The sequence below is a fragment of the Pithys albifrons genome, chromosome 2, assembly GCF_047495875.1.
Source record: "Pithys albifrons albifrons isolate INPA30051 chromosome 2, PitAlb_v1, whole genome shotgun sequence".
Classification (NCBI taxonomy): Eukaryota; Metazoa; Chordata; class Aves; order Passeriformes; family Thamnophilidae; genus Pithys; species Pithys albifrons.
Genome location: NC_092459.1, coordinates 21,938,051 through 22,075,528, shown reverse-complemented (window position 1 = coordinate 22,075,528; position 137,478 = coordinate 21,938,051). Strand labels below are relative to the sequence as shown.

Genomic DNA, 137,478 nt, shown 5'->3' with positions numbered 1-137,478 from the left:
GAATAGAGAGCAGCCAAAATAATTCCAAGATGATGAGTGCCTGGACCAAAGCTTGACATGTCCGAGAGGGACTCTCTGCCTCAGCTATCCTGTCTATAAAGTGGGAATAATACCTCTCTCCAGAATAGGAGCATTTTTGCAATTACCTTACAGCTCCCCTTGCCCTGAAGTGACTGTTTTGGAGCCTTCTCCAACTTTAGTGTTTAATCAGGACATTACAACAATCCCAGATAGGCTGGTGATGGACTTGTAGCTGTCTGCTTCTCACTTGCAGGCTCTTAAGGCAAGAATCATAGACCAGGAAAATGGGTTTTACACTTCTTGTGAAGGGCTCAGAGGTTTCATGCTATGCAGGTCTCCTCTGGGAGGGTGCTCTGAATGCCTGAGGTAGCTGCTGTTTCCTCTTCTTCAAGTGCCAATTCAACCTTGAAAATTGAGTGTGTTCCTAAGCAAGGCTCAGTAAAGTGCAGTTCTTTGGAGATAAACCAAATCTACAGGAAGTACCTGGAAGACATAAGCCACATCACCAACTTGACCTTCCCTGCTGTGTCAGTGGAGCCTGAGCTGCTGCGCTCCAAACCTCACCTTCAAGGTCAGTGGCAAAACGTGATGGCTTTGTCATTGTTATGCAGCATGTGGACCCTGACTGTCTAAAACTGGCAGGAGATGTGTTCCTGGGAACAGCATCAGTAGTGTTCACACCTGCATGGAGAAGATTGTGGCTCCTGGCCACTCTTCTACACTATCAGCAGCAACTGAAAAGTGTCTGAGATGGGTCTGTAGGGGTTAGATCAGAAAGCATCTTGCCATAACTGATGGACCAGGGCAGGAGCCTTGGGTCTGCCCACCAGGCTGAGCTTCCAGTGCATTTCCCTGACCTGGTACAGGTAACAGCCTTTGAATTGCTTCAATTCCCTCATCACCTGCACTTTTCCTTACAGATACAGCTGTGATTAGTGCATGGAATTATAAGAGTCCTCAGAAAGAATTTCCTGTGTTGTAAAGGCAGGATTGATGAAAAAAGACTTAACTGCTGCCAGCAGGATGGAGAGGTTTCATGTAAAGTTGGCTGAGGAGAATGAGACAGTTCAGTACCTATTTGCAGAGGGAATGACCAAGCTGCAAACTGTCAAGAGCTGACCAAATCCCTCCCTGTATTCAGGCCCTACAGTCTGAGTGATGGAGAAGCGTTAAGCTTTTGTTAAGCTGTGAATGGGATAGTAAGCTCAAAAGCCCATAAGATAGCTTTTCTTAGGGTGGTCCTAGTATGGAGATCCCAAGTGCTGTGGCACAGATGTGCAAACCACCCCTGCGGCTGGGGGTACTCAGGCAGTGGGATTCCTGAGCTGGCAGCAGGAAGAAAAACAGAGGAAACTCTGGAAATCATGTAAGGCAGATACTAAGTAAGCGTCGCAGCTTCTGATAGTACAAAACTGGAGCAAAGAAAGCCCCAAACATAGTGGGGAGCAGATCTGGGGGTTTCTTCTGCCTTTGGTAATTGGTAGCTGTCTTGTGTTGATAAAATGTGTGCCTCTTGTATGAGACTGGAATGTATATTGTTGAAAGGTATGCATTATTCAAAAAAGAGATGTAAAAGTAATGTGGATGCTGAAGAAATGTAAAGTTAGAGGCCAAATTACTTTGTCTCTGGGTTCTGCTGGGAATCCCCTGGAGGCAGTGCAGGAGATGATAGAGATCTCCTGTTAGAGAAATGTGGCTCAGAGTTGCATTAGTACAGAAGATTAACTTACGTTGTCACTGTCATCTCTTGCCAAGAATTACTGAACCAACCAAGGTGATTAGTTGCTGTAACCATCAGGATGTTTCAAAAACTGGCTTATAAAGCAAACCTGAATTCAATTTTCAACTTTTAATCCATTTAATTTAAATAGATGGATATAAAAAAGCCAGGTCCATATGTTTCTCAGTTCAGTAGAGCACACTTGGATGAGCAAGGGAAACTGGGTTCCCATGACATAACATGATAATAGTAGAGGTATTAGATTTTAGGTCAAAGGTGCTAAAATCACCTTAAATGAAAATTTGGAGTGAGAGCAACAAAGGTCTGGTTAAAAAAAAAAGTGTGTTTTATTTAAATCACTCAAAAACTGGGATGTGGAGAAGGAGGAGAGTTACACATTTTATGTTTCAAGGATATGTAATACAGATAGTACATTCTTCTAATGGAAAGTGGTAGCTGGTAGACTTGGTACTCTGATTTCAGTATGATGAAAGGTTTCAGAATAAATGAGAAGAATAGTTGAGTACAAGGAAGTAAAAGGAAAATGGGAGAAAATGTAACACAGCTTTTCTGGAAGTAATCACACCTGACTTATACATATTGATTTTTAATAAAAAGTACAACGTAGATAAAGGAAATATATCTTTCATCCATCTGGAATAGGCAGTATTTTTAATCTTAAGAATTATTAGCTAAAGTAGATGGTGTGGTGACCAGCAACGGGATCCATGGACAAGCAACATCAGACTGATGAGCGTTTGGTTTGTTTCAATGCTTGCAGCCTGAATTGAGCTGAAAAATATTTTAGGACAGAACCTGGTACAAAAAGCAGGACTATGCAGCAACATTTGGAGATGACAACATTGGGAAGCACTGTCAGTACCAAGGCAGCAACAACCAGATGACCTTGATGGCTGCAGTAAGAGATGGGATTATTGTAAATCCCCCTTAGGCATGAGTAACAGAATTTCAGCTGTTTCTGTGGGAGTTTTAGTTGAACATGACTGAAGAGGAGAGAAGAAAAGATATTTTGAGAACCATCTGTTCAACAACTTACAGCTGCTACTAGGGAAAAAAAAAGGGAGGGAAAGCCTTATTTGTTAATCTGTCCATTTTCAGTAGAAGAAGGAATGTGCTAGAGTGGGAGGATGAGGGTGAGGCTCTGGTGGGACTTCCTTTTGATGACTACACTGCTCTCAAGAAAACTGATTCTAAAAGAGTGTACTGTACAGAAGAGTTACAGGGGCGGTGGAGAAATGGAGGAGTCCTGCAAAAGAGATATTTAGCAAGAGCAGGGTTGAGAAGGAATGTAGTTGCACCCAACACAGACAACACAATGGGAGACAGCATGAAGGAAAATGAACTATTTTATGTGTGTGACACAAAACAAATGGGTGTAAGCTACCCAAGCGTCAACCTAGGCTACAAAGAGGGATAGGGCCTTTGTTAGTGTAGCACTTTTCCCATGTCTAGTGTGAAGGCCTGGGGGATTGCTTGAAGACAGGGCACTATCCCTATCCCCTTCTAAAGCTTGTAGAACCACAGGTTGGGACTCCCTGGTGTCCTCCTCTGCATTCTGCCAAAAAGCAGCTGTTGGTGCCTTCATGAAAGTATATTTAAGAAAGGGCAAAATGCTGCTCAGCAGAGTGAGGACAAAAGTGTGAGAAACAGACCTGCAGACACTAAGGTGGGAGAGGGAGGATGGGGAGGAGGTGAGCCAGGGGCCAGAGAAAATTGCCCTTCAGCCCATGGAGGAGACCACATCAAAGCAGATATCCACACTGCAGCCCATGGATGACTGCATGGTGGAGCAAGTGGATGTGTTCCGAAGAAACTGTGGCTTACGGAGAGTCCATGCTGGAGCATGTTTATCCCAAGGGACTTCAGCCCATGGGAAAGGCCCACACTGGAGCAAGAGTAGGAAGGCACAGAGAAGAACTGCTATGGGCTGATCATAGCCACCCTCACACCACTTGGGGCAGGGAGGAAGTAGGAGAGTCAGGAATGAAGCCGTGAAACAGCCTTGGAAGAAGGGCGTAAGGAGAAGGTGTTTGGAGGTTTGTCTCATTATTCAATTCTATTTAACTGGGAATAAATTATTTTTCCCAAAACCTGTTTTGGCCATGATGATTATTGCTGAGTGACCTTCCTGTCTTTATCTCAAACCTCAAGCTTTTTATCGTATTTCCTCTCTCAAGCCTGTTGAGAAGGGAGAGAGAGCAGCTGGGTGGCTGTCTGGCAGGTGGCCAAGGTCACCCCATGCCACCTGGACACTTCGTCTTCTTACAAATCCAACAGTTCGGGCACAGGGCAGCTTCCATGATTGTAAGGAAGGTCTACCAATGGCTGTGAGATACCACGGCACCAGAAAGCCTGAAGGCCGTCATGATACAGCTGGAATTCATGTAGTCTGGGAAAATATGCTCCCTGGAGTGAAGCAATTGCTTTTTAAAAATAATTTACCTTCTTTTTTCCAAGTCTAATACATTTTAAAGCAACGCCTTTTCCAGGAATCTGGCCCACAATTCTTGGAAAGTTTTTCAAGGCAGTGGAGGAACCTCCTGCTTGCTGAAGGAAGGTACAGCAATGGCACACTGTGTGAAGGAAGCCCGTGTTCAGCAGAAAGGTCCTGAATTTCCTCATGAGAGGAATTGCCTCACACACTTCAGAGGCAGCTGGAGCCCCAGCTTTTCAAACAGAGATGGTCCAGCCATGTGACAGCAGGAAATGGAAAGTGGTACTGTTGGCATTTCATTTGGAAACCGGTGAAGCTTCAAGGGAACTGAATCTGTTGACATAAAAATGAGTTATCTACATATGAGTTATATACATATGAGTTATCTACACCTGTGCATTTGCTCCTCTGAGCTGGTGTAATGGGGAATGCACAACCCCTGTGACACAATTACACTTTTACTGCCTTAGACTTGTCTAAGTGGATAGTCACAGAGTTTCCACTGGATTAGCCAGCACCGGACGTAATGCTACGTGGTGATAAATTACCTGGTAAAAGTATTTAAAGGGAAACCAAGTGAAATTTCTTCCACACATACTGAAGCAAGATAGCATGGTATTCATGTAATTCATTGGACATACAATATCTCCATCCTATTTAGCAAGCAGGAGACATGTCTTCATCAATTGTTCTGTCTGCCACGGGAAGCCAAATATTCACTAAATGCTATGAATTCAATTTTACCAGCTGTTGTAGGAAATCAGAATCTCAGCTCACCTAGCAGAAATAAGAGCTTTTTGAAAATAAAATTAAAAAGAAAAAAAGAAATCTGTAGCCTATGCATTTAATTGCCTTGCTTCCTTTAAAATCAATGGCCTCTCAGTGCTTTAGGGCCTTTCTAGGTCTAAGTGCTAACACCTTTCTGTGTCTTTAGAAAGGATTGCCTCTCTGAAAGATCTTCTGTTAATTTATCAATATGCTTTGCTTCTCACAGCACTTGGTGTTGGGAGTGCGAGAGCGGCCCTTGGTGTGCTGAGCTAGCAGGGACTTGAGATATCTTCGATGCAAATACACTTTTGCTCAGTGGAATAGTGATGAGTTTGCTGAAAAGACCAGGAAATACCTCCCATGCATACAGATGGCATAACTATTATCAGCTAACTGTTGGTCAGTGTGCCATTTTACTTTATGAAGCAGAAGTAAAAAAGTCCCCAAACCAACAGAACAAATACCTTCCCCTCAAGCCTCCCACAGTCAAAATCCATCCTTCCCACCCTTCCAGAATAATACTAAAGCAAAACAAATCAAACAAAAACCCCAAACACAACTATGTTCAGTTTCGACTTTTGGCCTCAAAATTGGAGAGAGCAGCTCTAAGAAACATCTGCAGAGGTAATTTACCTCTTATGCAGATGATTTTAGGGAGGTTTAAGAATGGTGTTAAGTAAGCACTTGGTTTTTAAACCAAGTCCTCCAATAGTCAGGTCTGGTTAAAACCAGAACTGATGTCCCTTTCCGGCTGAGAGGGAGAAGCAGAGGAGGTGGCTGTGGGTCCCGGTAGGTGCGGTGAGCACCAAGGACCAGAGCCGGGAGGGAGTCAAACCCGAGGGGATGCGCTGTGAGCCAATGCCCTCTCCTGGTGGCACCTGTGAGGTGACAGCTGGGGACAGTCTGCTGCTGCCTGCACCCTGGAACCGGAAGGATTTCATAAAAACTAGAGCCGACACCAGTGACAAATATGCCAGCATTTAGTACAAGCAAGGATGGTGGATCAAACTTTATATCGTGATACAGATTTCACAACCAGAGACTTTTTTTTGCAATTGCACTATACTATGTTCTTCAAAGACCATGTTTAGCCTCTTAAAAGAGGAGGACTGGGCAGAAAGATTAAGTGTTAGGTAAACTCCTAACAGTGTCAGAACTCCTGATTTGTATTGGAAACATCTGCACAGTAGTTTCTAGCAGTAGCAAAGCTGATCAGGGTATAATTGATTTTGAATAGCAGATACAAGAATAAACCATTATGCTCTCTTTTGTTTCACTCCTGCAAAGACTTTGTAATCAAGAGCATTTCCTAGTGTGGAAACAGGAGTCATAAAGGAGGAGGAGATTAATAGCTTTTATGATGCACCTGACCTTGATTGCACAAATAACCTTGGGAATGTTGGCTTTCGGCAAAAAGCAAGAGCTGGTTTTTTTAGAGGATCAGAATGCAGATCTGTGTATCCTGATACCCAGGACTGCTTCAGAGCATTTTATAAGTAGAGGTGAACTTATGTTTTTAAGGAGGGAAGAAAAAAAGTAACAACTCCAACTCAGCCAAAATCTCAAATCAAATGCATTTTTTATGTTAAATCTTAGCCTGTAATGGTTATTAACATAATACATGGCCAGCTGTCCAGCACATACAAATGGCTGGTAATTATTTAATAGCATTCGGTATTTATTGTGCTTTATACTACATAAATTTAGGTAAGCAAACCCCAAAATGTCTGGCCTTGGAAGAGGACCATGAGGGCTGGTGCTAGGACAACATCCCCTCTGTATTACAGAAGAAAGCATCCTCCGTGCTCCGACACCTCAGAATAACAGGAGGCTAGTTTAGAAAAAAAGAGGAAACACAGTTCACAGGAAAACATTCACAGTAAGCAGAGCACACACAACCTGCCTGAAGAAAAAGCTAATGAGAAGACAGACTCTAGCAGGCAAGAAATGTGTTCTCATGGCAGTTTGAGAAGAGGGACACGAAGAGAAACTGGAGAATATGAACTGAATTGCTCTAATTTTCAGCAAGGCGGATGAGATTCTGCACAGAAAAGAACACACCACCAAGTAAGAATTCTGATTGGCTGCAGTTACTGTCTGTCTCAGCAGTAGCTGTTTGATGAGCACCTGAAACCATTCCTGCTCTCTGCAGAGCAGCTGCACCTCAGGCTTAATGCAGGGGTAGGTTTTCTTCAAGCAGCCCTAAGAGACTTTACTCCATTCTTCCTCTGGCCTTACATCAGATGGCCACATCCACCATCTAGGCATGGGTTTGCTTCATAGAGTGTTGGTCTGGGTCAAATGATTACCAGTTCCACTGACAATCATGCTGCATCTCTTCCTCTTGTCTGTACAGAGACCTGGTGCTGGACTTCCACCACACACACTGATGTTGCTGTTTTCTAGGAGCGCCTTCTGGACTAGGTTACCTGGTAATATTTTGTTTGGTGAAAGCAATTCTGCATTTTATAACCCTTGTCTCCAGTCTTGATGGCTCTTGTTGAGCAGAATCGTTTAAATATCTATAGAGGGAGTAATAGGTTGTCATGAGAGAAGCATGAATAGCATCCCAATACTGATGCTGAAACAAGTGCCACAAATCTTCGTGGCCATGTTACCTCTGGATGCCTTTCAGGTGGTGCAGTTTGGCTAGCTGTAGGTTGTCTGGGAACACCTCTCTCCTGGCAGCTGGCTCTGTCCTAGGCAATGGGAGCTCAGCACAAGCTGAAACTAGTCCTGGGGGGAAATTGAAATACAATGGAACGTGGGGACAATGGAAGAAGAAAGAAAAAGGTTGCTGGTCTTCCTCTTCAACTCAGTGCTACTGATCTTCCTGGGCCCATCCTCAGCACTGTGCTCTGCTGAATCGCCCCACAGGGAAGTGAAGATGGCCAGTATGTGGCAGTGAATTTTCATTCTCTCTCTCCTTGGTGATGCTCCTGCATTAATATACTGTCCCTTCAGATGCACTCATTGCAGTGGTCTGACAAGGTCCCTGGGAATCCTCCCCCAGGGAATACGATATCCATTGCCTGAACACCAGGTGTCACTGAGGCTTTAAGACAACATTTTCTTGCTCTTTATGTTAGCTGATATTTTTCAGGTTTTTTATTGAAAGTATGGGTGTTTTTTTCCCTATGGAAAAAAGTACATCTCCATTTCTGTCAAAGTGATCTATAGAGAAACAAAGCACAAAAATATTCTTCTACAAGCAGTACGAATACATAAATTGAAAGAAAACACACACTCATAAGTTTCCAGAAGTCTGCTTGATATTTGTCATACTAGATCAGCTGCCTGTAAAAGCAAGCCTTGTCCTGTCAGCTGCTAAAAGATCAAATCATTTCAGTGAATCAACTTTTTCTCAAAATAATGATCAGAAACATATTTATGATGGGACTGGAAGTGCATTTTGGTTGCAGAACTGTAATAACTTTGCTGACTGTTGAGATGCAGGTTCCTCTCAAGGGAAAGGTTATACGTTAATCATTCATGGTATAATGTGAAGAAACCAGGTCATAAGGAGACTGAACACATTCTAAAAATAACGTAATCTGGTGGGGAAATGAAGATATCTGCAAGATGCGAAATTAGAGGACATTCTGGCTTGACTCTTTTGTCCTTTGAAACTGAAGATCGCAGGTCTAATCCTACCTGGGTCTTTAGAAGCATGAGAATGGAATATGTAAGGGTAGCATCCCATGTTTAACTTTTAATTGAGAGAGGCTGTATACCCAGGCCACTAATGTTCAGTGAGGGTGACCATTTTTCCTGACCCACTGGGCTTTTAGGCAATATTAGATATTTGGAAGCAGCTTGTTTTGTACTTAAGATGTTTGAAATCTCAATTGTCCTCACTTTTTGAGGATGTCTGTTGGCAAAAAGCCTATGTTTCTGGGTTCTCTGTCTACCAGAGACCCTTGAGATTCAGGCAGATGTAAAGTGAGGGACAACTCACTGCTCTCTTCAGCTGCATGAGAGTGATAAGGAGGAATTTTTTTGGAGAGGCACAGCAGATCAAGAGGTACAATGAAAGAACAAATGCATAAGTTGCAGCAAGGGAAATTGAGATTAAATATAAGGAAAAAAGTCCTTCACAATAAAAGAAGTCAAAGGTCTGGCACAGGCTTTCCAGAGAGGCTGTAGGATCTCCATCCTTGGGGGTATCCACCTGATGGGACCCTGGGCATCCTGCTGTAACTTTGAAGTTAGTCTTGCTGTGAGGTAAGTGATCTCCACAGGGGCACTTTATCCCAAACTATTCTGTGATTGTGGCAGTGCAGAGAGGCAGAAGAGACAGACATCTGAGATCTAGTTTATGGGTGGGAGCAACTGCAATAGCTTCGCTACTCCAAAAAAAGTGGAATGCAGTACCCTGGACTCAGCCCAAGCCAAGCGTGCCCCAGTGGGAGTTGCTGCAGTGGAAGGCCAGTGACAGCTTTATAGCATATGAACTTTGCATAGATGAACTCTGAGAGGAACTGAGACATAACCTGGTTTGTAACAAGCACTGCTGAACTACCCCATTAGTAACCACGTGGTGCCTATCTGTTCCTACTTCCTGCAAGGATTCAGTCTAATAGAGAACTGAGCTTTAAAGAAAGACAAGTTATAAAGATGAAATAGAAAACAAAGCTGGAAGATAAACGTCTTGCAAACTTGGGGATAAGGGAATAAAATGTTGGTAAGTGTTTGCAGGTAATGGTTTTGGAATTTTTTTCTCCAAGGGAACAGCCAGCTATCTCCAGTTGAGGGAAATAAAGGCATTTATCTAAGATATGTTTGTCTTCTTCCACCATGCTCTGTTGGATCACAAATGGGAGAAGCTGCCACTCTTTGTGACAGAATCCTGGCTGATGGAACCTACAATTCTTTCTGTTACTGATTACATGGTGTGCTAAACCATGCCTATCAACTGCTCTTAAACTGGCACGCCTTTCAGTCCTGACTGTCAACCCTTGCTGTCTCCAAGCTTCAAGTGGTGTGGAAGACAGCTTTGTTCCTGTCCCGGGACACTTTGTCCTCCTGCTCTGTCACAGCCCGAGGGAACATTGCTGACTCTTTCCTGTAATTGCCTACAAGTGGCAAAGTCAAAGACTCCCAAGATCAGGGAGCCCGAATCATGTTTGGTGGGGTTTTGTTCTCATTCTGTCCATAGGTTGTAAAATACACAGATCTCTATCAGTTCAATGCTGTCATGAAAGTAAAAGCACGTGAAAGAAGACAAAGAAAAGAAGATGCCCGGGGCAGAGGGCAGGTTGGGTGCGGTGCACCCCATGAGTGCAGGGACCGAAGTGACTCACGGATACAGCAACGCGGAGTCAGGGGGAGCCTTTCCAACATTTCCAGCTAGCGAGATCATTTATTGTAGTGAAATGATTCAGTGACCTTAAGAAGCAGCCAGAGGCTTTCTCTGGAGACTGCTGGAGAGCCAAAGTAACCTAATAGATGGGAAACTGCACTGAATACATTTTTTCTTGGTCTGGTTAATGATCTCAGCACACACAGCCAATTTCAGCTCTGAAAATAGCTGGCAAGTTGTTCTTGAGATTTTCCAATCACTTTAGGGCTGGTACTCAATTACCACTGAAGAGTATAAAGCATATTTTAGCTGTGTAGTGTTTACTTTCCAATGTAATTTTTGAGACCTTTGTTAACATAGGTGTCCATTTCTTATTTATTAAGGTCACTACAGAGCACTTTCCTCTAAAATAATGAAAATAAAAATCCACCCTAAGGCAAATCTGGAAAAACACTGTGTATTTGGGCACAAACTGCACAAAGCTTGGAGCAGAAAGCAGCAATACAGACAAGCAGTGAGTTTAGGTGACTTTCAAATTTTTTTACTCCCAACATTACAATTCTGGAGCATCTTTTAAATTTCAAGCATCTATGCTAAATACAAAGGAACAGCACATGAAACAGGGGCTAGTTACATCCAGAACGAGCAGACAGTGTCTGTCCATAAAAAAATTTGAGCACCTTATACACACCCCTTTCAAACTTGTGCTTAGGGAGTTGCTTCCAGTTCCCACTCAATTCAAATGGGAATTTGCCCTTTGGGCAGCTTAGATGACATGGTGATTCCTGAAGTTATGCTGGAGCACCTCCAGCACGGTAGGGCCCTCCATGCCATCTCTGTGGAATTGGTGATTTCTCAAGATCCTGAAGGTCAGCCCAAGTCTTCTGCTGTCTGTAGACTACAGCAAAGCTCTAGTTTTGTACTAACAAGTGGCCAATATCAAGAAAGAAAGGAAAGCAGGAAAACTGACACCAGCAGCTGACTGCCTCACAGCATTTTAACCAGAGGTACTTACTGGGCCTGTTTAGCCAAGGAAGGGCTTGAAGACGGTTGGAAGCAGTTTTACCTAGTGAACAATCTCTGCAAGCTGTCAAAGACAGTGGTGGAAAATGGACCAGAGCAATATGTAAGGGCATGTTGTGCATCTTGCACCTGCACAAAGTCCTTTCCCATCTTGCCCTCTTGTTTTCTCTCTGTGTTGTGTAACGTGGTGGATATCGTATTAACAGTGGACATTTAACCCAAATCCAGAAATTTATTTGATTAATTTCCCTCAGAAGGTGTTTGTTCTGAATGAAATGACTGTGATTCAATTTTTTTTCTTCTGAAGAGTTTCCTGAATGGAAGTGAAAGAGGCAGCTTTCCCTGGGTATGTAACCACTTAAACTTTGCATTTCAAGTAGTTTCATGTTTCTGCATTTTTTCTTTTCCATTGTTATGTGACTAATAGATGTAGTCATCGCTGTAGTCATAGCTGAAAAGCCCCTTTGCACAAGTTCTTTATATATAAATAAGTGAGTTTCATGGCTTAAAAAAAAGAAGCCTTAGTGAGCTCAGCTATTGCTGACAGTGGCAGTTTCCATTTCTAGGATGGTCACTCACTAAAGACCTGATACCCAATCCCAATCCTCCCTTTCCACATGCACCTCAGAGAAGCTGCATGCCCAAATCTCAATGCCAGCAGCCAGTATGACCCTCTACTTGATGGTGCTTTTCTCTATTTTTCTGTACCAGAACTTCTTGGGATTAATTTCTGTGATTTGAGTGCCTTAGGGCTCAATGCATCATAGAAATCTTATGTGCCCCAAAGATGCACAGTAACAGCAAGATTACAAGACATCATCTTTATGTGCAAGGTAATTTATAAGAGCATGTCTTGCCTTTACCTATTAAAACTTGGATATTTCAAGTATTTTACATTTTACATCAGAAGGAAGGTCAGCAAAATGAAGTGGGTGAACAGCAGCTAAGAATGGAAATCATCATTTGCAAAGCTAGAGGACTAATCTGTAGTCAATCCATGTGGAAAGGAGAGAGGGTTCACCTGGTGAAGAGTGGGTAGTGGGAATTTGTTTCTGACCAGGGTGCCAGCAGCAAGCTTTTGAAGAAGGCATGAAAACTGCTGGCAGTTAGAACACTAGGACAGCACTATTTTAGAAGCACTCTTGAAGTTGTAATTCCTCATATGGAGCTTTCCAGATTAATTTGCTGCCTTTTTCAAGGTGAATTAGAGTCATGCATATTCTGTGGAAGAAACAGACAAGAACATCCTGACTTTCTTTGTCCTTCTCCCTTTGCAAGAACTTCTGCTTAGCAGCCTTGAAGGTAATTGAGAAGGGTGTAAAAAGCAATATTCACTTGTCTATCAATAACAGTAATAATGGCATTTTTTCCATAAAATTAGGTGATTCCTAAAGAAGCAATTAGCTAAAATCCAGCTAGAAGAAAGGTAATTCTGAAAACAGCAGTAAAATTATTTTGGTATCAGTGCTTTGGAGTGAGCTGTACAGCACCATGGGTCCATTGTTCCATATGGTTAAGACGTATAAATAACACCACATAATCAGTAAGAGTTCCTGCCATACCCAGGCTGTGGGTGTCCCCACAGGCTTCTGCCCAAACATACAAGTTCCCTGTCTGCTACCACCTCTCATTTGCTGTGTTCCTGCTCCTGTGGCCCCACAACAGGGAACTGGTGCCAAGGTCTGGGATTTCAGGACAGTTGATGACAACTTGCATTTGATCAATGCACACCATGCCGTACCTTCTTTCCTTGATCTCTGCTGTTCCTTGTCAATGCCAGTAGCTAGGTCCTTGGATCTGTGGGACCAGGAGCCTGCTGCACAGTGCTTTCCCTCGCTGCTGTCACAGATACAAGTCCAGAGGCTTTAGTTCAGTAACAGCCTGTGGAGAAAAGCTGCTGGGCTTCATCTTTGTGAAGGACAAATGAATAAGAAAAATGCAGAGAAAATGAAAGACAGGCTTGTCCAGCTGTGCTGATAGGAGTATGAGGTGTAAGGAAACCCAGTGGTACTTATCAAACTCCCACTGCAGTTTCTGCCACAGCATGACAATAGGCAATCACTGGAGTGTGTCATCAAATTACCCAAAAATTGCTGCATTGTGTTATTAGATATGCTGAAAACTGTACTATATCTAGTTTCAAACACAGAGTCCATCTTCTGCAAGGGCAGTGGTTTGTTTGGAGCAGACATGGAACAACCTGCAATACCATGCCACTCGTGTGGGTGGACTTTTATAGCAAGGCTGCTCTGACACTCATCAAACTCAGCAGAAAGACAGAAAGGAATTCTCCAATCATGATGCAGTGCCAGACAGAAAAACTACAGTCAGTAGAGCTAAGTAATCTTGGAACAGCCATCTGGTAATGCAACTGCACAGCTTCTAATACCTGACAAGCTACCTTGCTTTATAGAGATATATCCAGCTTTTGGTGAGTTTGGGGTTCAGGTTGCAGGAGTGCCTGACAGGTTAGTCAGTCATTCTACAAATATGACTCAAGCAAGGCAGAAGAGGGGAGATCAGCCTCAGAGTTAAAGAACAAAGCAGACATCCTGAGCTGCTAGTTTTGTTGCCTATTATTCTACATGTAAAAACAAATTGGAAAAGCTGTAGGTATTGTAGACACTGTACTGTGCACTCTTCAGTGGGGACATAGGTGAGTGTGAGAGGAGAAAGAAAGTGGGACGAGGGATGTGACATGTGGAACAATGCTGCTCTCATCACTTCTAGGAAATTCATCTGTTAGTATGTGAGTACCTCAGCTGCAGTACAGAATCTATTGGATTTTTAGAGAACAAGGTGTGGTCTTGCACCACTGGATTACGTGATTGAGTTACAGGTGTCCTAATATGAATCCAAGCCAATGAAACAAGGTCTGCCAAGTGGCTATCACAGACAGAACCAGGAGAAAATACAGGACAGTGCAAAGGCCTTTTGTAGAGAACAGAAAACATGGGAGTAAATTCTTTCCCATGGGGATATTTTGTGAGTCAGACACCAGCTCAGAAGACTGAGAAACTCAGTCAGGCCCCTTGCTCTTGGGGGAGATACGATGGCAAGGACAGGCAAAACTTATAAGAAAGTAGATTTTTTTTCAAGTCAGTCTTGAGAATGAGACAGCTTAGAAGTGCACTAATATGATCGATGTACATTGAACTAGAAAAGAGCATGTTGGTCATGATGTTGACAAAGAGAGGCAATAATTGTTGCCTGATCAGTACAATCAGAGACTGTTCATGTGGGTGGACATATCTGTCTGGATCCGGCTTGTTTGCAGTTCCCATAAGGCAGAAGAGCATCTGGCCTTCGCAAGTGTTTCTAAGTACCTACATAAATAGTTGCTGAGGGCTGCTATGAAGGCCAAGGAAAAAATGTTTGCATAGAGGATATTGGAGCAGCTTTTGTTGGGTTGCAGCAGAGGAGGCCAATGGCATGGAGGGAGCTGAGGAATTTCAAGGTGTGACAGAAACAATCTCAGGAAGCTACTCCAGACTGCCAAGCCTAGGCTTACACCTGGGATTCCTCTCTCCTAAAAACAGCACAGATAGCACTTGGAACCAAACAGATAGTCAAGTGTAATCTGGCATGCCTCAAAATGTAGAAGATCTGATCTTGTCTCACTGTTAAAATTTCCACCAATCCTTTGGATACTGAGTCCAGCCTAATGGGAAGAATAGCTCTGATTTTTCAGGAATAAGGCAAGCTATGCCATGTTCCAAAGAAGCGACCAGAACAAAACTCAGTTTCTCCCACATGATGAGAGTTGCTCAGGCTTGGGAAAAGTTCCTCTCATTCTTGAAAATGTAGCAGACAAAATTAGTTCAAGTTTTATAATTCTGACTGAACGCTTGAATCTATGAGATAATGTAGTCTATAGAAAGGGGAACACATATAGCATCTCCAAAGCAGCTGATTATAACATAAATGTGGCTGTTCTGAAGTTAGGGCATGATTAACTGAAAGGAATTTATTTTGGAATTCCCTTCAGCTGAGGATGGATTCAGTAGATATGATAGTCCATCTGATCATGAAGAAAAGCAGCACGTGCTGTCAGAGGTATCAGAAATGAGTCTGTTCCTACAACATAAAAATTAGAATGCACATTGCAACAACAGAGTGGGAACAAGGAAAACAATAATCATAGTGAGATACCAAAATCCTGTTCTGAAGCAGATGGACATGAAAGACAACTTATTTAGCAATTACACATTCTTTAAATCACAAAAGGAAAAATTACAGATCTGCAAGGAAGAGAAAAGCAAGTGTCAATCCAGGAGATGTGATTTTGCATGCATGTGATGTTCATGACAGGCAGAACTGCAAAATTAAGTATATTTGCACCAGATGCAAAAGCAAGATGAGAAGTGGGATGTCAGAGGGAGAGACAAAATGAGTGAATGCACTAGACTTTGAAAACTAGCAAAACAAGAAAGCGGAATGACCATAAACTAATTTTTTAATTATGTCATAATACTGTCACTAAGAGATTGTAATAGTTAAGCAATGAACCACAAAAAGCATTCCAACTAAAATATTAGATAATGCCTAAAGGCCAGTGATTTCAGCTAAAGTGTTTGAATTTATGATCTTAGTGAAAAAAGCAAACAAACAAAAACCCCCAAACCAACAAAAAACCAAAATGAAAACCAAAAAAACACCAATATATAAACCCCAATTTACGCAGTTTATACAGTCAGGAAGAGCACAGAATCACAGAACATTCTGAGTTGGAAGGATCCCAGAAGGATCATCAAGTCCAGCTCTTAAGTGAATAGCCCATATGGGGAACAAACCCACAACCTTGGTGTTGTCAGCATCATGCTTTAACCAACCGAGCTAAAACCAAAGTTTAATCCAGACCTAAGTATACAACAGCGTCACAGCATTAATGCTATTATACTACCATGGTGGGTTTGCATCTGTGGAATAGTTACCATGAATTTTACCCCAGGAGGTAAATACAATGTGTGGAACATCGCATGCTTTGCAAAGTGTCTTGAGATGTGAAGAGAAAAAAGATGAAAGAGATAAATAAAGTGAATTAAAAGCTAGACTTCATTGCCAAAGCATTACAGCTCATAACTGCCAAGAAATAAAGTAAATATGTATTTGCAAACACTCAAGCATCCCAAATAGATGATTAAAAGGATCTGAGCTCCCAAACCTTTCACTTGGAGCTATCTTCTTCACATGGAATAAAAAGATATATTTGTAGCAGTTGATGCAAAAACACTGCTGTGGCCAGAGAAAAAAAGAAGTTTCAAAGGATTTTTGATAGCGTTCTGTTCAATAGTAAGTCATTCAACTAACAGGTTCGCAGCTGAGAACACTGCTTGGGCGAAAATGCACAAGTGGAGGAATTACCAGTTTCCTCAAGAAGAGGGAGTGAGAGGCCTGGCAGAGATAGTTACTCTGTGATAGAAGTGGGTGCACATGAAGCTTATGTGGCAGAATCTCTGACAAATTTTGCCCATAAATGCATCTTTCTGATGTAAATACCCAGGGAAGGAAATAGAACATGCAAAATGAGACTATTGCAGCTGAATGGCTGTTCAATGGACACAGAGGAAAAACTGAGATGATTGCAGGACATTCAGTAAGAGCAGTTCAAGAAATTACCATCTCAACAGCAGGATTTGAAAACCCACTTATTAAGGTTCTACAGTGGTCCAAGTGTGCATCTCTGGTCTGTGCAACAGGGGCAGACAACACACAGCACCTCCCAAGTGCTCTGGCAGAGCCACCCTGAGTACCTGTACTGAGTAGCGACCTAACCATGAGAGTAAGGGTGATGCAAGCTACACATTTGCAGCCTGAGAAAAAAAAGAGTCCCAGACATTCATCAGTGTTTGAGCTCTGAGATGAATTCTGTGCTAATCTGTCTGGTTTATAATCTGTGGCATAGATGTGTCTGTTTTACATGATGTGACCACCAGAGAACCCTGAAGGATACGTCACTTGAGACAGCGTTCTAGGAAGATGGTGTCTGGAGAAGGTAGGAAACTACTTTTTAAAATAAAAGCATTTTTTAAACATTGTTCAATGAATGTGACTGAAGCAGCAAAGCTGGAAGAGCTACACTACCTACAACTGACTTCTTATCTAGAACAGTCCAGAATTCAGAAATATGGTAAGAAAAACATGTGATCATCAGCTGGTTCTGATCTCAAGGGCCAGTTTTGAGAAAAGAATTAAAAAGAAACAAAAGACAAACAAAACCAACCAAGGATTTAAGAGTTCTTCCATCTCCAAATGTGTCATCTTTCTTTCAAAGAGCCAGACCAGGGGGCAGAAGCTTTCACTTTTAGATACTGAATGGTGAAGACAGCATAAGCTTTTTCAAATGATGTCGAATATAGAGGTAGTCAACTTGAGGACATATCAGCACAATCTGGGAACAAAAGCTTGTCTCCAGAAAATGAACAGCATTCTCAGTGCATTTTTCCACATGCAGAAAATGTCTTCTCATTACAAATGAGGTGTCTATTTATAGTGAGTTTATGCTCCACATCTGGGAGGTAATCATATTGTTTCATCCTCCTGCCACAGCTGATCAAATAGCAAGGCTGAACTGGAAGATAAAACTGTTATTTTTAAGTTTGCAGAATGTTTTTTGAAAAAAAAAGTCTGGCCAGTTTGGCGAAATACTCCTCAAGGATTATCAGTAGCACTTTCATATAAGAGCTTTGTCATCCAAACATGTTTGTCCTTTGGTTCCTGTGGTGCAGCACCACGAAACTACAGTAATGAAAGTGCAACCAAAGAAGGAAGAGAAGCAAGCAAAGGCAAACACCTGCAGTGGAGGAGAGGTAGGAGAGCTCACATCAGCACGGAGAAACTTTCAGTGTCAGAGAAAATGATGCACTTGAAGGCAAGGCACAAAGGCAGCCACAGAAGATAATGTAATATAGGCTGATGGTGGGACAGATAACTCAGCCCATGTAAAGGTCCACTGACTGCACTTGAGTTGAGTTAGAGGTTGTCATTGCTGAAAGATGACACCAAAGAGCAAAAGGAAGACTGATGGGAGCACTGAAAAAAGCATATTCTTTGCAAAAAGTATATTCTTGGTTAAAAGATACAAGAAAAGAGCCAGACTGCTCTGTGAGAGGTGATATCCACATCTTCCTCGTGCCAGCCACATAGAGCTGGGCATCCAGACAGCAGTGGGCAACCCCTGCAGTGACAGCTGCTTTCCCCAGTGCTCCTTGGCAGGGATTGCACAGCCCTCTCCAGAACAGGAGCCTGAATGAAAGAAGATTTTTACAGCTCCAGGGCTTTTTCCAGTCCTTCATCTGCTCATAGATGGCTGCTGAAGAACTCCTGACATCTATCTGTCCTTATGGTCTGCTAGACTGCTCTTCCAAATAAGAGCTTGCAGACTATATTGCATTATTTTAAGCTGTAGGCTCATGCAAATTGGTAATACAAATCTTCTGAAACCTTACTAGAGGGGAGAAGAGGGGAAGGTGTTGTAGTTTGGAATTATTATGTAAATTCTCTCCCCTGCCACTAACTGCCCATGCCAGTAGTTAACAAAAAAAAAGTAGTTAACTGCTGATCACTTGGGTGGGGGCAGGTTTGTCTCTTTTGTTCTTGGGGACTACATGGGAGGTGGGGGGGAGTTGGGTGTGTGTGCGGGGTTGAGGAGAAGCCAGTTTGCTGCTGCTGCTGCCTGCCCCAGGACTGTTTCTGGCTGCTCGTGTTTCTGCTTCTTGGACAAGGAACACAGGGGGAAGAGACAGAGTTCATCTGAGAGCTCACCACTCCTCTGTCTCGCTGGAGAGGGACTGGAAACTCACTCCGCAGCCAGCCGGGCTGTGACATTGACACTGCCTAAGTGTAACTTTCCTCCCGTAGGAAAACCTGCTGGGTTTTGTTGTTGTTTTTTTTTTCTCTCTTGTGGTGTTGGGGAAGTGGTTTGCACTAGTCTGTTTACATATATATATGTATATATATATATATATATATATATATATATATATATATATATATATATAATAAGAACAGTTATCCTTCTTGTATTAAAATTCCTTTTCTTAAATTTGATAAAGAGTGGTGTGATTCCACCGCTTGTGGGTAAACATTTTGGTTTTTCCCCTCAAAGCAAGACAGAAGGGAAGGGAGAGGAGGAAAAAGGAGAGGAGGAAAAAGGAGGGGAGGAAAAAGGAGGGGAGGACAAAGGAGAGGGAAAAAAAGCAGGGGAAAAAAGCAGGAAAAAAGCAGCGGAAAAAAGCAGGAAAAAGGAAAAAAATATATTTCAGGCCTAGTAAGTTATAAAGCAACTACATTTAATTAATAATTAAAGATACACAACAATCACAAATTTGATATGCCACAGCATTCTGCAATTAGTGCTCAGAGTTTTTGCTACTATTTCTGCCTTTGCCTGCAAGTAACTAAACATGTATGATTCCCTAACTTCATTTTTTGTGTGTATTATTATAAAATTATCTGTGTCTTTCGTTAATCTTTAAGATAATATTTAATTGTTGTTTTATCTCTATCAATATAATATGAAGATGAAATGCTCCGTTTTCTCTAATGAAGAAAATTAAAAATCAATTTCCAAGCCATCTCATTCTGAACAATAATGTTAAAAGCACTGAGGCTATCATTGTGGATTGAATAACAAATCACTTCATGTTTTAGAGCACACAGTAGTCAAGGGTCATTTGTTCAGCAAATTGAACTAGTTTTCTAGTGCAGCTCACATTTTGTTTGTCCTGACTTTCCTATCTCTATCTCTGTTGTAGCACAATATGAAAACACATGAAGACCTGATGTGTCTTAAAGCTGTCTATATTCCTGAGTGGTTATGTTCCCTTCTCCTCTGGTGTAACACCTCCTTTGAACCTGTTAGTTGCCCTCCAAAAACAGCCTCAGTACAGATTCCTGAGCACACTCTTGCTGCCTGCCAGGCACCCCTCTGAGAGAGTCTTTTTCCATGCAGGATGTTTTGTTTCCTTCTCCCCCACTGCCACAGTCTGAGCCAAGACATGGGGCAGTGGAGCTCTGACTATGCTACCAGAGCACCATACAGCCAAATGTCTGCAAATATCCACAAACTATTCCTTTAGAGGCAATAATACAGCATGAGAAATTAAGATTACAGGTATTCTACAAATGAAGGCTAAATCACTTTCCAAAGATCATGCATATGCAGAGACAGAAATAACAAATAAATTATTCTTAATAAAGTCTATGAAATAGAATTGCATCAAGCAGATTTCACTTCTACCACTACTCAGCAGTCTTTAATAAAACCTTAAATGGCATAACTACAGTGACCTTCCTGAAAATATTGAAGCTTTACCAGTTTCCAAGAAGAGAAAACTGATTTGCCTTTTCTTCCTTTAGCAAAAAGAACAACATTTTTCATGCGTGTAATCCCTGAGGATCAAAAACAAAAACATCACTATATTATCAGCCCTATGTTAGCACAAATCAAAACCACAGCCCCTCTACTAGCCACTGTGAAGAAAATTAACTCTACCCCAGACAAAACCAGCACAATAGGTTATTAAGCTAGTCTGGCGCTGAAATTCAGAATAGGGTAGCCACATGCTTTATAAGATTTCAGGCAAAACCTGTAGGTTTGAACAAACATACCTTGGTGGTTTGGTTTTTTTTCAGTCTGCCATTGAGACAGGAAAATGCAGGTAGCCCAACCTCCTTTTCTACACTTCCCTCATGCAATTGGTAAACTCTCAGATACTAACGGTATTTTAAATGGTTGAGCACTACTTCACCTGAAGTGATGAAGCAGACCCTTCTTGTTGCTCACCTTTGTCACATGCAATGCACAAAGTATCTAATGGGTAAGCCGCGGCTCAAAGGCCTCTTAACAGCTGCTGAGCTGTTCAGTCAGTTTGGCTCTGGATATATTGAGCCAGAGTTGAATCAGATGGACAAAGAGGCTCTGAGCAGTTACATGACTATAAGCTTGGTATGACAGGAGATGGAGCAAAGCAGAACAGATGACACAGGCACGATTTGCTTGCCGCAACTGATGTCTCTGTAACATCACAGGCTATCTCTAAGCTATATTTTCCACTGCCTCGCTGGCTTGCAAAACTTTTAATGGAACAAGTTTTTCTGGCAGAAGAACACTGATTTTTATCTTTAATGAGCAGCCTCTCTATCATTTAGCTTCAGGAAACAGCTTCCTGGTTGTAAACTGCTTGAGAGTGCTGACAGCCAGGCAACTTCAAAAGCAGCCAGGAGAGACTTTCTCGCTAACTTTGGGAAGGAATTTAAAAATGCTGAAAGGTGCAGATGAAGCTGTTGTGGAGCAAGAGGACTCTGCTTCCCAACAGGGAGAAGTGACAAGTTGGGATATCAATGACATCAAACTTCCCCAGGTATGTGTCTTAGAACTTTATTTAGTTTTGACCAGTCAACTCTACCACTGATCTTAAATGCTCTCTCAGTCATCTATCCCTCATTGCCTTTATTCTCTTTTCACCTCCAGGTATGGGGCAGTATTTTCCTGAAAAGCTAGAAAATATTGACATTGTCACACATTTTTCCTTAAAAAAACTATTGTAAGAGCTGTTGATGCATAAAAAATAGCAATGCTGCAGATACATTACTTTTCTAGTCCACTGGTGGGTGGGGTGCAGGGAAAGCAGGGGGGAAAGTTGCCCTTCGCTTTAAGCTTTCAGTTAGAGGTATCTTGGGCTTGTTTTTGCTCTGGGTAGGACTTTATGAGAAAGAAATAGAGCACCCACAACTGCCTTGTGACTGTGGGTGCTCAGTCTCACTGTAGATTGGGCTCCAGGCAGATGGGCTGTCTTCCTGCGTGGAGCCAACAGTCTTCCATGAACACCTGGAAAAACCTTACTTCGTGTTTGCAGAGATTTGCTGAGAGGCAGAATAGTGATCTTCACCTGCCTCTGTCCTTTTCTAGTACTCTTATCTAAAAGTTTCAGCCATGCTCTCCAGTGAAAGCACACACACCCTGCACACCAGCATCAGGTCCCTGTTCCTCACCCCAGTAGGTTTCTTTCAGATTTCTCCTGCTGCCTCCTTTAGCATCCAGCTCTGCCATTCACCTCCCAACCCTGTCTTCTAACTGCATCCCAGCCTCTTCCATATTGTACCAGTGCTGTTTGCCCAAAGCCTCCATGTTTCAGGTTGTCTCCTTCCCTGTTCTTCTCCTCAAGATCACCTTCACCTGCTTTTCAATGTGGAGGCTTCCTTGACACCTTTCCCTACATTATCCAATGGCTACCAAGGGAGCATGGGAGTTAGTGGGAGTTGATTGATATTCTTACTGCGATCACGGATCTCAGTGGCTGGGATTAGGAATTTAGAGGAAATTCCTACTAAGTTTTTGTACCCATTACAAGATCTTTTCCCTCAAAACCCTTAGTAGGTATGTTAGGTCCTTTATAACTTACTACATTTTACCGTGTTGACTGTACCCATTGAGAGGATGTGTGTTTGTTCCTTTGGGGGTTTTTCCAGTTTTATTTTTTATTGTTCTTTATTGCATTGTCCTTGGGGCTTTCTTTTAGTTCATAGCAGTGAAAATAAAACCTGACCATGATGTTGGGTTTCTTTGTTTTGGACTTCAGAAAAATCCCTGTGCAAGTCTTTCATAGCACTTAGGCCAAAATGAAACAAAGTCCAGAAGTAAAGACTTACAAATATGGACATAGTCTCCATCTGGTTTTGCCCTTTTTCCAGCAAGTTGAGCCGAATCAAGCCACATAATTTAGTGTAACACTCCTTTGAATAGACTGAAAGGCATAGCAGGATCTCTGCCATGAAAACTAACAGAGCTTAGCCAGAGGGTGACTACTGCCTGCAAGGACAGTCTCTGCTCTTCTACATCAAGCACCTCACCTCACCTTCCACTCCTGAGGAGGTCCTGCCCTGAGCTGGACCTGTGGGTGAACGAGAACCACCTCCTGGCCAGGCCTTCTCAATGCTCTGGGGCTCATGGGGAGATGCAATGAACTGTTTTTTCTGCTTTCCCTCCACTGCTCCCTCTTGACAACCAGTGTCACATGCTGGGATACTGGAGTTACCCAGGCTGGGGGACACCCAGCAGAGCACCAAATCTGCATGGCTCTTGCACAAGTTCTTCTCTTCGCCAGCCTAAAACGTGGCTTGCTTTGGTCTTTCCACAGGATGTAAGACAGATAGATTGGTTTCAAGAATGGCCAGATTCCTACGTAAAACATATCTATAGCTCAGAGGATAAGAATGCTCAGAGGCACCACAGCAGCTGGGCAATGAGAAACACCAACAACCACAACTCTCGCATCTTAAAAAAATCCTGCCTCGGGGTGGTGGTTTGTGGCAATGACTGCTCGACTCTGGATGGAAGGAAGATCTACCTCAGACCAGCCATATGTGATAAAGCCAGGCAAAAACAACAGCGTGAGTATGAACACGGCTGTTCATTATATGGTGGTTCAAAAGTGAACTCCACATAAAAGAAATAAAAGTATTGGATACCTTTTGGATTATCCACCTTTCCTTCTGTCATTCCTTATATTCCAATGCAACTCCTGATTTTGAACAATGCATTTTACATTTCTTACTGTTGGGAAGTAGTTGGCTGCTTGCTTATTTTCTTCTTTTTTTCCTAATCCTTTTTTCATCTCTATTTCTGATGGTTAGGGATTCTTCTCAGGCCCATGAGAGAGGTTACTGAGAAACCTGTGCAGTGCAGACATCTTCCTGCTGTGCTGTTCTTGCCGACCTGAGTGTTGACTTCATTAATGCACTGGCCTGGGAGTAACTCAGGAGGCAAGTCTTGCAGGAAAGAAGTTGGTCATAAACCATGGTGACTGGAAAACAGGCCTCACAGTCACATCACTGGAGCAAGACAATACAAATAGAGAACAAGAGCTGCACGCACAGTCTTCAATGACACCATTCCAAACAATTGTGATTGCTCAGTAGAGCTAGCACATACTGATTTCTGAATCTAATGTACATTTTGACTAAAGAAAGGTATTATGCACTCACTGAGGCCAGAACAATGTCTTCCAGAAAAGTCAAGACAAGAACACATATGACATTCCAAACACTGACAAGAGAAAAACAACTAAAACTGACCATGATAATAAGTGATAAAATTGTAATAAAGCTGTAATAGAAATAATTGTTGACAGTTATATTAATAATGGACAGAAAAAAGACAATTATTAGTTTGTTTATATTGATTTTTGCTTGTGTTTGAAAGCTTTTTACAGTTTTTCTCAGTGTAATTTCTGAGCCCCAAACCAGAAGTGGCAATCCACTACCAATGAACCATTGTATCACATAGAATTCATCTGATCACTGCTGTATAGAAAATGTTTCCCACTATCTTTGCTCCAGGAAAATGCTGTCCAAACTGCAATGGACCACTGCGACTCCTTTCCTGCCGAGGCCATGGTGGTTACCCAGTTACCAACTTCTGGAGGCATGAAGGCCAATTCATATTTTTTCAGGTTGGTATAAAACTGCCTAACATTATGCAGGCTAATTTGAAGTACTGTTTTTGTAAGTTTTATTAAGCAAATTTTTTTGTTCCAACAAATAAGAGTCATTGAATATGACAAAGTCAAATGACTGTAAGAAAAAAGAATTCACAAAGTCCTAAGCAAGCTGATATAACTCTGAAGTTAGTCCTGCCTGAGCAGGAGGTTGAGCTAGACCTCCAGAGGTTCCTTCCAGCCTAAATTAGCCTATACTACTATGATTTTACAGCATAATGTAATTTTTATTTAGGCTCCTGGGAAAATATGTTTATTTTGAAGTGTTTTGCCTCAGGTACTCAAGAACCAAGAAGTCCTCAGAAAGCCAGAAATACCATGTTATCTCTTGTCCTTCTGCAAGGCATCATGCATAAGCATGAGGTTATCTTGCAGCAGAAAATGGCTGTACCCAAGGGATTGTCTTTGGAAATGCCATCTCTGCTTTATGTGTAACTTATATCTGGAAAACAGTGTGTGCATGTGTTTAAAGAATGGACACTATTTCTGGAAGATGTAGTCCTGGTTTAGACCCGTAACAACAGAACTGTCTCCTGCTTTCCAGTCTTTCACTTATGTACAGGCTAAATAAAATGAGTTCTCAGTGGAAGCTAATGGAAACTAATGACAAATGTGAGAAAAATGGAAATAACTGCAGGGACACTGTAGCTAAGCTGCAGAAGACCTTGTGGCTTCAACTGAGGCTCTAGTGTGCAGAGACTCTTCTGCACATAAATGTGATGCACTGGTTTTATGATTTCAGAGAACTTCTACCTCATCCCACTTTATGTGAGATATGTTTGTTACTTGTGCTCACATTAAATAAATCCTATTAAATACAAAGCATTAATTTAGGCCATTTGTGTGGGTTTGGCCTGTGCTACAAATTCTGCTCCGTTAAGATTAACAACAAGGTTGTTTCTGACTTTAACATACCATAATTACTTTCTAAAGTCCAAAGGAGCTCATGACCATCCACGTCCGGAAACAAAACTAGAAGCAGAAGCAAGAAGATCAATTCAAAAAGCACAGACAGCTTTTTCTACATCTTCTCTAAGATTAAAAACAATACCAGAGGTTGAGGTAACTCTTGTTATTGATTCATGAATTTTTGGGGTCAAAGCTCTGTGGTTCAAGGCACAGTGGAGGCTACCTGGGCTTTGGGTCTGGGTGAGGGCAGGCTTAACATCATCACATTCTGCCTCTCTATGATAAAGCCAAGAAGGACTAGGGCTGTCCTGAGCATCCTGGCCACCTCAACACTGTCATCCACTGCCACTACTTCCTCTCTGGAGCTAATTTTGGCCTGGTGGTAGCAGGAGATTACATCTATACTGGTAAACAAAGCGAGGCTGGAGGGCAGGCTCAGTCATGTCACCATCCACGTGGTCCCTGACATGGATTTGGTCAGTACTAACTTATGCTCACAGACAAAATGCCCTAGCACTGGTCAGAAGGACAGTGTGTGCCAGAGACCATTTCCTGGCAGAATTTTGGACAAGGTTGAATCAGGTTTGGGTCCCTTCACTGTACACAGCTGGCTTTGAACCTACCTGTGCCGCTACGTGCCATCGTGCTACAAGACACAGGCAATTAAGAATCTCAAGCTGATGCTGTCAAAAACAGCCCTTGGTGGACTGCAACACAGCCCTTGCATCATTTCTCTTCAGGTCCAGAGGTTGCTCAAGACCAGGAGTTAGTGTGGACACTGACAGGCCATATTTTTTGGTCCTTGTTACCAGTGTGAGTCCTCAGCCTCATTTCATTTAGCTGTGTGGAAATAGCTTTAGAGCATCAGCTCTTTCCTATTTTAAATGCAAGAGTTACCTTTAGAAAAATTTCCTACAAGTTCTTTGTTAGTGCTGCTCCATAAATAAAAGTAATTGCAAAGAAATCTGGGAATAAAGTAATTAGATATTTAGTCTAATTAGTATTGACATTGAAGGAGAATATTAGCAGGTTTTAATTGGTTGTAACTTCTAATATTGATTGCCCCACTCCATGAGAAAATTGTAACAAATAAACAATTGAGAACTGGAAAATACTTTTGGCAATAACTGAACTCAGGAGGAAGATGTGTGTGTGTGTGTACACATACACACAGACACAAACTGTTTACTGAGTCCACTGAGGACAACAAAGATGATTAGGGGACTGGAGCATCCCTCTAACAAGGATGCTTCAGCAGGGAGATTGGACTGGATGACCCACTGTGGTCCCTTCCAATATTATTCTCTTTGTGTTTCTGTGAAAAGGGATTTTAATATAGGATACAATATATGGCATTACCTGTAGGTTATGCCTATCATATACTGTGTATATCTTGACAAAACAAACTTACTATTAACAAGACAAATTCAGAAATCCTTACTTCTTCCCGCAGTCCCCCAGCCTTACTTTAGAAAACCCACTTGCTTCAGTATCAGGACTGCCTTGCTTTATTCTCAGACTTAATGTCCATCAGGGAGAGAGATGCTCTCCTGCAGGACAGCTGTCCCTGAGCAGGATTTGGCCACCTGCAGACCATTAGGGGCTGTGAGGACATCCTCAGATACAGGAGGCAATGCCCCACCCTTGGACAGACAGGAGGAGGTCATGTTTTCTCCATACTGACATGTGTCCCAAGGTCCTCCACTGACACGGAGAAGGTGCTGTGGAAAAGTGAAGGCACACTCCACCTCTGCTTATTCCCCTTGGGTTTTGCCAGGATTGAAATAGTCAGAGTTATATCATTTACCCTCAGGTGACTTTCCAGCTCATGCCACTCCAGCAGGTTTTCCTTGGGAATAACCCATCACACTTGCATTCTGCCAAAATCGGCTGTGATGCAACTAATTCTGGAATCCGATTTGACATGCAGAATCTGTGCCACTCAATCTGCAAAAATGTATTCTGAAAGGATTCAACTTTAATGTGTTCACAAGAGACCAAGGAAGGAGAACTTTGGAAAAAAGATGAGCCCAGAATAGAGTGAGAGATATATAGGATGTTCTTTCTATGTCATCAATGGATCTCTTGCTAAAGGTGAGCTGAGTCCTACACCAGACTGTTGGAATTTCTTCTCATGGTGAGCGGAGAACAGCTGAGAGAAGCTTTGCTACTCTGGCAGTCTGAAAAATCACTATAATTAAAAAAGTGAAAAGGCAGAATTATAAAGAACAGAGACCTGCAAGTACACATCAGAAATGATAGCACAGAATGAATATTCTGAAAGGAATTACAGTTTTCATAATTATAATCCAATAATTAGGGCAATTAAAGAAGTTGTGAAATATCCAGAACAAAAGGCACAGAAGAATAATTCTTGGGTGCTGATCCCTCCCTGAATAAAATTCCTGCTTTTGGAATAAAAAACCCTTAAAAATAGGAAAATTTTATTTAGAAATAGTCTTGAAAACTGAAGCTTATTATTGTAGTGAAAAGGCCACTTCAACACAATCAGATTAAAAAAATCATATACTTAGCTTTTCAAAACTCTATAGGAAAAAAGTAATTCCATGGTGTCAAACTCATCAGCATAATTTAATTCTTACATCCTTCCTCAGTACACACTGGCAGTGGATCCCAAAGGCTGTAAATGTGAGGTGTAAAAAATTCTTTCAGAGTAAAACAGGTTTTGGGCAAACCCTGGTGAAACAAATCCAGATCCATGAGCTGGGAGCCCTGTTTGGTTTGCCCCTAAATCCCACAGGCACTCCCCTACAGGGAGGCTCTGTTACACCCTCTGCTTTGTTACCTGTATTAATTGAGTGCATTTGGGAGAGACCAGACTGTACCTTGTTTTACTAACCCATTCTTTGCTTTCCCAAGTCTCTGACAGGGGCAGTGCCAATGCCAGAAGAGTTGCCTTTGCTTCTTTCCAAGCCGGATGATTACCTGCTACCTGCTCATTTCAGGGGACATTTAAGCAAAAGCTCCCAGGAGCTGACGCTGAGCAGCTCTGGGCAGCCACCATACCCCAGGGCGGCTGGGCAGGATGGAGGCTCCAGAGAGGAGCTGACCTGGAGCCACAGCTCATCCCTCAGGAGGATGCCCAGCACCGAGAGGCTCTGTGGTGTCCCTGCTGTGCCCTGCACAGCCCCGTCCTCCCAGCACTGCACCCACCTAAGCACTCAGCACGTCCTGCCCGTGACAAAGGGTATGCATGGTGCCTTCAGGCCTGACACTGGTCCTTTGGGAGATGGATCATGTGGGGAGAAATCCCTGCTGACCTACCGCAGCAGCTGCGTCTCTCTGCTGCCCTACCCCGTGGCCCAGGGTGGCCCCTGCCCCATGGCGAGGGGGGCAAAGCCCCACAGCCAGCTCTTGGAGCCTCCGAGGGGAAGTGAAGGAGGCAGGGCCAAGGGAAGTCCCCAGGTGGGTCCCCGCTACTGCAATGATGACATGTTTTCCGACCTGTACCCATTACGGTGACCGGGTGTCCATGTCCCCACTCACCCCTCCTCTGGTAGGGGGCCCAATTCTTCACCATGCAACATGGATGTGAAAGTGCTACCACACCAGTTCCTGCTTTAGCTTCCCTGGCAGGGTTCGGGAGCGGCTTTCATACCTGAAGGCTTCTTCTTGTTCCTTTTTTTAACTGTTGTATTTCCCCCCACCATTTCACTGATCTAATAAAAGTATCAGATCTTCTTACAGACTGCCCTGCTGCCATTCTGATTTGGTAGCATTTCAGCCCTCCTCGATGCATGGTTAGTTCAAGTCTGTGGGACTGTGGAAGGTACAAATGGATGATCTCAAGGACCACAGCTATCATGTATAGCCTTCTACACTCTTCCAGCTTCTTCACGCAGTGGAAGAAATCCCTCCACTGCACCAGCCTTGCACACATGTTGTGTAGAATCATCACAGAATGGTTTGGGTTGGAAGGGTCCTTCAAAAGTCATCCAATCCGTGCCCACTGCCATGAGCAGGGCCATCTTTTACTAGGCCAGGCTGCTCAAAGCCCCATCCAGCCTGGACTTGAACATTTCCAGGGATAGGGCACCCACAACTCGTCTGGGCAACCTCTTCCAGTGTCTCGCCACCCTCATAAAAAAATTCCTCCTCAAGTCCAATTTAAACCTACCCTCTTTCACTTTAAACTGATTGCTGCTTGTCCTATCAGTAAAGGTCTTGGTACAGAATCTTTCTAATAAACTCCCTTCACAGGCTGAAAGGCCCCAATGAGATCTCCCCCAAACCTGCTTTTCTCCAGGTTGAACAAGCCCAACTTTCTGAACCTGTCTTCATGAGAAGGGTGCTGCAGCCCTTTCGTTGATCAGCTCCATGGCCCTTCTTTGGACCCTCTCTTGCAGATCTTCATCTTTCCTGGCTACTCCAGAACGGGATGCAGAAATCCACATGGTATCCCATAAGACCAAAGTACATGTGAGAATCCCCCTCCTTGACCTGCTGACCACACTTCTTTTGATGCAGTCCAGGATGCAGTTGGCTTTCTGGTCTGTACACGCACAGACAGATCATGTCCAACACACCATCACCCCTAAGTCCTTCTCAGCAGGGTTGGACCCAGTTTCATATATGTATATGTTCAAGGTGCCTCACTGCTTTTTCCAGACACTCTTCATTCCTTTTATTGGAGACTGCAACAAATCCTTTAGCATCTATTCCATACATCACCCCCTTTTTTGACCACTACCATAAGCTGTACTTTAGCAGGAGCTATCAGTTCTCTACATTTCTTTAAAAAAGTAGGGTGCCAAATATGAATTTTCTTGCCCAAACTTAGTGGCCAGCTCAGAGATATTTGGCAAAGATTCCTTTACCTTTTCCCATAATTGACATGTGCATGACTCCTGCATAACTGGCCTCTGCTGCTCTCTGGACTGGATTCAGGGGCTACCTACCGCCTCTGCAGAGGGAGGCACTGAGCACATGCCTGCTGCCACCTCTGCAAGGAAGAGCTGAGGGATGTCATGTATGGAGCCACATCTCATGGCTGGTTCCTTTAACTACCGAAGGTAGAGAGCCTCAGCTCCAGGGGCTGACCAGTTGGCCATAACTATGCCCTACTCTGCCTGTAGAGCACGTCATGCCCCAGAGATCCAAGGCAAAATAAACCTTTCATTGGAATGAGTCTGGGAGGACAGTATTACCAAAAAAGTGGCAATAAAAACTTCACAGTACCTGTGTTCAGTCTTATCTTTTTTTTCCCCTTCTCATTTTTATCTTTTTAGATACTCTCTCTTTTTTTTCCTTTTCTTTTATTTCCTTTTTTTTCTTTTTTTTTAAGACTTTGTAATATGTTACTAGGTAAACCACTCTCCTGGTGAAGGGTGTAGTTCAGAGACACTTATGAGACAAGAACAAATTGTATTTATAGAGTGTTTCAAAACGTATATTGCAATTTGTGAAACAGGGGATGCAGAGCGTTTTGGCTTATGTGAGAAAAAATCTAAATGTAGATTACAAATTAGCATAGTGCTATTGTAGGTGAAGGTCAATACACCAAACTTTTATTTAGTCAGTGAGTTACTCCCACACTAGTTCCAGACTTTGTTTTATAATGATTCTTCAGATCAGTAACTAGGAGAAGGAAACTTTGATCAAGGTTTGTAACAAGCCCCACCTCTAAGACAGAAAAAGGAAAATCAAGAGGAGCCATAATAACTTGTGCTTCGGGAGGTAAACTGCAGGCTTAGGGACAGACAGGGCCCCTGGGGCTGTGTCCCATAGCTGAGATTCCTCTCCAGCTGACAAACCAGTCACACCAGTGAGGGATCACACAGGGCATGGACCCTGCCCACTGCCATCTGGCTCTCTCTCATCTTGCCTCTCCTCTGAATTCCTTGCCTCTCTGCTGCAATGCTGCCAGCACCACCTCTCTCAGCAACAATACCATACAGATGTGCAGCTGGGAGGCTCTTGGACACTGTTACCACACCAAAGCACCACTGGTTCCTTTTACAACCACCAACCACTTCCACCATTTTTAAAAACTTCCAGCATAAGGAATTTGATAACCAATCCCATAAGCTGTTCCATGGCTTCACTGTCCCAGTCCAAACTGTTGGCAGTTTCTTCATCATGTCTGATTTCTTTTCCTGCAGATCAAGCATTTTGTCAAGCCTTTGAAGAAGGGTAGCATCAAGTTACTAAGTTTCACAGGCTTCTAAAGGACTGTTAGTACCAAAGCTGCCCAAAATACAATTACAACCAACCTTTCTTTCTTCCTGAGAAGCAAGAAACTTTTTGTTGGTTTGCCTTTAAGTCTGAATCAAAAGGTTTCCAAAATGAAAGCTATTCCTGCAATCACAGCTCCAATTAGTAGATACCTGCTATGGAAGGGCTGTGCCTTCTTGCATCTTCCCTGCTTGTAACCCTTTGCAACCAGGACTGTCAGACAATTTAGGGAAACACTCAGTCCCTGTTCATGCAGCATTCATCATATCCAGCATGTTTTGGAAAGAAACACATTGCAGGCTCAAGGAGGACAGGTCATTAATTTTTCAAAAGGAAGAATCTAAGATTTTATGACTTTTCTAAGGTTAAACACAGAAAGGCTTTTCAGATTTATAAGCTGACTGGGTCATTTTGACCTTTTCATGTTCTTGTAGCAACTTCTGTGCTGGCAGCAACTCCCTCCACTTTAGGTACATTCAGCACAGTGGGTCAATATAGCACCAAATTCATATTGGCTTGAAATACAAAGATACCAATCTCAGCTCTGATCTTCACAACAATTACTTTTTGCAATGTATTTGGGACACATGAAAAGAAACATATATATGTCACTGCTGTAAGCCTTTTTAACCAGCTCGGGGCAGTGATAAGAATCATAAAATGCTTTGGATTGGAAGGGACCCAAAAGATCATCTAGTTCCAACCCCACTACCGTGGGCAGGGACACCTTCCACTAGATCAGGTTACTCAGAGCCCCATCCAGGCTGGTCTTGAACACCTCCAGGGTTGGGGAGTCCACAACCTCTTCGGGCAGTTTCACCACTCCTATAGTAAAGAATTTCTTCCTAATATCTAATCTAAACCTACCCTCCTTCAGCTTAAGGCCATTCCTCCTTGTCCTTTCCCTACATGCTCTCACGAAAAGTCCCTCTCCAATCTTCTTGTAGGTCCCCTTTAGATACTGGAAGGCACTCTAAGGTCATCTCATAGCCTCCTCTTCTCCAGGCTGAACATCCCGAATTCTCTCAGCCTGTCTTTGTAGGAAATGCTTGTGAACAACTTAGTGGCCTCCTCTGGACTCATTCCAACAGGTCCATGCCTTCATTGTGTTGGTGGGGCCCACACCTTGATGCAGGACTCCGGATGTAGTCTCACAAGAGCAGAGTAGAGAGGGAGAATCAGAGGTGAAAGAGCACTGGATGCATTATCCTCTATTTTAAGAAAATACACTGAACACTGAGGTTACTCAGGGGAGCTTCATGAAGAAACACCAACTGATCTATGAGGTTCCACCCACAGGTAACCCTGTAACCTTATTCTCTGCTGCAGAAAATTATTTTCTGCAAGGTACAGCTGCAGAAAAGCTTTAGAAAGGCAGCAGAGATGCAAGCAGGTCAGGATGTGGATGATTACACAGGCAAAGTGGTTTGTTCTGGCTTATTAGTGTTTCTGATAGGTGTAGGTACTGCCAAAGCTAACACAAATAACCATACACAGCACAGGTGATCTACACTACTTTACCAAGGTCTTAGCTCTGAAAGCATCAGCCTCAGTATTTAAGGCTAATTCTTTAGGAGTAATCTCTGTGCTTGCTCCAAAGCAAGTTTATTCCTATATAAGGGCTTCTCCAAGGCCATCAGAGAACTACAGCAATGTTCCTCAGAACCATTCATTAGCCACACTGTATCTTACAGAAACACAGCTTTTGTGTTTGGAGGTTTTTTTGACTCATGCAGCATTTAAAGGTGAAATCTAGATACATAATAGTAGGAACTATCTCAATAATGCAGCAGCAGCTGGACAACTCCCACTTTTTAATGTATTTATCCTGAGAATATAAATTTAAGAAAGAGAAATGTTTCTATATCACTTACACCAATGAGGAGGTGAGAAAGGCAGAACAGGGATTTGACCCACATCTTTCCAGTACTGGCAACATACCCTGTGTTTCTTCTGGCCTTCATCTCCTCAGGGTCACTGGCTTTGCATGTGAAAAGAATTGCAGGTCAGACTGAGCACAGCCAGATATTTTCCCCATCAATCCCTTGTACAAAGTTTTTGCCCTTTGGCTGACTGGCAAGGCTATGGACTATTTTTTTATGGGACTAAATACTTTCTCTGTAATTTTAAATGAAAAAAAGTGTTTCAAAATGCTGGTGGTAGAAAGAACTGCAGGTAAGGAAGATTTAGGGGATACATCCTGAGTCATTCCAGAGAGTTTTTCTTTCCTTGTGACCTTTGGGATGTTTAATAATCTATGAGTCTGGTACTCCTGGCACTTTTGCTCTGCTTCCCCTCAAAGTAGTAATTTGGGGCTTTTTAATAATTATGGCCAACAAGTTAGTGTTTTACTTCATTGCAGACAATATGTAGAAGTGCCCACCACAGTGGATTTCAACAGAGATATGGCTTGTCTGTGCCAGGAACAGGCTTTACATGTCTGGTGTAGGGACTCAGGGGAGGCAGAGGAGGACTGGAAGGTGGAGATTATTTAAGAAGAGAAAATTAAGGACGTCTGCTGGTGACAGAATAAAAATAGATGTAATCAGTAATCAAAGCAGAGCATGAATAGGATACTAAAATTGTGCACCTGAAGCAGCTTGGTCCTGACTTGTGTAATCTATGCAGACTGGCCCTGATTCAGTACATTGCATCTGAGCTGCTGCAGGCCCCAGGCACTGAAGTGTTTTTGTCTTTCATAAGGTAAACTTCACCAACATTGCTCACCTCCTGGAGCAAGGAGGACTCACCATCCATGCAGGAGAAACAGGTAAGGGAATACTTAACAAAGCCAACACACATAAGTCCATGGGCCCTGATGGGATGCACCCCTGAGCACTGAGGAAACTGGCAGGTGTTATTGTGAGGCCACTTTCAAAAACCCTTGAAAGGTCTGAAGAAAGCAATGTCACTTCTGTCTTCAAGGAGAAAAGGAAGGAAAATCTGAGTAACTATAGACTGATCAGCCCCACATCAAAATTTGTAAAGGTGAGAAAATCCTCCTGTAAACTTTTTGCAAATACACATCAAGTGATTAAGAGCAGTCAGTACAGATTTATGAAGGGGAAATTACGCTTAACTAACCTCAGAGCCTTCTACAATGAGATCAGTGTCTTGGTGGATGAGGGGGGAGCAGTGGATGTTTTTTATCTTGATTTTAGCCAGGCTTTCAGTAGAGTCTTCCAAAACATTCTCACAAACAAGCTGATGAAGTATGGGCTTGTCATGTGGACAGTGCGGTGGACTGAAACCTCAGCTATTCTGTGATTCTGGGAACACTGACGGTCAGCCATAGATCTTCTCATACCAGACAGTTGCGGTCTCCAGATGTTGCTGCTTGAATTAGTTGTGTATAGTGTGGCACATCTGGAAAGTCATCCAGAGGTCTGGCATATGAGGAACACAGCTGACAGCAGTATCAGCAATCTGAATGCCACGAGCATCCTTTGCTCTCCTTGTTGGATTATTTGATTTCTGTGAGTAACATGAGATGATCTCCTGTATGGCACAGACAGTCTCTTAGACGACAGAGCAAACCAGGAAGGTCTTTGGCCAGCTTTTCATTCTGAGCTCATTCCTTCTGTTTCGTTAGTAACCAAGGAAGCAGAATGGCCTTGGAAGGCATGTCTCAGAACAAGTGTTTTTCATTTCTCAGAATCAGTTGTGTCAAGATTCACACTTCACATCATTTGGGAATTGTATCATTAGTGACATGGTTTAAGTGCTCTCTTACCAAGAATTGCCCAATCTATCTGTTCTTCTGAAGATAGATAGTCATAAAATATACAAACCACAGCACATGAGCGTCCAAAGGCCCCCAAAAGCATGTCTGCTTGGCCTCCAACCTTGCCCCAGCAAACCTGGACTCTCAACAGAAACGTTCAGAGCAGGGCAGAGACTGAAATGATGGCTGCTGCTTTGGGGAACATAAACCCTCCAAGTGGCAGCGGTTTAATACACTTCTTTTCAGTGCATCATCCCTCATAAGGATGTTCCCACTTCCCATATTGGCTGCCTCGGATCCCATTTGGAAGTCAGGATTCTGTGATTCAGATACTTAAAACCCCTTTGAAGAACTGGCCTTTATGTTTATTCCCATTCAGTTGGTATTATTGTGGATGTCTTACCAGTGGAGAAACCTAAGGAGATAAACACCTGGCAGGCTAAATGTGATGTGTAAGAATTGCTCGGTCCATTTCCTCTATTTTTCCTGGAATGTTCCCAAATTTTAAATAAGCTGTACGGAAGAATAAATATACTTTGTTCATGGAGTACAAAGGAAAACTTCAAACTGTGGTATGCCACCTCGTGGCCGAACCGTGACAGTGCCACCGGCACCAGCAAACACAGGAGGAAGCTGCATCCCGAAGCTCTTATTTAGTACTAAGCTGCAACAACCTGCACAGGTAGCACTGTCTCCGGAAGAAAATTAAATAAAATGGAAAAAAAAAATCAACCAAGTAAATTCCTTTGCCAAAAAAAAAAAAGTTTGCAGACTAAACCAAGAAGAATTTCTGTTTCAGCAACTTTAGCAATCTCTTACCCTTACAGATGTAGAACTAATTAAATTTACTTAGTGTGTAAATTGAGTATGGAAACATGTCAGGATCACAATACTTGCACACACCTTCTCAAGGGAAAATTCACTTCTTCAGAAATAAAATGGGGGGGGGAAAGTGTCTACTCGTGTTGGTCTTCCCCACTGAAGAATAATTTAATTTGGCAGGATTTAATAGCCATACTTTTCTTAGCTCTGGGTCACATCCAGCTATTTCTCATAGAGCATTCCAAGGCTAAATTAATGAATGTGCTACAGATATCTTCAAATGATGTAAAAAAACTTGCAATTGCCAAGGAAGGCTGTCAATCCCAAAAGATGCAGGAACATTGTCTTCAGAAGCAGTCATGTTTCATGGTTTTTTGTCTATTCACACTCTGAACATGTGTTTTATAAAATCCCACTACACTTAACCAAGAGGGTGGCTGAGCACTGGAAGAAACTCCCCAGGCAAGTGGTCACAGCACAAAGGCTGACACAGATCAAGAAGTGTTTGGACAATACTCTCAAGAATATGGTGCAGTTCTTGGGGCTGTCCTGTGCAGCGCCAGGAGTTGGACATGATGATCCCCGTAGGTGCCATGCAACTTGGGTAATTCTACAACTCTATGCAACTTCAGCACCTCTCACTGTCTTGAATGAAAGGTACACATTAGCATGGTGTACGTGGACTCTTTCAAACAGGCTATGCTACCAGAGCTGAAAGCAGTTTTAGCTAAGAAAATACCACTTTTACACATCCCCAGAAGTTCCATTTAATGACAGGCTCTAGTTTCTCTTTCAAATCCTCTGTTTCAGTCAACATTATATAGGACTTCTGGATCCAGCAATTATTTTAAGGACTCAGGAATTAGAGTCTGGACAGGACAGAGGCAAAGCAAAGCCCTAATTGTTCCTTTCAGCATAAAGGACAAAGCTTGAATCCAGGCTAAGTGACTATCACATGTAAATCTTGATTTCTTTACAGGTGCTATTAATACTAAATGACATGTAACATGCAGTTTTGAAATTCAAACTATTTGCAAATGTATGTACGTAAGCTTTTATGTTTTTCTCATCTTGGATGGTAGAAAAAACAGCGATGCACCTCAATAGTTCAGCCATTTTAACATTACCAAGGTTTCCAAATACACTGGCACACATTCCAAGGGAATTCTTTTGAATTAAAAAAAAAACAAAACCAACTCTATTGTTCTCTTTCTTTAAACAAAGAACCTTGTGTAAACACCATATGTTTTTGAAATTCTGACCAGCTGGCTTAGGGTTATCGAGTGAATCAGGAGCTGAACCAGCAGATGGAAAACATCCACCTGCAGGTCCTTTGCTCAGGGCGCTGCTGTTGGTCACCTACAGCCCACGTTACACACTAGGGTTTAACTGGTGCCAACCTCCAATCAGACTGAGACAAATCACCATAACATTTGGTCACCTGAGTATCTTCTCTCCACAAATCTCTGCACTCTGTTGTCTTTAATCCAACACACAGAAGAGATCTACAGCTCCAAGAACCATGTTTCTTGTACCTGTCCTTCCATTTTTATACGGGAACTTGTCTCAACTTTATCAATAAATGCTGGAAAAAAAGAACTCTATAGATGTACACCTTATTCTTTTGTTCAAGTTCTAATATAATTAGTAAAGGACAATTTCCCAGCAGTAAACTAGTTATACCAACTAACGTCATTACATGGTAACGAAACAGACAATAAAAATAAATCTAAGAACATAGAGCCTCTAGTAATTAAAATCTTGGACTACTGAAAAACACTAGATAAGAGTGAAGGAAAAGCAACTAGTCACCAATTCTTTGCTGAAACAAGTACTATACTAATAACTGGATGTGAACAAACAGTAGTAGTATCTGCTGATAAACCATTTTGAAGGCCAAAATCCTGACTTTCTTATATCACAAAATGCAGAGGAACAAGCACATGTATCATAGCTCAGTCTTACAGACAGAAGGCTCACATAACTGTCTTGGTGAAGGCATATTTCATACAATCTCAAAATAATCATTGCTTCACACTCTGTTGAAGCAACATGTCAATTTGTAACTAGTTAGCTTTTACTTTACAACTGTATTTCAAACACACGCCCAAGGCAAGTAAAAAACCCAAAAGATCAGAAAAAGCAACTAAGTCTTGGTATGAAAAAAGCTCTGAATGAAAAGGCTCCTGTATTACATCCAGCTTGGTTACTGGACAAAACTGTACCTAAACTAATAATCAGTATCATCTTTTGACTCTGCTGCCAAACCTTTTGACATTTCTCACCAGGCAGAATCCAATCTTTACCTTTCTCCCTCAACAAAAGTTAAGGTAATTAACATGTTCCCTGGTTACACACTTAGCAATATTTCAAAACATGAACCTGATATTCTAAGCAGTCATTTTTCCATTCAGCAATGACAACACAATACACTCCTTATTAAATATTCTGTATGAAGTAACAGTGCAACTCCAGAGCAAATAGGGTTGTAGGCAGAGCCTTATTACACTAGCCAGAAAAATCATGAAGTTTTAGATACACACATCCTCATTCAGAACTCATGTACCTGAAAACTTCTCTACTTTCCTCAGATAATCTGTAAGTAACATAATAAAAAGTCATTAAGAGGTTAATTCTACCTGTCAGTCTTGCCTAGCATGTACTTTATGCATTAGTTAATGACCTAACTGTATGAAAGTAATGATTTCTTGGGAAAATAACAAAACTGCCAGTAGGATTGCATGTTCAAAATAATGATTTATTGATGTCTTTTTAATCACGTAGCTCCTTGCAAAGATACACTTTATTAATTATAGAACAAGTACAGTTCTTGCCACAGCTTTCACATTTTAGTCCTCAAGTCCAGGTCAGTATTTTGAAACAAGATGGTCAAAGGTGAATTATGCAAAATGGCTTAAAAAAAACTACACTGAAAAGCTTCATTTCTTTCAGAATCCAAGATACACACATAATAAGCAGCATTACAATGTCTGCACCACCCCCCCAAGCGACATATGCAGGAGAAGCAGCGTACAGCACCTGCACCAAACCTCAAGGTACACTTCATGATTAGCAGTACACAGCACCTGAATGTCTACAGCAGCCTCGAAGTTTATGTGAGTACAACAAATGCTCAAAGGGTTTACAGCATCTGTAGCGAGGTTAGACGAAGGGTTATAACACATTACAGTCCTGCCCAAGCGAGCCCTGCTTACCTGCACATTCAGACCTGGCCCAAGCACCAGCATTTCACCCTTGCACTGTGACACTTCCCAAGCAGGACCACGTACCTGCGAACTCATCCTAGAGTACAAGGAAACAATGCACTGCCCACATCCCTCTCCCCTCCACGCAAATCCCGTGGAGAAGGCAGGCTCCACTGAACCTCTGCCAATACCAAATTATAGTCATGATCAACTGACAACACTGCATTGGTGGGGATGTACCTCTGCAGTTAAATTTTACACTTCGTGCTTGCCCTTGACTGACTTTCCTTAAGGTTGATGTTGACAAAGTGCCAGATCTTAAAGGCAAACAAAATAAGTTTAATTTAAAGAAAACATTTATTTGAAGTTCTTTTAATTCACACAGTTTAAAAGATGACAACTTTCTCCACATTTCAAGCCTTCACCAGAGATCACACACACTGTCCCATGGACAGTGAGATTTTCCTATGGTTCCTTTCGAACAAATCAAATGTTTAGGCAGATGAAGACCCACATTTTAAGCAGACTGAATCATAAAATCTGTTTAAAAAACCCCAAAACCAAGACAACAAAACAAAATTTTGTTATTCTTATCACAAATAAAAGGTGTAAGCTTGATCTGAAAACAAAATCCCAGCCATTCATAATCAAATAGAACACACTGCCTTCATAAAATTACCCAGAATTTTAAAATGTTCCAAATATATACACATTTATAACTTAAGTGCTTATTAGCTACAACCTTTAACTCATGCAAAAGTTGTGAGAGGAGATGGTGTTTCTTAGAGTGGCTTTTCTGAAAACGCAGTAAAACTCTTCACTCGTGCAAAGAACAAGGGGGTGTACATTTTGTCAATGTCAAAAGTCGTAACAGCTGTCTCACCAGTTGATCTGTAAAGAGCATTTAAAAATTAAATTAAACACAAGTTGCTGTTCGAGTCCCTCAATAATGCAGTCAGTGCAGTACAGCACAGTGTGTGCAACAAACTCCAGATGGAATAAAGTGTCTTTTGTACTGCCTTGTTCTGAAAACATTTGAATGTTGGCCATATCACACTATATTGAATTCACTTCTACTTTCACATCGAAGAAACCAGTTTCCATTTTGACTCTTATTATTAGCTCCAAGACTTGAAAACAGTGCAGGATATTAAAGTCATATTAATATTGAAGTAAAAAAATCCCCTTTTATTTGTTTCACTTAGAACCCTGAATCTGAATACAAAGTGACAGTAAAAACTTGTATGCTCACTTTAAAGAGAAGAAACCCAAGTATTTCTGGTCGTGGACAAGCACAGATCCTCTTAGCTGTGTTTTATACTCATCTTTATTGTAGTTTCAAAAGGGCACCATCATACTGAGAGCTAGAGTAGAATCTGAGCAGCACAGAAACCTCCTGCTGAAAAGAATGTCTACAATGTTGTCACTTCTTCATAAATTAGGTATGACAATATTAGTTTTTGTAAAAGCAATTTTTCTGTTTAAGGAAGTTTTCTATACTTCCAACCACCAGCAGTTTATTTCCTATATTTTACATTCTCACAAATGAGCTATGTCCCTACCAAAATACTGAATATATAGATTAAGAACACTGGAAGACAAGGCCTAAATCCACCCAACAGTAAACATCTGGAGAATCAACCTGCCAGTAATTTAGAACATCAGCTGCAAGTGCAGTGGTCATGGCTCTTGCCTGGTTAGTGATAAGAACAGCTGGTCACACACAGATATTCTACATTGCTGAATTAAATAGTCTGCAAATGTTACAGTTCTCACATGATGAGTGCAGACACCTCTAGCTTGAACACCCACAGTGGAAAAGAAACATCCCTTAATGAGTCCATTTTCCATGCTCTTTCAGTAGCACTACACTAAGTCATTCAACCCTGATTCAGTTTTGAAATCAACTGTACATAAATCCTTTAACAGGCTAAAATACTGTAGCACTACTACTTAGGAAACTGCCTATTATCATTAGAACAGGCTACTAAAATCTTGGGATTTTTAAATGTAAAAGTTCATTTTGATGTATCAAATCAGGACCAGTTACTGTTTTCAGGACATTTTGTTAAAGCCGCTTAAGTCTCAGTGTCTTTACATCTTCTGTACCGAATATTGGACAAATTAAGATCACATGTATTTTAAGTATACTTCTTTACAGGGCGGTCCCGTGGCATACAGGAGAGCACTCTGGACTCTGAATCCCAAGGATCTGAGTTTCAGTCTCAGTAGGGACTGTCCCTGGCAGTTCAATGCCTCCCTGACATCGCATCCCGTCAGATCTCAGATGCTCAGCAGGGTCAGCCCCGGTTAGTACTGGGTGCTGTGACAGTCCCGAGGACTTCACTGTCACTGTCCAAGCTCACTCGGCCGTGGCAAACAGACCTCAGGACTTAAGACGGTGGGGCCAGTTCTACACACGCTGTGCCTCACCTAAAAAATCCACTGCACAGGCTGGAAGGGCACACCCACGTGAGGAGAGCCCATCCCAAATCTTCGTTCACGAATTTTGGCCATACATACACATACTTCTTTGCTCTTTTTCTCCATTTACTCACCTGCAAGTTATGTGACAAGAGTGATGTATCCACACAAGTTTGTTGAACGTCTGGCGCCCACTGGAGCACAACTGGAGTCCTACATGAAAACTGTGATCTGTTTCTTGTGCAGGAACACGGCGGAAATACCTGTATTTGTGGTAGTCAACTGGTTTCTGTACAGAGAAATAAGGAGTTTCATGACATTGTGCAACTCTTTATCCTGAGGCCTAAGTACTTGTGAGGCCAGATTGTTAAACTCTCATATTTAAAAGCAAGTACTGGCATTCCTTGAAAATACACAAATGTAGATGACACAGCAAACAATGTAAGCATGGAAGACACCACTCAGACTGTGCAAACTCACTGTAACACTTTAACTCTTCAGAAGTTTCTCTTGACAGGCACTTTGGTAATTAGAAAATTTTGTGATGTAAATAAGTTGGCAAAATAATTCAGAATTCAATTAACAAATATGGCTTATCTGGTTTTATTTAATGTTCTGGAACCTAACCACATACAGTCAAACTGGATCTCAGAAAATGACCTCCTTCATCCTTCCTTCCTTTTAACAACCCTGACACCTAGTAGTACCACACATGGCAATTAAGCCTAAGGGGGAGAACCATTGTTCAAAGGTGAACAAGGTATCTATTCGCCTTAATAAAAGATTATTACAGATTTGGGGGAAAAATGTAAGAGACAGCACCATACTTATTTACATTTTATTTTCAAACCATTTAAAAAATTAAAATAATTTTTAATCCTTTGGTGTAGTGCAACCTTTGGGTCCTATAAAATATTCAGCTTGAGAAAAAAATGTTCAGTTTGAGAAAAAACTTATTAAAAAAAACCCTCCCTGACTCATTTATCCTCTACTTCATTCTTCTACCTACCTCTTCCTTTTTCTTCATTATTACAGCAAATACTTTGGTTTGATTGTCTGTTTCCTGGGAAAGGCGATAATGACCAAGCAAGATTGCATCCGTTCTGGAAGGTTAAAAGGAGGATAATGTCAAGGATGTAAAACTACTCTGTGTCTCAGAAGAGCGATGTACTTGTAATACAAACACCAGCAATGAAATGAAGACTGACAGCATATCATAATTAAGGAAACTATCTCTTATTTCTATTTAGTAAAGTGCCAGGCTCATTGATGATACTAAATGCTGAAAACATTTTGTTAAGTTGCTTCTAACTCTCCTAAATAGGGCAATGAAGATAAGTTAGATAGTTCTACTTAGCTGACTGCTAAATATTTTCAGATTTCTGACAAACAGTTCTGTTCTGAAGATGCAAATAATTTTCTATGGTTTTATGTGCAAACATTAAGAAGAAATAATTTAGTAATATCTCACCAAAATCTTCACTTTCCTTCAGCCAAGGAAGTGAGAAGGCAGTCAATAACATGACAGTGTCTTTAGAAGAATTCTAAAGCCACCAAGTTAATAGCATGTAGTCTTCCATCTACTTCCCTTAAAAATTTAAAATCATATAACCCACAAAGGAAATTGAATCAAGCCACTAAAATGCAAAATATCTTTGCATAAAAATCAACATTTTGGGGAGTTTTTACAAGAAAATATAAACACCTGTAACACACTATAAAAGGCACTGTGTTTTTACTCTTGTTTTGCTAAGCTAGGATATAGAATCTGAGATGAAAGTAAATCGAAATTGCTAGGTAAAAGCAAAATGAAAACTGTGGGGGCAAATATTTTATTTCAGTAACCTTGTGTTTTTAGTCCGTAAGCGAGGAACTATCGATTGAGGATCTTCAGGAGTTGTTAGCATCATCACTTGACCATCTGGAAAGAATCTCAAATACCTGCAAAAACATAATTACACAAGACAAACCTAGAAAACATCTAATTTTTCTATTGTTTTTGTTTGTTTGTTTTTAAAATCACAGGATGTTACCTGAATTGATAACAGCACTCAAAACCATGCTTCTTCACACATAACAGAAAAAAGAGATCAGAAATCAAAGGAGAGTTTTGAAGATTAAAAGATCAAGTTATGAAAAGTTACGAAAGAGGGCAGAAGTTGAGAAGTTTTGTCACCTCTATCAAAGCAAGGCAGCTACCCTGGAATCAAAACTGACCTCTAAGTTTCTCCATTCCTAGCACTGACTGAGACCAATGCAACAAAATCTTGGTTACAGTACCAGTACAGAATGGACAATGGCATATGAACTTTTCCAGGTTCTGGGATCTGATCAGTTTTTACAGTACTCAGATATGGTGCTAATGTTTGTGAGGCTATAGAATAGCCATGAGAGTCAATGATTTCTATGAAAAGCTTCCTGCCTCAGAACAGACAGTAGAATGGAACAATAAATGCTGGGAATAGCAAGATGAACAACAGCAGAAAAACAGGCTGAGGAAACAAATGGCAAAGCATTTACAAGCTGAGAAAATCCAGTCTCTTGATTTTTACAACTGGCTACAAATTAGCTATTCCGTGCATAATCATGTGTATTCTGTGTCATGTATTATATCAGAAATGCAAAGCAGAAGTGGTTTGGGGAAAGAATTCTATAGCTGAGTATTACTGCTGTTACTGTTTAAGCTTCATCCACATGATATGGGATAACTGAGGATGAAATGTGTTTCTAAGCTCATTTCTAATTGTCATAATAAATCCTATTTCTTAAGATCTATTGTCAAAAAGTATACATAGCTTTATACACTGTAGCAGTTCCATTCAGTTTTACGGAATCATTAATGTCTGTGATCTCAAAGGCTGGATTTAAAGAACTTAAGAGAGAGAAACATTTCACTCACTCATTGTACTACAGCTCTACCTGTAATATTCCACTTGGTGCCACGCTCTATAGAAACCATCAAGAGACTGTTCTCCTTGACGTATGTATTTTGTCTTGCTGACATAGACACCTGTAGAAATGGAAAATATGAGTATATGAATGTTTTAGTTTCGGGGAAGTAGAAACATTTTGTTGTTATACTTTCTGTTTCCTGCTGGGTGTCTTTCGGGGTGCTTATAGATCTAGAGGGATGGAATCTGTTTTCAGTGGAAGGTAGAAAATTGTTATATCTAACTTGTGTATGTGTGTGTTATATTGTAGTTTGCTTTTAATTTTCTCTTTTCAGTATAAATATATATCTCTAGTTAGTTTAAGTTTAAATCTAGTTTGAGGGTTTTTTCTCTTTCTCCCTTTTCTCAGCTGGGAAGGGGAGGGAGACTGATTCTGTATTGGGCAGTTGGCATTTTGCCAGCTCAACCCAAGCTAATGAATAAAAATTAGGAACAAAATATTTAAGGTAAAAAAGCAATAATCTAAAAATTTTGAGTATACTTTTGTTACTTAAAAACACCAAAGTTTTTATTTTCATCCCTTGCACCCTTCCTTTCTCTTTGCAGATATTCCACAAATTCAAATGCACAAATTCAGCTTAGGTCTAACAATGCATCAAACCCACCCGATTGCTTCTGTCACAGTTACATACGACTGTTTCCAAAAGTACAGCTTACCATCAAAGCGAACACGAGGTCTCTCCAAAAACATTTCTCTCCAGGAGGCATATGGAACAAGTTTATTGCAGCTCCTGCCCCATATTTTCAAACAGACTTGATGCCAGATTTCAGGATCTCTAGAGAAAATGAGAAAAATGCAAACCCTGTAACTTTCCTACAAACCTTGTTTAGCTTTTATGTATCAAAGAAACACACTCCATTATTTAGTTTGGATGCAACTGAAAGAAACTTTCTTGAACAAAAATAGCTCCCAGTTGAAAATCATGGACTAATTTATTAATCCTGAAGTGTCTGAAAGCCATTTCCTCTTTCCAATGAAATCCAAGGACACAATGCCACTTTCAGCAAAGGGCAGAACCACAACACTGCAGCTCCTGGCACTTCCCTGTGTGGCCATATGAGGATGACAACACAACAGACCACATACTTGCAAACAAAGTAGAACCAGCAAGACATTCTGCTGCATTTTTTATTACAGTGCAGTCATCTATCTAACATACCATTTACTAGTGTATTCAAAGGCTCATTAGCACTGGGAGGAACATAACATGAAAATGTCCATGGCAAGGAAAAGCAGGACATACTTAGTGCAAAGAGATGCTTCACTCAGATACATTATCTGCAATACCTGGCACAAATGTAAAATCCTCGACAAACAAGAGATAATTGCTCCAACGATCTTAGATCCAGGTCACTTGAAACCACCCATCGGAAAATGTACATTAGTACTTCCATAGGCAGTGCTGCAAAGAGAAAAGAAATCCTTGTTAGATGGCAACCCATAAATCAATAGGTTATCTGTAATTCCAGGTCTGGCTTTTGACTTTACATAAAAAATCCCCACTTTTTCACATCGTAGCCAGATACCACAGAACAAAGAAAAAAACCTTTAATTTTAAAAGTCACTATATATTAGAAAAAAGTCACATAAAAAAGGAGCAAAACTCAAGAGCTGAGATTGCATTATGGTAAGAAGATTAGATAAAACATTGGTTTAGACTACAAATATCCACACCTATAAGGTGTGATGCCAAAATTTCAACATATGCATTGCACAGTGCCCATGAAGCAGTATTTTCTTCAAACTGACCAAGTGTGGAACATTACCTCAAAGCATACTTTTGCCTGAAAAGCTAAATAAACTCAGGTCAGGTTCAGTATTTGATATGAGGTCCTAAGAACAAACTATTCAGTAAAAAATGGAAAAGATATCACTGTTATATTTTGTGGTATGGGTCCAATGATCGAAATGGTATCACATAGCACTGCTGTATAGAAAGACTTTCTCTAATGTAATACAAAATCCTCATCGAAGCACCATTAAGTTTGGTGCTTTGATCCTATGATAGTTTCCCTACCATTAAGAGTTCAGTGAGAAAGCTCTGGGAAATAAAGCCAAAATTCTTTCTAATAACTTTCTGCCTTCCTAAGTTTTCTCTATTATTCACTTGGGTATTAATTTTATTTACCGATCTTATACCATCAGGAATTACACTTCAAGTATTTTAAACTACTGCTGCTTTCCAGAGCCTATGGCTTGATCTGTATCTCCATGTGCCCTTCAGACTCGATAATTTTACTCAGTATAACTGCACTGAGATCAACGGAAAAAAATAGCTGAGAAGCACAAAGGTACATTACACAATAACTAGCTGTAAAGACCATGGTAGAGACTGCAACTTAACAGAATTCTGATTTTTAGTGAAAAAATATGCCTTTATTTATAAAAAGGTGTTGCTGCCCTCCACAAATCCAATGAGACTGTTTTTTCCACAAAATTCAATGAAAACTGCAGTTTCACATTTCATAATGATACAATGATAAAAAGTACATACACCTCACTAGGTATCAGTTTGTGTATTCATGTAACACACATCTTGTTTCATGAATCTGAGTTAATTCTATGTTTTACTATTGAGAATTCATAAATTTGCTATAGTGATAGAATTTGCAACCATCAAATTGTTGTTGCAGTATGAACAAAAATTGTGCTGATCATTGCTGCAAGGTACAAACCAGTCTCTGGCAACTTATGAGATCTTTGTTATGTGAACTCCTGGTGTCTTGGAGAATGGGAAATACCAAGACTTAGAAAACTGCAAACAGGTATTTATCTCCCATTCTGATAGTCATCACTCATCCAAAGCCTTTGATTACCTGTCTTAGCATCCATGTTTCTAAGTTTCTAGTAAACTTGGGGTTGTTTAGACAGTTTGCTTCAGATACTGGGCACATCCTGTAAGAAACATTATTACAGTATTTCTGGTGAAGAATGTGATCTTGGTCCTAAAATTTTACTTGTATAAAGAAAAAAAAAACAACTATGAAAAATTGTGCATATACTAGGGAAGGGAAGTAAATATATGCAGTATGTCAGTTACATAGCAGAGGTCTGACCCTGTCCTGCCAATAAAATGTAAAATGGAACACAGGATATCAATTCAGCCAAATCCACTGCTTTGTATTGTCTAATTTTTCCTTGGGCTCCTGAGGTCTGTGACTGTTGTACTCCTGTGACGTCCATAAACACCTGGATTCATTTACTTTCTTTTCTTTCCTTGAGCAGGACAGAGGAGATCAGACCAAGATTTCCAAGAGCAACTGATAATCCAGGATGCAAAGTAAACATGCTTTAGAGGCATCTGTTTTTAAGAGACTTCATAGTTTATATACGCTCTCTACAACTATAACTGTTCTAGAATTGAAGCATTCAAATTATTAACCTTCAAAAGCCTTTCTGGCTTTGCTATATAGTCTTGCTGAACTTGAAAACACTTATTGCAAAAATCTACAGAATCAGATAAAGAAATGCAAAGATGCATATTCTCTTACTCACACTTAAAAATTTTAATAAGTATTTGCAAGCCAAACAAAGAAAAACTGGTAGGAAAATTGGAATGTTTACTTCAACAATGCTGTTCCTAGAAGTTGCTACTTTTAAGGATGACTCTGATCCTGAAAATTCTACTCAGCAGTAGTACTACATGTAAAAAGCTTGTGTGATAAAGGCAAGATCATGAAAGAGATCCTGTGTGAATTTCTTTAAAGGTAACATTTCATTGTTGAAGGCATGTGTTTTAATAGAGTAAAACATCTCTGTAAATTCTGCCTCTGAACTCTTACAGTGTATCTTAACTCCTACCTGAGATATGGGTCTGGCTGACATCGACCTCAGGCTGACAAAGTTTCACTGAAGATTCCTGAAGACTTAACTGCTGTTGGAAATCTGACAGGAGATCAGCCATTTTGTCATCCTCTTTGTTATCCTCAACACTAGAAAAAGAGGAATGCCAACACTGTTATAATGGACAAAATGTACCAACACGTCCCCATCCTGGCATCAATCCACTGCCTTACCCTCATTCAATAGAGTTGTGTCCTGTATGTTTTTAAAGCAATCTTATTTTACCATATGATAAAACAACTACTGCAATATTATCAAGTCCATTTATACTTCCCTGGAATCCCTCTGACAGTAACAACTGGAGTTTTTTCATTTACTTCCCATTTCAGGTTCTTTCTAGATTTGAGAGTTCATTGTTCACTTTTTGTTGAAGTCACTGAACAATTTCTTGACCCCATGAAAAACAAATCTCGTCTTTTACATTGTCTAAGATATGGCATATGCAGAAGATAAAGTGTCATTAATGAAAAGTTTTATTTTGTAATCTTTGTCACAATGTAAGATACTGAAAACAATTAAGGTTTATTTTTTACTCTTGTGTTATTCACTGAACAGTGATATAATGAAAGAAAACTACTTTTTTACCTATTGTGTAGATAGGCAAATATCACAAAGTTCAGGAGCCAGAACAAAGCAGCAGAACAGAAAGAGTAAACTTGAAATACTACTAAGAGATAAAAGAACCTCACCACATTAAAAAAATCTAAATTCAAGTTGTATGTCATAATGTCCTTTAATAGCTGTGTGCTGGTTTGCACCAAAGAACCACAAACTACACCAAGTCCTTGACCTCATCACAAAATACCTTCTTTTCCCCTTACTTGGTATACATGCTAGTTAAGAGATCTTCCAGTCACTTTTTAATACTATTCAATTCTACTCTAAACAAGCTTAATAGAATGAGCTGAGAATATAAGCAAGCAATTAGTAGACCTATCAGTGGGTTTTGAAGTATAGAAAAGACAATTATGTTTGGGCACATCATAAGTAAGACTACAGCAAGATGTTGCACTGAACATACCTTCCTTTATTTTGATGAATGAGTCCCACTACATACAGGCCACACTCTAAATTTTTTTTCCAAATGTAATTGTGTAATTTTTTTACTTATCAAGATCATATGAAGCACCTACGACAGTACTTCAGAAGGCAAAACCATCACAACCAGAATCCCTTGAAAAACACATCTCTGTAAGTATTGCATTTAAACAATTGTGAATGCTGGTTGGCTTTCCCTCACTGTCACGTAGTGCTGGGAACAATGCAGCAAGATTTAAAAAAACAAATAAAAATTCAAAGAATCATTTAGGTTGGGAAAGACCTCTAAAATCAAGTCCAATCATTAAACCAGCACTGCCAAGTCCACCACTAAACCAGGTCCCTAAGAAATCTACACATCTTTTAAATACCTTCAGGGACAGTGAGTCATACGCTTCCCTGAGCAGCCTGTTCCAGTGTTTGACAATCCTTTCTGTGAAGACACAGAATTTCACTAATATTCAATCTAAACCTTTCCTGACACACCCTGAGGCCATTTCTTCTCATCCTACTACTTGTTATTTGGGAGATCAACCACCAACCACCTTGTTACAACTTCCTCCTTTCAGGCAGTCATAGAGAGCCACAAGGTCTCTCCAGAGCCTCCTTTTTTCCAGCTCCCTCAGCCACACCTCATAAGACTTGTGCTCCAGACCCTTCTCTGGACATGTCCCAGCACCTCAACATTTTTCTTGTACTGAGGGGCCCAAAACTGGACACAGCACACAAGGTGTGGCCTCACCAGTGGCGAGGACTGGGGGATGATCACTGCCCTGGTCCTGCTGGTCACACTGTTTCTGATCAGGCCAGGATGCCACTGGCCTTCTTGGCCACCTGGGCACACTGCTGACTCAGTCACTGTCCACCAGCACCCCCAGGTCCTTTTCCACAGGGCAGCTTTCCAACACTCTGTCCCCAGTCTGTAGTGCTTCCTGGGGTGGTTGTGATCCAAGTGCAGGGGGCCCAGTACTTGATCTTGTTAAACCTCACACAACTGGCCTCGGACCACTGATCCAGCCTCTCCAGATTCCTCTGGAGATCCAGTTCCTCTCTAGATTCTTCCTATCCTCCAGCAGCACAACACTCCTGTCCACTTTGAAGTCAGAGTCTTAATGGAGTAGAGAAAATTATGCTAAAATAAGAAAATAATCTTAAGAAAACCAAGATATTTATGTGACTGTACTGTATCATCCAGTAGTACTCCTAGCACACAAATGCAAAGACTTCATGCCAGCAACCCATTTGGAAACTAAAGTAACAAATGTAAACAAAGCACTTAGCTCATCTTACATTCTTTTATACTGAGTCAACTGCTGCACTGGAGCTGTACTGCCCTGGGGCAACAAGACTGAACTAGTGATCCCAGAGGGACACGGTTGTACTTTCCCTTTTATTCTACATTTTAAAACTCTTCATTTCTTGGAGCTATCAGGAGCATCCATGGCTGCTGAGTAAGCAATGGACCAGGAAGCTCTAGTTCATAAACTTGTCTTCACAAGGCTATGTGAGCTGCAACAGGGGTTTTGGCCCTAACCTGAATTCTGTCCTCAAACACAAGTCATGTCAACTTTAAGAGGCTACACATGCAGTGTATTGAGGCTAGGGGTATTCTGATGCTTGTAATGCTGAAAGACAAGACTACCCAGATTACAATATTTCAGCTTCTAAAAGTATTGCTTTACTTATTGAAATTGCTTTCATCTAGTTAGTCGGCACGAGAACAGTAGATTATTCCCTTGCTTGACTAAGATGCTTATTCAATAGTATGAAGCTTTTACAAATTAATCTTTTTGCCACCTTCACCTTTGTAGATGATCCTAAATCTGAAAACCAGTGACTGACAAAGTGACTGATGTTTTTTGCCTTTTTTTGAAGTAACAAAGTAACTATTTGTAGTCCTTCCAACTGAAATTAACTAGCTCCAAACAAGACTGTAACTAACCCTCTTCGAAGGACAGTATAGAAAAGCCCTCCTTGGACTAATGAATCTGCAAACTTTCTGTGAAGCAGTCTGTTCATCTGAGAGGAGGTAAGTATTCCAGATATTAAGAGACTTACAACTGCATATCACAGCAGAGTACTGAAATGCTTCAGAAACAAAATATCATGTTTCAATACTCCTATGCACTTAATTAGGAAATTTTGATACTTACCACCTCTTTCCAACTCCATCACCATCCGGGGACCGTGTGTAGGTGATCTTAAACTCTATGTCAGGTACAAGCTGCATGGCTAGACGATAAAACTTGATGGCTGAAAATAAAGGTTTGATGTTTAAGCATATCTGATGCCCACACAAGCTTATCAAAAGACTGTTTTCAGAGAGATGGCTTCAGCTAAAAGCACTAAAAAGGTGGAAAACGCTTTTGCGTAAGAAATCTTATTTAGTCTAAACTGTTTAGGTTTAAATTAAATACAGAAGAGAGGAACATTAAGCACCTATTTACAAAACTAAAAACATCAAGTAATTTTTCAGAATAAACAGCTATCTCTGATGTGCTTCAGCTTTTACAAATTTACTTTAACTACTACAAATTCATCTATGGAGTACAAAATTTTACATTAAAATGTTACGAAGTCCTGATGTTGTTTGTTGCCCAGCACTTACAAAGCTTTCTCAACACGCCATAAAGATTTTAGGAAGTGTATTCATAAGGAACCACAAGGAACACGAAAGAGAAAAATTACACAGGTACATGACATTCCTGGTATACTACAGGTGTTCAGACATACACAGTGTTACACGTGTAAGAAAAATAAATAACATATTGTTGTAATTTAAAAACTTCAACAACAAACACAAACCAGATCAATTTCACTATGGCAAACCCCTTGGAACTAAAGAAGGCACAGAAACAAGCCACTTAAACACTGAGGGTGAGGAAAGTAACCTTGCACAAGACTATGGGGCATGAAAATAAAACTGACAGATTGGGTTTTGCACACTATTCTTGAACACAAAGAAAGTACTTCTGCCTTTAGCACTTCAAAGATCCTACAAAACTGAGTAGAGAAGGAGGTTCAGGAAAATCCCCCTGTGCCAACAAACTTATTTAAACTGCAGAAAGTCTTCTGATTCAACTCCGTGAATCCTTCTTCATTTAAATGAATTTGTTGCATTTACATTCAATCTTTTTTAATACCAGTATTAAGACCATGTATTTATACATCTCTTTGTTTTCCCACATGGAAAAGATCAGAGAGTGCTTCTTCCTCAGTTTGGACCCTTAAAATCAAAACTCAAATAAAATACCAGTGAATGTGGAGCTCAGAATTTCTCTAATGAGTTTTAAGAAATCTCAGATTGGGGCTAGTAAGTGTTCCTATTTCCTTGAGCTCATGTCAGGGCCAGTGACTGACCAGTAGTATTGTTTGGCTGCTGAGGATGAAGAATACCAGCAGTCAGCTAAATAGAGATCAGTCTCAACTTTAGCATTTAATCTTGCAGACAAGGCCAGGACTGTACTTAAGCAAGAACAAGCTGCTGCACATAAGAGTCTCACAAATGTCAGGTATTAGCAGATTTCAGAAGCTGCCTGAAATGCCACTCAGATTCTGGTGATCTGAGCCAGGCTAGCAAATGAAAGTCTGGTCTGAAAAAAGATGACCCAACGTGCTCAATAATATATCTGTGCCTAGCACAGGACTGTGCCTCTAAGGTCCAGATGTATGTGTAGAAACAGTTTAGTTTCTTTAAGTCTCAAGTCAAATTCAGTTGAGAAAGATGGGTTCATATTCACGCAATCCAGATGCCTGAAATACCCTTGTGAATGCAACTCTTTCAAATGTTACTACTCTACTTTGTTTAACATACAAGGAGTGCACTCAAGTACATGAAGCCACAGCTTTCATTTTATACACATAATGTTTAAACAGACTGCTTTCCTCACTTTTTTTAATTTACACAGAAAAAACTTCACAGTCTACTGCACAATTTCCTAAATGGTAGATTACATACAAGATTTCTAGTTCTAATCTATTTTTTTACTGTGCATTTAATCCTACACACAACACCCAACATACCTTTGCCTAAAGTAAATTTTCCTTGGAAAAACATGAGGTAAATTAAAAACTGAGACAACTCATTTTATTACCTACAGAGGACTCATATTTCTCTCAGTTTATCTGAGATATGAAACAACCACAAATCCCTTGCAAGGGAAGGGTGTTTCCCATGGTGGAGACGAAATTTTGTATTCAGCAGGTGGCTGAGCTCAGGAGCTTCCATAGTACTCTCAGACTTGCATGTCTCAACTTTGAACCTGCACTTCAAACACAGTGGTCAAAACCTCTAGTGGATAAACAGGATGGTACTTATATTCTTTGTTTTTTGTATGAAACAGAAACCTGGTATCTCCACTACTGACCCAGCGGACTTGGACGTTAGGGCAGGCTTCTTACTCTATGTACTCTGAAAACTAAATACGAGAAACAAAACTTTGAATTTCCACTTTCACTAGGGCTGATAGCAAGAGGGCAAGCAAGCTAAGAACTGAAATATTTATTGCAAGCCTCACATGACTATCGGATTCAATACTCACTTCAGGAATTCTTAAAGAAGCTATCTTAACATGCTATAGTAATTAAAAAAAACAAACAAACAAAAAATCCCCATACAACCACCCATAAAACCAAACCAAAACCAACCAACCACAACACAAACAAAAACCCACAAACCCCTCAAAAAAAAATCATAAATCCCCCCCTCAGCCAAGCAACAAAGAATTCCATGGATTAAGTAGTTCTGTTCACAGTGAAATGAGGACAGCTGTAAGGATGTGAAATATAGTATATTGCCTTGATTAATCATTATACTAATTTTATGTTACAGAAGTCACATAAAGAAGCTCTCTATTTGAAGAGGCAATCCAGGACTTCACTAAATCACAAGATTTCTAGATACTTTTGCTTTGTCTGAAAGGTAGAAATTCTTTCTTTGCTCTCCCTTCAACCTTAACCTTAGAACTTTGATATGATGATTGCTTTTATAGCATGTTTGTTTGTTTATCTGAATAACTGAGCTCTCAAATGACTACTGTAGTTTAAGTTCACTGACATCATGCAGACTTGCATTTAAATGAGAGGGTGTCAGATTCCTTTGCAATGAGGGTGTTCACAACAGACTTCCATATTACCTTCGTAAAGGGCCCCATTTCGTTCTTCTTCCACTGCCTTCAGGAAAAGTTCTTTTGCCTGCACAATAAATTACACAGAACATTTCTTAAATTCCTTATAAATACAAGTGCAATGTTCCTTGACTTCAGAATTATTTTTGATCTTACCCACTGTACCCTTTGAAGGAGATGAATAAAATAATTCCACAGGAAGACACATTTATGTGCTACAAGCCATAACTGAAATTCACAATCAACAAGCACATTCCAGCTGCTTGTCCCTTACCTACAGCCTTTCAGAAAGCAGATTGTTACATGGTGACACAAAGCCAAACATAAAAACTAGAAAAACCAGTGAAAGATTATGGAAGCCATCACTGTGGAGAAAACAGGTTAATGACCTCTGTCGTTTCTCTAGATTTAATTCAGCTTTAGCTTTTAGGATGGTTACACTGCATCAGTTACACACACAAATAAAATCCTAGAATTGTACATCTATTTTTCTGTACCTTTTCCTCTTTTGCGATCTCCTGTTTCCCTCTGGCATCTACAGACTTTACTCCAGGCCCTCTGGAAGATGCTCTGCATGGCAGAGGTTCCAACCCACTAGAACTCACACCTGGGGCAAGCTCAAACATCCACTGAGCTCTGAACATCTGGAGCTCTGCCTAAAAAAAACAAGTGATTATGACTTAATAGCATGTATTCAAGACAGTACATCTTCTGAGGAGAAATTATAAAGTACAAACACAAAAAAGAATTTCAAAATTATGTTTTACACTTCCAAGTCTTAAAAGGCTTCAGTGAATTTGGACACAGAGAGTTAGCAACTGTTTCACAATACATTTTTAAAAGTGCACAAGTACTTGTTCAGTCTCATTCAATAACATAAGTGTTTTTTCCTGGATTGTTCAGCTCAAAAAAAATGATGGCATTTCAAGAAGGGGTTATTAGTACTATGGTTATGACCTAAGATTCCATAGAAAAGTTCTTTCTAGACATGATGTTCCTGTTTATGAAGAGTTATCTTAAGCAAGAAATCAATTATTCTTGAAATTAAAATATAGAAAACCTATTTGTACACAAACATAGTAAGCTTTATGATAATCAAGGCAGTCATTTATATAGTATACAAATAAGACCTTACTCCTTTCTCTTAAAGGTAATGACTATGCTCTGTGAGAGAAGACAAGTTGTAAGTCCTGCCATGCATTTGTTCAGCATCTTTTAAGTTACACTTTACATGTTTCTTACAATCATCATGACTTCTGGGAGCAACTACACAGAAATGAGTATCGTAAGAGAACGTGCTTTTCTACTTGACTGCTTTTATCACCTTTCTGCTCTAAGAGAGAGTGACAACTCAAACTGGAATTTGATCCATACAGAAACTGCTGTCCAATTTCCATAGCTCTTCACAGAAATTCCGAATCTATCATAAACTTTCTTTTCATCTACACAGATAACTAAGGATTGAACTTGACACCTGGAACACAATACAAAATTTCTCTATCTCACTTTTGGACAGACAGACAGATTAAGCTTTGCCAGATCAACAAATGTGTGGTAACTGAGGGTAAGTGATGCAGCTTAAACCACAGCAATACCATGTTTGTTAAAAAAATACTAGTATGAGAGACATACCTGAAGATTTGCTTCACCAGATCTGTCATTGTCATCGGTTCTTACCAAATCAGTGTGACAATCTTCTTCAGCTTCTGCCTAGTAGAGAGCAGCCAAATGTGATTAGGGAGTCTGCACAAGGCCTTGCAGTACATTCACAAAGCACAACTGTCATGGTGACCCATTAAAAAAATAAATTAGACATACTCCTCTTTTGATGATAAAAATTATTTTAAAACTACTGGTACTGGTTGCACTTCCCAGTTAATTCAGTGAAAGTGGGTTTTGCATTTTGAACACCTACATCCAACACAGATTAGTTATGTATGACTTGGAGGCTTCCATGCATCAGTACTCTGGCATCATACCTGAATAAACACACTCACTGTCAATGTCAAAGCATAGAACCAAAGCTTCAGTATTGAACAGTTGTGTGCTTTGTAGAACAACTTAGAATTTCATCACTATCTTCTCATTGTAAAGAAAACCAGCAGTTCTGATTTGTTTAATATTCACAAAAGCACAAAAGACCAGTGCTTTGAGTAAAATAGGTACTTTGTGAAAGCTATGGGATAATAGGGGCAATCTCACAATACAGATGTGAAACTAAACAAGAAATGTACTGGAAAATAAAATAAAAAGCTAGCATGAGAGTTTGGCAGCTGGTTTTATTTACAGTACTGCTGTGAGACAGGTTAAACAAATAAGACATTAAATAAGACCTTTGACAAAATAGGGCTCTACACAGGAAGTTAAAACAGCCAGTTTAAGAGGAAAACTTAAAATATGCAAATGAATTCTCATTGTGAAATATACTGAAATTTATGGAATCTATAGTAAAACAACAGAAAACAAACTCTGAGTATCAGTGACAAGCCACTACAATGACAAGAGCAGCAAGATGCCTGTAAGGAAAAAAAAACCCCAAAAACTTGACTAAGACATTTGTTTAAAGTTCTTCCTGCAGCTGAAGCTCATTTCTCTACCACTGCCTGCTGAGTTTCACATTTACAGTTCTGTAAGTACATAAAGCAAAGTGAGATTACCATCTGGAAGTTCTGATCAAACTACAGAATACCGGCAAACCTGATGGGAAAGTAACATTTAATCTCTTTGTTTTGGTGACAAGCACCTCCCTAGAGCTCAGTTGTAGCACATCTTCAGTTTTCCCAAAGACCAGAAACTTCCTGGCTTGTCATCTGTAAAAGTGTTTTCACCGATGTCTCGGTTAATTTATTGTTTGTAATTGATAATGCAGACAGGGTTGGGTGGTTGGTTAAATAGATACTGTGCCTGTTTCTACATTCTCATTTTAAGGCTCTACATTTTTAATTTCCCAGTAGAGAAAACAGGTGAGCCAAAACACTCCAAAGCAATAGTGGCAGTAAAACTGAACAAGGAGTAAATAACTTGCAATTTTCATGGGCTTTGATTCCAGAATTTAATTGCAGGCACTTAATGCTTTATGATTTACAGCAGTCCTACCACATTATTTTAGCATCCAGGAAATATGTTTATGTTGGCCAAGCAGGGATAGCCCAGGGATGAGGTAACACTGAAATGGATGTCTGTAAATACGTTACCACAGCACTGGGCTGACATGAATAAGGCCTAATTCTGCCTCCAGAGAGTGCAAGGCTTCTGGTTTGTAGCTGTATTATCATAGAATCACAGAATTGATTGGGTTGGAAAAGACCTCTGAGATCATCAACTCCAACCCTTGGTCCAACTCCAGTCCATTTATTAGATCATGGCACTCAGTGCCACGTCCAATCTCAGTTTAAAAACCTCTAGGGATGGTGAATCCACCACCTCTCTGGGCAGCCCATTCCAATGCCTGATTACTCTTTCTGCAAATAACTTCAATTTCCCCTGGCAGAGCTTGAGCCCGTGCCCCCTTGTCCTATTGCTGAGTGCCTGGGAGAAGAGACCAACCCCCACCTGGCTAGAATTTCCCTTCAGGTAGTTCTAGACAGTGCTGAGGTCACCTCTGAGCCTCCTCTTCTTCAGGCTAACCAACCCCAGCTCTCAGTCTGGGCAGAATAAGCCTGGTTTTAGCTGCAAAATGCAGAAACTAGCAATTTCTAAACTAAATCAACACACTATCTTCTAATGCATAAAGGCACGCCCACTAAAACCTTATCTCATGAAGTCTGTAAACAAACTAATTTAAGAGTTAAAATTACTTCAGAAGTTCACCTCATGTTCAGAAAGCTTATGTTTCACTAATCTGTTCAACTGATTTTCCTCCCGTCGTGTCTGTTCAACTGCCCTACCTCTTCATGTCTGAGTCACAGTCAGACGTGGTACTGACCAACTGCATCCAAAATGTCATTTGATGCTCTTTAAAGCCTAAACCTCAATTCAAACAAAAATTTCTATGAAGACGTAGCCCACGGTCTAAAGCTGCCAAAGAACATCATACCAAAGTTTGACTTGTCATTACCTCCTCTATACTGTGTTCATATGTGATCTGAAGTCTCTCTCATGTCAAAAGTCTGTCTTCTGTCAGCAGTAGCCACCCCTCTAAATTTACCAGTAAAGCAATTAATTGCTACCACACACTAAATTGGACTGTAAAACTGTTCTCTGCTAACAACCTTTCCACAATTTGTCTGATTTGCTGAAACCCCAAGGTTTTGGTACAACAAGCAAGCAAACACTGGCACTGCTGAAGAAAGGACCTTCAGTAGCAGAGAGCTCATGAGATCACATGCAAAGCTCACTGTGACGTGAAAAAATTGGCTCCTTGCCCCTGTTCTGACTTAAGTCGTAGTTATAGTTTCTAAAACTCACAGAACACTGTATTGTAATCCCTACTTAGTGGATAAATCTGGAGTGTTCATCTTTATGCTGCTGGTCTTCTGACTGCTGCAAAGTCAGCTGTCACGTGGAGCATTGACTTTATCCTGATTGAAAGCAAGACATGATTGTGTGTACAGATCAGCTCGATTAATTTTCCATGAGAAAAGTCATAGACTGTCAACCCACTAAAAGGTCAACATGTCAAAAGTAAACATCCAAATTCAGATGGTGAGCTGTAAAAAAAGAAGGCACATGAGTAGATTGATTCTGATTTCCTTGCAAAGCTTTAGAAATCATTTGCCAAATACAAAACAAGTTTATCTGCACAGTTCAGTTTTGTTTTGCAATCAATAATTGCATGTTGATTTTCTCAGAGTACAACAACCGCTCACTAAACTGACTGTGATGCCAGGTCCTTTAAGAGTTCTGATCTCTGATTCAGCAAAATAAAGCCATGATCAGAAACGGTTCTAAGCTGTCACCAGTTGAACAGGGCCACATGTGAACGAAACAGAACTCAGGAAGAAGCAAGCACGACAAAGTGACCATCAACTAACACTCCTCTTGGTTTTATTAAAAAAATGAGAAAGTCGCTCCATTTTTCGGTCAATATGTTAGAAGCAACACCGTGTTAAAAGATAAAAGTTTTAATCGCAATGGTGAGCCGTTTTAAGAGCTCCTCTGTGATGTAAATGGTTTAACTTCGAATGGTTGAGTCCTCATCATGAATACCTGAATCCACACAAAGGTGCAGTCAAAAAAGCAATACTGAACCAAGCTGTATTTCTGATACGTTAAATGACAAACCCAAATACTGGAGTGCTTGGCCGATGAAGCCCTTTAAATAACCGAACGACTGCACGCTATCAGGTTTTCGAGGGGAGAAACAGACAGGCAGGGCACGCTGCTGTGCAATGACGCTGCTTTGCTCAGGTGTTCCCAGGGAGCGCTCGGTCGCTCCGGAGCCGCCCCCCCAGCCCGGTGTGCTGTGCAGGGGCGGCCGCGCCTCCCCGGGGCGGGGTGGGACCCCCGCACGCTCCCTGAGCCGCCGCCCGGCATGCAGGGCAGGGCTGCGGGGCAGCAGCTCGTCCCAGGGGCCCGCCCCAGGCACATAGCGCTGTCCCGGTCCCGCCGCCCGCCCCCGCCCGGCGGCCGAGCCCCGCCGCCCAGGCGCGCTCACCATGCTGGCGGCGCTGTCCCGTCCCGGGGGTCTCCTCCCCCGCTCGGTCCGTGTGTCCTCCCTGCCCGCGGGGGGCACTTAGCAGAGTTCTCGGTCGGAGAAGCGCACCACGCAGCGGGAGTCCCTGCGGGCCCTGCGGACGGCAGCCATCTTCCCGGCGAGCGGGGCCGGCGGCGGCAGCGGCGGGACACGGCCCGGGCGAGACCGCCAGGCCAGAGCGCCGCCCCCCGCGCGGCCGCTGCGACGTGCGACAGTGCGGACTCCCCGCCCCAGCGCGCACCGCGGCCCGCGCAGCCTCTGCCGCCCGCGGCGCGGCGCGCAGGGCCCGCTGGGGAGTGTAGTCCGCAGCGGCGCCCCGGGGGAAGGACGGCGGAGAAGAGGCTGCCGGGAGCTGTAGTCCCGCAGGCGGCGGTCCCGGCAGGCGGCATGCCGGGGCGGGCGCCGAGGGAAGGCAGTGATGTCTGGGAACCGCGATTTCCGCCGTGACCGCGGTCAGGCCGGGGCCTTGTCACAGGCGAATTACCGACGGATTAACGAGGGAGCGCTCAGTGCCGCAGTGGAGATAACAGTGGTGCTGTGACCTTTGAATTCATGGCCCTTCCCTTTGCCAGTGCAGCTCAGTGAGCACAGGTACCACCTGCTATCCGCACACGCCTCGTCAAGTTTTCTAAAATAGGACTAAACTCGTCTTTTTGAAAAGCGTATCACAGTCATTTTGTTCTATAAGAGAACCACGTGTAGGAATCTTTATGTAGGACCTGTGCACCACCGTGCTTTTGTGCTGCGCTGAGTGTTTCCCGGAGGAGGAGGAGGAGGAGGAGTGTGAGTGCTCCGGAGGGGCAGGTGAGCTCGGCGTCCCTCGGCAGCGGGGAATGGCGATGCAGGGGCCAGCAGTGGCTTTCGGATCCAGCTGTCTGTGGAGCTGCTCTGTGGAGAGGAGAGTGCAGGGGATAAGGGGCTGCCTTGCTGGGCCGGTGCCGATCCCTGGCTGAGCAGTGGGAGGCGGTGGGAGCTGGGGGCTCTGGTTGCCGCTGGCACCATGGTGGGCCCTGTGTGAGCAGCTGAGAGGACACAGCAACACCTCCTGAGGCTCTGAGATGGTCTGATCCAGGTTACAACTGGTTATCATTAGTGCTGCTTCTCGTTTGGGGTGGGAGCCAAAGCTGCTTTTGTCCTGCCTGAGTGTGCCTCTCCTTAGATATTAAATATTAGATATTAGGGAAAAAATCCTTCACTGTGAGGATGGTGAGGCACTGGCACAGGTTGCCCAGAGAACCTGTGGATGCCCCATGCCTGGCAGTGTTAAAGACCAGGTTGGATATGGGTCTGAGCAAGCTGGTCTAGTGAAAGGCGTCCCTGCAGGGGGATTGGCACAAGATGATAATTTAGGTCCTTTCTAGCCCAAATCATTCTGTGATTCTTTTGGGAGTGAAGAAGCCCTGCCTATGAAAACAGCAAAATACGGACAGGACTGGGTAGGTGCTAATACGTGATTGTGTACATGGGATGTGATAGGGGTGGCTTAAAGTAGAAATCTCATGTGAGTAAATGTAAACCGCTTCTCCTGGCTTCTCTGAGAGTCATGCCCATCTGTAGGAGGAAATGTAACTCTTTTTATTACTATTTATTCATGTAGGTGTAAAGCCTACCTTCTGATGGGGGGGGAGGGGGATGTGGGACAGCATCCAGAGCTTTGTTTTTCCCCACATCTTTTCTAATGAATTGTCAAACGCTGTGGTCCTGAGTTACAGCACCAGCTCACCCTGTCTTTGCAAACCCTGGAAAATAACTTTATGCTTTATTTGTAAAAGCTAAATGATGATGTGTAAAAAGAAGCTAAGACTTGCTGAATCATTATTACAGTCAGTTCTGATAACCAAGTGCTTGAGGCCAGTATTTGTTCCTTGTTTCCCTTTTTCTGTCCCCCTCCTATGTCTTAGGCTGACCCTGTCAGAGCCAGGGAGAGCTGCAGGTGCTTAGATGAGGAAGGCTGAGACCCTCCAGCAGTGCTTAAAATGTTGATATTCTTCAGCAATCTAGTATTTCTGTGTTCCCATTTTGATATTTAAGCTTCTCTCTGGAATGTGAGAGAGGCTGGTCATCAGCACGGGGTTTTTGTTTGTTTGGCTGGGTTTTGTTTCCACAGAATCACAGAATTGTGAGGGTTGGAAGGGACTTCTGGAGATTGTCCAGTCCAACCCCTGTGCCAAAGCAGGTCACCTGGACCAGGTGACACAGGAACGAGTTCAGGTGAGTTTTGAATGTCTCCAGAGGGAGACTCCACAACCCCTCCCTGAGCCTGTTCCAGTGCTCTGCCACCCTCGATGGAAAGTTCATCCTCATGTAAAGGTGAAACTTCTTGTGGTTTAATTTATGGCCATTGTTCCTTGTCCTGTCACTGGGCACCAACGAAAAGGGTCTGGTGCTTCTCTTGGCACCTGTCTTTTAGATACATACATGGGATGAAGTTCAGTAAGGCCAAATGCCGGGTCCTGCACTTTGCCCACAACAACTCCCTGCAGCGCTACAGGCTCCAGAGTGGCTGGAGAGCAGCCAGGCAGAAAGGGACCTGGGGGTACTAATTGACAGGAAGCTCAACATGAGCCAGCAGTGTGCCCAGGTGGCCAAGAAGGCCAATGGGATCCTGTCCTGTATCAAAAATAGCGTGGCCAGCAGGACCAGGGCAGTGATCCTTCCCCTGTACTCTGCATTGGTGAGGCCACACCTTGAGTATTGTGTTCAGTTCTGGGCCCCTCAGTTCAGGAAAGATATTGAGGTGTTGAGCGGGTCCAGAGAAGAGCAACAAGGCTGGTGAAGGGACTGGAGCACAAGCCCTATGGGGAGAGGCTGAAGGAGCTGGGGTTGTTTAGTCTGGAGAAGAGGAGGCTCAGAGGTGACCTCATCACTGTCTAGAACTACCTGAAGGGAAGTTCTAGCCAGGTGGGGGTTGGTCTCTTCTCCCAGGCACTCAGCAATAGGACAAGGGGGCACGGGCTTAAGCTCTGCCAGGGGAAATTGAAGTTGGATATCAGAAAAAAATTCTTTGCAGAGAGAGTGATCAGGCATTGGAATGGTTTGCTCAGAGAGGTGGTGGATTCACTGTCCCTGGAGGTTTTTAAACTGAGACTGGACATGACACTAAGTGCCATGATCTGGTAAATGAACTGGAGTTGGCCCAAGGGTTGGAGTTGATGATCTCAGAGGTCTTTTCCAACCCAACCGATTCTGTGATTCTATGATTAATGCAATCCCCTCCAAGTCTTGGCTTCTCCAGATAAAACAGGCCCAGCTCCTGCAGTCTCTCATCCTAGGAGAGAAGCTCCAGAAATGTTTTGTTTTCCTTTTTTTATATATTTTCGTTAGGGCACAGCTCCGCGCCCGCTCTGCTCCCCCTGCCTGGCAGTCGTGTGGCGCTGTCCCCCCGCGGGGAGCCCCGCCGGGCCGGGGGCTGAGCAGGGGCCGGGCCGAGGCCGCAGCGGGGCCGCCATTCGGGGCCCGTCCGCAGGCCGGGCTGGGCCGGAGCGGGACACGCGTCCGCGGTGAGTCCCGACGGGCAGCACGGGCACGGGCACGGGCACGGGCACGGGCACGGGCACGGGCACGGGCACGGGCACGGGCGTGGGCGTAGCGGGGCCGGGGGACCCGCGTTCCTGCACAGCGAGGGACGGCGGCGGCGGCCGGGCCAGAGCCGGGACCGGAGCGGGCCTGAGCGGCGGAGCCTCCGCTCGCCTCCCCGCCATGGCGCGTCTGCCCCGCGGCTCCTGCCCGGGTGTGCAGCCCGCGGGGACTCCCAGAGCCCTCTGGAGCAAACAGGGCAGCCGCTGGGACCGCACCGATGGGCACCCGCGGCTTCGAGCCGCGCCTTTCTCTGCGCATCCTGCTTGAACCGCGCCCTTCGCGGTGCATCCTGCCAGCAACGCCTTGGGGTTATTGCCAGAGCACAGGACAAAGTTTGAAAAGGCACATGCGGATTGTTTACTGTTTACGTTCTCAGCTGTTGCAGAGTGAGACAGTTTTCCTTTCAGTTCACGGCGCTTCAGCGCTTCAAACGGGAGCGGATACTTGTGGTAAAGGATAACTAAGCGAAATCCTGAGTTCGAGTTGTATTTAAGAGTCAGAAGGAGGTCTCGATACATTGACTTAGGCTTCCTGTTAAAAAGGCTTTGTTTGTTGATTTCTGCGGGGAAAAAAGTTGAGGTGCAGTCTCAACACTGTGCTACAATATGGTGAAAATAAGGTTTTTACATTTTAGTGCCAACACACTCTGAGATATTTTTGCAGTTTATATCCGTAATGATGTGAATTTGCATAGAATGTAGTTCTAGACTGGAATCTAGACTAGATTAGATTTGTTGTAGCTGTAGCTGTGATTCGTGCCTTTCACAGTGATTTCAGTGCAACTCAGGTGGAAGTGTCCGGAGGCAAAAGTTCGGTTTATTGCTGTACTTGAAGGTGAGAGAGAGCATAAGGTGATAAGGACACAATATAAGTAAAGTAGATTTTTACAAACGTCTTTGCTATTAAGCTCAACAAGAAATGATGCCGATTGAGTTAACCAAAGAAGACTTTATTTAGGTTTTGGTTGGTGGATTTTCGTACAGGTGGATTTGTGCTTCCATAGGAGCTATGTTGACTTCTATGCATCCTGGCTTTAACATGCATTCCTCACTGAAACCTGTTTTCTGTCGGGTTTATTTTCCCTCTCCAGACTCTTTGCCTCTGCTTTATGCCTCAGAAATATGTAAATTAATTTGTCTGTTTTGGTCACACTTGACACCAGAGCTGAATTCGCAGAGATAATTTCTTACAAGTTTTGTGAAAATTGGTGGTTTAAATCAGTATCCTCAGTAAGAAATAGGAAATTATGTTCACCACTTATCTGTTCAAGGACTTTAGACAAACAATCTATCCATGAGAGCCATTGGTGATTATTACAGTAGGGTGTGCTAGCAGTGTTATTCATCTTTAGGTTTGCTGAAGTTATCAAACACGAGGCTCCACTCTTCAGTCAGAATCCCCCGAAACGGATTTGTGGATGATAAGCCAGGGACAGTACAATGTTCTGTGAATTGTAAGTCATCACATCTGTTGTGATTACAGTTTCAGAACTCTGTCATTAAGGGAGTATGTTCTGAAAAGTTTGCAAGTCCCATCCATGTTGATTTGAAATTACTGCATAAAATTATTTGTATGGATATTAATAAATATTAACTTTGCAAACTAGGAGACCATGCTAGGCTTTGTTGTTTTTTGAAATTTTTTGCCAAGGATCTGAATAAAGGCTTTGGAGCAAGGGCTTCTGAGTAGCCATCCAGTTATTGACCAGCTGGAGTAACCAGGCTAGGTTTTTTTGAACCTGGATGCAGACCATTGCCCAGACATACCTTTATGCTGTGTAGGTGCACAGACTGAAAACCAGGCAAAAACAAACTGGTACCCCAAAGTGCTGTTTTTACAGACAGGCTCCGTGTTCCTTGGCAAGCAGTACAAAATGTGGGACTATGTCTCTAAGGTGCTCAGTCATGGTTTTATCCAGTAGTGTAAGGAGAGAAACAGGTACTGCTAGGCAGGAATTCCTCCTGCCTGTGTGAGACACCACACGTTGTCTGAGATAGAGACATGCTGTTTCTTTTTCATGCACGATGTGTAAAATTGTTAAAAGGTGTATTAACATCGTATTTCCTAATTTTTTTCTGTATCAGTATTAGAGAGGCTAATAGGCTTAGAAGATTGAAAACAAGGGATCTTCACAACATCTTGCATCTACAGGATTGTGGCTCTGCATTGATGTCAGTTCAGAATTCCAGCAACATAATCCCTTTTAAAATTATCATGTGGCTTTGTGAAATAAGGCAAAATGGAGGAGAGGCTGCTACAAAAAAAAATTGTGAAAAGGTACTTAAAATACAGGTTACAGAAGGCAAAATTCACCAGCCAATGAATATTGCTACCTTCTTAGAGACGGAAGAAAAAAATGCAGGGACAAAACCCTCATTGCTGGGGAATTCTGTTTTATTCCAATTGTATGATTAATTTACACAGAATAGATCACATTAGTTCTAAACTATAGTGTAGGAAATATCAGCAAAAGTGACATTAAATGAGGAATAAGAACTTTCTTGCTGTATTATTATCCAGGAGAGAAGCTGTGCATACCCTGCCCCTGGAAGGGTTCAAGGCCAGGCTGGATGGGCCTTTGAGCAACCTGGATACTAAAAGGTGTCCCTGCTCATGGCAGAGGGGTTAGAACTGGATAATCTTTTAAGGTCCCTTGCAACTCAAACTGTTCTATGTTTTTTTTTGTTGATGCAATGTCAGGACAAGAGATCAGATAGATGATCTGCTGTAGCCACTGCTACCAGAAAGTGATTCATGCTTAGGGCTACTGAAGTGGAATACATTTGATCTTACCTGACATGAGTATTATACTCTTCTTCAGAACACTTTGTTTAAGGAAACACCTCTGTCTGCCCTCTAGCATAGGACCTTATGGAAAGTCAGGAAATTGGTTAAACTGATGGCAGGATGACTTGTGAGATGGTGACTTAGATGTCTGATAATTTGGCTAGAACAGATCCACTCATATCTTACTATAAACCTTCATTTTTTTGGATAGCAGGCTATTTTCTCCAAGCTTTCTCCTTTGCTTTTTGATAATAGTGTCTCCCATTAGGGCTATGTGCAAGCTTGCTGTAAAGTGCCTCTGGCCAGCATAGGAGTGGCTTTGGGGAGCACACCCAGTTACAGCCAGATGCAGCCTGGCCCTTTCTGGTGAGAGACCAAGGCAAGTGTTTGTGTACAGCTGCCAAGGACTGTCTCTTGGAGGAGTGTGGAATCTGCAAACAAGCGATCTTGGAAGGGTACAGAAATCAAATGGATTGTGTTCTGTGCTTTCAGACCAAAGACTAAGTCTTGAAAACATGATTCCTGCAACTGTTCACACTGTCCTGAGTGCTCTATATTTATGCTGCCACAGAAAGAACTGGTTACAGTCGGAGGAGAAACACAAGAAACACTAAGGACTGAAATGTGCTTGCAGCTAAAGTGTCCTCATCATGAATAGGTACACAACTATCAGACAGCTCGGTGATGGGACCTACGGCTCTGTCCTCCTAGGGAGAAGCATTGAATCTGGAGAGCTCATAGCCATTAAAAAGTAAGTATTTGCATACGTTACTTAACTGTGGGTAGTCCAGGTTTTTCCTTTCTAGATCCACATCAACTTGGTCATGCTGGTTCGAGTACTTCAGTCCATGCACATTTTGTTTATGGAGTTGTACTGGCACAGCATGCAAAACTCAAGTTCCTTGTATCCTCCAAAGCTCCAGCAGAAGATAAAGAGCGCGAGATATATGTGCTTATTATAATAGTGTTCTGCTTTTATGTGCAGTCAAACATGTATTTTGTATATTACTTAGAGTATTCTGAAATGCTGCTTTGCAATCTGCAGCCTCTTCGCTGCTACTTAAGTGGGACATACATTTCATGGTCTAATTTTCAATGTAATGTCAATACTGCAGTGATAATGAACACAGTGGGTCTCATTGTCCATTATCTGTATCTTTATGTGTTATTATGTATTGCTCTTTTCAGCTTAAAGTTTTCTTGAACTTTCTTGAGGAATTAATTTAATTTTCTCTGCTGCCTCAGCAGTGACCTTAGTTTGTAAATGGCTTATTTGTCCTAGTTGTGGTAAGAAACAGCTGTAAAGCATTGCAGGCACCTTCCTGGAATACTGACCATGACTCAGGGACATACTTATTGAAAGAGCTTTCATTAAAATGTTGTTTTGTATGAACAGTCAATAGCTGGCTTTATCAACTTCTCTAAATCCCCTGTGTTTACAGTATTTTTCCTGTATCAAACATTGCCAGAGGCACCTTTGATTTTCATTTTGGAATGTGGGAGATTCTCAAAAAATTCAGAACAAACCAGAGGATGGTATTCTCTTAGTTTGCATGTAATGCCAGGCCCTTATAAAGAACAAACATGGACTGGTGGCTGAACACACAGGACAGTAACTGCAAAAACACTGCTTAACAAAAAAGTAGTTTAGACTGTTTCATGACATGCAGGGCTCATAGTTCTTAAACTATTCTAATTGTAAGAGCTAATTTCAAGCTGGAAACTTGCTACATTAATAATACTCAATTATTATTAAGTCTGGAAAAGATCTTCAAAGGGTGCCCAACTCCCTCTGAAATTCACACTCTAAGCAGTCGAATTTTTTTTTATCTGTGCTCTCCTCTGTGTGTGTTTGTGTGTGCGAGCCTTTGTCCTGTTGATCCTAAAGCATAGAGTTTCATCTAAAAAAAAGAGTAGTAATCAAAATGTGTATGAACAGGCAGGACCACATGTTACATGGAAATACTCTGTTGAGAGTTACATTCTGTCTCTGGAGAAAGCAGGTCTGCCACGCAGTTTGTTTCTGTTAGAGCAGAGTTGCTTACAAGCTTGAAAGGGAAGGCAGAATTGAAAGAGCAGTTGGCATGATAGAGGCACCTTGCAAAAGAGAGAGAAACATGGGGAGCAGTGGACACAGCAAAATGAGGGAATACAGCTTAGAGGGGAAAGCTATTAAAATTACAGAGAAAATCAAAATACAGAGAGGAGGAGCAAGGAGAAGATGATAAAATTGGATCTTCATTTGATTGTTTCAAAACCTTCCTTTGAGTTGTTCGTAACTGCTGTAACTACCTTTGTTCTCTTTACAATCAGGCACTACCTCCCTGCTCCCATATTGTATAATGGAAAGAAAAACAGAATATTGAAGGCTCTGAATTATATTCAGCAAGCTATACATATATATATATATATATATATATATATGCACGCACACACACGCACACACAGATAAAAAAGCAATCCTCTGTAATGGTATGTACTATTCAAGTGTAATTCTATTTGAGTGTGTATTCTAGTACTTTGAGTGTACCTTGTCTAGAGATGTGAAATTTTTTGACAAAGGAGCTAACACCTTATATTTTGTTAACAATGCAGTTAAGATGTAATGAGACTTAGAGGTCTAAGACCAGCTGATGTTGGCCATGCATTAATTGTTACTTTCCCCTCTACTATTGTAGAATGAAGAGAAAGTTTTATTCCTGGGAGGAATGTATGAACCTTCGAGAGGTTAAGGTACTTGTTTCATTCTATGGTTGATTTCAATTAAATGATCCCTGTCACATTTTGGAGTAACATCAAATTCTTCCTGTTTATACAAAACTCCCTCCCACAGAAGCTGTGGCAGTTGATGTTACAGTTCTGGTTCCTGAGTCTGCATTTGAATGGAATGTCTGGGAGTTTTATAAAAATGCTTATTAAATTTCTGAAGTCCTACAGAAAATCACTTGATTGTGAAATGGGAGGTAAAGGTCTGTGGCCAGGGCCTGAGGCCTGGCTGTGTTAGCATAACCTTTACAACTCAGCATGAGTGTGACTGTGCAAAATGTACCCACTCACAAGCAGGAGAACTGCCCAACTGATAGGGAAAGATAAAACCTAGAAAGTGGCTCTTGGGCATGTAGCTGTGGTAATCAGTGGCTTTACAAAGGGGCCGGGGGATGTGTAGCTGTTTGAAATGATGAGACTGTTGGTAACAACCATTTGATAGCAGGTATAGGAAATAGGTGACCAAATGTATAGTTAGATAAGACGACCACAAACCAAACTTTGTACCAACTCACGAAGGATGTGTGGGATAGATAAATTCCAAACTTGTTTGTTCCAGGGTATAAAACTCCCTCAAATTTTGACACATGAGACATGTACATGGAGGGGCCAACCCCTGTGTGTGCCCCAGCTGAGTAAAGGGGTGCTTTCCTATGCAGTGCATACTGTGTAGTGGATTCCTTTGAATCAGTTGTAGAGAGCTGCTGCTTCCTTGCAGTGAGCAATGTGTGAGTGAGAGCTTTCCTATCACAACACCTGGAGTTGATTGGTGTTTGTTTTTCAGAGCTTGAGAGCACATGCCCTTTGCGCAGCATTAACTTTTGTACATGTTTCTCTGTAGTTGGCTTGAGGACAGACATTTAACATGGAAATTCTGATGCCAGCAAAACTTTAGGGGTATGTTCTAAGGACCTCCTCAATTTCTAGTTCGCTGTTGAAAACATGCAGAAAACCTAGGTCACTTTTCTTACAGAATGTAGTGATACTGCATTGGTGCAGCAAAAATGTGTTGAATACACTGAAGATCTAAAAAAGAAGGGAGAATGAAGATCCATGTTTCCTAGTTTTGGCTGGGGTAGAGTTAATTTGCTTCATAGCAGCCTGTATGGATCTGTGTTTTGGATTTGTGACCAAAACAGTCTTGACAACACAGCAATGTTTCAGTCATTGCTGAGCAGTGATTGCACAACCTAGGCCTTCTCTATTTTTCATGCTTCCCTGCCAGCAAGTAGTCTGAAGGTGGGCAAAAGGGTAGGAAGGGGCACAGCCAGGATAGCTGACTCCAGCTGACCCAGGCAACATTGTGCTCAGCAACAAAAGCTGGGGGAAGGAGGAGAAGGGAGAGACATACAGAGTGATGGCATTTGATTTCCCAGGTCATTGTTACACATGATGGGGTCCTGCTCTCTTGGACATAGCTGAGCACCTGCCTGCCCATGGGAAGCAGTGAATTAATTCCTTGTTTTGCTTTGCTTGCATGCTCAGCTTTTGCTTTACCTGTTACACTGTCCATCTCAACCCATGAGTTGTCTGACTTTCTGCCATTCCATTTATCTTCCCCATCCCACTTGGGGGGATGAACAAGGTCAGCTGCCCACCAAGGTTAATCCACAATACCAAGGAAGACTTTCCAGAGTTCTGTTTAGTCTTGACTCTAACCTGACTGTTGCCAGTGCCAGCACAGGAAGAGTGTGAATTCTGCCAGTAGGAAGTTACTCATAGAGAAAATGCAATTGTTTAGGTGCCTACAGTGGTACCAGATAACTGGCTTTTGAATGACCAGAGCATTAAATTAATACATAGACTCTATATGTATCTGGTAATACTTGGAAATCTTGTCTTTGTGCTCAGAGCTGTCTGATTATTTAAAATATAAAAGAGTTTTTTAAGTCAATTCTTATGCATCAGTGAAATAAGGTGCATTTTTTTTCTTTGTCATTAGAGTAAGACCCTTGTAAAATCCTGTTTGTATTTTCTTTTTCTAGTCTTTGAAGAAATTAAACCATGCCAATGTAGTAAAGCTGAAAGAAGTTATCAGGGAAAATGATCATCTGTACTTTGTGTTTGAATACATGAAGGAAAATCTTTATCAGTTGATGAAGGAGAGGTATGTAACAGCATCACCCATTCCTCATACATTGTGTAATGTACCTTTAGCACCCCTTTTACTGTTTGGAGGACTTTGGATCATTTGTTTAGGCTTAGATCACTATGTCTTAAAGCTGCATGCTGCAGTAGGAGCTGTGACTGTCACCTTTGGGCATATCCTGGCTAGTTTAGTGAAAGTTTCCAATGTCTTCCCAGATTAGCCTGGCACGTAAGTAGGGTGCTCTTTTGAGAGTTAGAAGTGCGGTCTTTGAACAGCCCTTTCAGTGAGGAGCCAGTGAACCTAGAACTTCTGATTTCTACATAGGTACTCCAACCATGCTTTTTCTGTAAGAGCGTGGTAAAACCTCTTCTTTTATGGCTTCCTGAAATAAATCAACTAATAGAGAGTGGTTGAAACAGTAACCAAGAGGGATGAAATTTTGGATTGCTTTCAGAAAATATTTTTCTTTGCAATTTGAGCTGACATGTCCAAAGACTGCCTGTTTCATTTGTCACTGTTATGAATAAAATCTAGATTTTTATATTTGCAGGAGCATTAATAAAGTCTTAATTATAGCCTTTGGGCCATGATGGTATCCTCCAGAGGATAACTCTGGGCAAAATTGCTGCCTGCTTTGAATTATTCTCTGAGGAGGCCATTTTCTCTCTATGGACCATAGTTATCAGCATGGGAAATGACAGTAATCTTCCTTGATTTAACAAATAAAGGTTTTTGTTATAGTATACCTGTGTGAATTTTACACAGAATACCTTTTTAAGCATAAAAATACTTATTTTGCATGCACAGATATAGAGCAACTTTAAGTAAATTTGTCACATATATATGGATGCCAATTTTTAACTATGTAAAATAATGAACTATGAAGAAATGGTTCAAGTGTATAACATAGAAACCAGCTCTCTTAAGAAATTTCTTAGAAATGCTTGATATCCTACCTCCTGAAAACAGAAAGGGGAGATGTTTCAAAAAAGTCTGCTGTGGATCGTAGTCTCTACAGTTCAGCTAGGCCTTTGACTTCTTAGACATTGTATTAATCAAACCATTAAGAATGTGATTTATTTTCTTAATTCTTAGTTAAATTGCCAGTCTTGCTTGAAAGTACTGTAGAGGATACAAGGCCTTCTGCTTTAATTAAAAAAGGAAGTAGGAAAATAGAAAAAATCTGACTAGTAGCTGATCTCACTTCTGAAATACATAATGGTCAGGGTTTTTTGAGAGGAATCAAGCTCAGGAATTTGAATAAGGCTGAGGCCATCTTCTTAATTTATTGTTAGGCTTTTTGAATGAAATTGTCACTGTTTTCTGCCCCAAGCCATCTCCATGTACTGAGTCAGCTGGTAGAGAGCTGTTAGATCAATCAATCAATCAGTGAGGGGGGGCACCTGATCTTCCCACCTGAACATTATGAGGAGAAGAGCCTCTGGTTTTCAGTGATAGCACATGAGACTTTTTTTCAGATAAGAGAAAGAAGTAGCACATCAATTATTAGATAACAACAAGGCAAAATCAAAAGTACCTGTTGTATGTGCTCTAGATGAGAGGCCAGAAAAGACTGCATGAAAAGCACAAAATTAACATGAACCCTTGCAGTCTGGAGGAACATGCCTGATTTGTACATGTCCTAAAGTAAAGTACAAGCACAAGGCTGGGCAGAGAATGGATTGACAGCATCCCAGAAGAGAAGGACTTGTGGGTGTTGGTGGATGAGACCTCAGCATGACTCTGCAATGTCTGCTTGCAGCTCAGAAAGTCATCCTGGTATTCACTGTCCCACATAGGCTTAACATGATATCATCTAATATCATTTGGCAGTTCTGCTAACACTGTATAAATTTTATCAGAAAAATAAACTACTCAGGAGTGCTTAAAGTATATCAAGCAGTTTTATTGTCATTATTACCTTTTATCTTTGGTTCATAGCATAAGCTAATGTGTGAATTTAATCATTAATACGTATTTCTTCCCTTCTATTCCACAGAAACAAACTGTTCCCTGAGTCTACAGTTAGGAATATTATGTATCAGATTCTGCAAGGGCTTGCATTTATCCATAAGCACGGTAGGTTATGTTTTAACTGTAAACATTTTGAATTGGAGCCATATAGCGTTGGTGAAAGTTTTTTAATGAATACACTAACAATTACATTACTAACTTTAGTAACAAGAATGATCATAAGGATGACACTATGTGGGAGATTCAGATTACTGAAAATACCTGTTTTATAGTTGTCTGATACTTTAGTCTGTAGATTTGCTCAGTTCCTTTTCTGTAGATTTCTGCTTTCTTAGACTGACATCTCGAAATAAACTTTTAATGTTCTATATCCATCCAAACTCTTAAACATCCTTTCATATTTGAATAAACAATTGATAGCTCTTTTTACAAGTTTGCCATGAAATACATTGCCTCACAAGCATTCTGTCAGTGCATTGCATGTCTGTGTAGCAAAGTACAGAAGGGATTGTACTAAATGCTAAGCACAGTCTTGATTGCTCTGTCTGGTACCTTCCATAGAGAGGCAGGAGTTCAGGCTGCCACCAGAACATCTACTTAATATCCATAGGAAGGACACAGTCTGCTGGTAGTAGTACCTACAGCACTGTGTATTCAGGGCTGTCATACATTAATTTAACCAACAAAACTTAATATATACACACCAGACAAAGTAGACACATCCTGTGTGAATTCTCTGTGGGAGCATATTCAAAGCCATGATACATATGAGCATGTTGGAGGGTCTCTGAAAAGGAGGTCATACAGCTCTATTAAGGTACTACAGAGGAAGCTGTATATAAAAAATGGTGGTCTCAGAGCCCTGCAAGAAAGAAGCATAAGGACAAGTTTTCCAGGCTAATGGTAGAAGCAAATTTCAGAGACAGATGTCAGTGATATTCTAGCCCTCTTCTCTCATTTGTATTCAGAGAGCTCTGGCCAAATGCTCATTTGTGATCAGGTTTTGCTGAATACAGAGAGCACTAAAGAGAACCATTGAGATCCTTTGATAGGATAGTGAGTAGCTGAGTGCTTGCAGATGTTCTCAGATTTAAAAAATTTAAAGTGAAGGAAACCTCTTTGTTTAAACTTTTATGCTGTTCAAAGTAACATTTTATGCCATTTATTGATATCTTCATTGGACAGTTTCCAATTAGAATGAAACTAACATTAAATAGTGTAAATTTTTTTATGTTAAAGAAATGTCACTTGAAAGGGAGCTGTCTGACTGAATGCTCTGAATTGTTACAAGACAGTCAACTTGTATATACTGTTCTTCACAGTGTGACTGAATAACCATTGTACTGATCAGCTCTGTTGATCACATAAGACTTTGATCTCTCTGTGGTGCTATTCCAGCTTCAACACCTGAGAACTAAAGCAGAGCAATCCAGGTGAAAAATAAAGGATAAGCTGTGGGTGACATTGCAATCCACATCAATATTTCATTTGAATTTTAGGGTTCTTTCACAGAGACTTGAAACCTGAAAACCTGCTTTGCATGGGACCAGAACTTGTGAAAATAGCAGACTTTGGTTTAGCCCGAGAAATCCGATCTAGACCTCCTTATACTGATTATGTATCCACGAGATGGTAAGTGCTAGGACTCACCTACACAGTGGGAACCTACAATCAACCCTTTAAAGTAGTACAGTATTGAATTTATGCTGATACCACTTTCGATGCCTCCTCTTTATGAAACTTTTATTTAAGCTTGGCATAATTTGAAAGGCTTCAGTTTGTGCAAGACAGTTTACAAAGGGCAGCAGCACAGGAACAAAGAGGGAGTGTGGTAAGTCAGGTGGGACATACTGGGATTGCTGCATGTCAGGCAGAAAAAGGCTTACAAGAGCTTATGTATGTTTTAATTCTAGGAAAAAATTGAAGTCTTACATATAGGATAGGAGAGGAATTTTTTAAAAGAAGTTTTCTCTTAAGGTAAAAAAAAATGAAGAGGTCAGTGGTACTGTGTATGTCTGTTTGAATGGTGTTGATGGGATTTGTTTCTTTTTTTTTCCCCCTTCTTCTTTATTACAGGTACAGGGCACCTGAAGTCCTTCTTAGATCCACCAGCTATAGTTCTCCAATAGATATTTGGGCTGTTGGTTGCATAATGGCAGAAGTTTACACACTGAGGCCTCTCTTTCCAGGGGCCAGTGAAATTGATACTATATTCAAAATTTGCCAAGTCTTGGGGACGCCAAAAAAGGTAGATCAAGTGACATTCCACACTGCACTAATTCTAGAGCTGTTGTACAATACAGAATGGCACAGTAGCAGTACACATAAAAGTAATAAATTTTCCTGCTTACTACTAACTTAGTATAATCTCAGATATAGGAAACTAAAACTTTTTTTCTGTGTAATAAGCATTAATTAATTATGCTATAAAGCCTGACATTTAGAGGAGGAGAAATAGAGCCCTGAGCAGGAAACAAAGTCTTTAAACTGATTTCATTAGGGAGAAATTTCATTTTCTCTTGCACATTGCATATAAACCTGTGGTTTAAGAGGCTAAAAATTGGAATCATGGTAAGACTCCTGTCTCCTGATTCCATTTGTGCCCTTGGCTTGGTTGGATGTAAAGCCAAACTTACCTCTCACAGCAGTTTGTGGTGAGGATTTCCACTGAAATCTTTACTAAAGTCTAGAGTAAGCTGGACACAGTCTGTTACTGATAGGAGAATATATGCTAGTGTGCTTAGGCACTGACATTTGACTGCTGGACTTTTTCTGTGATTGGATTTTCCAGAATGACTGGCCTGAAGGCTACCAGCTCTCAGCTTCGATGAATTTTCGCTGGCCTCAGTGTGTACCTAACAACCTAAAAACTCTCATCCCTAATGCAAGCAGCGAAGCAGTGCAGCTCATGAGAGACATGCTGCAGTGGGACCCCAAGAAACGGCCAACAGCTAGTCAGGTTTGATTTTGGCTTTTTTTTTCTCACATCTGCATGTGATGTTTCCTTTCGCTGTAAGGCACCTTTTATAGAAAGTCATTTAGCAGTTGCTCACGGCTGCAGTTCTTAGAAAGGAGAAGAGCAGAAGCCAAGAACAATTTGCAAGGATGGTGATTAAAAGAGAGGAATCAATCTTTTGCATGCAGCATCAAGTGTTTGGGGGGTGTGCTCAGTGATCAAAGGTGTGACTACAGCATGTGTAAGTACATCTGAATTAAGTATAATCCAGTCACTGTGAATACAGCAGAGTGAAGGGGGGATATATGGCTGAAGGCTGTGAGGCCATTCTTTCATTGCTGTTGATATGTGCCACAGAATCACAGGAATCTGGTCTAACCCCCTCACCCTAGGCAACCTGTACCAGTGCTCAGTCACTCTCAGAGTAAAAAAGTGTTTCTTGATGTTCAGAGGGAGCATCCTGATTTTTAGTTTGTACCTGTTGTCACTGGGCACCCCTGAGACTTGCTCCAAATTATTTGCACCTTCCCTTCAGGTTTTTGCATACCTTGATAAGATTCCCATGAGCCTTTTCTTCTGCAGTCTGAACAGTCCCAATGCTCTCAGTCTTTCTTCCTATGTGAGATGCTTCAGTCCCTTAATGACCTCTGTGGCCATTTGCTGGACTCTCCATTATGTCCATCTCTCCCTTCTGCTGGGGAGCCCAAAACTGGACACAGCACTCCAGGCATGGCCTCACCTGCGCAGAGGAGAGGGGAAGGAACACCACTCTCAATCTGCTGGCAACACTCCTACTCATGCAGCCCAAGATACTATTAGCCTTATTTCCATGTTCAACTTGGTGTCTACCAGGTCCTTTTCTGCAGAAGTGCTTTGCAGGTGTTTGACCCCCGCATGAACTGATACATGGGGTTATTCCTTCCCAGGTGCAGAACTTTGCATTTACCCTTGTTGGCTTGATGTAGTTCCTGTCAGCCCATTTCTCCAGCCCAGCAAAGCCCTGCCAGATGGTAGCATGACCATCTTGTGTATTAGCCCCTCCTTCCAGTTGTGTTAGCAGCAGACTTGCTGAGGGTGCGCTCTGCACTGTCATTAATGGTGTGAATCTCTGGGGTACACTTGTACCTCCTGGCCTCCAACCAGGCCACCCTCTGGGCCTTGCCATTCAGCCAGCTTTCAGTCCACCTTACTCTGTTCATCCCGCCCAGTGTTGCCTGGATAAGGCTCCCTTTTGTAGGACGCTCTCCACTGAAGTGCCCTGCAGATACGTGCAGACACCCTGTGCATAAGCATTGCCCAAGCCATGAGTATTGCACGTACTACAACGTGCCTGTTGGTGGTAGTGGGAGCCACTGCTTTCAGGTACCAGTACTGTCGTAATGGTACCCAGCTAAGTAAATGAGCAGGGCACCTTTTGAAAAACAGATATGATCTGGGTTCAAATCTGACTTGCCTTCAATAGGACCATAGTTGAACCTTTGTGATTAAATTAGACCTTCAGTACAAATAGTAATAAAAACCTTTAAAGCTCCTTAAAGCAGTTAAAAAGTGAAAGAGATTAGGAACTCTCAAAGGTAATGAAAAGCAAAAGGTACCGACTATATTAAGAGCAGTAACAAATGTTTTACAGTAACATGCAAATATGGTGAGGAATCTGAGCTTCTAGAAGCTTTTTGCAGTGAGAAGCCTTTGGGAAGGGAAAACCCTGAAACAGCAAGATGGGCAGAGATTAATTGCCTTTATCAACAAAAGCTGAATTACTTGTAAGGCAGGATAAAAATATTTTTACCTACATGTCTTTCAGAAAAGAGAGAGGCTAATTTTCGTACGGGTTATATTTCTTTCACTTGATTCAGTCTTGGAACCGGGGAATAGAAGAGATGGGATGTCTCTGAGGCCATTAGACTTTTGCTGGCTGAATTTGTGATGCCAGTGGTGTGTGTATGTTTGCACATAGGCATCCACACAGACATGAAGAGACAGCACATAATGAAACATGCCCTGAGATGCCATATATCTGGTTAAATATCTTACTTCTGCAGAATCTTTTCCTTTTGTACAAGTCCACAGAGGATTTCACAACTTAGTATCTGTCTGTTGAAATCTTTCTACTATTGCATTTTTCTAGAGTGGATTGTGCTCTCTAGAATCTAGTGTTGAAAGATGGGTCTTCTGCTGTTTTCTACTTTACTGAAAAGGAAATTAAATTTCAACTGAGACGTAGGACTGGGGTAAACAAAAAACTTGGGTTTTCTAAGCCTAATATTTTCATTACTTTTTAGGCACTTCGATACCCATACTTCCAGGTTGGGCATGTCCTGGGTGTTCAGGAACTGGGAAAACCAAAGGAACTGCATAATAAATCATCTCTGCATATTAAACCTGTCCCTCCAGTACAGCCCCCACTGAAACCTCATGCCCGAATTTCATCAAGGCCTTTTCAACAAAGCCAGTCTTCTCAGCACTTGGTGTACCCTTTTAAGACAGACAGCTCTGGGGCTGAGCACAGTAACTGCTTACAGGAGGACAAGTCTAACCAGGTTCTTCTGCCTGCAATACACAATAAGGTTACTCAGCAGGTAAAGTTCCGTCCAGCATAAGATGAGCTTCCTGATATATTACCTGATTTTTCCTTAATTATGTTTCTTTTTCTTGTTCTCTTTCAAGGTCCTTGTAGTAAAAAGACAGTGAATGGGAGTAAAGATAGTTACAACTTTCTGCTAGGAACTGGAAGTCTGTTGAAATCTAAATGCAGTTGCTATAAAACAAGGAAGTTGATTTCTCATTTCAGAGCCATGTCGTGCTTCCCGTGGTTGCAGCACACCACTTAAAGGATGACACGGTGATTTAATAAGTAAACAAGAATGTACAGTATTCAAAATATTAACAGGATTGCTACCAGAGAGAATAGTATTAAAGTAAATAGTATTGAAATAAGGGGGAGGAGGCTATTGCTTTCATCCTTTTACGGTATCCAGTGTATTGACTGGGAATAGCAGTCCTTTTGGACTAGACTGGACATGGAAAACAGCAGATTCTTCTTTTGGTGTAAGAACCTACCCTTTCTGTTGACTGTGCAAGGAGACTGAATTCGTAAGATAGATGATGAGAGCAGACAGTGCAAATGCTGCTGAGAGGTTGGCCATAAGTAGGGTCTGCCCTGGCCACGAGTCACACAAGGTTGAAATGTACTGGTGAGCCTTAATGACTGAAGGCACACACATTTGTACCTGTGCTGTCCTGCAAGAGGAATACATTTTGTAAATGCCTAGACACAGGCTTGTGGAAACATAAACATGCATGCTGTTTTGTACTCCCAGCAGGGGTCTAGAAGTAAAAATTGAGCGTAAGCAAATCTGGGAGGTGCATATTGAAATATAAATACAATTGGAATGAGACCTAAGAAATATCTTCTGTCAGTTCAAGATACTTTATTACAGGATGAAATGCAGAAGATATGGAATAATACCTACGGTCTACAGATTGTGTTCTTAGCATGTTTAATGAAAGATGGGGATTGTGTTGTTACAGTTCCACTTACCACTATTACTCTCTGACACTGTGAAAAAAAAGTCCTCTTTGTGCCTGTCAACTGGTTTATGGTCTAATCACATGGGTTTGTTTCTTTTCAATCTTTATAACAGAAAACGTCTTCTGGGTCTGAAAATATAAATGGTGAACTTAAAGCAAAAGCTAGGCGAAGATGGGGACATCTTCCTAGGACACTGAAGAGTTCTGAAGACTGGGATGACTTGGAAGACCTTGACTTCACCTCTTCCATCATAAGAATGGACTTGAAAAACAAGAGGCAGAATGATGAAACTCTTTTTAGGTAAGGGTTTTTTTATGTCCATTTACTATTTGGTGTATTTCGTTAATCTTTCCCACTTTTTTATTGGTGTTGCTCTTTATGCTTTCTATGGATATAGTAGCATGTATCTATACAATTCCATGTTCCTTTTTTTTGCCACTGAAAATGATGCTTTGTTTAAATCTCCCCAAGTTAGTGTTTGAATTAATATTTAACTTGTGGACCATTTTTACATATTCCATGTATATGAACTGTTTTGGACAACTCTAAGCTGCAGTTTCCATGGATTGCATACAGTAGAGAAAAACCTGCCAAGTGATTTATAAGAACATTAAAAGCAGTGTATAAGTGAACTAAAAGCACAGATCTGATTTTCAGAGGCAGTTGCATGGCTTTGGGCTGCAAATATTCCCCAGTTGTGTGTTTATGGTGTAGCAAACAGTATAAGGAAATGATTCCTAGAGATGGGGTGAAATTGAGAAGGCCAACTGTGAATAAACATGTGGTGTAAGAACTCGACCAAGTGTAGCAACTTTTGAATTACAGATTTGAAAGCATTCTGGACCTGAAGCCTTCGGATGCCGTAGGCTCTGGCACCAGCGCACGAACTTCCCATGCGACCTTTTCGCGGCAGGACACTCCCACATTGCAAGTTTCTGCAGCAAAGCAACACTACTTGAGACATTCTAGGTACCTACCTGGTTAGTAAAATCTGCTTCTTTGGTTTTCTTCCTGCCATGCTAACAGAAGTATGAAATGGTCATTGATAGATTAGCCATTATCCTTTGAGCTTGTGTAGGGAGGTTACTGCTTAAAGAAAATGAGGAGAGCAAGAGCTTTGCTAATGTAGCTGGCCGGCCATGATACAAACTGCATTCTGGCAGTCTGTCAACTGAGAAATGCTGCTTCCAAAGAAGGGGACAGGTACTCCTCTCTCCTGAGGAATACTCTTATACTTGGAAGTGTGTTAGAAAAGGCTGTAAATGTGCCAAACTATTCCCTGTTTCCATATAAAGGATGAATCAGGTCTTCTAGACTGGAAAAGAATGTGCTGTAGGTTTACATCATGATTGTATAATACCATAAACAACAGGCTGATGGTTGGAATATGTTTTGCTGTAGCTTATGGTTCAATGGAGTCATAGAATCATAGAATCAATTGGGTTGGAAAAGACCTCCGAGATCATCACGTCCAACCCTTGGTCCAACTCCAGTCCATTTACTAGATCATGGCACTCAGTGCCATGGCCAATCTCAGTTTAAAAACCTCCAGGGATGGTGAATCCACCACCTCTCTGGGCAGCCCATTCCAATGCCTGATTACTCTCTCTGGAAAGAATTTTTTCCTGATATCCGACTTCAATTTCCCCTGGCAGAGCTTGAGCCCGTGCCCCCTTGTCCTATTGCTGAGTGCCTGGGAGAAGAGACCAGCCCCCACCTGGCTAGAACTTTCCTTCAGGTAGTTCTAGACAGTGATGAGGTCACCTCTGAGCCTCCTCTTCTTCAGGCTAACCAACCCCAGCTTCCTCAGCCTCTCCCCATAGGACTTATGCTCCAGTCCCTTCACCAGCCTTGTTGCTCTTCTTTGGACCTGCTCCAGCACCTCAATATCTTTCCTGAACTGAGAGGCCCAGAACTGAACACAACACTCAAGGTGTGGCGTCAACCACCACAGAGTGCAGGGCAAGGATCACTTCCCTGGTCCTGCTAGAATGCAGATCCATGTCTCTGTAGGGGATTACACATCTGTCTTCATGATAACCTCTGCTATGAGGCCAGTGCTGCGGCAGGATGAAGTACAAGGGAGCAGACACGTCTGCCTGTATTTAAAATGGGGTGAATATAAGTGTATTCTTTTTCATAATTTCTGTTTATAAAGGCAGTGTTAGATATTCATTCACTTGTAGTACTACAAAAATAATTAAGTAAACTAGAAGATTTTGTGACAGCAAACTCAGTCTTTTTTCCTGAAACAATTATTTGACTTTCAAATTGGCTCACTTAAGCAGAGTTTTGGTAGCTGAAACTTCTTCTACTAGAGAAGGTTGTAAAACACATTGATCCCAAGCCTGCTTTGGCCTTAACCATAAATTGTGAGTGCATTGTTGCATGTTATGTACCCTGCTTAAATATGGAATGTATATTAACTGCAAATAATAGGTGACATATGAACCCTGCTGCAAACTGTTTGCATAATCAGTAGTTCCAGTAGAGACACCAAAGAAGAATACAGCACTATGAGAAATTGAGTTGCCATTATTTGCTCTCAGTTTATCTTGTTGCTGTTACGCTTTTATAAGAAGCATAGATTTCATTTACTTGGCCAGGTTCATCCTCTGTGACTTGAGAATATGTGTGGCCTTGATGTAAGGATCCTGTCCTGTGATACAGGCAGCCATTGATGCTAGTGGAACTATTTACACTGATGTTTGCAGGATTAGGGCCTGTGGGTAGCCATAGCATTCCCGTATTATGAGAGAATGGCAGGTGACCCACAGAGTTACTGAGAAGGGAGGAGTTTTTGGTTAAGTTGAACTGGACATCTGCTCTAAGACTGTGCATCAGGTGGAATGACTGCAAGCCTGTGTGGCAACAGAGATTTCAGCATAATAATCTTTGAATTTTTGCAATAGGAATAACCACGAGGAATAGCGTAGTCTCCACTTCAAACAAGGAGTTTGTTCCATCTAATCCCTGGCCCAGTTCTGGTTTGTCTGGAAAAACTTCTGGTTTGGGAGGAAGTACTAATAGGATGAATTCAGGTAAGAAGCTGTGCTTAACACCCTTGAGAAATGATAATAAGTGATGTCTCTGGAATTCTGCACAGATGTATTTTGGGGTCCCTCATTTCTAGAACATTGTGAGCTCTGAAGGTACTTGCTACCCTGTCTTTTCTTTTTGTTTAAATCAGTTACTAGCACTGTTCCTCGGATTTGGAGACTGTCTTAAACTGAAACATAGTAATTTGTTTTACTGAATCTCCTAAAGTCTGTTTTGAAGTACCTCTGGCGTAGAAGATTGGGCAGCTTAGGTCTGTTCAATCTGAAATACTTCATCTTCCTTTCAGTTTCCCTCTTCAGTTTTTGTAAGTTATACTTTCTGGTTTCCAAATTATTTCAGCCTAGCTGGTGCATAACTGTCTTTAGAGGAGGAAGCTGGTCTAAATCAAAGTAACCATACACATCACATTTGTTACATGAATAAAGCAAAGAAATTCTCTCATCATGTCTTTTAATTGATGTTGTTTAAAATAATGAAATAATTGGAGCTTTAAAATTTCAGAAAAAAGCAAAACTCTTCAATTTTTCTTCTTCAGGTTTTTTGGGCATTTGGTATTTCAGGTATTTAATCACTGTTGTTTGATTTGAAGTAATTAATTGGTAGACTTTTACATTAGATTGTACCAGATAAACATGTCCATGTTTCTAGATTGTGTCTGTGTATTTCCTTTCTCAATCTTGGCTTCGGGTTTTCATGTGATGTTACAGTTCTGCAGTACCATACTTCTTTTGCATATGTTGGTTTGAAAAGGTTTGAGAAAATTTACATTGATTCTTGGCCCAGAGTAACATTTTGGGACTTTAAAAAGTCTAATTTAAACCCCCCCAAAATAACCAACATAAAATTTTGAGTGTAATTAAATCAGAAAATTGTGCTTTAAAGATTCAAGGTAGGAGGACTTTGTAGATAGCTAAACAACATGAGAACCTTTATATAAGTAGCACGTCTCCTTCCTGGCTCTTCTACAAGTTTTTGCTGCTTTTGTAGCTGCATAGGATATTATTAGATTTTTCCTTTTTTATTTATTACCATCATTTCCCACAATATGCTTTGCCACTGCTCTAGTACATCATAGGCACATGTGCAATGGCTCTAGTCTGTGTATGCCAACTAGTGTCCATCTGTGCTACAACTCTACACTGTTTTGTTCCATTTCTATGACTTATCATACAGGCCAGTCAAGTCTGCTCCTGCTCATCTTAGGGTCAAGTTTTGTAGCTGACTTTGCAAATTTGGAATGTGAATCTGGACCAAACTTTTAAGCTCTCACTGGGCTTCAGTAAGAGCTTTGTGCAGCACCACAGCCCCTTGCTTCCCTGCATAGAAATCAAGAGTGAATATATTCCTAGGACACAGCTGCTGAAAGTCAAACAAAGTAATTCTAGGTGAAATGCTTCATTTTGAGAGCTTTGAGAAACCTTGAAAATGCTGAGATGTCAGGGAGAATTGCAGTTCTTCCTGACAGGTAAAATTTGTGCCTGTGTTCTGTTTATCTGTCCCAAATCTTCATTTGCGAAGCCCAGCCATGAATGAATCTGGTTATCTGTAATGCCCTCTGATGCTGACAGTCTCCTGAATGCAGGTACATAGAGAAACTGTGGATTTCTAGTGTCTTCTGTTAAGTTCTTGTTTTCATCAGTCCATGATCAGGCTTGTTCTTGTACATGACCCATCAGTGCACCCTTTGTTGGTAATATGAGGCGTTCCTTGCCATTTCTTTCAGGGCCCGTAGGATCAAGCGGTGTAACTAGTGGTTATATCCCTTCATTTCTGAAGAAGGAAGTAGGTTCTGCTGAGCAGAGGGTTCAGATAGCACCAGTTGTGGATCCATCTTCTGGTAAGTCTGGTACCAAAGTTTTCTTGGTCCTTTGCTCAGTACACCAGTAATGCTGTGTGTGTGCAGCACTGAGCTACTTATCTTTCCTTTACTTAATCTGTCAGTATTTGACTTGAACTGTTGTTTCTAATCTTGCAGAACTTCATATGGAGAAAGATGTGGTTTAATTCTACTTCATTTGTTAAATACTTGGGTTTGTCTACAGCATATTTCAGTGGGACCTAGAGGCTGGTGTGAGAGCTGGCACAGAACTCACACTTGTCAAATCAATTGTATAACTACTCCTTGTCTGCTGAGGTTTTAGGGATGTATCACATCAGCAAATTCTGTTAAAAAAGGAGGCTTATTTCCTGAAGAAGTCAGGATCTGGATCTGCATCCACTTGCTGCTCAGTGTGAGAGCTCTCACTGAACCTTTCTCTCATGGCATTTTCTTTTGTCCTCTAGATTTTGCTTCTCTGGCATCAGTCAGACCCCATCTTGGATGGCCATCCTTCAGTTCACCCACAAAAAGCTCCCCGAGGTTAATGCCTCTCCCACCACCAGCTCAGCCAATCCACGGACGCATTGACTGGTCTGCAAAGTACAGCGCTCACCGGTGACCTGTGGAAATGCTCTCTGACCAGTGCGTGTTTCCCATTAAGTGGTGGTCAACATAAGACAATTTGATACTGTTTTATATATCTGTAAATTTAAAAGAAGCAGATCTTCTATGAATAAGACATTTTGAAGGGGTTTTTTTTACTTATTTGCATTAATTTGAATGGAGTCTTACACCTTTTTGTATAAAAATGTTTTGTTATATAATTGGGTCCAGTTATTTTCATAAAATGATACATTTTGTATATATGGCTTAGGGGATTTGGCATTTTTATATAATAAATTTTTATAATGAACTTTTTAAAAATTTAACTTTTTTTTATTAAATTGAACTTTTTTATACAAATGGATAAAAAAGTGGTGCAATATTGCAGTGGAAAAGAAGTACTGAAAAAGGGGCATTCGTTAGACATTTTCTGAAGTTTATGTGCTAAATGAGGCTGTATAATTTCAGTGATGCCATGTTTCGATGCCATGCTTCTCTTGTCCTGTGCTCATTTGCTTCATACTGATACCAGAGGAGGAGTAGGTGACTTAACAGTCTAAACTCTGCTTTGCAGTAGCTGAGACTGCTGAAATTCAGTGGGATGCACTTTTAAAAAAATTTATTTTTGCCTTTAAGATGTCTTTGTTGAACTGCTATCCAAATTTACCAAATCTGGGGAATCTTCTTGTTTGGTGAAGTGTAAATACCCTTCTGTAGATCTGTTTTCTGACACAGTGCTCCTTTATTTGCTTCAAAGTTGCTCTATGGTATTGCTCACAATGAAATAGAATGTGGACCTACCCCTGTTAAATTCATTTAAATGTTCTAGTGATTTTCCTCAAATGAGATTCTGTTTCTTCTTTTTATTTTGTTGTGAATTTAAGATCTGAGGACATACTTAAGACAGTATTAACAATTATAAAACTGGTTTCAGAGTAAAAAAATTTTAGTGATGCAACAGAGTTTAAGGAAAAATTATCTATGCAGCTGATTTTTCACAACTGTCTTAAATGATTTTTGGGGGCAGGGAAACCAAAACCAAACCAGAACAACCCAGAGGAAATAAGTCCATTTAAGCTTACGTAAGTTCTTAGTCAGTCCTTCTTCACTTCAATACATCTTCATTAACAATGTGAAGAATATGTCAGCTTCCATAAATTAGGCCCGAGGCTCTACAGGGAAAAATGGGAACTTACCTCGTCCTGTTGAGAAAATGTAAAACTGTGATTGATCTCACAGATATCGATACAGACAGCCCTTTGAAGGGCAGTTTAACTCAGTTTGTAGTGAAAAAAAATAGCCCCATGGTCTGGTTTAATTCTGCTCTGCAAAGGAGTGCCAGACTCCAGCCATCAGAAGAAGATTCATTTACATCACAGTCAGCATTTGGCTGTTTCTGCACCTTCTTCCACAGAAGGAAGATAAAACAGTTCAGTGCTGTATGAGAACATCTTTTATAGCTGTGTTTTGAAGTAGCCACCAAAGCTGAAGTTTGCTGAGAGAACGTATCTTCCTGCAGAGGTGTGCAGAAATGCTCATCTTTCTGACCTCATTGTGTATAGGCAAATTCTTTATTTAAAGAGACTTAAATCCCACCAGAAGGGATCAGAGCAGGAACGGTTCTCAGCATCCAGCTGTTCTGCAGGAACTGTCTTGGCAACACCCTCTCCATGGGAGCTCCTGGCATGCACAAGGGGCAGCTGCTATGGACTGGAGCCTGAGAACAGATTCAGGCCTTTCAGTGCTTCCCATGGAGAATGTGTTTCAAGGAAACCATATCCTCGAGTAGGCTGCTGGCTCAGTGCTACAGGGAGAACCAAAGGGAGCACCAGTCACTGTTTGCTCTTACGGGTTCAGTCCACAGTGAGACAGTACAAGATAAAGAGGGAGCAAAAGTGTGCATCTAAGACACACACATGCCAAAGACATGTGTCCCTCTGCTTGTTATCTGTGCATAGCAAGTAGTAACACCAAACCATACCTAACTGCTTCCAAAGCAGTGATGCCAATGCTTAGCAGTAAAGTAAACCAGCCATTCCATTACTAAAGCAGACACTGATGGTGTCTGTGGGTAAGTGGAAAGGGAAATATGTATATTTGTGTTAGAACTGGATAGTTGTTTCTCTTGATGGAAATAAATATCTGTATTTATGTCTACATATCATTTAATTTATTTTATCACGGTCTCAAGAACGAACACCCTGAACCTATCCTAAGTATCCCTAGACCTAAGTAGGCAATTTAACTAGTCGGGGTGTACACTTACTTCCTGTGAGTACAAGAAAGAGTTGAACAGGCTGCTGAGGCTTGGATTCATCATTCCTAACCCTGAGTTCCTTTGTTGTGAGCTGACTCTTTAAACCTGTGGTGAGTAAGAATCATCTGGAAAGAAATCTCTCTCACCTGAGAATCTACTAGCACTCTGGAGACGCCTGAGTCTCTCCACTAAGCATGGGGACAACTTGAAGAGATTCAAGTAACATTGGAGGAATCTGAACCTGGCCTGTAATCTCTCAGCCCTTATCAGACCTGCAGTGGTTTTTTTGACTATAGCGTTCAGGCTTTAGTCAGTCCAGCAAAAAGATTAGAAAAAGAAGTTGTATTTTTATTGTTTTGGCATATCTCCTCCTTTCCCAAGGTAAAGCCTTTATTTTGGGAAAAAAGCTAATAATCTTGACATTCAGTATCACTTGTGCTAGTTTTAACTTAGTGACACAGAAATCTAGGGAATTATAATGGCAGCACCTGTATCCTTTACTCAAGCAAATTTCTACTGAAGTTGGAAAAGTTCTTCTTGAGCAGGATGGAACTGACTGAGTATGTATTTTACTGTGCTGTCTCAGTGTGCAATACAGATATGGAAAAGATGGAGGTCCTTATTATACTGAAATCTGGACAAGCAGCATATCTGAGAATTTATGATACGTAACTTACTACTTTGTGCTTTAATGTTTAGCAGCATCTTTATGCAAAATGTTTTTAGACTTGTACTGTTTAGGTTTCCTCAGGCTTAGGCATAACATGTAATAATAATGACCACTGGAAATAAAGGAGTCTGACAGTGGATTCATTCACCTCTCTAATCCAGATTTTCCTAAAGGTATTGTGTAAGTGCCATGATGTTAGCATAAAACACCCCTTGTCAGAAAAACCCTTCCATGGTGTTTCTGTATCTGACTGTTGATATGAATAGGATGTTCCATAATGTGAGGAGGAAAGTTTATATTCTGGAAGAACATTTTAGAACTTAATGTGGAAGGAGGGAGTGGAATTGTCAGAGAGAAAAAACAATGGTTCTTGTTTATTCAGTGTTTTTGTTCAAAAACATTTTAAATGTTTGTTTCATTCCTTCTGTGTCAAGTGTCCTGCCCAGAATAAAGTTACTCTTGAAGAACTAGTACTGACTTGAGTCTTGGTCTTTTATTCAGTTTTTAATAAAAGCACTTTAGTTTGCCCTTTTGTTTTTTAAGTTGCAGGTTGTGTCTTTTTTTAATAAACCTTCCCTGGGGTGCCTTCTCTGAGGGGGCATTGCAAGTTCACGGGCTACGTGGTTTGAATCTAAGCATGTAAGTTTTTGCAGTATACTGTGAGCTCTGTGTAAAGCTATTTGCTTAGTCCTTTGATGTCAGCTCCTCTTAAACTACCTGCAATGCTGAATTAAAACTGAATGTGCAGAAGCTTCAGAAGGACAGGTAGTTGGACTAGATTGGGGGTCCCTTCTCAAACCTTCCATTCCCATTTCTATTACTATCTCCATTTCTATTTCTATTCTATTCCTATCTCCATTCCTATTTCTATTCTAAATTGTTCTCAGGGTCTTGTGTCTCATCTGCTTGGCCTTCTCTCCTGGCTTTCAAGGCAGCAGAAGCTGAAGACTGTTGATAATTTACAAGCTCCAGCCCTTTTGTTAGCTCTTTAGGTGGGCTGTAAATCAGTCGTACAGGTGAAAAACTGGGTGAAAAATACATTGAGAAGTGCAAGGATGCTCATTTTAACTGGTGTGTGTGTAATGTGAGGAGCTCATGGATTCATAGGGGACTGGGTAATTGGAGAAGTGCTAAACTGGGTCCAGAGAAGAGCAACAAGGCTGGTGAAGGGACTGGAGCACAAGTCCTGTGGGGAGAGGCTGAGGGAGCTGGGGTTGTTTAGCCTGGAGAAGAGAAGGCTCAGAGGTGACCTCAGCACTGTCTAGAACTACCTGAAGAGAAGTTCTAGCCAGCTGGGGGTGGGTCTCTTCTCCCAGGCACTCAGCAATAGGACAAGGGGGCACGGGCTCAAGCTCTGCCAGGGGAAATTTAAGTTGGAGATCAGAAAAAATTCTTTGCAGAGAGAGTGCTCAGGCATTGGAATGGGCTGCCCAGAGAGGTGGTGGATTCACCATCCCTGGAGGTTTTTAAACTGAGATTGGCCATGGCACTGAGTGCCATGATCTAGTAAATGGACTGGAGTTGGGCTAAGGGTTGGACTTGATGATCTCGGAGGTCTTTTCCAACCCAATCGATTCTATGATTCTATGGAAAAAAGTGAATGTGTTCACAGCCCATTGCAACAGTGCATTAAGGATTTTCTGAGAGTTATAATGGGGTTTTGGCGGCAGAAAAAGAATGGCAAACTGCCCCATGCAGCGCCTCACTTGGATGTGTCTGCAGTCTTGGAAGCTTGACTACCCTACGTTCTCCTACAAATGGACCTTGAGCTTGTTTGGAGGTTCTAGCAGGGGAGCGCAGCTACCGTATACCCTTGACCGATGAACGGTACCGTCTCTATCGGGGAGGTCGTCCTCTTCGACCGAGCGCGCAGCTTCGGGAGGGACGCACATGGAGCGTTGAGGGAGGAAGGGGACACCCGCCTAGCCAGCCAGATCAGCCGAATCAACCCTGGCGATCAATGGGGTGACAGATGTCGCAGCCAGATCGCCCTCACATCCAGAGCAACACACAGCCCGCAAAGTAATTTATAGCTCAATCTTTCCTGCATGTCTTACCTCACGGTGCGCTTCTGTGGCTGAATATTCGGTGACAGAGAGAATGAAATCACCAAAACATAACAACAAAACCTTTCGAAACAGATCTGTTTAAAGGTTGTGCCCATATTTTACGTTTTAATTTCTCCCAGAGGCCTTTGCAACATATGCAGATTACTGGCTTCCCATTGGCGGCTGCTCCGCTCGCAGCCGCCCGCGGCGCTGGGCGGAGCCGGACGGGGGCGGTGGCGGCGGCGGTGGGCGTTGCTGGTGCAGGTAGGTGGGAGTGCTGCGCTCGCCTGTGGTGGCTCCTCTGGCTCTCCGTGTCACTGTGTGGTTCTGGGAGTTCTCTCTTCACGGTGCCCTTGTCTCGGGTGATGCGAGGTCTGCGGGGCCGTGCAGCGCAGCGCGATGACTCCCTGTGTAACAGCGGGGCCCGCGTTCATCTCGTGTGTGCCCGGAGCTTGTCCCCGGCGGAGCGGGAGCCGATGGCTTCGGGCTGGTGCCTGTGGCCCCCGGAGCAAGGGACGTGCCCGGGGTGCTGTGCCGGGGTGCGGGGGGCACAGCGGCCGCTGTGGGCCGGTGGAGGTGAAAGCAGGCAGGGAAAATCGGGCTCTGGAGCCTCGGATCCGCCGCACATTCCAGGCACAGCTGGGCCCCTCTTCGCTATTCTGGTCCGTAGCTACCGTGGGAGCGATCGCTTCTTGCACTGATATTTGTGTTTCCTCAGTCCCCCTGTGAGCCCAGATGGCTTTAATAAATCGCAAGGGAGTAAATTCAGTTCCTTTTTTGCCAAAGTGTCTTTTGCTGTTGAGATGTCAGGCTGAGGAGAATGGTCTGAGCAGTACGTGCGATTGTGGCTTCTGGTTGCAAACTTAGTTTCCCTCCTGTTGAGCAGAGCGGGGAAGGGAGAAGCTCTTGGCTCATCCTCGGGATGCTCTTTCCGTCCGATTTCGGTTCACAAGTGGGACTTTCTCTTCCAGTGTTGCATGGCAGGCTCAGTCCCGGGAACCAGAATGCTACAGCTCTCTCCAAAGCCTGTCTATCCCCCGGTATTTACAAGACAGGCACTCACCATGTCTTTACCATCCTTTGCGTTGATGTGTGACTTGGTTATGTCCTGTGACCTGCAGCTGGCCTGCTAGAAGCAGGTCTCACGAAGGTGCACTGAAGAAAAGTGACTCTTCTGTTTATTTAGTTTTTTAGACTGTGAGTTTAAAATCACCTTTGCCTTTTTTAATACTTCTTTTGTGAATGTAGCTGTATTACAAGCAGCTCTATGTCATTCTGTTCTTTCAGGTAGTTCACACTGATACTTTTCTGCAGTCTTTATTTCTCATGCACAGTTATATTTATTAGCAGTATAGATACTATTTGGCAATGTTTTAGTTCCCAGTGACAGCTAAGAGCAGTCTGAGCCTCTAAGCAGACGTGGCCAAATAGCCTGGCTCGCTTGAATTCTGTGCTGTGACGCAGTCTCATCTTCTGTGTTCTGTTTTCGTGCCTGTTGGCTCACAAGTGGATCACTTGCCTCCTGCATGCTCAAGGTCTCTTTTTTTCCCCTGCTTATTAAGGAGCTCTTGGAACATTGGAAACTGGAGTTTATTGTTTGTATGCCAACAGCTTCTTTTCGAGTATTACTTGAACTCTGGCTTGAAGAGACAAGAAATCTCCCTACAGAGGGAAAATGGCTCTCAGTTGCAGCGAAGACTTGCTATTATGGAGTTCTGAATATGAAATGTCAGCGTGATGAAATTTGATTGCTCTCTTGGCTTACGGCTCTTCAGTGGAATCTCATTCCTGCTGAGACCTAAACACTAGTCTATTCAAAAAATAACAATTAATAGCCTCATTTATGAAACCATTAAAGAACTAAAATGCTGTTTACAAAGCATGGTGTATTTGATCAACTGAAAAATCCATAAAGTTTTGCTTAGCAACAAGGTTTATTAATAGAAAGAAATGTGACCTGTAGAAGGATCAGTAGTGAAAGACTGAATCTGTATTTTAATCTGGATTATTACAGAAGAAACAGGCCATTCTTTTACAGTTTTCACTGATTCTGGATCACATGCTTATCCTGCATCACCACAGCTAGAAAGAAAAGTCAGAGGTTTGAAAATACATTCCCATACTTCTCCTAAGCATGTGTAGAATTAATGTTTAGATACTTTTGGCATTCTTTGATAAAAGGAGTGCCAGTTTTGGAAAACCTATCTACTGCCTCTACTATCTACTATCTCCTTTTTGATCAAGACTTGGCTTTCAGTGGTGACTGTGTAACTTCTGTGCTAAAACTTGTATTTCCTAAAAGTTTAAAGGATTTTCTGAGTGGTGGCTTTTTATTTTTTCAGTTATCTTCTAGTTAGCAACTTGATGTTTACTTTCCCTGAATTTCAGGGAGACAAAGAGTCTGTGAAATAGTCTGAATTGACTGTGCAGCAGTCAAACCAAATCATTTTAGACTGGAACTTTGCTGAAATACTTTGTGTCGAAAATTAACTTAGATTTTTGTTTTGTGAATAACCTGTGAACCATTATTCCAGCTGACATCAGATTTTTTTTAATAATTATTAACATACTATCTTTTAAACTCTTTTAGGTAACAGGAAGTTTGAAGTCATGTCCAAAAAACCAAAACTTTACTACTTTAATGGAAGAGGGAAGATGGAGCCCATTCGTTGGTTGTTGGCTGCAGCTGGGGTCGAGGTTTGCTTTAGTGATTTTAACTTTTAGCTGCATGTTGCTAAGCTTGTCTTTGAGGCAGATCACAGGTTATTAGCCAAAAAGAAAAGGCATCCCAAGACACAATAGTAAATGAGCATTGGGTATTCAGTATAATTAAATACTTTTACTTTAGGCACACAAAAGCATGGCTTCAAGTTACAGTGTCTTCTGAGCAGCAACACTGTAAACCAGTTTCTTGCTTAATGCAAGAATGTGTAATCCTTAATTAAGCATTTGTTTACTGCCTCCAGAGCTGCTGAGCTGATAGCTGTTTTCCTGGCATAGCAAGTGTTATCTGTGCCAAATTTACTTTCTTTAGTCTTTCTGTTTTCAGTTGGATGCTCACTCAGAGATTTTTAATTTATTTTTCGCTCCACTGACTGCATCCTCCACACTGAGCTGTAGCACAAAATATATTGTCTTGCTTGGATCATTTAGATAAAGCTTAACAGGGCAAAGTGAGCAAACTGACCCACATGTGTAGGGAAATTAGAAATCTTAGAGCAGGAGGAAAAATATTTGGGTAAAACAGAGAAGCAAGACATCACTTTAAAATACTTTTTTTTTGATAGTATGTGTTTTACTTATTTGGTTGCCATCTATCTTGGTGATAAACTGATAATTCAGTTTGAGGACAGAAAGGACTTGTAGTTGCTCTGAGTGTCCTCCTGTATACAGTAAGCTGTTCAGTGCATACAGTTACTCCTGTACTGAGCCAAAGAATACAAGCTTTCAAAAAGGCCACCAAGCTTTTAATTGAAGGCCTTACAGAAGACACAACAAGCTGCTTCTTGCATGGTTTGTTCCTACATTTGAAGTCCCTCTCTCTTTTCTTTTTCTTTTTATTTTTTTCCCAACTTAAAAAGAAAAAGTGTTGATGGGTACTAGTTTTTCTTGGGATATTCTTTTCCCAGCTTCTCATCAGCAGAAAGCTGCGTTCTGAGTTTTAGACTGTGATCACATTTGCTGTGATTAAACATTGGCCATGTATTTATAGGTCTATTCTTCCATGGTTTACCTAGTATAGCAAGTCTTAATTATTAAATTAAGTGGCACAGATGTTATGAGAGAGGCTGACTGAACTGAGCATCTGGAGATTGGTAACATCAACCATTTTCTAGTCTCCATGTTCTGCATTGACCATAGACATGTATGGCATATGCAACAATGTACATGTAGATGTCTAACTTTGATGTCTTAATCTTGAACTCACTTTCCATGTAATTGGTACTGATTGGGCCAGCCATCCTCAACCATATTGAATATAACCACATCACTCTAATCAAAGGCAATTCTGTAGGGTTTTGTTTATCATCCTGTGAATAATTCATCTTTAGGTGTCCTAAACATGCTTCTGTACTAAACTTCCTGCATAGCTTACTACTTTTACATTATTTTGTAAAAGCTTTGTTTTAACTTCCTAAGAATTTTTCCTGTCTAGCTTTCAAATATCCCACAGCAGATCTTTTTTTCCACATTCCAGAATGCATTTTAAGGACAGCCTAGACTGTATTGTTGGTTGTTTCACATTGAATTGCCGGTTCAATACCAAACAACTCATCCTCACTGCAATTCTTATTGCCTGTCCTTCTGCTAAGGTTGCCTTTAGCAACATTTATCAAATATGACAGTCTGAAGAGATGGTCTTAGGGCCTGCACTTCTGTCCTTGGTATCTTCCTCCTTAGAGATAATGCCTGGAATAGAAGGAACCGTAACGTATATTCTTTTCCTTTGATGCTTACTTCTTCCTCACTCTCTTTTGTCAGTTTGAAGAAGAGTTTTTGGAAACCCGAGATCAGTATGAGAAGCTCCTGCAAGGTCAGTCCATGTGGAACCTCAAGAAAAGTGTGACCAGACTTTACTTAGAGAAGATGTGTGAAGTCTTTGAAGGCTCTGTGGGACTTTCTTTTCCCCACCATAGAGATGAGAGTAAAGCTGAGAGCTTTAAGCAGCTGCAGAGGCTGATTTTGTTCCAAATGCAAACAGATGCAATTGAAATTTTAATGTCTTTCCAACATGGAGGGTTTCTCAGCCGTGGGTTCTTCTGTTGTCCATTTGTCTATGTGTCCCACAAACTTACTCTGGGCTTCAGTAACTTGAAAAATGTATCCTAAAATTTCATTGAATGTCCTGATTTAGCTTTTAAATACTCACCCTGAGGCAGAAATTTGTGAATCTGACATTTGCTTCAAATAGGATTCAAATAATGGTACAGAATTTTTTACATTTCTTAGAATTAGACACTTTTTACTCACTTGATACATTTAGTGTGATTGTCTCCACTGTATTTCATTCAGTATAAAAGCTGCTGTACAGTCCTGACTGCGTATTCAGTTAATTTTTTTTTAACAAAAGTATGTTAATCAACAGTAATTGTGTTCTGCAGTTTACTTTGTCTGCACCACTGTAATTTATTGTGTGTGTGTAAGAACTTCAGTTTAATTCAGTGACTACCCACAGCAAACTCACCATAAAAGTTCAGATCTTCTGAAGACAGCAAGAGATCTGACATGGAGTTACCAGATCAGTTGAATAATGTGTGTCTTTCCCTTTAGATGGATCCCTGCTGTTTCAGCAAGTGCCCATGGTAGAGATTGACGGGATGAGGATGGTGCAGACCAGAGCCATCCTGAGCTACATAGCAGCAAAGCACAACCTCTATGGGAAGGACCTGAAGGAAAGAGCCCTGTATGTAACAGTTCCTGAATTTATTACAGTAGCTCAAATACATCTAGAATTAATTGCACACACAGCGAATTACCTGTGTGCCTTAGTGGCACAAAACTTTCAGTGAACCTGAGGGGCCACAGTTAGATGCAAGCCAACTGATTCATTCTAACTTGATTATTTTGGATCAGGGGTTTACTGTGCTTTAGTGAAAGATTAAGACAGCCTGGCACAAGTATTTGAGAGGTGACTGGTAGGTATATGCTGAACTACTTTGGTAAACAGAAAACTTGGGAAAGAAATTGTTAGTTTCCTGACTTATGACTGCAAAATAAATCACAGAATCACAGACTTTTCTGAGTTGGAAGGGACTCATAAGGATCATCCAGTCCAACTCTTAAGTCAATGGCCCACATAGGGGATTAAACCCATAAGATCTGTCATTTACATTATCTGTCATCTCATAATGTTCCACAGCACTGTAAAAAGTGTGTGGTTTAGGTTTTTGAGAGCTGAGGAAAGTATAGCTAAAAGCTATTGGAAAACTATTGGGTTTATGTGAAATTAAATCCAGACCTTTTGATATTGTGAGTGTGTGAAGGAAAAAAATGTGATTGGGCTACCTCAGTATGTAGCATTTTAAATGTCCATTTCCTGTTGTTTTTCAAATGAAGGAAAACTAAAGGTCAACTAGTAAAGCATGTTACTTTACAGTGTGTGTGTGTGGCTCGGCTTCGCGAACGAAGATTTGGGAAGGGCTGTCCCCACGTGGGTGGGCCCTTCCAGCCTGCGCAGTGGATTTTAGGTGTAACCTGCTATTAAAAGGTGGAAATGATTGGAAGAATTCGCTGAAGCAGGTTCAGGGAAGTCACCAAAGAGAATAAGTATTCAGACAAGAAAGTCAGTCATAGCTTATAACTTCTTTGTGTTATCAGCCTTCATTTCCTGTAGCTTGCATTCCATGCATACCTCCTCCCTCAAGCACAGTTCTCTTCCATCACATTTTAGATTAGCCTGGAGCCCGTTCCTGCTGTCTTACCAGCAAATATAGATGAAGTGTTTTGTTGATTTCTTCTTGGGCAGGTGATGGTGGGAGGAGGGGAGAGGTGAAAAGCACCAGTTTCGAGGAAGGTTTGCTGTGAGTACCTCCAGGTTTAAGTACTTCGGATAGCTGGCCTTGTACAGCGAGGAAGAGCAGTTTTGGAAGATTGGATAGATGCAGGCTAGAAGCTGACATACAGTAAGGCTTGCAGAAACATCTGATAGCTTCTTACTGTACATCGCTTGTTCAGTATTACAGAGGCTATAATGAGAAGATGTGTGACACCAAAAACTGTGGTGAGCCTTGTTACACAGCAGGAACTCAAACCTTTTACAATAAAGGATGGTTGAAGATTTTATTGGACTGTTTTACTGGATATTTTATCCATATTCATGAAGACTTAATTAGTCTAGTCTACAGTACAAAACTGCTCTCACAGCTCTGGAATATGGAGGAAAAGGGCAATCTGAAGAACTGCTGTACTAATTAGCTGGATGCAGAACCTGGTGCACTTCAGACTTTCAACCCTATTATTAATCTGTTTGGCACCACATGGACTTTGGATGAAACCCTGAAGGTGGGATACATCCAGACAATTAAGTCAATTGAGGATGTCTTCTTGTGGTGCTGTGTGTTTCTTTGGTGAGTCTGAAGTGATCTATAACACCAAATTTACACTTTTTTAGTTTCTGTACAATCTTGTTTAATCCTGCACCATGAGGCAAGTAAAGTGCCAACAACACTACAAATATGAGTGAGACTCAGACTGTGACATACTTAATTGCAAAAATAATTTTCATGAGGGGTATGGGAAATTAAATTTTTACTCTCATAACACCAATCTAAGAAATTTCTGCTTGTGAAGGTGCCTTCTTATTTAAGGTTTTTGTATGCTTTGGTTTTAAGGATTGATATGTACGTTGGAGGAACTGAGGACCTTATGGGCTTCATTTTGATGTTCCCTTTCTTATCGGCTGAGGATAAAGAGAAACAACGTGCTTTTATTGTTCAAAAGGCAACAAGCAGGTATTTCCCAGCATATGAAAAGGTGTGTAGGATCATTTCCTTTTTATTATTATTCATTTTCCTTATTCTGGGGGGATAACAATGGGAACACTGGGTATTTTAGCAAAGGCAGAAAAAACTGAAGTGTCAGTGCAGTACTTAAAACCAGGGCATCATACTGTCTGCAGGCTGGAGAGACGAGAGGGAGATCAGAGCAGTATGAGACAAATTGGGCCCTTTCAATGTATTTTCCCTCTTGTGTCCAGCTGAGGAGGGGAGCAACAGAGTGGCTTTGGTGGGCACCTGGTATCCAGCCAGGGTCAACTCACCACAGGAACTCACACTGCAAAAGCAATGCTAATTGTCATCTTTGTTTAACATTCCAAATACATCTACATGGTTTTTTTAAACACAATGATGCAACTAGTACTGCTGTCTTCTAGCCATGCTAGAATCTGCTTAAGCCTGCTGCTTAAGCTGTACTGGAATCTTGGTGTTTTGCTAACTGGTGCTTTGAGAGCTAGGATTCAAGAGATACTCTCAAGGAAAATTAGTATACACAGACAGGATGATCTGGCAGGAACAGCTGTTTCTCTGTTTTAAAGACTAAAAAGAAGACAGTTTTCCACTTTGACAGGTCTCCTGTAGTGGCTGCCAGAGTGCATTCTGCCCTAGATTCCACCGGTTGCATCTTAGCCCCAGTGTTTTAGGCTGATCATCACCTCTCCTTTACCTTTTCTGTTTTCCCACTGAAGCTGTAACTACACACAGAAAAATTCAAGATTTATTAGACTTGAAAGGTGTGAATGCCAAGGAGGTATGTAACCTTGTAGTGCAGTACAAAGGCTACTTAGGGCTGTAGGAAGGAACAATGGCTAAGGAAGATCCTGGGATTCTAAATTACAGCTGCAAAATGATCACTGGCTGCAGGCACTAGGCCCACATCCCCCCCACACTAGTAGCTCCATAGGACAGGGGAGTGAAAAGGAGACAGTAAGGATAGTCAAAGAAGGTGTGCCTGTGCATTTTGGAAACAGGAACCCCAGATGGTTCTCCTAATCCGAATGTTTTCATCTATGACATTTCTAGGTTTTGAAAGACCATGGGCAGGATTTTCTTGTTGGCAACAATTTTAGCTGGGCAGATGTTCATCTTCTTGAAGCCATTTTGATGGTAGAAGAGAAGAAGTCAGATGTGCTCTCAGGCTTTCCTCAATTACAGGTACCTTGCACTAAGAATATGCTCATATGGCCGTAAATGTGATAAATGATATTTCAAAGTATGTTATGTGTGGATAATTCCATAAAACATTTGTTGCCTTTTCATTGTAGTCTCATTCTTCTTGCTTTAGGAAGAGCCTTGTAATATATTTTATCTAGAGAATCTGTTATTTTCTAGAGTAAATCTTGTATACATCTGAAGAAATGCACCCTCTGTCTTTTTCCTCTCCTTTCCAGTTCTTTGGTACCTCTAGGCAGAAGATATTTCTGGATCATAAGTCCTGATTTCAGTAATATACAAATCAGAAACCACAGATAACTGTTTCTACTTTATCCCAAGAAAGCTGATTTATTCCTGTGGAAAATAGGAGGGTTGAAGTCAGGGGGAGTAAAATTCATCCATGGCTAAAACTGTATTTTGTATCATCTACATATACAATTTGCTAAAGGATGTTACACAAATCAGTAAAATTGTTTTTTTCTTGTGTTACTTTCTGTCCTTTAAATACACATACTTACTATTTGTCTTCTAGGCATTTAAAGCAAGGATAAGCAGCATCCCCACAATAAAGAAATTCCTAGAGCCAGGAAGCCAGAGGAAACCTGTTCCTGATGATAAATACGTGGAGACTGTGAGAAGAGTTCTGCGCATGTATTATGATGTGAAAGCGAATTAGTGTGCCTGGCTAAACAACAGCTGTGCTTGGCTAAGAGAGCGGCCAGGCTGCACTGTACAGTTACCCTGCGAAGGAAGGCAAAGTGTGTTTGAGAGGCCTTTCAATGGGCAGTATCTCATGCCCTCATACAGCACACAGTAGGCAGGTATCTTCTGTAACACTGCAATACTAGCCTGTTTTTAACTTTCTTCATCTTGAGATTTTTTCTGGTAATTTTAAGCAAGTGAAATGGTAGCAAGTGCAGTGTCTTTCTGGAGAGTTGTGCAATAGCAAAGAAGATAGAAATGTGAGTTGCGGACTAACAGCTTTCAACATGTTCTACTTCTTCTGAGGACTTTCTTCTGAGATCCAGATCAGATTTTTATATGAAGATTGCTTCCAATTTAGGCCTTTATTGTTTTTAATATCAGCAAATGAAATGAATTTTTAAAAAAGTAGAGGAAAGTGTTTGTCTTGCCTTTTCTACTGGACATCAGTGACTTGTCTGAGATGTCAGCATTATGCCTTTATAACTAAGCTGCACTTTTATTACTGAATTAGGAAATAAATTTACTTCCAAATAGCATTTTTGTTTAACCACTGTACCTAGAGGATCTATTCTAATCAAATAAACTTTTTATGTGGTCACATTGTCCTGTTGTCTCATCAATGAAAATTGGAACTTGCAAGCATAATTTTTACTTTTCTTGGAGGGTAAATTCTTTATATTTGATATGAAGGTTAACACATGCCCCTCATGGAAAGGCGTATTTTGTTTGTGTTTATAAACAAGAAAATGGAGATGTGAAGGAGAGGTAGTTAACCATCACAGAAACTTGATATAGTTCCTATCTAAGGCTTAGTACTGGCCAAACTCAGAATGTTGTTTCTTTAATCTTTTTTTTTCTAACCCTGTGGTTTCCACAGACAACTCGACAAAGGAATTTAGAATGTTTTTAATCACTTCAACAAAAGTGCTTGTGCTTTGAAAAGCTGCTCTGCAGGATGTTATCTTGGGATTTCATATCTGTTATTTATAGTTCTATATTAATGACAGAACTTCCATGAAACCACTTCTGCTCAAACCCAAATGGCACTGGTTTATTTCTGTGTTAGCTGTGGGTTAAGAAATAAGATGCTACTTGATGTCAGAATGCAGTGAGCACACTTATCTGATACTTGATGGACAAATTGCCCATTTGAGCTCATTAGTCTCCTCAGCTTCAGCACAACAAGTTTTCAGCATTACAAACACTTTTCTTCTCTGAAGTTCCACAAGCACAGATACAGAAGATGGAGGAGGTAACTCTACCAGTACTTGGTGGTAAGCCTAATAGTTGGTCATACCTTATAGTAAATAGGGTGGCCCAGCAGCAATGACTGTGAGCTGAACAGTTGGTACTGAAGCCTTGTCATCAGCACTGTATAAGTTTGGGACAGGGTTATCTTCAGCCTAGCTCAAGAGTTGTTGACTGAATGCCATTTAAAGTGCATTTGTTGTACTCTTGGAGCTGGAGCACATTTTTCAGTTTAATTTCATCCAGAAGAAATCCAGTTTGTGCACTCCAGGATCACACTGTGATGGGAGCCAAAGCACGGTTAAGAAATTAATTTTTAAAACACTCCTGTTGTAGGCTACTAATGTAGACATCCTCTCTAGTGCTCCAGGTCTGGTCCAACTGATGGATCATTTCTAGGTATTTCAGTAAATTGTTTATTGTGTTTCTTTATTCTTTGTCTTCTTTATTTGGATTGAAATGATGATGGCTAAAACTTTTTGTATATGAGCTAGTGTTCTACAGCCATTTTGCTTATGTTGTGATGGCAGGGCTTATGGTGTGACACAGTGTTGTGGGTTAACCCTGTCTGAGAATGTAGCACTTCTTATTTTGATTTTCCCACACAGGTTTGTCAGTTTAGTTTCTACCCTGTACAGAGCGACAGGTCTACAGACTATAATTGTGATGTTCCAAATTCTGGGCAAACTAGGGACAAAATTATCTTAGATCTAAGCCTTTTGAAAAGATACCCATATTGAGCATCCTTGAGTCCTGGTGCAGCACTGTAGCAGTATTTATTTAGGTTGTTAGCTGACTTCAGTAATGCTTTCAGGACACATCAGGACACTTCAGTTCTGTTACAAGCCTTCAAGACAAGTAGTAAGCAAATAAAATATACCAAGACTTGTTGCTGTTTCTCCTATGTCTCTCAGTGTTGCTGGCCCAATAATTCCTGGCTCAGAATTAGTTAAGAATGCATGATAACCTCAGGAATTGTTCTGCTTTTAACTGTGACAAAGGCTTAGGTGTTAGACAGGCAGTTTTGATGTGTTTTCCAAAAAGAATTTGGATTTGTCCTCAACCCTTGCTCAAGTAAGACCTATTTATGTACAAGTCAGCCTAAAGCATCATTCTGATAGCCAGGTAAATTATGCATAGTGGGGGTAAAAGTTGTGATCCCACATAACCTGTTTTGGTTTAAAACACTCTCTGGCCATGGAGTTGCAAGTTCATTTCAAATTAAAACACTGAGATAGTTCTCATTGATTAATAGTACAGAATATAGGCTTTAATACAAGTTGTGGTTTCTGATGACTATATCTGTGATCTTAATGGATTACTTTGCATTGTGTTTGCTTATATTTTGATAGGTTGCAGTTAATTCCACTGGAACTTTACTATCTGAGTGAGCACCTCTGAAGGTGCAAAAGAAGTATCAGCTATTCATAGGGATTTTGCAGGTCTCCTGCATGCTTCTTGTGTCACTTCTTCACATCTGACTCTAGCAACGCTGTCTGAAAAAAAGCCAGATGCCAAATTCAGGGAAAACTAGCTGGAGTGACTGACCAGAGTGCTCCTACCACTGCTAACAGCAGGCATTTGACAGGTATTCCTATTCCTGTGCTTAGTATCACTTGTCAATTTTTGCCATAAGCAAAATAGACTTGATTTGGGGAAAATTAATTCATTACTATTTAATGCAGTTAGATGTTGAGAAACAAGGGCTTGAACCCCTTTCTCCCACTCCTTCCCAGACTCAACTTTCCTCCTTTGTTACCAACTTCTCTACTTCACCGCCTCCATCTCCTCGTGATGATCACGAGGCTGTTTTTCCCTGACACTCTGGGGTGGGTGGGTTGGAGGCAGGTAGAACTACCAGTGCCTGGCATGGGGCAGCCCCCATCCCTGCACAGAGCTTCCCGCAGCCTCTGGGGACCAACACCCTGTACATCAATGCCTGGTTTTATGTCGTACAAATACGCTTGTCTCTCAGCAGCTTTCCTAACCGGTCATGGGGATCCCGGGAGCTGCTGGTTGCCCTGGAGCTGGCGCTGGTGTGCGCTGGCCACAGCTTTGAGGTCCAAGAGGGTGAAATTCATGTTTCTGGTGAGGCATGTAGGAGCTGGATGCCAGGTCCCAGCCTGGTCACTGCTGGTGCAGAGGAGTTCTCATTAGCCTGCACTCGGAACCCGAACTCTGGAGTTGCATTAAACCTCAGTCTTGCACCAAGGAAAAGCTCTTCTATAGCTGCGGGGAAAAATTTCATTCGCAGGCAACTCCTTGGTGTGTCCCTGGGCTCCATTTCAACACAGTAGGGGCTACGGGCATGGAATTAGCCTGATGTTACTTTTCCTGCCCCCAGGTGGGGCCCTGCTCCTTCGGTAAGTGCCCTCCGTGGGCACTGGAGGGATGGAGATGGTGCAGCCCAGAGCCATCCTCATTCATACAGCCCAAAAAGTACCACCTCAGTGGGAAAGACTTAAAGGATGGAACCCGGTACAGTAACTTCAAACCTCTAAGCACCAGATGCCCACTTTTGAACTGTGACTACATTTGTAGTCAGCAGAAAAAATGGCATCACCAGGTGGCAATGTATCTGCAAGGCATGGTTAACCTCTCAAGCATGTCTGCAAGCCACCTCAGAGTGCAGGGCAGAGAAAGGCATATGTATCCATATCTCCAGTGGCCTCTTCCAGCCTTTGTCCTGTAAAACTTTCATTGCTGGTGTCTTGGAGTTTCTTATGCTGCTGCCTGTGCCTGTTGTGTCTCCTGCTTTCAGTATGGTTCTCTGAGGAAAGCCTGGTCATGAGCAATTGGGCATGAGAAAAAAATGGGAGAAATGCCATCGTCTCTGTGAGGGTTGCTGAGACCAGCTGCCCTGTCTCCTCTCACCTCTTTGGACAATGTAGAGGTAAGAAAACCATGTAGTCTCTCTATTCCATATCTTATACTTTACCCTCTTATGATGCCTATTACTTTATACATTCTGTGTTATACTATGCCTGTTACATTATACCTTATAAAGTACCTTATACCCTTCTAATATGCTTTCACTTTTACCTCACAACTACTTTGATGCTAATTTCACTAGGATATATCTCTACTCTACAGGCACCTTGTTTACTAACTGTGTTTTGCTACTTTAATACTAATAATTATAACTTGCCTTACACCTCGAGACTTACTAAGTATGTATCTTACTTTATATTAGTGGTTGTGCTCCTTAAAGGTGTGTAGCTCTTTTTTAGCACATATGTTAATGGCAAATACAGAGAAGGTGGTGTGCAGGTCACTTTGTTGCTCTGTGTTACCGAGGGGGGTTCTTGATTTGTGCTTTAAGTTGTTGTGTTTCTGGTTAGTAGTTTTCTGTGATTTGTTGTCGGGGGTTACACTGCTGCATTGAAACTTAAGTTTGGTGTGCTTGTCTCTATAGAATGTGTTTTGTGCTGGTTTCTTTTGAGGTTTTTGGTCATCAATTAAATACAATCATGCAGCTAAACATTATCACTGGCAATGCAAACCCCACAATAACTGCCACATACTTGTATTAATAAAAGCTATTTCAGGAGATGCTGTGGAGAAAGTTCTTTTCTTGCTCTTAAGTGTGGTCCTCACAGCAGAGTGCTGAAGACTCTTCTAACCTGTGTTCTGTCCATGGTTTGACAGGCAGTGTTAGTTTCATAAGACTTCGATGTTCTAGGACGCTTATAGGTAATAACTTTATATTAATAAATCTTTGCATTTCTGCCCCTCCTTTTCACGTGACACCTCATCCTTCAGCCTCAGGTGCCATAACTTAGTACATATGACCCATCACTGCCAGCCGACTTGGATACATATGAGTTCAAGCACAGAACATGCCTCCCTCACTTTCTCAAGGAAGTAGTTACCTTATTTAACTCTTCAGCAGACAGCTTTGCAGAAGGACAGCTTTAGTCAAAGGATTATCTGGGAGAGAACTGTTCGTTCTGGATTCCTTTGAAAACTTGCTTTGAATAATTATTTCTTACAAAGTTTTTTCTCAGAAGGGATTGCATAGAGACAGGTTTGACATGAGCAGTGATTCTCACACTTTTTAGAGTATGTAATTGTTTTAAGTCCCTATAAAGTATGCCCACACAACAAATCAGATGTAACAGGTGTGTGTGTATCTTAATTAAACAAGTACAGTGTTTGGTTTTCTAGTGCCATGGTATTTTCTTGCCAGGAGTAGTAGGTGCTAATACGAATGCGGTGCAGTGCTGAGGCTGGAGAATGTACATCTCCAGGATCTGGGTGTCATTTTTATCCTACAGGAGGAAGAGACTAAGACTCCATTAGTTGGATAGTGTCCTGGATCTCCTTGAAGGCAAGAGGGATGCCTCTTCAAACCAGCCTACTTCAGTGTATAGGTTTGGGCCTCAAAGATTGTTCTGCCTTTTCTGCTCATTGCATTGTGGAGGTTGGGAATCTCCACATACAGCAGTGAAATAGATCCCCATCAACACTTTTCTAACATGAGTGTATTTATTGTATTTTATTATTACAACTTGATTACCTTGTGTATAAAGACCATAGATGGTTTTAGCCTGATTCTCAAGCACACCAAAGCCACCTTTCAATATTTCTGCTGTGGCAAGGACAGTTCAGTTCTCTGTATACATTCAATTTCACCTCTCACTGTTGAGGCTGATGTAAAGAGGCTTATTTATGTGTAAGGGAGCTGTTGCCTTTGTGAACTGAGCACTGAGGTCTATAGTGCTGCTAACTAGGTGGGCAAGATGAGCCAGATTCCTATTTCATTATCAAACTTGAATTGAAAACCTCTATTTGAGAACAAGAAAACAAAAGCAAGTGAAGGTTTGTATCTGACCCAGTGCATATAAGACTAATGACCCATCTTTCCCCTTACTTCTATTATAAAAGAGATGAAAGCCTCTGTTACTGATGCCACATGTAGGTTGTATAAATAATGTGTCACTAATCCTGTTTCATTGACTCTTTTCATGCCAACAGATCTGTAAGAGGATTTAAGGGACAGAGACAATATTTGTCTTCAAACAAAAATTAATGTTGAAATCTGTATAATGGTTATAGGATCTCATGAAAATTCTGATGAACTCCAGGGAAAAACAAATTTCAGTGAAAACAAAAAGTGTTTTATAAGAGAAGAAGCGGATTTGTGATCAATAAAACATATTTCTCTTTGTATGAGAAGTATAAATAAATCCAGTTTTATTTTAAAAGCACCAGAACAAGCAAAAAAAAATACAGCATGAGAGCTGATTTTAAGCTTATTCAAGTGATCAGTTTTTAACTGTATTTCAAAAAGTATTTTTTAATTGGAAAAAAACTCCAAAAATTATTTTCCAGCTTTATAGTTGGTCAACATCAGATAAAACTAGGATTGAAATTTCTGCTTTGTTTCTTTACCCCTTCGTTTGCAAATAAAAAGATTCTTTAAACCTAAGTTTAGATTATTAGTAGTTTTAGTTGTAACAATACCCATAAACTGAGAGTCTTAGAAAGTTTCCCAGAACATACCAGAGACCAGATGGAGAAAACATACAGAAGTTTCTATGAAAATATTAAGTCATTATAATACATGAGCTATTTAAGATAAATATTTCACAATTAAATTTGTACTACTAAAGTTATTTTTTAGTTGACTTTGAAACTTTGATCTTGCCTATCTTGTGCCTAGATAAATCAGCCCTTTGACCCCTCTGAGATAGTTAGATCAATAAAGGCTAAACAGCCCAAATTATAACGTTCTGTAAACAGCTCTCCATTTAAGCTCCCCTCACCAGCAGCACAATGGGTGTAAATTAGAATTAGGGTTACTGTTTTCAGACTTTTCTGTGCCAGTGGTCTGTCTGCCAAACAACTTACAGGAGTATGCATGAGGGTAACTACAGGCTTGGTTAACCTTGTCTTTGGGAAGGCAGTAAAGCTTCCTGGACAGAACCAGAGCAGTCACTGAAGGTTTGCAGCCAGTCTAAGCTTAAGTGATGAATGACTTGTTCTAACTATTCATGTGGACTAAAATTATTTTTGTCCCAGTGGTGGTGTGCTTCAGTTTAAGAGTGCAAAAAGCAGCATGGGGAGAATCCTCCTACCCTCCTGTGTTTAATTCTTTAGTGGCAATTAGTGATGTACCCTGAGCCCACCTCTGAGAGGATGATGTAATCAGGCATGGTCCCCCAAGCCAGCTGCTGAGTGGTTTGTGAGGATTGCAGGTAGGTACATTTTGAGAAGACTTTGAACTTGTTTAATCTAAAGCACAAGGAAATGTGACCACAGAGCACAGTGGGAACTTGACATGCCCAGGGCATGGTATACACTCTATTTAAAATCTGCCTGTGCCCAGCCCCAGAACACTTTAGTGGCACCTGGGCCACATGCCCACTGCCTGAAAACTCATGGGTGTGGCTTAACAAGTCATGTATAAAAGAAACTTATTTTCTTTCTGCTCTAGAGGTTCAGAACAGCTATTCAAGTTATAGAGAGCAGTAACTTCATTGTTACGATACTTTCAGATGTCAAAGGAGCTTTGTAATTACATTATGAAAGACTGTGCTAGAAGCAAAACAAAAACAAGGGGGAAAGTCTTTCTGTCAAACAGAAATGGGTAGAAGGTGACCAATAGTCAAAGCTGGATGTGGCCATGTTCAGCAAATCCAAAAAGCATCAGAACACTTTTGCGTGACCACTCATCCCTGAGCCTCAGATCAGGGATCTCTTCCTCCCATTCTTTTTTGCCATCCAGCCTATTGCTGCCATTGGCAGCATCTGAGATTGCAGAGAGGACAAAGTGACAACATTCACTTGCATATTCTTCTGTGATCACTGTTCCTGAACCAACTCCTGCACTCAGGTTCGTGCTGATGTCAAAGACCTCAAAAGCAGGAATAGATTCATCTTGACTCAATACTGCCATCACAGACAGATATGAACAAATGTTTCTTTCTTAATCACCTATCTCTCTCTGTATGTGCCCTATTCCTACTTCAGCCACATCTACATTGCTGGTTTAGACATATGGGGACCATTGACTGCTACTGCTTCCAGCTAGTGGGGTATGGCATACATGACACCATGCTCAGGTTTTCCAAGGGTGTTGTGCTCATGCTGCCTGCTGGGAGCTCTTTTGGGCCTCTACTGGACTTCTGTCCCATACTTGGCATTTTTCTGTGTGGTAACCTGATGGTAACTGGGTTTGACATAGAAACAATACAGAAACATGCATTTAATGTTATGCTTTACCCACTAAATGATGAACTTGAGAGGGAGTAAAAGTTAAGCAAAGTGTAAAGAAGCATCATACAGGTTGTTTTGGTTTTTTTACTGACACAATCAACCTGTGAAGCACATAAATTACAAATTTGCAAGAAGCCAGTGTTGGAAGTGCATCTTCTAGAAGAGTCTGCCAGCAATTGCCAGGCAGAGAAACCATAACAAAATTCCAACTGTGAAGAAAAAGAAAGTAGCAGCTTTGGAGGGATTTCCCCAGGACAGTTACTAGAGACTTTTGTCCTAAGATTTCCTATTGTGAGGTGCTGTGGCTTCAGACAAACATAATTTTGACATTAGTGTGCGTTCTGTCAACAGATCTTCAGATTAGCTCTACTGACATCTGCTGCAGGTGTGTAAAGGGATGCCCAGCACCACATGGGGGGCTCTGTGAGAGGAGAGATGCTGATCCCTTGGCACCCAAATCACAGCTTCCATTTGATATGCCATCCTTATGTCTGTTTTGGTATTTTCATGTGCAATACAGATAGAAGAGCTGGAACAGTTACTTTTTGTGGAAACTGGGTAAGAAAATCATACTTTATTTCATCTCTGGGTATTAGCCATGTACATTCTATTTCCAAAATCAATGCTATTGTCTTAAGACATGGGGTGAGTTATGACAAAAACTGCTTATATCAAGTTAGCACTAAGTAAGTGAGGTACTGTATTTCAAAGTAATGAAGCACTGTTATCCCATACTTTGGGTAACTTTTCTGTACCATACAGCTCTGAAAATAAAAATTTGGGTTACTGCTAAATAGTAAAATAAGCCTAGAAACTTCAGTGGTTTGTCTTTAAATGGTTACTATTACTCTAAATTTGATCCAGAAAAATTTATAATTTTCTCAGTGCTTCAATGTGTCTTGCTCTTGTATTTGGGTAAAATGCCATCAAAAGTCCAAGAGAGCAGTTCAAACAGATGGCTACCATAGAAACTATGGCATTACCTTCATGGTACAGTCAAATCAGCAAACTGAAAGACAGTCACTGCCTTGGGTGTCAATTTTTGGAGCCATACGTCTTTAAACTGGGTAGTGTCCGCTTAACAGCATTGGGAGTTTTTCTCTCTAATTGGGTATGGCTGGAAACTCCCCCAAACTGCAAAGTTTAAACAGCCCTGGGCAACCTGCCTGTGCTGGGTGGAGACTGAATAAAGATCAGAAGGTAAGTACTAACTTACAAATTCCTTTTTCTTAAAGCATTTGAGTGACTCTTTTTAGTGAAACTACTTCCAAATTTCCTGGGATAATGTAAACTCTCTACTCTCTTTAGTTTGTGTGCCAGGGAGACTAAGCATGGCTTGATAGTTAATCACCAGCTGAAAGCTGCAGAAGAAAGAATGCCAGAGAAGAATGTGTTTTAACCAGGAAATGAATCCCGCAGTGCAGCCCAGAGCTGAGCAAGGCAGCCATGAAACTGCTGAGGGGACAAAGTGAGGGAATGTGAAGGCGCGTGGGAGGGCACAGTGCAAGTCTCTAGACCTGCTGGTGTCATCTGGGTTTGAGCAGGGAAGCTGGCCCCCTGGGAATGCTGGACTCTGATCCCAGCTCCAGGGCTAAAGGGCATTTCACACTGAATGCAGGTACTGCCATGTCGTCTTTAGTAGTTCTTGTACCCTTGAGATGCATGCTCAGAGGAATTGGGGGCAGGCACGTTATTAAGGCTTACTAAGAACTAGGATGGAAATATAGAATTTAGACAAAAACAATAAAAATATTTATATATAGTCAATTTTTTTGGTTGAGGTTTTTGCTAGGTATTAGGGTAGTGCATACAAGATGCAGTTACTTATTTGGCTGCAGCATAAATACCTGACATGCACCAATTCTTCATCAGTGTTGGGCAGGAGTCCCAAAATGCCTTGGAGGGTGATGCATTTTTGCTGTGGTAATCAGGTATTGCTTAGGTAAATTAGGAAGGTTTTCCACATCTGTTCTCCACAGTCCCTGGGAAACTTTGGTTACTTCTACCTTTAGCAAGAGTCAATTTCTTCCACAGAAATAGTCAGACATATATTTTCAGGAGCAAGTAACACCAGGTCAGATCACTGGAGTGCCTGTAAGCCCAGTGGTTTGTACGGCTGTGGTGCCACAGCTTTAGTGACAATGTCTGTTAGACCATTTTTAATCTCTTCTTTTGTCCTTCTGGTATGGTCTGGCTGATGAATGATAGTACATCTCTCTGGCAACTTCATAGCTTTTAACAGTTGCGTAATTTGTGGAGCATTTGATATTTTATTTCCACTAGAAGTTATAAACCCACACAGCTTTCATAACTGCCCAGTAGAATGGTGTACCCAAATGCGTATTGAGAATCAGCATAAATATTTAGTCTTTTCTTTGTACAGCTGATAGATTTTTGTTAATGCAGTGAACTCAGCTGTTTGTGCACTCAGCCTCAGATTGGGTGGTGAAGCCTTCACTGCTTCACTCACAGCAGTTATTCAATAACCCATATTCTAGTTGCTACTCAGATAATATGACCACCTACCTACAAACATTTCCAGGCTGGGCTTTAGAAACAACACATCTGTTAAATCTGCTTGAGCCTTTTATGCTGTGTTTACTACACAGTCATGATGGGGTGTTCCTTGTCCAGGTGAAAGGAGTAGAGTAGCAGGGTTCAGCATGTTAGTTACCATCCCAGAGGCTATTCCTTGCCCTTCTTGTGCAAACAGGGTAAAGTAGTCTAGTAGTCTAAGACAAGTGCAGCTTGCCTCAAAAGCTTGTCTGTTGTCTGTTCTCCACCATCTCAGGTAATAATTAGTATTGGGGGTTTTGCTATTTGCTTGAGTTATCCTGGAGTGGCAGAATCCTACAGCTCCTAAAAAGCATTTGTTTTTAGTAGCTGGTCTTGGAAGATTTTCAATGATTTTAATGTGGTTTTCAGATAAATGCTACTCCTCTTGCTGAAAAATTCAGCAGATATCCTGCACTTCTCTTATAAAAATTGTAACTTATGTGAAGAGACACTTTTCAGCTGAGACAAACTGTAAGGAATGTGTGACAGCTATACAAGATTATCTTGTTACTAATAAAGCATCAACATACTCTATCAAAAATGGATCAACTTTTTTAAACACTACATCCTGCAAGTCTTTTACTAAAACTAGAAAAATTGTGAAGGTCTGAGTGAAGTCCTGAGGGAGCCTTGGCTATGTCAGATGAACCTTTCCCCAAGTAAATGCCAAAAGGCATCAAGAGTCTGGATGAATAGGTTTACTGACTTAAGGTAGAAAACGTTGCCCAGTTTCCTGTAAGTTTTAGGTTGTATCTGCTGGAATCTCACGTGTCAGTAGTTACATAGGAATGGGCAACTAAACTGAGCCCTTGGGGCAAGACTCAGGTCCAGACCCATGAACAGAAAGTAGCTGTCTGTATGTGAGCAACCAGTGTACGGTCCCTATATAGTCAATGGAAATACATTCAGCGGATCTAAAGATTGAGAAACTTAACCAAAACCCAAGGGTTTTTCTTCCTTTCTTCAAGGCTTAAGACAACTAAAATCCACTCAGAGTTGACAGTTATTCTTAATTAAAAAAAGAATAATCTGATGACAAGTTTTCAATCTCCATTTGTTATTGCTCTTCTCACACAATTTAATGTCCCATACAATTTATTTTTTATGTAAAATGATACCTAACACCTTTTACCCCCTCTACTTTTGTTGTGCAAGCAATAGATAATTTTTTCCAAGAGGATTAAGTTTAAAATGCTTGCTATTGCAATCACTGGCTTTTTAAATTAAAAGTCTTTAAGTTTCTGTCCATTATGAGTTGGGGCAATGTGTGTTGAAATGATATGGATGCAATGTATCTGAGAGGTATGATAATCAAAGAGGCATTAGTTGGCTGTTGTGAACTATGTAGATAAATGAAAGCTAGACACACTACTTGTAGAAATTAGTAAAACTCTGTCCTAGAGGCAAAACATTGTAATTAGAAACAGCTATTCACTTTAACACTGGACATGATACTTTTTCCCCCAATGCATATTTAGATTATGTTTACTAAATTAATAAAAATATCCCTATTTATTCTAGTAACATGACTTGTTACTGAAATTACTCAAGGGGGAACTCTCAATTTTGTTTTTCAAAATCAAGTATTGGCAAATTATGTTCCAAATGTACTTTAAGTACACTTACAAAGCACTGTGACTTGACGAAAGCATACACTAGAGTGTACTGAGTCAGATTCAAATGAGAGATGTCAAGTGGATGCAAAGTCTGACTGACATAATGTTGCCGGTTTGGCTTTTAGTGCTAAAAAAATTGGGGTCATCTGTAAAATCACTTTTTAAATTGAGACACTCTACTCTGAGCCATTAGGACATCCTTAGGATATCTATTTTAAAGGTGGAGGTTTTTTATTCCAGTCATTAGCGTGTGCTACAAACGTCTTTGTGAAGGGGACTGCTAGTCCCGTTCTTTTAGTAATTAGGGCAATGAAGCACAGAGAAATTAAGGCCTGGAGTTGGACATGCTTATACTTGTGTCCGCTCAGTGCAGCTGGTTGTCCCTACATATGAAATAGCTCTGTACAGATGCTGTCTGTGCTGCACACCCTCCGAGGTGCTGTTACAGCAAGCGTCAGACAGCCTCGGGGTGCCACTTCCATGGGCACACAGGTGCCCCGTGCCCTGGGAATGCCTTTGGGAGCTCCTGAAGCCAGTGCAGTGAGGTTCCAGATTTAGCTTTGAGGGACAATGCAAGGCTGACAAAAGCAGCAAGGAAACAGGCTGTAGCCATGCAGGATGACCAAGGAAGCACATCCTGTTTCATGGAATAAAAGGAATATTAGTAATTCATTTGCCCCTATTTGAGGAAACAAGTGGACTTGTTGAAGCTGCAAAATGCACACATGGCTAACAAATCTAGACAAATTTCAGCACACCAGTAAAACACATTTTTCTTTCCTTCTTTTCATCTTTTCAATGAGGATGATGTCAATGAGGGTAAGTGAGTAACTTCCCTGAGAATGTGGTTGGATTTCCAGTGGCTTTGTATAATTGTCTTGAAATGCAGCAAGGCTCCCTCTGTAGTTAGGGACTTATACGACTTGTTTAAACATGTCTGTGTTTGCTTATAATCATAACAAACCTCCCTAGTAGCACTGGGGAAGGCTTTACAGGTTCACACATATTTCTTTTCCTAGCAGAGGCACTATGGTGTCATTGGTCCATCTCTCATTTTATGTTTTAAACCAGATAAAGTTTAAACTTCAACAGGCATAGTGAGAATAAAAGGTGGTCTTTCCCCTCCAGAAAATCGTGCTTACATCAGTTTTAAGATATACTGTTTTCTGCTTAATATTTTTTTCAGGAACCAGGAGCTCAGAAGCATGTCGGGGAAGCCCAGGCTTACCTACTTGAATGGAAGGGGGCGAATGGAGCCCATCCGATGGCTGTTGGCAGCAGCTGGCGTGGAGGTGGTTTCACATTCTGTACAGTGTTACAGACTGGTGTTCTCAACTGGCCTCACTGAGGAATAATTTAACATGTAGCTGTTTATCCTCCTTGTGCATGAGGGTGGCTGAATTAATTTGGCCAGTGGCATTTTTGTAACTGCCTTGTTTGGTGGTTGATACTTGGGATGCAAACTCAGCAGAGCTTAGAGTTTATTAGGGCTAGTATCAATACTCTGAATAAATTACTTATGGGCCTTTAAATAAGTCCCCATTTTGAGCCACTATGATTAATCTTGACTCTTCTAGCTGTGTAAAACCACCTTAACTCTGTCTTATTAACTGGGGTGGGGTTAGAAATATTTGATTTACTTTGTGCATTCCTTGGCATTGGCTCCAACCTGTCTTGCTCCTGTAGATGCTTGCACCCTGTTTCTACCTGCATTTAGATTATTTCTGAATCAGTGACCTGATTCAGAAGTGGTCAGGCCCTTCTGCTCCCCATCAGCTGTCAGGGTGTGTGTGGGATCCTCAAGCCATCTGTGCTCATACAGTGATGTTGAAGATCCGGCCCATTACATTTTGCTTGACTTCATGTTCTGTGCATGCCTATGTGCAGTCACTTACAGAAGACAAGTGTTCAAATATGGTAGTGTAACACTATTCTCTTTCCTTTTCCAGTTTGAAGAGGTTTTTTTGCAAACAAAAGAGCAATATGACAAGTTAATCAAAGGTAAGAATCCCAACACCTGGGGTTTAGTCCCTGAAAATATTTCTCTGATTTAGTTAAATTTGTGGTTTAAAAATAGTTTATTAAAAGCAATGCAAACTTATAGGTGCACACCTTGAATACTGTAATACTAGTTTTGAATAACCTGATATTTCCAGTGCCATCTAACTCCTATAAGCTAAAAGCTATAGCTTCTGTGACTGTCTTTATTTTAGTACATTAAACAGGCAAACATTTCTATTTAATACATCTTAATTATCTGTGCTGTTAAACTTTTAGCATGGTTTCTGGCACATTTTTGGTCCCTGGCAAATAGCACTCCCCAGGCAATTCTTTGGCATCATTTGGTAGTTGTCTCAGACCAAGGGCAGTTTCCAAGATGTCATTTAGATGTAACCATCATGCTTTATAGGCAGAGAGAGCAGAATAGAGTCAATGTGGTCAGCCAGCTGGCATTGATGGGTACAAATGTACCTCTATGTTGCTTCTGAATGCAGTGAGATAAGCCTCTAAATGAAACGCTGTTGTGGCCCCAAAATCTCCAGGAAATCCAGTTTCCTTTGGGGTAGGCTCTGTATGAACACACTAGTGACAGTTCTAAGCAGAATAAGCCTAAGGTGTGAAGCTTCCCATAGTTAAAAACAGGGAGCCAGTACAGAGACATAGTCAAAGCAGTAAGCCACAAAGACTTCATGTCACCCTTAGGAGAGAGACCAGTTCCCAAACACCAAGGCACACCCCCAGCGACTGCCCTTGATATCTGGGCAGATGAAATCCACCAGTGAACCCCACCACAGCCCCCCTGGAAGAAGACCTCACTGCCAAGGTGGCAAAGGAGTTGGGACTGTGAGAAGCACTACATAATGCACCTGTCCCATAGTTTAGCTGGTGCCCAAGACATATGAGAGAAACCTCACAGCAGGCTGAGCTTGCCAAGTCATACTAGGAGACTTGGAAGAGGACTTAACAGCTTTGTGACTGAGCTCAGAAAGGTAAAGCTGTATTTACAGAAATTCTGACAGGAAAGCTAAAATAAACAAAACTAAAAAGGAAGTGGTATCAAATAGATCAGGATTAAATTTGCCAGTGGAGCTGGGTGAGACTAGGACAATGTGGGAGGGCGGTGCAGTGTAAAGAAACCAGTTATGGCTCTAAATATGCTAGTGCAGGTACTGAAATCTCAAATCTCTGTCATTCACAGGACTAGTGAATCCAGACAAAGTGATGCAATCCTGGATACAGCATCTGAGCTTATTTCTATTAGAGAGAAGAATTAAATGGTGATGAAAAGGATAGGAAAGGTTTTTATAAAGAAGGGGAAACATTTTATGTCTATATATTGAGCTTTACATAGTGAGAACACAAGGAAAAAGGTGCGGTTTAATATAATGTGTGGAAGAAAGACAAATGAGTTAGGCATCCTGATAAAGGGACCTTTGGAATATTGCCAGTTATGCAGGCAGTACAAAACAGAAATAACTCCACATTGCTTCCTCCTCTAATTATTTTTCTCTCCCTACCAACATGCTTTTTGACAGGGTATCCTGTGTTTAGACACCACCCGTATCATTAGACTGGTCCAGGCATGATTTTGGCCCATACCAGCTGATGATCCTCTAAGCAATGCCCCAGCAGTGTCAAGATGATGCCTCAGCCAGGGGCTGTTCTCGACAGGCAGCTTGAAGACAGACAGCTGTTTTGGAGGCTCAGAGAGTTAAATAGCTTAGGTCTGGCAGACTCGTACCCACTGGTCTGAGGGATGATTTGCCTAGCACAATCTGTAGCCATAGGCTATTTGATCTTTCCCACAATGTTAGTTTACTTTTACAGTTATGGCAAGACATTGGTGGTCTCCTACAGCAACAGAAATGTGCTCAGTCTCTTGCTCTCCTGTACAGCTGGCAGTCCAGGAGGAACTAACAGGCTTTCCCTCAACTTCCTACCCTAGATGGCTTCCTGCTGTTCCAGCAAGTACCTCTGGTTGAGATTGATGGGATGAAGATGGTGCAGACCAGAGCCATCCTCAGCTACATAGCAGGGAAATATAATCTCTATGGGAAAGACTTGAAAGAGAGAGCCCTGTATGTAACACCTCTTTTCATTTAATGAGCAGTCTGTTATTTGATAGCTATGTTGTATAAACCAAATTCTATCCTATAAATCCAATATAAAGCATGAGAAAGGCTAACACAGTAAGTTTTAACAACTGCTTCTGAAATCTTCCTCAACAGAAACAGGCTTTTATTCTTTTTGAAAAATATTTAAGTTTAGTTTGTGTTTAGTTTTGGCTGTGAAAATTGGCACTATATTCATGTACTAAATTCCTCTAAGTTGCCTTAGATAATTGGAAAACAGATGAAATAATTTCTGTGTTCTTTTCTACTGTCTTCCCCTGACCAACAGGATTGACATGTATGTGGAAGGAATATCTGATCTGATGCAAATGATTTTGATGTTTCCTTTCTCTCCACCTGATGCAAAGGAGAAAAATCTTGACTCAATTAAGGAGAAAGCAACTAATAGATACTTTCCAGTCTTTGAAAAGGTAAGTGAAAAAAAGGATGTATTTATAATAAGATATATTGTATTTACAATTATAAAAAAGTTTGCTCAAAATAAGTACATGTTTGTAATGGAGGTCAGTTCCAAATCCTCAGCTTTCTTGGCTATCTCAAAGAAGGAGAAATACAGCAACTATTTTCCTCTGTTTGCTAGCTTGTGTTGTCAGGGCTATGGTATTTGAACATCTACAAAGCAATATGCTGTTGGCGATACAGCAAAACTTTGCACTGAAGTCAAAGCAAGCACAGATGATTTCTTTTTTTCTTGAAGGAATAATTCCATACTTATACTTGTGTAGAACACATCTCTCTGCTGTACTAAATTTCATCTGAAACAGTTTCACTGGAAGAATGCAAAAATCGCTTGCAAATAAAACAGATAGAGAGATTAGGAGTACTTCACTAAAACATAGTCATACAGATTTCTACACATCCCACTTTGAAAAATAACAAACCAAACCCATATGATTCATGCATTTGGCAACATATTCCACTTTTGTAACATTCATCTTTTTTGATGGAAAACAGTAACAAAAGATGAACTTCACAGAAGTGCATACAACTATAATAACCTACTCCCAAAGGCAGGGATTTTCCTTGGTTAGATATTGTCATTCTGCATTTCTAAGTTTGCTTTCTGGTATCAACATGGGACATGACTTTTAATGGAATACCTAAATGGCAGTTTTACAAATTCTCTGAGTTGCTCATTAGTTCCTCAATTATCCCTATTTCTAATTCTGTGACTCTTACTAGCCTACTTAAGCACATGTTTTTGCCTCTGTTCCCAGTGCCTATCATCATTCATCATTCCCGAGTGACTGGAATTTGTAGTATGTGTACTAAGAACATGAAATGAACAAGAGTTAATTTCCCCCACCACCAATAGTGAACTGATTTAGGCTCACAGCTTCCAGCTGAAAACTCCACCCTGAAACTTCAGATATAATTGCTGTTCAGCTCTACAGCTGTGCTGTGAGGCTTAGGCCCAGGCAACATATGTCCCAGTCTCATCTGCAGTTCACATTCTCCTGTGTTCTCCAGGTTTTGAAACAACATGGCCAAGACTTTCTCGTGGGCAACAAATTCAGCTGGGCAGATGTTCAGCTAATTGAAGCCATTTTAGCAGTGGAGGAGAAAATTCCTGCTGTGCTGTCAGGGTTTCCTCAGTTGCAGGTAATTTTGTTATTGAACATGCCTGTATTCAGGAGCTAGAGGGCAATCCTGAACTGATCATCTACTCATGCTGTGTAAATCACGTTTTTGTGGCTGGAATTTCTGTCATATTCTGCTTTTCTTTATTATTTTTTAGGCATTTAAAACCAAAATGAGCAATATGCCTACAATTAAGAAGTTCCTGCAGCCTGGAAGCCCAAGGAAACCTCCACCAGATGACCATTATGTAGAAACTGTGATGAAAGTTTTTAAGAGATGAAAGCCTTGCCACCTTTGGTGAGATCCAGAATATTGAAGAGAAAAAGACAAAAAAAAAAAAGGCAAAACATCAACCCCAAACCCTAAGCCAAAGCAAGAGGAAGTAGGAAGCTCAGTAAATCAGTATTGTTGTAAAAACCAGTGCTAAAAAACAAAACAACCAAAAACCCCAACCAAAAATAAAGCATTCTATTACTCTGGCAATGTGACAGCAGCTTTGTTTATTGATATCAAATTCTTAGCAAAACATGAAAACAAAGCAGTAGGGAAGCAAAGAACTACTTGTAGGGCAGGGAATTTATTCACTTGGAAAAAGATCAATGCAGTGTTAGTATGGTCAGAATGTAACACAGAGAGGATATTTTCTGCAGGAAAATAAGCTTCAGAAAAAGATCTAAAGCAGAAAAGGAAGAGAAGACCCATTGTGTCACTTATCCTTTAAAGAAGTAGACTTGTTTAAAGCTACCATCTTTAAACAAAGGCTTGTAGATGAATTGGATATTTGAACATCTCTCTGCAACATTTTTCTTGCAAAACTGATTATTTTTCTTCATAAATCAATTACTTAGAATCCTGGGTATGATCTTGACAGCAATTCACTTGTGGGTTACAAATATATTATCTTTTAAACAAAGTATAATGGAAGAAACTGGCAATCTGTTTTGCAGAGCCAGGTAAGATAGAGGTGGTTTATTTCTACAAATTTAGGACAGAGCAACAGAGATTCAGGTTCCACTGACTTTCAAATAAAAATATTAGTGTTTACATACACTTACAGCTTTGTGAAGGGGCCTCATGCGAGAGAGAAACATCTGGATAGAAGGAAACTTTGTTCTAACCAATATCAGTAACAATATCTGATGCTTAATATTACCATGAAAGAAGTGTAGAAAAAAGAAAATTAGAAAAAATATTGGAAAACAAGCCTGTCAGGGAGAAAAAAGAATAGCAATTTCTGAAATGCTTTAGAAACTCAGTGAAGTGACATTTCAAAAAGTCCTCCTAAGTTAGGGGACAGATGGTTATGGATTTTTCACTTTTATTTAAGCTACTGACTGTGTTGAAAAGGACTTGCCTGAAATCTTGATGCACACTTCTGATGAGGCAAGAGATCTAAGTGCTGGGATAGATCATGTTCTGAGGAGTTCTGCTCTTATCCCCTACCTCTAAGGGAAGGTTGAAAGGACTGCCTTCACCTAAATATTTGACTGCCTCAGTTGAGACAGAATCATTTTGAGTAGCTCAGATATCAGTTGTAACTCCTGCACAGGGTGAGGGATTCCTCCTGAATTTAGACCTACTTAAGGAAGACTAGAGAGCTAGACCAGATGTAGTTGTCTACAAAGCTAGGTGAGATGAATTTTTCCAAGTTATCTACACTGTAAATAACTTCCATGCTGGAACTCATGTTTCTTACCTTGCAGTCCTCTGACACAATGGATGTCACCTCCTTGTAGGACTGGTCATTGCACATGGCATGTCTCCTAGAGTTTATCATAAATAAAGCCTACAAATTATTAATCTAGCCAAGCTAACTAAGAGCAAGTTTGAGATTGTGTAACACTATCAGATGCACCTTGGTGCACGTCTATGCAGGGAAAGCTGCAATCACCCACATTATCCTGGATTCTGCATCATAAACCCATTCTGTTCCAAATTGCATAAAGGCTGTTTCCAACAGTGTAGTTTACACTGCTTCTCTTAAAAAAAACTCTGCTAACAGCAAAAGTCATCACTCCCAGAAGCCCAGAGGGGAAAGCAGTTACTTCTCAAGCAAGCAAATAAAACATTCCTAGGCAGAGTTCTGTTTCATTATAAAATATGAACAAATGATTTTGAGTTGGATGTTAACAGAAAGCAATGTGTGCAGCTTGTGCTTCTATAGCAGTACCAAGAGTGGAGTTCTGCTGCACATAGCAGAGAGGCCTTGGGCTCCCTATGACAGCCCTGTAGTGCTGGCCATTGTGCCACAGCACTGGCCACAGAGCTGGGCTCTCTGGAGCAGCAGCTGGAGGCCAGCAGATGCCCTGGAACGTGTACAGTGGTGTGGACACCTCTGCACAGGTGACTCAGCCCCACCTGAAGGCTTTCAGACACTGGAGAAAAGAACCTCCCCGAATGAAGGCAGGGGACAGAGGGATATAAGGAAGAAAATAGCCCAAACAAGAAGGCAGAGGCTACCAGATGTGTCACTGTCAGTGAGCAGCCCCTTTCTGTGAAGCCTGGCTCTCTTTATTTGCCATATAAGGTACAGAGCGTTTCGTTCAGGCACTGGGCATATCCTAAAAGACCATACATTGCAGTGGTGTCTCTTTTGATGCCATGTCCTTCTGTGGTTCTAGTTCTAAATAAGTGTTAAGCTTACTTTTATGTTAAGCTGTGGATCACATTGGTCTGTTGGGTACCAGTGATGGAGATTGATGGGAGGAGGATCATTTTCAGCTGCAAAGCAGCAAAGCACATGAACAGGAAGGACTTGGAGGAGAGAGCCCCCCTGTGGAGTAATATCTCAGGGTTTTTTTCTATGATCAGGGCAATTCAGAAGAATTTACATAGACATTGACCTTGACTGCAGAGTGTGGCTACAAGTATTAACCAGCTAGATTAGATAAGCAGGATGGTGCACGAGAGTTCATCTGCATTGACTTTTGAAATCAATACAGTTGCCAGAAAAAGCAGCAGGAATGCAGAGTGCACTTTGCCTTCTCAGGCTGTTCTTCATTCCCTGCCTCCTACATTTGTCTTTGGTGAGCATTTTCACCAAGTCAAATTCAGGGAAACATTATTGACAGAAAAAGAAAATACATCCTTGTATGTCCCGGAATGAGAGTCAGTGGAAATGTCCTGAAGGAACATCCCCCATCACTAAAGCATGGGACAGGAGCTTAGGAAGGATTCAAGCAGAACTAGGCAATGTGACCTGTGTAAAGCACAAGTTAAAAGCAAGAAATCAGAAAGTATTAAGATGAAGGTGAGACTGGCATAACAGTATTTTTTAAAACTGTGTGAGCTTTTCAGCCATCATGATTATTTTTAACTAGCAGGTGGCCAATCAATTAAAATAAGAAGCATACCATTTTGTGCTGGTTTGGTGTTCCCAATGATTATGACCTCTCATCCATCTTATGTTTGTACACAATCAGCATTACTCAGGACATTATTTTCTGTAGGTGAGAAGTAACTAAACAGAGATAACTTTTTATTAGCTCGAGGAGGAGGAGTTTCCTCTTCCCAGGGAGACGTTGGCAATTCTTTTTGTAGGAGGAGCTACAGAATTACATAACCTCGAAGCAAAGTTACTGAGAGCTGAGATTGAGTTTTACTGTGCACAAGGTAAGTTTTTTGGATTTTGGACATGCATAGGGAACTGCTATACTTGAAACTAAGTCAGTGAATGGCTTTTACAGATTAAATGTGTGTGTGTAGTTTCTTTACAGACCTGGTTTTATGCAGCAAATGTTACAATATTAATCAACTGCTTTCTAGGTGTATAGAATTAAGAAAAAGAAACCTAGATCTCAGAAGTATGGAGTGTTTCCTCTCCTCCTTTTCCTATTTTAGAGAAGCTGACATGTTATATACAAGGGGAATTTGGTTGGGGTTTAGCCCTTTTTCCTTTGCTGCTCTTAATGTTTTAATTTTATTGTTGACATGTTGTCAGTAACTGTGAAGTTGGTATAAACGAAACACTTGTCTGCAGGTTTGTCTCTGCTGTGCATGCATGGTTCCAAAAGGGATGGATAGTGGTCTGCCTAGGCACTATTACTGCTTTATACTCCAGCAGAGTTGGAATTGAACTGAGCAGGCATTGCCCTTTGGCTCTGCCTGAGGAAAAGGCAAATGTGATGTTATCAGAGACAAAAAGAATTTCCATGTCTTTGGAGGTTTGTCTAAAGGAATTACTGGAGCAGGGACTATTGTCAAATTATGTGACTGAATGCTTACAAGGGGGAAAAATATTCCTTTCTGCCACTTTATAATGGAGCATAATGTCTGCTGGAGAAAACACAGCAATGCTGAGTTCATACGGTGTTTCTGATTAAACAGCATACTGCATTCTGAGATACTGCCAAAGCAATAACAGAGTATTTGATCAAAGGAGAACCCTTTGGATGCAAACGGGTTTGATTTGGTTGTCCTCTGATGTGGGCCAATGGCTCTTGGTACAGAGTTCTGCTTAACTAACCTGCATGTATAAGAGACATTTTAAGGAAAAATTGATGCAGTCCCTCAATGTAGTCTAAGTTTTACCTTCTTTATTAATTTGATGAAAGTCTTGGGCCATAAATCATTGGTTTAGACATAAGGGACTGTTAGCAACTCAAAACCAACATTCTAAATCTTTATTTTGCCAACCTTATTTGTTTATTGCACATAGGAGGAAACAATCAGGCACGTGGAAACATGTCTGGGAAACCCAAGCTGCACTACTTCAATGGACGAGGCCGAATGGAACCAATACGGTGGCTGTTGGCAGCAGCAGGGGTTGAGGTTTGCCTCTGATTTTTCTACTAAGAGCATTTGGCAAATATGTATTTTAATGTTCCTTACGAAAAATATGACTGACCTGCAGCTTCAAAGTCTGTCCAAGCTGACAGAGACCATGACCATGACCTTAAGCAGAGGGGAAGTTCATGCCTCACTTGCACACATATCCTGTGCGAAGCCTGCTGGTAGCACCACAAATACCTCTCTCCTGTAGCTGGCTGTAGCAGGGTGACCCTGGCTGGATGCCAGGTCCTCACTAAAGCTGCTCTCTCACTCCCCTGTGCAACTGGACAGAGGAGAGAAAATATAAGAAAGGATTCATGAGTTGAGATAAGGGCCAGGAGACATCACTTACGATCACCATCACAGGCAAAACAGACTCAAAGTGGGGATATTAATTAAATTTATTACTAACAGGATCAGAACAGGAGAGTGAGAAGTAAAATAATCTTAAGAACATCTTCCCCCCACCCTTCCTTCCTTCCTTCCAGCAGTGCAGGGAGACAGGGAATGGAGGTTACAGTCAGTTGTTGTTTCTGCTGCTACTCAGATAGGGGAGTCCTTCCCCTGCTCCCATGGGATCTTTCCTTCAGGAAACAGTCCTTTACAAACTTCTCCAGAGTGATTCTTCACAAACTGATGCCATGTGGGTCACTTTTCTATGGGGTGCAGTCTGGGCACAGGCTGCTCCAACGTGGGTCACAGGGTCACAAGTCCTACCAGGAAAGCCTGCTCCAGCATGAGCTCCTCTATCCACAGATCAGCAGGTCCCTGCCAGGACCCTGCTCCAGCACGGGCCTCCCCTGGAGTCATAGCCCTCTTTGGGCATTCACGCAGTCCAGCATGTGGATCTTTGCACCCCCTTGGTCCTCCATGGGCTGCAGGGCACAGCAGCTGCTTCAGCATGGGCTGTGGGGGAACCTCAGCTCTGGTGCCTGGACCACCTTCTTCCCCTCCTTGTCCGTGACCTTGGTATCTACACTGTTGTTCACATGTTTCCACTCTGCTCTTCTCTGGCTGCAATTTTCACCTGGGAAATATTGGTTTTTCTCCTTGTTTTACAAGTTGTCTCAGACGTATTCCTGTCCTTACTGAATGACTTGGCCTTGGCCAGAGGCAGGTCTGTCTCGGAGCTAAATGACTTTGGCTCTGCTGGACATGGGAGAAACTTCTGGCAGCTCCTCACAGAAGTCACCCCAGTAGCCTCTCCTACCAAAACCTGGCTAGAGAAACCCAATACACCAGTGAAAGAAAGAAATGAAGAGCACAGCAACAGAATCTGGCTTCTTAACTTCACACCACAGAGATCGAGGGCTTCCCATTCTGAAGAGCTTCAGTTAAATTTGAATGTTCAAAATAGCAAAAGACTATTATTGCTACTTAGCCCTGAAGGTACTGTATCTTATATACCACAGAGTTATTCCTTTTTTTAATCTCTAAGAGATTCTGGTATTGAAGCAGAGAGGAGTGTTGGGACCTGTGTGTTTTTGAGAGCTATGAGTTTTTGTCATGGTGATGGCCAATGTGCCAGAAAGCTTTCAAATATTATTTATTTTTTAAAAGTGAAAATGCCCAAAAGACAGCTCTTTGTGCTTTTATTGTCTAAATGAAGAAGTGGATAAAACTTGGAATGACAACTGAACTTCTGTATTTCTTGCAGTTTGAAGAATCTTTTCTGGAAAAAAAGGATGATCTGACAAAGTTACAGAAGGGTAAGATACCTTCACTGTGCAATAATAACAATAATAATGACAACAATAACAACAACAATAATAATTTGTCTGAGAAGACCTAACAAATCTGAGCATTTTGAAGACAAAATCTAGACTGCATAGTGCACGAGGTACAACAGATACACGCTGCAGTGTGTTAGGTGGTATCATCCACCCAGTTGCTTTAGTCTTCACTGAATCGCAGAAGGGCTGAGCTCAGAAGGACCTCTTGAGATCATCTATTTCCTGTCCCCTCCTCAAGAAGGCCTCTTACAGCCGGTTGCCCAGGACCATGTCCAGCTGAGTTCTAAGTGTCTGCAAGGATGGAGACTCCCTGAGCAACCCATGCCAATATACAGTCACTCCCCACACTAAAAGGGCCTTTCTTTAAGTTCAGATGATTGGCTATCCTTTCATCCAGTTTGTGTCTGTTGCCTCCTGTCCTATCACAATAAAGGCTTTTCTCATCATGTCATCTTGAAATTCCTTAAGATTTTAGGTTGCGTACAAAGTTGGTTTTTTATAATCCATATGTAAACAGAGTTCCAGACTTCCAAGTTTAACTTGTACCTCTGTTGCATTCACGTTTCCCAAGGCAACTACTCACCTTCCTAGATTTAGTTTTCATCTTTGTGAACATGATCTTCTCATTTCCTCCAAACCAAATTACGTGTCTGTGCTCTTCACTTGGCTTTTCAAAAATGTCTGAGTTAGGGTTGGCATTTGCAGTCCTGCTCTCTTTAAGGAATAATGACTTGATCCTCCTACCACCTGCTGCCTTTCAAAAAGTCTTTGGAGACACAAGCAGAAATACAAGTATGCTCTTAATAGCAGACAGTGTCTCTGCATGATCTCCTTACAGTGGATAAAAAGACAGACATAGCCGATCAGTTATTTGATCTGAAATACGATTCCATAAAGCAAAAGTTCTCACTTCCTTCTCTGATCTGATGATCTCTTTCTGGGGTGACTTTTACTTCTTCCTTGCTAGGGCAAGGCTTCTGCAGACTCACATCAGTTTATACTTGGGTCTTGCAGGAATCTCATGGAATTCACCTGTTATTTCCCACTTTCTCCCTGTACACATGAGAGGTCATTGTGCAAAGTCAATATAGTAGTCACAAAGATATTATATGCTTTTATATTCATATTATATGTTGAAAAGCCCTTAAATGGTCCAGATTTTAATACTTACCTAAAGCATGACAGAAACCCACTGGATCACATCCTTCAGTCCTTCTCATCTGTATAAATCACCATTAAAATTATTTGAGTTAAGGCCATGTAGCACATGGCTTTTTCAGTGTATGACAGCTAAAAGTTGTGCATTTGGGTGCTTGCTCAAATCAGAAGAAACTTAAGGAAGTTGATTGCTATAATATTAAGTTAGTTATATGTCACTAAGAAATGGTTGGTTCATGGTAAGAATTTTCCATACCTTCTTGTAGGAATGAGGAAGATTGTCACCAAAGGGTGGTCAAGAATTGGAACAAGCTTCCCAGGGAAGTGACTGAGTCACCGTGTGTAGATGTGGCCCTTAGGGACATGGGTTAGTTGTGGAGCTCGGCAGTGTTAGGTTTGCAATGATCTTAAGGGTCTTTTCCAGCCTAAATGATTCATTGGTTCTAAATATGAAATAATATATGTGGTTACTTTTGCCTGACACCCACTAGTGGTTCTGCTTCAGAGACTGAGTGTCTCCCTGTCTGATCCCCTTTTCCCCAGATGGATCCCTGCTCTTTCAGCAAGTGCCAATGGTGGAGATTGATGGAATGAAGATGGTGCAGACCAGAGCCATTGCCAACTACATAGCGACGAAGTACAACCTCTATGGGAAGGACCTGAAGGAGAGAGCCCTGTACTGTAACAGTACCACATTTTCTTGTTAGACCACAGCTCACACTACATCTCTGTGTAACACAAGAATGTCCCAGTTCATAGCTCAGTTCAGGGTGACAGAGCAGCAGATCACAAAGCATGTGTTGACTGTGACTGGAGGTGATGTCTAGGGCAGTGATAGCCAGCTAGATTAGATAGACAGCAGGGTGCATGGCATCTCACGAATCATCCATCAAGGGTCGATACAGTACTCAGAAGAAAGCAGTCAGGAGTGCAGACTGTCTCACTTTTGTAGCTCTTAATTTTCTCCTGCAGTTGTCAGCAGCAGGCATTTTCAACACATCAAATTCAGGGAAATGTCTTTGATGGAAACAAAAAAATTCCTCTCTTTAATAACTAGGAATTAGAATAAAATTAGAACTAACAGCTGGATGTTTAAGGACTGGATACTTAGGGCACATGGTTTGACCAGAGCTATATTTAAATGCTTCAAATTTAATGAGCACTGGTAAACACATGCTAAGATATTTGTTAGGAATTGTACTGACCCGCTGTTTACCTCACCATGTCTGATTGGATTGGATGACACATCTGCCAATTTTGTACTGAGGTTCAAAAAACCCCACAATACAGTGAAGTATCATCCCTAGTGTGCAGTGGAAGGGATACAGTCTTTAGGTTTGGGTTAGGCACTTTGCACTTATATTTCACCCAAGGTCCTTACCTGTGCCCTTATGCAACTGCATTAAAGGTGGAACTAATCTCAGCTATGCATGTAGGATAGAAGAGGTGGAGATTTCCCAGCATCTCAGTACGGTTATGCAAGTTAGCTATTGAGGCATTCAGAGCGACTGTGTTTGACTTGACCAAATGGATCTATTCCTTTCAGGATCGATATGTATGTGGAAGCAATGTTCGATCTTAATGAGCTACTCATGAGCTATGGTTACCAACCAGCAGACAAAAAGGAGCAACATTTTACGAATATGGTGGACAAGGCCACAAACAGATACTTCCCTGTCTTTGAGAAGGTGTGTGGCAAACATGCTGTAGCTAAATCAATACTGTTTTCCTGAAAGTCCGTCCTGGATCTACACCAATAATTTTTATTGAGGAAAACTCTTTTAAGATAAGTGGTCTGGTTTCAGTGGGGCTGGGATAAGGATGGAGACACAACACTACAGAGGGGGCAGAAGACACTACAAATCTGGGAGAGATGTAAAGCTGCAAAACCTCAGGACATGCTGAGCTCCAAAAACGTCCATGTTTTAGTCTGTATGTTGTTTCAGACAAAAGAAACTATAGCATCTGCTTTTGCATAAAGTTTCCTCCTGACGTACAGATGCCCCTCTACCATGCAAGCTATGTAAAAGTATTACAGCTCCTTCTGTATCTCACAAAGCTAAGCCTTCAGCACAGCAGCGATGACTACAGAAGTGAAGACAAGAGGAGTACAGCTGAGCTGCCAGAAAAACATGCAAGAGAAAGGACTGATAAAGTATGCCTAGGGTGATCAGACCAGTTCTTTGTACTACAGATCTTTGTGATACATTTCCTTCATCCAGGGACACCTTCATGCAGTGTGTGACCATTCTTTGAAGATATATTAAATAACACAGAGAAAAAAAATCATCTATTTCTGATTCTCTGTTTTTAGGTTTTGAAAGACCATGGACAAGACTTTCTTGTTGGCAACCAGTTTAGCAGGGCAGATGTGCAGTTACTTGAAATCATTTTAATGGCAGAAGAGTGCAAGTCTGATATACTTGCCAAATTTCCTCTCTTGCAGGTAAATGAATGTACTGTTTTAATGGATGAAACAGAAGGGTCCATTGATTTAAACTGGCTGAGGAAAAGGGAGGAGTGGGAGGGTGAGGAGAGAGGTGACATAAAAATAATCAAGTATTCTAAGAGCTTTTAACTGTCCTCAAATACTGATGATTATTGCCACCTTCTGTCACTGCAGCCACAAAAGCATAATAGGGAGAAGCATATAGTTCCTTCTGCAGCATCAATGCATAATGATACTTTTCGAGCGTGGATAACATCAAGACATCTGACAGTTAATATGGTTCTAAAGCACAGTGCTGTTTTGGTTTTGTTTTGTAGGGTTTTAAAGCAAGAATAAGCAATATTCCCACAATAAAGAAATTCCTGCAGCCTGGCAGCCAGAGGAAACCACCAGTACGAGAGGAAGAAGTACCCAAAATAATAAAGATTTTCTACTGAGCAGCAGCCTAAGGCCACAGAAACTGTTTCATTGTTTTTGCTGATAATGAGAAAGTGAAATGAATGAAAACAATGAAAAGGGGTTTGATCTCTTTTTCCTTAGCTACAGTACTGGTTTTAGCCTACTGCAAACACTTCCAGGGGAAATCTCTATGAGCATATCAGAAAATGGAAGAGTTCATCTCTTAGGGAGTGTATTGGACAATGCAAGATGTCTTCAATTACTGAAAAGAATACCTGAAATAAAGTCTTCCTATTCACACTCAAACCCAGGTTGTTAATTGACTTCTTGATGCTACTTCTGTGTCTAAGTGCTCTCTGGTTCTGCGGTTCCCATAAATTGCTGGAAAATGAAGAGACTTCAGCCCAAACAGCAGGTGAGGTATCTGTTCTACAAAATGCCAGGCAAAGCCTGCAGGTTCTGGTTAGATGGTGATGACGGGTTAGGATTTAGCTTTCCTCTGAGCTTCACTTGGGGAATGCTGGGACCAGAGGTCATACTGCACCTCTGTTTTTTGATTGGATAGTTAAACTCCTGTACTGCAGCATCACCAGTATTTCCTTTAACAATGGGAAGCAGCTAAAAGCACTTTGCAGGCTTGACTGAGAAAAAAATGTATGTCACTAACTGCGAAGTTTAAAAACTTGTTGTTTGAGGAAATGTCAGGTGAAGGGTGGGAGTTTAGATTTTTGTCTGTTGGTAAGCTTAAGGAAATTCAAGACTCTGGTGTCCAACAGTCTGTCAGTGTCTTGTGATAAGACTCTTCACCAAGAGATTCACAGGGTCAGAGTGTACTTCGATGACCCTTTTAGGGAGGGCTCAACAGAACAAAGACCCCTCAGAAGGTCCAGCCAATGTGTAATCTGCTACTGGCAACTGCAAGGACTCACTTTAACAGGTTACAGAATGACAGTTTTTGTTAATAGAAATTGTGACAGATTAATACTTTTGAAAGTTGTCAGTGATAGTGTCTACTGCAAAGATAGGTTTTAAAGCAGCCTACTGATACATATATTAAGCAAGCACAAGTTCTGATATGAAGCAATCTACTAATATGCTATGGGGTAAGCACAAGCAAAAGCCTTAGTCCTAAAAGCAGCATTTAACACGCAGAGAGTATCATTCTCACCCAAGGCATCTCTCTGGGTGGGGAGAAGATGGACTCAGCCTGTTGACTGATCCCAACAGTTTCAGTGCAGGTCTTCTCCCACTTTCCCCCTATCCCCCACTTACTTTTATACTATTTCCATTTTGTTTGGGTTGAGCTTGAGTGGCTCCAGTCATAAATACCTTTTATCTCTGATTGGTATACCTAATGGGAGGGGGTGGTGGTTGTGGTTTGGCAGTTGAGGAAGGGGTTTGACATGGTTGTTGGCTTCATCAGCAGAACATCTTGATTCTACTTTGTCAGACAGGTACTGTACGGGCTCAGTAGCAGAATGTTTTCCCATTCTGCTGGGATGAGAATGGAGAGGGGTCACATAGTCTCCACGTGGTTCCACATTCCATTCTGTTTCTCTGAGCAGATGTTTATCATTGTATTGGGGAACATGCAGACCTCAGTCTGTCCAGGGAGATGCAGCTGCTTTTTACCCTAAAATTCTGAATCCCCTCTAGGTTTAACTCTATCCATCATCCCACAGGAAGGAGAAGGCAGATTGGTGTCTCAGGTGTTAAGAGAGACCTTGGAATGTAGGATTTTATGCTGACTTGCATCACTTCAAATTTAACTAAGTTCAATATAAGTTGTCTTTCAGCTGTTCATTATAGTCACGTAAATCAAGCTCTGCTACTGAGAGGTTAGCAGGACAGTTGAACATGTAAATATGCATACTAGTCTAGAGGAAGCTGTTCCTACCCAGGGCAGGAGGGCTGAAACTAGATGATCATTAAGGTGCCCTCCAACCCAAACCATTCCATGATTTTGTGATATTGCTTAAACACCAAATAAACCAAGGATATAAATGAAAGAGCCAGTGCCTTAAAAACAACTAATGCCCTAGTACTGGCGGTTTTTAGCTGGGCAAACTCCCGACACTGCAGCTCCTGCTGACAACAACAGTTTCTTTATAGGAAATATCATGCATCTGAAACCAGCTTTTATCATCAAAAGAGGACAAACCCCAACATTTTCCTGCAGCAAAATATGTATTAAACCATGTTGTTGCATGAACTATTTCCCTCTCTCCTCACTGAGGCTTCTGAAGAGCCCTTGCAGCTGCTGAGCATTGTCAGAAACTCGAGCCAGAAATTTGGGTCGTGGCTGCCGACTCCATGTCGTGCAAGCTGCAGACACGGCCAGGCGGTTCCAGGATCCTGATCATGGACCCACTTTGGCCATGCAGAGCCCCCTGCACAGCGACCGCTCAGCACCCACACAGGGGGCTGCGGCCCCAGCCCTCCCCAGTCATGACACCCCTGGGACCCTGCTGCCACCTCAGGGGCCTCCAAGCCTGTCCCCTGCCTCCTCCTGCTGTGGCCATGTCCCTGAGGTGCAGCCGCTTCCGAGCCAGCCCAGTGCAAGTGTTGTCCAGAAAAACTGGATTTTCCACATGGTGTGCAACAAGCAAGTACCTACACAGTTGAGAAAGACATGGATTATTTATTTCAGAGTTGCACAAGCCTCGATGCTCGCTGGTATTTCCGCAAGTCAAGTACAGCCACTATCAAAACTTTTTACTATTTATACATTTTAGCCAACAAAGGCATTATGTTGACTGGCTACAAGTTACATCGTTGTCTTATTAATTAGAATTCTATCCTATGCTGTAATTCCCTCACTTTTCCTATAATTAGTCCACATGCTTGGTCTTTTCCCTGTTTAGGGTCAGTGGGTTTCCTTATGAGCCTTGAATCGGTTGTCGTGATCTCCCCCTGCCAGAATTTGCTTTTACCCAGTGGGAGCTGACTCAGCACAGTCGCTGGGTTGGCTTTATTAGTTCCTTTCTTATCTTGGGAGTTCTGCCAAATGTCCTTGTGGCCCACAACTTCTGCATTTTTATGCCCACTATCAGTGGCACATTCTTCTTCCCAATTTTTGTTAACCTCCCCCTAGACCTGGGATCACTGAAACCTGTTGAGCCCTAAACTTTAAGAAGGCACATCTACCAATAAGTAATTTTGCTTTCACTTAGAGTTAGCTGCTGCTTCATGCATTAAATCTCCTTTCTTGTTGAAAGTAGACAAAGATCAAATATCAAAGACCATCCTTTCTTAAGCGAATTTTTACATATTTCACATTTTGCATTGGAAACAGCCACTCCAGAAGACTCCAGAAACAGGCTGAGATGGCTTATCCAAAGTCGAAGGGCTTTGGGATGTGGTGTGACAGCAGAACGTAGGTCTCTACAATCAATGTTAGGTGACATAAGTTTTCCCAAGTTGCATACTCTATTAATAATTTTCATTCTAGAACTCATGTTTTCTTACCTTGCAGTCCTCTGATATAATGGGTATCACCTCCTTGTAGGACTGGTCATTACACATGGCATATCTCCTAGAGTTTATCATAAATAAAGCCTACAAATTATTAATCCAGCCAAGCTAACCAAGAGCAAGTTTGAGATTGTGTAACACTATCAGATGCACCTTGGTGCACGTCTATGCAGGGAAAGCTGCAATCACCCACATTATCCTGGATTCTGCATCATAAACCCTTTCTGTCCCAAATTGCATAAAGGCTGTTTCCAACAGTGTAGTTTACACTGCTTCTCTTAAAAAAAAACTCTGCTAACAGCAAAAGTCATCGCTCCCAGAAGCCCAGAGGGGAAAGCAGTTACTTCTCAAGCAAGCAAATAAAACATTCCTAGGCAGAGTTCTGTTTCATTATAAAATATGAACAAATGATTTTGAGTTGGATGTTAACAGAAAGCAATGTGTGCAGCTTGTGCTGCTATAGCAGTACCAAGAGTGGAGTTCTGCTGCACATAGCAGAGAGGCCTTGGGCTCCCTATGACAGCCCTGTAGTGCTGGCCATTGTGCCACAGCACTGGCCACAGAGCTGGGCTCTCTGGAGCAGCAGCTGGAGGCCAGCAGATGCCCTGGAACGTGTACAGTGGTGTGGACACCTCTGCACAGGTGACTCAGCCCCACCTGAAGGCATTCAGACACTGGAGAAAAGAACCTCCCCGAATGAAGGCAGGGGACAGAGGGACATAAGGAAGAAAATAGCCCAAACAAGAAGGCAGAGGCTACCAGATGTGTCACTGTCAGTGAGCAGCCCCTTTCTGTGAAGCCTGGCTCTCTTTATGTGCCATATAAGGTACAGAGCGTTTCGTTCAGGCACTGGGCATATCCTAAAAGACCATACATTGCAGTGGTGTCTCTTTTGATGCCATGTCCTTCTGTGGTTCTAGTTCTAAATAAGTGTTAAGCTTACTTTTATGTTAAGCTGTGGATCACATTGGTCTGTTGGGTACCAGTGATGGAGATTGATGGGAGGAGGATCATTTTCAGCTGCAAAGCAGCAAAGGACATGAACAGGAAGGACTTGGAGGAAAGAGCCTTGCTGTAGTGTAACACTACCATTGATACACCTATTCCTACAACCTCATGTGTAACATGAGGAAAATATCCCAGCTTGCAATTATGTTCAGGGCAATTCAGAAGAATTTACATAGACATTAACCTTGACTGCAGAGTGTGGCTACAAGTATTAACCAGCTAGATTAGATAAGCAGGATGGTGCACGGGAGTTTATGCTGCATTGACTTTTTGAAATCAAGACAGTTGCCAGAAAAAGCAGCAGGAGTGCAGAGGGCAGTTTGCCTTCTCAGGCTGATCTTCATTCCCTGCCTCCTACATTTGTCTTTGGTGAGCATTTTCAGCAAGTCAAATTCAGGCAAACATTATTGACAGAAAAAGAAATTACATCCTGCTATGTCCAGGAATGACAGTCAGTGGAAATATCCTGAAGGAACATCCCCCATCACTAAAGCATGGGATAGAAGCTTAGGAAGGATTCAAGCAGAATTGGGTCATGTGACCTGTGTAAAGCACAAATCAGTTAAAAGCAAGAAATCAGAAAGTATTAAGATAAAGATGAGACTGGTATAACAGTATTCTTTTAACCTGCCATCACGATTATTTTTAACTTAGTAGGTTGCCAATCAATTAAAATAAGAAGCATACCATTTTGTGCTGACTTAGGGTTCCCCATGATTATAATTTCTCATCTATCTTATATTTGTACACAATCAGCATTAGTCAGGACATTATTTTCTGTAGGTGAGAAGTAACTAAACAGAGATAACTTTTTATTAGCTCGAGGGGGAGGAGTTTCCTCTTCCCAGGGAGACGTTGGCAATTCTTTTTGTAGGAGGAGCTACAGAATTACATAACCTCGAAGCAAAGTTACTGAGAGCTGAGATTGAGTTTTACTGTGCACAAGGTAAGTTTTTTAGATTTTGGACATGCATAGGGAACTGCTATACTTGAAACTAAGTCAGTGAATGGCTTTTACAGATTAAACGTGTGTGTGTAGTTTCTTTACTGACCTGGTTTTATGCACCAAATGTTACAATATTAATCAACTGCTTTCTAGGTGTATAGAATTAAGAAAAAGAAACCTAGATCTCAGAAGTGTGGAGTGTTTCCTCTCCGCTCCTTTTCCTATTTTAGAGAAGCTGACATGTTATATACAAGGGGAATTTGGTTGGGGTTTAGCCCTTTTTCCTTTGCTGCTCTTAATGTTTTAATTTTATTGTTGACATGTTGTCAGTAACTGTGAAGTTGGTATAAACGAAACACTTGTCTGCAGGTTTGTCTCTGCTGTGCATGCATGGTTCCAAAAGGGATGGATAGTGGTCTGCCTAGGCACTATTACTGCTTTATACTCCAGCAGAGTTGGAATTGAACTGAGCAGGCATTGCCCTTTGGCTCTGCCTGAGGAAAAGGCAAATGTGATGTTATCAGAGACAAAAAGAATTTCCATGTCTTTGGAGGTTTGTCTAAAGGAATTACTGGAGCAGGGATTATTGTCAAATTATGTGACTGAATGCTTACAAGGGGGAAAAATATTCCTTCCTGCCACTTTATAATGGAACATAATGTCTGCTGGAGAAAACACAGCAATGCTGAGTTCATACGGTGTTTCTGATTAAACAGCATACTGCATTCTGAGATACTGCCAAAACAATAACAGAGTATTTGATCAAAGGAGAACCCTTTGGATGCAAACAGGTTTGATTTGGTTGTCCTCTGATGTGGGCCAATGGCTCTTGGTACAGAGTTCTGCTTAACTAACCTGCATGTATAAGAGACATTTTAAGGAAAAATTGGTGCAGTCCCTCAATGTAGTCTAAGTTTTACCTTCTTTATTAATTTGATGAAAGTCTTGGGCCATAAATCATTGGTTTCACGTAAGAGACTGTTAGCAACTCAAAACCAACATTCTAAATCTTTATTTTGCCAACCTTATTTGTTTATTGCACATAGGAGGAAACAATCAGGCACGTGGAAACATGTCTGGGAAACCCAAGCTGCACTACTTCAATGGACGAGGCCGAATGGAACCAATACGGTGGCTGTTGGCAGCAGCAGGGGTTGAGGTTTGCCTCTGATTTTTCTACTAAGAGCATTTGGCAAATATGTATTTTAATGTTCCTTACGAAAAATATGACTGACCTGCAGCTTCAAAGTCTGTCCAAGCTGACAGAGACCATGACCATGACCTTAAGCAGAGGGGAAGTTCATGCCTCACTTCCACACATCCTGTGCGAAGCCTGCTGGTAGCACCACAAATACCTCTCTCCTGTAGCTGGCTGTAGCAGGGTGACCCTGGCTGGATGCCAGGTCCTCACTAAAGCTGCTCTCTCACTCCCCTGTGCAACTGAACAGAGGAGAGAAAATATAAGAAAGGATTCATGAGTTGAGATAAGGGCCAGGAGACATCACTTAAGATCACCATCACAGGCAAAACAGACTCAAAGTGGGGATATTAATTAAATTTATTACTAACAGGATCAGAGCAGGAGAGTGAGAAGTAAAATAATCTTAAGAACATCTTCCCCCCACCCTTCCTTCCTTCCTTTCAGCAGTGCTGGGAGACAGGGAATGGAGGTTACAGTCCGTTGTTGTTTCTGCTGCTTCTCAGATAGGGGAGTCCTTCCCCTGCTCCCATGGGATCTCTCCTTCAGGAAACAGTCCTTTACAAACTTCTCCAGAGTGATTCCACCACATGGGCAACAGTTCTTCACAAACTGCTGCCACGTGGGTCACTTTTCCATGGGGTGCTGTCTGGGCACAGGCTGCTCCAATGTGGGTCACAGGTTCACAAGTCCTACCAGGAAAGCCTGCTCCAGCATGAGCTCCTCTATCCACAGATTAGCAGGTCCCTGCCAGGACCCTGCTCCAGCATGGGCTCCTCCACAGGCTGCAGGTGGATCTTTGCACCCCCTTGGTCCTCCATGGGCTGCAGGGCACAGCAGCTGCTTCAGCATGGGCTGTGGGGGAACCTCAGCTCTGGTGCCTGGACCACCTTCTTCCCCTCCTTGTCCGTGACCTTGGTATCTACACTGTTGTTCACATGTTCCCACTCTGCTCTTCTCTGGCTGCAATTTTCATCTGTCCAATATTGGTTTTTTCTCCTTGTTTTACAAGTTGTCTCAGACGTATTCCTGTCCTTACTGAATGACTTGGCCTTGGCCAGAGGCAGGTCTGTCCCGGAGCTAAATGACATTGGCTCTGCTGGACATGGGGGAAGCTTCTGGCAGCTCCTCACAGAAGTCACCCCAGCAGCCCCTCTTACCAAAACCTGGCTAGAGAAACCCAATACGCTAGTGAAAGAAAGAAGTGAAGAGCACAGCAACAGAATCTGGCTTCTTAACTTCAGACCACAGAGATCGAGGGCTTCCCATTCTGAAGACCTTCAGTTAAATTTGAATGTTCAAAATAGCAAAAGGCTATTATTGCTACTGTAGCATAGCTTAACCCTGAAGGTATATTATAAACAACAGAGTTGGGTTTTTTTAACCTCTAATTGTTTCTGGCATTGAAGCAGAGAGGAGTGTTGGGATCTGTGTGTTTTTGTGAGCTATGAGATTTTGTCGTGGTGATGGCCAATGTGCCAGAAAGCTTTCAAATATTATTTGTTTTTTAAAAGTGAAAATGCCCAAAAGACAGCTCTTTGTGCTTTTATTGTCTAAATGAAGAAGTGGATAAAACTTGGAATGACAACTGAATTTCTGTATTTCTTGCAGTTTGAAGAATCTTTTCTGGAAAAAAAGGATGATCTGACAAAGTTACAGAAGGGTAAGATACCTTCACTGTGTAATAATAATAATAAGGACAACAATAGCAATAATAATAGCAATAGCAATAACAATTATAACAATAATAATCATTTGTTTAAGAACATCTAACAAGTCTTAGCCTTTTAAAAATAAAATCTAGACTGAGCAGGAGGTATGACAGATGCT

At 41.4% G+C, this 137,478-nt stretch overlaps 7 protein-coding genes across 17 annotated transcripts in view; 6 read left to right on the top strand and 1 right to left on the bottom strand.

Moving 5' to 3' along the window:
- Nucleotides 1-21,551: 21,551 nt before the first annotated feature.
- Nucleotides 21,552-29,180, top strand: GCM1 (glial cells missing transcription factor 1). The gene is made up of 5 exons (XM_071548151.1): nucleotides 21,552-21,653; nucleotides 23,430-23,682; nucleotides 24,631-24,743; nucleotides 25,722-25,850; nucleotides 28,578-29,180. The coding sequence occupies exons 1-5, from the start codon at nucleotides 21,552-21,554 to the stop codon at nucleotides 29,178-29,180; spliced, it is 1,200 nt and encodes a 399-aa protein (XP_071404252.1).
- A 9,995-nt stretch (nucleotides 29,181-39,175) lies between these two features.
- On the bottom strand, nucleotides 39,176-60,869 carry FBXO9 (F-box protein 9). Its single transcript, XM_071548478.1, has 13 exons — nucleotides 60,624-60,869; nucleotides 56,660-56,737; nucleotides 55,525-55,683; nucleotides 55,037-55,094; nucleotides 52,055-52,154; nucleotides 48,822-48,952; nucleotides 46,308-46,422; nucleotides 45,677-45,795; nucleotides 44,988-45,078; nucleotides 43,914-44,009; nucleotides 43,078-43,171; nucleotides 42,203-42,357; nucleotides 39,176-40,535 (listed from the first exon to the last, which is right to left on the bottom strand). The coding sequence occupies exons 1-13, from the start codon at nucleotides 60,624-60,626 to the stop codon at nucleotides 40,427-40,429; spliced, it is 1,308 nt and encodes a 435-aa protein (XP_071404579.1). The 5' UTR covers nucleotides 60,627-60,869; the 3' UTR covers nucleotides 39,176-40,426.
- A 171-nt stretch (nucleotides 60,870-61,040) lies between these two features.
- Nucleotides 61,041-89,224, top strand: CILK1 (ciliogenesis associated kinase 1). 9 transcript variants are annotated; one of them, XM_071548471.1, is made up of 16 exons: nucleotides 61,041-61,253; nucleotides 61,379-61,466; nucleotides 62,770-62,873; nucleotides 67,521-67,779; nucleotides 69,707-69,761; nucleotides 71,780-71,901; nucleotides 73,883-73,962; nucleotides 75,357-75,489; nucleotides 75,934-76,105; nucleotides 76,649-76,816; nucleotides 79,096-79,392; nucleotides 80,458-80,645; nucleotides 81,171-81,325; nucleotides 83,258-83,386; nucleotides 85,129-85,242; nucleotides 85,689-89,224. In XM_071548471.1, exons 4-16 carry the CDS (start codon nucleotides 67,679-67,681, stop codon nucleotides 85,841-85,843), a joined length of 1,869 nt encoding a protein of 622 aa, XP_071404572.1. In that variant the 5' UTR covers nucleotides 61,041-61,253; nucleotides 61,379-61,466; nucleotides 62,770-62,873; nucleotides 67,521-67,678; the 3' UTR covers nucleotides 85,844-89,224. The 9 variants fall into 9 exon arrangements, with proteins under 9 accessions (XP_071404572.1, XP_071404569.1, XP_071404578.1 ...); XM_071548468.1 differs by having other exon boundaries at nucleotides 61,041-61,466; XM_071548473.1 differs by lacking the exons at nucleotides 61,041-61,253; nucleotides 61,379-61,466 and adding an exon at nucleotides 62,083-62,098.
- Nucleotides 89,225-91,018: 1,794 nt separating this feature from the next.
- Nucleotides 91,019-100,761, top strand: LOC139668686 (glutathione S-transferase 3). Of its 3 annotated transcripts, none has more exons than XM_071548465.1 (7): nucleotides 91,019-91,066; nucleotides 93,393-93,499; nucleotides 95,285-95,336; nucleotides 96,074-96,206; nucleotides 98,134-98,275; nucleotides 99,322-99,453; nucleotides 99,986-100,761. In XM_071548465.1, the coding sequence occupies exons 2-7, from the start codon at nucleotides 93,413-93,415 to the stop codon at nucleotides 100,127-100,129; spliced, it is 690 nt and encodes a 229-aa protein (XP_071404566.1). In that variant the 5' UTR covers nucleotides 91,019-91,066; nucleotides 93,393-93,412; the 3' UTR covers nucleotides 100,130-100,761. The 3 variants fall into 3 exon arrangements, with proteins under 3 accessions (XP_071404566.1, XP_071404568.1, XP_071404567.1); XM_071548467.1 differs by lacking the exon at nucleotides 91,019-91,066 and adding an exon at nucleotides 91,129-91,149; XM_071548466.1 differs by lacking the exon at nucleotides 91,019-91,066 and adding an exon at nucleotides 91,363-91,999.
- Nucleotides 100,762-109,726: 8,965 nt separating this feature from the next.
- LOC139668685 (glutathione S-transferase A4-like) lies at nucleotides 109,727-119,001 on the top strand. The gene is made up of 7 exons (XM_071548464.1): nucleotides 109,727-109,827; nucleotides 113,986-114,091; nucleotides 114,749-114,800; nucleotides 116,746-116,878; nucleotides 117,201-117,342; nucleotides 118,403-118,534; nucleotides 118,671-119,001. The coding sequence occupies exons 2-7, from the start codon at nucleotides 114,005-114,007 to the stop codon at nucleotides 118,791-118,793; spliced, it is 669 nt and encodes a 222-aa protein (XP_071404565.1). The 5' UTR covers nucleotides 109,727-109,827; nucleotides 113,986-114,004; the 3' UTR covers nucleotides 118,794-119,001.
- A 3,052-nt stretch (nucleotides 119,002-122,053) lies between these two features.
- Nucleotides 122,054-129,328, top strand: LOC139668684 (glutathione S-transferase-like). The gene is made up of 7 exons (XM_071548463.1): nucleotides 122,054-122,125; nucleotides 123,171-123,283; nucleotides 124,941-124,992; nucleotides 126,718-126,850; nucleotides 127,721-127,862; nucleotides 128,489-128,620; nucleotides 128,941-129,328. The coding sequence occupies exons 2-7, from the start codon at nucleotides 123,197-123,199 to the stop codon at nucleotides 129,058-129,060; spliced, it is 666 nt and encodes a 221-aa protein (XP_071404564.1). The 5' UTR covers nucleotides 122,054-122,125; nucleotides 123,171-123,196; the 3' UTR covers nucleotides 129,061-129,328.
- Nucleotides 129,329-134,378: 5,050 nt separating this feature from the next.
- Nucleotides 134,379-137,478, top strand: part of LOC139668683 (glutathione S-transferase-like) — a 6,458-nt gene continuing 3,358 nt past the window's right edge. The window contains exons 1-3 of the mRNA XM_071548462.1: nucleotides 134,379-134,450; nucleotides 135,497-135,609; nucleotides 137,260-137,311. Coding sequence (XP_071404563.1) covers nucleotides 135,523-135,609; nucleotides 137,260-137,311 — 139 coding nt within the window. The 5' untranslated portion in view covers nucleotides 134,379-134,450; nucleotides 135,497-135,522. The remainder of the gene's footprint in view (nucleotides 134,451-135,496; nucleotides 135,610-137,259; nucleotides 137,312-137,478) is intronic.

What these genes read in the sequence shown, in the direction of transcription:
- GCM1 (XM_071548151.1), top strand. Translation starts at nt 21,552, where the DNA reads ATGCTGAAAGGTGCAGATGAAGCTGTTGTGGAGCAAGAGGACTCTGCT. An exon ending in GCCAATTCATATTTTTTCAG is followed by an intron (nt 24,744 to 25,721) that starts GTTGGTATAAAA and finishes TACTTTCTAAAG; the next exon opens with TCCAAAGGAGCTCATGACCA. An exon ending in AAACAATACCAGAGGTTGAG is followed by an intron (nt 25,851 to 28,577) that starts GTAACTCTTGTT and finishes TGCTTTCCCAAG; the next exon opens with TCTCTGACAGGGGCAGTGCC.
- FBXO9 (XM_071548478.1), bottom strand. An exon ending in CACCAAGTGGAATATTACAG is followed by an intron (nt 44,010 to 44,987) that starts GTAGAGCTGTAG and finishes ATGTTTTTGCAG; the next exon opens with GTATTTGAGATTCTTTCCAG. An exon ending in TCTTGTCACATAACTTGCAG is followed by an intron (nt 40,536 to 42,202) that starts GTGAGTAAATGG and finishes TGCTCTTTACAG; the next exon opens with ATCAACTGGTGAGACAGCTG.
- CILK1 (XM_071548477.1), top strand. Translation starts at nt 67,679, where the DNA reads ATGAATAGGTACACAACTATCAGACAGCTCGGTGATGGGACCTACGGC. An exon ending in AACGGCCAACAGCTAGTCAG is followed by an intron (nt 76,817 to 79,095) that starts GTTTGATTTTGG and finishes ATTACTTTTTAG; the next exon opens with GCACTTCGATACCCATACTT. An exon ending in TACTAATAGGATGAATTCAG is followed by an intron (nt 83,387 to 85,128) that starts GTAAGAAGCTGT and finishes CATTTCTTTCAG; the next exon opens with GGCCCGTAGGATCAAGCGGT.
- LOC139668686 (XM_071548465.1), top strand. Translation starts at nt 93,413, where the DNA reads ATGTCCAAAAAACCAAAACTTTACTACTTTAATGGAAGAGGGAAGATG. An exon ending in TGGCTGCAGCTGGGGTCGAG is followed by an intron (nt 93,500 to 95,284) that starts GTTTGCTTTAGT and finishes CTCTTTTGTCAG; the next exon opens with TTTGAAGAAGAGTTTTTGGA. An exon ending in ATTTCCCAGCATATGAAAAG is followed by an intron (nt 98,276 to 99,321) that starts GTGTGTAGGATC and finishes TGACATTTCTAG; the next exon opens with GTTTTGAAAGACCATGGGCA.
- LOC139668685 (XM_071548464.1), top strand. Translation starts at nt 114,005, where the DNA reads ATGTCGGGGAAGCCCAGGCTTACCTACTTGAATGGAAGGGGGCGAATG. An exon ending in ATATGACAAGTTAATCAAAG is followed by an intron (nt 114,801 to 116,745) that starts GTAAGAATCCCA and finishes TTCCTACCCTAG; the next exon opens with ATGGCTTCCTGCTGTTCCAG. An exon ending in GACTTGAAAGAGAGAGCCCT is followed by an intron (nt 116,879 to 117,200) that starts GTATGTAACACC and finishes CCTGACCAACAG; the next exon opens with GATTGACATGTATGTGGAAG.
- LOC139668684 (XM_071548463.1), top strand. Translation starts at nt 123,197, where the DNA reads ATGTCTGGGAAACCCAAGCTGCACTACTTCAATGGACGAGGCCGAATG. An exon ending in TGGCAGCAGCAGGGGTTGAG is followed by an intron (nt 123,284 to 124,940) that starts GTTTGCCTCTGA and finishes TATTTCTTGCAG; the next exon opens with TTTGAAGAATCTTTTCTGGA. An exon ending in CCAAATTTCCTCTCTTGCAG is followed by an intron (nt 128,621 to 128,940) that starts GTAAATGAATGT and finishes TTTGTTTTGTAG; the next exon opens with GGTTTTAAAGCAAGAATAAG.